Source organism: Lepidochelys kempii, chromosome 17, assembly GCF_965140265.1.
Source record: "Lepidochelys kempii isolate rLepKem1 chromosome 17, rLepKem1.hap2, whole genome shotgun sequence".
Classification (NCBI taxonomy): domain Eukaryota; kingdom Metazoa; phylum Chordata; order Testudines; family Cheloniidae; genus Lepidochelys; species Lepidochelys kempii.
In genome coordinates this window covers 24667273-24789168 of record NC_133272.1, presented here as the reverse complement: position 1 = coordinate 24789168, position 121896 = coordinate 24667273, and the positions used below count along the sequence as shown (strand labels likewise).

General features: G+C 52.7%; 1 protein-coding gene across 10 annotated transcripts; it reads right to left on the bottom strand.

The window, feature by feature from the left end:
- Nucleotides 1–1029: 1029 nt before the first annotated feature.
- SEPTIN4 (septin 4) lies at nt 1030–79132 on the bottom strand. Of its 10 annotated transcripts, XM_073315303.1 has the most exons (13): nt 78738–79124; nt 51033–51191; nt 50205–50522; nt 49256–49349; nt 48626–48712; nt 38625–38748; nt 35631–35765; nt 35053–35170; nt 34085–34186; nt 31594–31690; nt 29947–30109; nt 8604–8703; nt 1030–7655 (listed from the first exon to the last, which is right to left on the bottom strand). In XM_073315303.1, exons 1-13 carry the CDS (start codon nt 78738–78740, stop codon nt 7596–7598), a joined length of 1560 nt encoding a protein of 519 aa, XP_073171404.1. In that variant the 5' UTR covers nt 78741–79124; the 3' UTR covers nt 1030–7595. The 10 variants fall into 10 exon arrangements, 8 of the variants coding, with proteins under 8 accessions (XP_073171404.1, XP_073171408.1, XP_073171407.1 ...); XM_073315307.1 differs by lacking the exon at nt 51033–51191 and having other exon boundaries at nt 78738–79123; XM_073315306.1 differs by lacking the exons at nt 51033–51191; nt 78738–79124 and adding an exon at nt 78324–78512.
- Between the last annotated feature and the right edge of the window lie 42764 nt (nt 79133–121896).

Genomic DNA, 121896 nt, shown 5'->3' with positions numbered 1-121896 from the left:
AGTGGCTGATAGGGGCCCTGGGCTCGCCCACTACGCCATATCCAGCCCAGGGACCCTACAAGATGCAGCCAAGGTCTGCTCAGTCCCCAAACCTGCTGCTTTCTCCCTGGGCTGCTTCCTACCCACCTCTCACAGGCTTCCCGAGTCCACCCTTCCTGTAGGGCCAAGCCCCCAGGGGTCTTGCTCTTTCCCTGGCTTCCCCCCGTTCCCACCCCTAACAAGAGGGGTGACTGCAGCCTTCCTCCTTGCAGCCAGTTCTGGAGCCAGCTTCCTGGCTATTCTAGCCCAGCCTGCACCAGCTCCATCACCCAGTCAGGGGTTGCTTCTCCAGCCTGAGCCCCCCATGTGGGGCCAATCTCCCTAATTGGCCCTTTCTCCTCCCAAAGGCCTGATCGGAGGGGACTGGTCACACAATGGGGCTAACAACAAGAGAATACCCATGATGGACCCAAAACTGCCTGACTCCCATTCGTTTTAATGGGATTTGGGTGTCTAAATCCCTGTGGCTACACTGAAAGTCTCAGCCATGGTTCCCAAACACCCCAGAGGCTGGAATTCATTTGCATAAAGTGTTCATCAAACAATTAAAAATAAACCAATTAGGAAAAATCAGTGTCTGTGAACAGTTTGGGCCAGCCTGATCCCCTTAGCTTCTTACCCTGGGCCTGGCCCCGCTGGCGTCACTGGAGCTATTCAAGGAGTCAGGCACTAGTCACCATGAGCCAGGGGATCAGAACCTAGTCTCCTGGAACCAAATCCATCCACTGAGCTGTTTGTTACAAACCGGTCGCCCAGCCCAAGGCCTGCATTCTGTCATGCCAAAACCTAGAGACAGTAACTTTTAACATGGAATCCTTCTCATTGGCACACACCTTAGCACAAACACACCTCGTGCACACACACACCCTACAAGTACAAACATACACACATGCATGTTCCTGTTACAAGAGGTTCCCCCCACAAGTAATTCCCATCAGCCATATTTATTGAGAACTTTGTGGAGCGATAAAAATATTTCCACTAGAGCTGTAAGATTTTATAAACCTATATTCTTTATATACTTTAATAAATGCCTCTCTGACAATCATGCAAAGATAGGTATTTCTGTAAGAAAACAGCTCGATAAAAAAGGAAATGGAAAGCACTAATCCGTCCGGTGAGGCTCTCCTGCCCTGGACAGCTGCCTGGTCCCTCACACAGCCAGGGAGAAGACACCCTCTGGCTTTTTGGTCTATTCAGGAATGCAAATCACTCATGACGTGGTACAGTTTTCCCACAATGCCCTGCTTCTATCAGATGAGCCAGACCTGTCTCCTCAGAGTGTGGAATGACCTACAGGCCTGTCCCCTCTGCTCAGCACAGGTCGTGTCTTAGAAAAAGCTGCTTTGACTCATACTGACTACACCGAAGGGCGGCAGGGAGATAGCTTCCTTTCCTCCTATTCCTGTCCAGCACACCTGGAGAGACACTGCGTCAGCTGCGTCTCAGAAGTGCTGTGGCCAGGGGGCTGACTGGCAACTGCCCACAGCTCTGCATGTAGCCTGCGATGGGGGAGCGGAAAATGGTGTTGAACCAGAATGTGCAAAAGCAGCCAGAATTTGGAGACAAATACACATCACTGAGTGAAAAGCAAACTGTGCAAAAGGCAGAAGAGATGGGGGCAGCCCAGCACTCAGACCTGAGCTTGGATTCTGACCACCCGTCGTGGGAGGGATGGGATCTGGGTGGGCGGTGAGCTTATCTGCACAAATACACACACCAGTGGCAGGAAGCTTCTCTGTTGCACCCTGCCCTGCACAGGAGCAGGAAGCCTAGCACGCGGGCTGCAAGCTTCAGTGGCACCAAGGCCGGGAGCAGGGACATGGCTGTTTGTGGAAAGCAGGCCACCTACTCGAACTTCCCAGCAGAACTCAGCTATTTTCCTAATGGTGGCAGTAAGGGAAATGAAGCCCAGTTAGACCTAGGAAACTGCCCTGACTTCCCATGAATGATGCCTTCAAAGAACCTCAGCTAGGTCTGGCAACCTACTAAGAAGCAGATGTGTAGCCGTCACTTTGGGGGGAAGGTTCTTGCCCTCGCTTATTAAGACCTTTACATACAAACAGGACCACTGGTGCTTAGGCATCTGTGGGCTGCTTCTTGTTCCCCAGATTCTTCTGTGTGTGACATCACAGTGGTTGCTATGGAGATTATCATGATGTCACAGAGGGTTCTGACAACTTCTGGGGAATAAACACCAATGAGCCTGCTTTCATGCAAATGTCCCTTGTAGGAGACATAGCATGGAGGTGACTTCTAGAGCAGCCGGACTCTGCAGAGTGTTATTCAGAGCTCTCAGCTGGGCTGTATGGGGAAGGAATGGGCTTGCACTGTACAGCCTCTGGTTGGTGCATCCGCATTTTCTATGTTCCTCAACGGCTCCTCTGCTGACAGGGAGGAGCTAAGTGAGGTCAGCTGTGCTGTGGCAGATGCGATGACCTCAGTGGGCTCAACTTGTGAGCTACAAAACCAGAAAGGGACTATTACCACCTGGAGTCTGATTGTTCAAACCCAGGACTGCCTCCAGCTGGGCACTCTCACTGGGGTAACGACACTGTGGGAAGCATGGGAATTGCTATTGCAGGATGCTGCTTAGGACTGATGCTCACTCGGGTGGAACTTTGTTGCTGAAAACGGCTAGTGGGAAGGGATCGCCGGTCTGAGCCAAGCTGCTCAGAAATCACACAACGCTTGAGAAAAAGTTCAGGAAAGCCTTCCCCATTGGTCGCTGAACATTTGTTTCAATAGATATTTTTGATGGAGCTTTAAATTTCAGACAGCGAAAGACATCCCTATGGGGTGAGAGCTAATTAATACACTGGCATTTCAAAAGAGCTGATTGTCCTAGTACCTGAGCACCAGACACAAGAAGCTGAAGAATTCCCCTCTATTTGACACTGGTGAGGCTATATCTGGAGGCCTGCATCCAGTTTTGGGCCTCCCACTACAGAAGGGATGTGGACAAATTGGAGAGAGTCCAGCGGAGGGCAATGAAAATGATTAGGGGGCTGGGGCACATGTCTTATGAGGGGAGGCTGAGGGAACTGGGCTTGTTTAGTCTGCAGAAGAGAAGAGTGTGGGGGGATTTGATAGCAGCCTTCAACTACCTGAAAACTACCGGAAAAATCATGGAGCAGGTCCTCAAAGAATCAATCCTGAAGCACTTACATGAGAGGAAAGTGATCAGGAACAGTCAGCATGGATTCACCAAGGGAAGGTCATGCCTGACTAATCTAATCACCTTCTATGATGAGATTACTGGTTCTGTGGATGAAGGGAAAGCAGTGGATGTATTGTATCTTGACTTTAGCAAAGCTTTTGACATGGTCTCCCACAGTATTCTTGTCAGCAAGTTAAAGAAGTATGGGCTGGAAGAATGCACTATAAGGTGGGTAGAAAGTTGGCTAGATTGTCGGGCTCAACGGGTAGTGATCAATGGCTCCATGTCTAGTTGGCAGCCGGTGTCAAGTGGAGTGCCCCAGGGGTTGGTCCTGGGGCCGGTTTTGTTCAATATCTTCGTAAATGATCTGGAGGATGGTGAGGATTGCACTCTCAGCAAATTTGCGGATGATACTAAACTGGGAGGAGTGGTAGACACGCTGGAGGGCAGGGATAGGATACAGAGGGACCTAGACAAATTGGAGGATTGGGCCAAAAGAAATCTGATGAGGTTCAATAAGGATAAGTGCAGGGTCCTGCACTTAGGACGGAAGAATCCAATGCACAGCTACAGACTAGGGATCGAATGGCTAGGCAGCAGTTCTGCGGAAAAGGACCTAGGGGTGACAGTGGACGAGAAGCTGGATATGAGCCAGCAGTGTGCCCTTGTTGCCAAGAAGGCCAATGGCATTTTGGGATGTATAAGTAGGGGCATTGCCAGCAGATCGAGGGACGTGATCGTCCCCCTCTATTCGACATTGGTGAGGCCTCATCTGGAGTACTGTGTCCAGTTTTGGGCCCCACACTACAAGAAGGATGTGGATAAATTGGAGAGAGTCCAGCGAAGGGCAACAAAAATGATTAGGGGTCTGGAACACATGACTTATGAGGAGAGGCTGAGGGAACTGGGATTGTTTAGTCTGCAGAAGAGAAGAATGAGGGGGTATTTGATAGCTGCTTTCAACTACCTGAGAGGTGGTTCCAGAGAGGATGGTTCTAGACTATTCTCAGTGGTGGAAGAGGACAGGACAAGGAGTAATGGTCTCAAGTTGCAGTGGGGGAGGTTTAGGTTGGATATTAGGAAAAACTCTTTCACTAGGAGGGTGGTGAAACACTGGAATGCGTTGCCTAGGGAGGTGGTGGAATCTCCTTCCTTAGAAGTTTTTAAGGTCAGGCTTGACAAAGCCCTGGCTGGGATGATTTAATTGGGTATGGGTCCTGCTTTTGAGCAGGGGGTTGGACTAGATGACCTCCTGAGGTCCCTTCCAACCCTGATATTCTATGATTCTATGATTCTATGATACCTGAAGGGGGGTTCCAAAGAGGACGGAGCTCGGCTGTTCTCAGTGGTGGCAGATGACAGAACAAGGAGCAATGGTCTCAAGTTGCAGTGGGGGAGGTTTAGGCTGGATATTAGGAAAAACAATTTCACTGGGAGGATGGTGAAGCACTGGAACGGGTTACCTAGGGAGGTGGTGGAACCTCCATCCTTAGAGGTTTTTAAGGCCTGGCTTGACAAAGCCCTAGCTGGGATGATTTAGTGGGCTTGGTCTTGCTCTGAGCAGGGGATTGGACTAGATGACCTCCTGAGGTCTCTTCCAACCCTAATCTTCTATGATTCTAAGTAGGCTCCTCCCAAGGGAGGACCCCAAACTCTTTGGTAAAGAGATGCTGAACCAGAGACAGCAGCTGGTGCAGGGCCTGTGCATGGAGATTGACGTGACACAGGGACACCCACAAGAATCACCCATCTTTCTCCAGATGGCATTGGTCACCATCTGACAGAGGCAGGATTCAGAGAAAGTGATGGAACACCTCAAGGAACTGGACTGCGCCCCAAAGTGACACAACCCAAACGGTGGAAGCTTCTCAGAATTTATCCAAACTATCTTGAACCTAGTGAGTCTGCAAAGTTGGGCTGGACGACACAAGAACCAGCTTCCTCAGGACATTTCTGGTCTTCTTTGCTTTGCTGGGCTGGAGATGCTGTCAGGACAATGATCCTCTCCATTCTTCAACACCTCTGTTTTGGGGCAGAATGCAGGCAGCCTAGCAAGCGTGGGAAGCCCTGGAAAGGTTTTGTTCAAGTTTTGGGCAAAGGTTCAAGTCAGTCTATTTTATTCAAACTGGTTTCTCCATCTGTGGTGCCCCAGAAGGATAGAAATACCAACTGTCTGAATGAGGAATGCTCTCCGGGCACAACCAGAGAAGTCAGTTGTAGGGGGAAGAAGCTCCAAGAGGACAATTGAGCAGGTCTTTAATCTGGATTGAGGCAAACAAAGGGGTTTTCCATTGCATTTGTGAGTGATATTTAGTAGGAGACTTTGCGAGACAATGCAGAAGACACTGGGAGTAGAGGTCTGGGTGCGGATAGAAGAAAGCTGCTTCTGTCCTTGAAATGGTTTGGCCGGTCTCCAGGCCCCACCTTGTTGCCAGAGCTGGCTGGGAGGGTGAGCTCACCCAGGTCTTGGTTCCTGTTCTTTGCAACGATGTTGGGAAATCCACTCTGGACATTGTGAGTCTGTGGCCTCACCCACCAGTTTGCTACAGTCATGCTCCTTGCAAGGTGGAGTCCGTGATCAGCAAGGGGGGTTATAGGGAGCTGTCAGCTGCTGTGTCCCCGGACTGGTGTGCAGCACACTGCAGGATGGGAGACTGGAAACGGGGCCTTAGTCTCCAGCATGGCCAATGGAGGTTCATCGAGACTCTCCCAACAAGGCAAGGACACTGGCTGAAACAGGGCACAGAAGGGCAACTTGCCTGGCCAGGGGATTTCTGGGAGGGCCTAGCGTCAGGGATCTCCTTGTGCACTGCCATGTACAACTCACAATGAAATGCTGCCTTCCTGCCCCCATCACCCAGCTCACAGGAGAGAGGAGGGGCCCTGCAGCATCTGTGTGCACATGCCAGGAGGGGACCTGATGCCTGCTGTACGTGTGCGTAGGCACCTGTGCCAGGCTAGGGCCCTGCAGTGTGTGTGTGCGTGTGTGAGCAGTGCAGCACCAGCCCTGTGCTCGCACACACAGCGCTGCTCCCATCACTAGGCCAGGTGTGCCTGTCCGTCTCTCACTGCCCTGCTGGGGGAGTGGCTGGTGTGGGAGATGCTGCCTGGCCACACCAGGATTAGTAGAGCAGACGGGGGGCACTGGAGGATCCTGATGTCCAGTCCCTCAAGGAAGCATATTCCTGAGCATATTTACCACCATGGGACATGGGTTCTGTGGCACTAGGACTGTTTCTATCTTCTCTGCTCCTCTCCCACCGGTGCCACGAGGCCACACTCTTCTCTGAGTGCCACGCATGGAGCCCACTGGCCTCACTAGCGTAGCACATGTAGGAGAGAACAGAATGTGGGTAAGACCTGAGTAGGTTCCTGAGGGTGGCTCTCAGCTGGTGGCCAGGAGGGAGGGGGCCCACAGAGGCTACAGGCGCCCAGCAAGTGGTGTGACTGTGGCTTGGGGACACAGACCCGCACTAGTTTTAATATAGTGAGGGCGGGCTGCAAGTAGTGAAGCTAACTGGAGTATGGACCCAGCATCCTGGGAGAGTTTTACGTGGGTGGCTCGTCCATGTCGAAGCCTGTGCTGCTGTCGTTACCCACGCTAGCTAGATGGACGCTAACGGGGGCATGCAACGTCTGCTACAACCCCCCTTCACTTGCTGTGTCGACATCCCATACATCCGCTCTGCCTGGGCAGGGCCCTGGGGGAGCAGCTCATGCTTTGCTGGGAGCAGAGCAGAGCTCCCTGCAGCATAAGCTGCCAGGCCACAGGCTGCCTTGGGGACTGAGAGTTTTGCTCTGGAACCACTGCAAAATGCTGACTTCACTGGCTCCTCATATTGTTGGGGAGCAGCCTGGGCACACGGCCATGGCCACTGCGCTGCACCAATCAGCCACGTCCCAGGCCTGCACCTGCCGCACGAGGCCTGCTCTGGGGCCCAACTGTGAAGGAGCCTTGAGGGGAAAATATGTGAAACTCAGCACTGGGGTGGGGGGGGAGGGGGGGGGCTGTAGACAGACATGCGGCTCTGCACACATTCAACATGAGGGAAGCAGCCCAGTGGCTGGGCCTGACTCAGTCAGACCATGGGGAAGACTGCCTGCAGCCGCAGGTGGGCAAGGCTGGGTTTGCAGGAGCCTTGCCAAGGAAGCCGGCTGAGTCCAAGCCAGGGTAGGCATGGGGAGGGTGGCAGCAGAAGCTTTGGTGCGGGTCAGCCTTTATTTCCTGTAGGTCGCTGAGGAAAGCGCAGCGAGGGTCCATAATAAGGCGTATTGCGTCAGCTGAAGGTGCTAGGTGCATTGTTGGTATTGAGTAGCATAGCTGGCTTTGATGGCTGGGCTTTGATGTAAACATTTCTGGTCTAAGTGGGGCGGGAGCTGGAGAGGAATGAGGTGGCTAGTGGGAGTCCTTCATCTGTCTCTGGATCTTCTGCAGCATCTCCTGCATCCGCCGCAACTGAAATGGAATAAGAAAGCATGTGAGGGCCAGCTCCCCGCCACCCATTGCTTGGGCATCAGCACTCTGCTTCGGAGACCGGGACACAACCGTTGTGCTCCCTTGTGCCAGCCAGCGGGAGTGACAGCACAGAAGACTCGTCCTCTGTCACCGTAGGGCCTGATTCTCCCCCACCTCACACTGGGGTAGCTCTTTGATACCTGTGCACAGGGAGTGCAGGGGCTGTTCAATGCTGCCCACTCTGAACATTCCACCTGCACGAAGGGGGCTGATGGTGAAGAGTGCTGGGGCAAGGAGCAGGCCCAGCATAGCTAGGCAAAGCCTTGGGAATACAGAGAGAGGGGTTTCTCCTGGGAACTCCAGTGGCAGGAGTTAATTAGAGCAATGCCGCAAGGAAGGAGGGGCTGGTGAGGCAGAAGGGGTCCAGGCCGGGTCTGGCTTTAGCTCATATCTTCAGTCCTGAGCTGGCAGAGGGGAGCAGGTCCCTGGAATGTGCAGAGGAGGCCAACCTCGGGGTGCGCCAAGGCCAGCGAGAGCAGGGAAACAAGCTGGTTAGCACCATGGGCAGAGCAAACTCGACCTTCAAAGGATGTAGCTAATTCCTCGGGGGGAAGAACCCAAAGCCCAGTTCTGTGGGAGGGAGACCCAGGGAGGTGGTAATGGCTGCAGGAGGCCAAAGGTCAGTGGACAGCTTTGCACTGTGGATGGAGCTGGACTCTGTTAGCTCCTCCAGTGGGAGGGGAGTGGAAATACGCAAAGCGTGGAGTGTGTCAGGCCCTGCTGCAGGCTGCCTCTGCTGCCACGGAGAGCGAGGGGGCCACAGCCCAGCACCGTTGCATGCAGGGAGCGGGCGAGAGCACAGCTCTGAGTTCTAACCAGGCCTCCCACGGGCGGGGGGGCTCCAGTGTAGCCCCTGGCAGGAGACAGAGGCCCCGGCCCCGCACACACCTCTTCGTCCTTCTCCCGAATGAGTTTCTCTGTCTCAGAGTCCGGCACTGCTGGGACAGCTGGGATGGGGAAATCTGTCCCGCTTTCCCGCGTCAGTTTGCTAGAAGGCAAAAGAGGAAGAAACACATGGGTAGTTAGCACGGCCCTCAGTGCGCTGGAGAGGCCAGGCCAGCCGGGCAGGCGGCATTTAGAGCGATGGCACAAGGGCGGTGGAACTATGGGAGACTGCGTCCCACAAGCCGCACCTTCCCGTCTCTCCAAGACTGCACCGGTGGGACCTGCACCAGAGAAGCAGGATTGGGCCTGAGGCTCCTGTGCCCTGTGTCCCTGATGCCACCAGCGCAAATGGGGGCAGAGCAGCACCATGCTGACAGGCCGGCGTGTCACACCCAACCCGCACTAGGGAACGCGAGCCCACAGACAGCGCCCCAAGGCAGACTCAGGCTGTGGCTGCAAAGGCTCCTCAGAGTTGCTCTGGTGTCTGCGATGCCCATGGTCACACACTGCCGGGCCCGTCTCCTTCTGGGGAGCGCGCAGGGCCAGCCGGCTTGAAGGGGAAGTGAGCAGGGCCTGCTCCCTACAGAACCCCTGCCCGTCACAACAGTCAGAGAGTGAACAGGTGACTTCCCATCACAAGGGACAGGCCCACAGTAGGATCTTGCTGGAGAACTGGCAGATCAGAGAAAATCAAAACACACAGGGGGTGGATTTACCAGAACCCAGAGTCGGGGGAGGGGAGTGACAGAACAGGCCAAAGCTCCTAATTCCCCCCAGATGGGGCCCGCACTTAACACCTGAGCAGCTCCCCTTTGCCACTCAAAGCCTGGCCAAAGAGCCAGGTCTTGGAGATGGGGGAGCCCATTGGTAGGGCCCCAGTGCCTCTTCCCTCTCCTCCCCTGAGGATATGCACACTGGGTCTGTGAGCCCTGGGGCTTCTTTCTGAGAAGTCAAGCCCCAGCAAAGCGCACACACAAGAGGGATTGATACTGTGCCCATCGCTTTGGTAGCTTCCAGAGAGGCATTCATGACGTGACTGGCCCCGGGCCCCCTCCTGCTGCTGTGCAGTGCTGGGTTTCAATTGGGGAAGGCAGGCTGAAGCAGTGCACCTCAACTTGGAGCAGGACGGGGCGAGGTTTGTGGAGGTTCTTCGTCCCAGTGGAAGGGAGTTTCACAGTCCCTACCCAGCCCCTGAGAAAGCTCTGTCCCCAGGTGAGCTGCTCCCATGCTACTGGCTGCCGGTGCTGCAGGTGACAGAGTCCTGTTCCACTCCTGCTGCTGAGGGGCCCGCCAGATGGGCTCTGGGGCCACTGCTTGACCCCATTTGGATGTATGGGGATGTTACATTTCCCACACTAGAGGGCCCAGACACACAGGCTCCGTGGTCACACCCAGCTACCCAGAGAGGATGCTAATGTGTCCTCGGACCACCATGCTCGGGAATGGTCCAGCTGGCAAGTGCAGCCTGGCTGCTTCATGGCAGATACTCTCCTAGTCTCTAGCTTTGCCTCCATTTATCCCAGGGTCAGTCAGCAGCTAGCCGGAGACCCAGGTCACCCCCCCCCCCCACTCTGGCCTTCACCAAGGACACACCCAGGCCCTGCTCAGTGGGGGCAGCTCTTCTTAACACACATGCTATGTCTCATGTAGGGATCAGCCTTCTAATCCACACAATAGGACTCAACATGAAATGCGCTGGCCCAGTACGACATAATCCACCCAAGGCTTTGCCATGTGGCTGGACCACAGAGCATCACCCTGGGATGCCAGGGACCTGTTCCTCTAGCAATCAGGGAAATTCCACAAGAGCATGAGTGCCACCTTGTGGGGCATCCAAGATTGTTAGGATATCCCACAGGGTGTCCCTACCACTCACTGGGCCTTGCGTGTCTCTGGGCATTAGGAACAGCTGATGGTCCCCGAGCATACGCCTATGGGGAACACACACTGGCCTCCCCTTGTCATTCTGCAGACAGACTGGGCCCATCAGCAGCCAGGACTCCTTTTTCCTGTACAGGCATCTGCGGTGCTTTTGGTGGGTCAGGTAACCTAGCAAGGCCCTTCCCCTCCATCAGTGGTCAGTGTCCTCTCTCAGCCACTGGCTGACATCCAGACCCATCAGCCAGACATTGTCACACAGCTTGGGGACTGTGATACTTGCCATCAAATGATCAGTTTGTAGACATATAAGAACTGCTGTTGAAAGAAGCCCAGGTTAACGGGGAGGCCCCAGGACAAGTAGAATCCAAGACCAGTGCGGGGGCAAGTGCTAGGACTAGAGCCTCCCTTGCCACTTGTGTGGCTCACCAATATAGCAGCAAACCCACTGTACAACAGGCAGCGCTTGCCTAGCAAGCGCTTGCTCCAGGATCTGCTGGATTCCGAACTCGGGTGCAAAACTTCAAAATATATTTCTTTAGGAGGAAACTCAATTTGTATAAACCCAGCCAGATTGGGATGGTCCCGCGCTTCCCATGGGCAAGGGGCCATTTCACAGAAAGTGAGATTCCTCAGTGGGAGAAGAGTCTGGGACAGAACAATGGTGATGCTCTCGTTACATGAGGCAAAAGCTCCAAGCTCAGCTCCAAGGGAAAAACCTGCTCTGGCTGAGCTCAGTGAGGAGTGAGAGTCACCCCTGTGCAGAGGGTTAGCACACGGCCTGTGCACTGCTTCCCTCCCATCTAAACTCACACCACTTCAGCACTGCCCATGCCCTGGGCTTGCCCTCTGCCCAGCAGCGAATGCTACCCAACAGACAGCAAACTGCAGACAAAAAGGCAGCATGTTTGCAGAGGAGCAGGAGAGTGCTGGGGGATGGGGGGGGTCACCCCAGCGAAAAGACTAAACTGGCAGCTGGAGCAACTCATTCTGGGGGATGAATCAAAGCACGTCTCTTCATGCGCGGTGTTTTCCACTTCCCCCTGGAGAACGAGGAGAGACATTGTGCTCTATGGACTGAGCCTGTGGAGTGCTCGGCATCGACTGGCACCTGGCAGGCCTGTCTCCCAGGGATGCCAGCAGAAGGGAAGAGGCTGTGGCTCTATGGAGCACTGGACTCTCCCCAGTGGGAGAACCCTGCTGCTGGTTCACGTCCATCCTTTGGTGGAGTGTTGCTCTGACTGGTCACAGATCTGGCCCCCTTGGGGTGGATCTTCAGACGCATTCAGCGCTGGCCTGGCTCTGCTCCCACTGACGTCGGGAGGAGTTTTCCCACTGACTTCACCGGGCACAGAGAAAGGGCAGCACTGAGCACTGACCAAACTCCCACCCCAGGGGATTTAGTTATTTATTATCTGACATGTGGTCATGCCCAAAGCCCCCGCTCTGGCCAGACCCCATTGTGCTGGACACCGTACAAACCCAGAAGACAGAGACCGTCCCTGCCCCAATGAGCTACAATCGTATAACAGTGCCTGGAGGGGCTTGCTGCTTGTCAGTAGCAAAGCATTGTGAGAGACAGCCCAGGCTGGGGAGAGTTCAGGGGGCACAGTGCTCCCATGGTCCCAGGCTGCACCCCGGGGATCCCGTTACAGTGGCTCTGTGAGCAGGATGAAATACACAGCTTGTTGTACTGAGCAAGATTTGCACTTCATACACTGGTGTAAAGATTTTAAGTGTGGTGGCTAAGGAGAGTCAGGAGGAGGCTACCAGTTTGTTATTTTGGGAAAGGGAAGTAGGGACAGAAAAGCGGAAAATGACTGAAAGAAGTGAAATCTTTGCAAAGTTGGAGTTTTTTAGACTGCAGGTTGCAGAAAAAGAGAGAGAACACCAGAGACTCAGTCTCAGCCCTAAAGAAACTGGCCACGGAGGAGAAGGAAAGAGAATGAGAAGAAAGAGAGAGAGAAAACATGAACTGGACCTGCTAGAGAAGGAGAACCAGAAACCACTGACCCCAACCATTCCTGTCACTCCAAAAATTCACAGTTGGGACCATCTATGGCCTGCATACAACAAGACCAGCTCCTGCATTGCAGCTCGAGGCAACACCACACCAGGAAGAGATGGTGATGTAATGCCTGCCACGGAGTGAATTGTCCAGCAAGTTGCAGCTGAACCAGAGACAAATCCCATTCTAGGGAGCATAGAGAAATATGTCCCGGAGGAGAGCCCAGAGAAGGGGGAGGTAATCTCAGAAACCACTGAGGTGGGTGAGGATTCCTGTGACTCCGTAACACAGGGAAGCAGGGTGCTTCCAGGTATGGTGTGGGCTGAGACTAGCTCCTTTTCAGCAGAAGGCAACATGCCCTCAGGAGCAGGGGCAGGAGAAGTGTTGCCAGTGATTAAGGAAACTACCCCAGTTGTTAGCTGGCAGGGCTTTGCAGATGAACAAGGAATGGATTCCTTCTTGGGGAGCACAGAGAAATGTGTCTTGGAGGGGAATCTAGAGGAGGAAACTGGGGAAGGAACAGTGGGAGTACAGGAATGTCTCCTCATTGGTCACCTGAGAGAGGATGCTCATGACTGAATGGGTGAGTTAGCATCTGATCAGTCTGTGACCCAGGTTTTGAGAAGGAACTGCGTAACTGACTTTCCAGAGGGGAACAGTCACACAGCTGACTTCTCAGGGACAGAGAAAGGGGTGACGGAGGGTACCCCAATCCAGGTCCCAGTTTTTCAGGATGCTATTTCTGATAAGTGTTTGGAAAGTAACTGTGTCTCTTTACATCAAGATGCAGCTCCAACGCCTGTGACAGCAGAGGAGTTGAGACCAGGAAATTGCCAGGTGGTCGTTTGTGAGAATGCAAATGGCCCAATTGACAGAGAGGTGGGTGTCCTTCCCCAGGCTGGTGAGACACAGAAAGCAGCTGTGGGAAAGCTGCTGGGAAAAGGTGAACCTGATCAAAGGGTAAACACACCTAGCCCAGAGAGCATGGATCAAAGCCCTCTAGGGGCAGAGAAGGACTCGGTGCTGGGAGGGGGAAACACAGGGTAACCCTAATAAGGGAGCTGGATTTTTTGCATATGTACAGTCCTGCGGTTGGGAGACAGCTCCTCAAAGGGCCAGTGAATATGCAGGATCCCCCTAAACATCTATCTTGCCAGATCCTGAGGTACCAAAATCCCAAAAACATGATTAAAATAAGAACCCAGGCATAGGGGAACACTGGAGGGAAAGAAAAACCAGTGCCTGATTACATGGGAGAGAGTCAAAGGACACTATGGGTAATGAACAAACCAACGTCAAACCAGACTGTCTGAACAGAGGGCATGGTATCATAATGATACTTGTAAACGCCCATCTGTTATAACAATGTTGGTATTAATTTTAAATCTTGGGGTAAGAATTTTGATACTGATGTTAAAACTTGTGGTAACGCTAGTTCTCAGTTAATACATGTAAACAGATTTAAAGCTTATCACAATAGAGAAACCATAACAAACCTGGTTTGCTGTGTGTGAGGGGGAAACTGAGGCACGCTGCCTCATGGTCTTGATGGCTGGATGCCAAGAGAACTATAACAAGAGAACTGACACAGGGAAGAAAGTTAAGCAGCAGGATACGGACCCTGGACTTCAGGAAAGCAGACTTCGACTCCCTCAGGGAACGGATGGGTAGGATCCCCTGGGGGACTAACATGAAGGGGAAAGGTGTCCAGGAGAGCTGGCTGTATTTCAAGGAATCCCTGTTGAGGTTACAGGGACAAACCATCCCGATGTGTCGAAAGAATAGTAAATATGGCAGGCGACCAGCTTGGCTTAACGGTGAAATCCTAGCGGATCTTAAACATAAAAGAGAAGCTTACAAGAAGTGGAAGGTTGGACATATGACCAGGGAAGAGTATAAAAATATTGCTCAGGCATGTAGGAATGAAATCAGGAGGGCCAAATCGCACCTGGAGCTGCAGCTAGCAAGAGATGTCAAGAGTAACAAGAAGGGTTTCTTCAGGTATGTTGGCAACAAGAAGAAAGCCAAGGAAAGTGTGGGCCCCTTACTGAATGAGGGAGGCAACCTAGTGACAGAGGATGTGGAAAAAGCTAATGTACTCAATGCTTTTTTTGCCTCTGTCTTCACTAACAAGGTCAGCTCCCAGACTGCTGTGCTGGGCATCACAGCATGGGGAGTAGATGGCCAGCCCTCTGTGGAGAAAGAGGTGGTTAGGGACTATTTAGAAAAGCTGGACATGCACAAGTCCATGGGGCCGGACGCGTTGCAACCGAGAGTGCTAAAGGAATTGGCGGCTGTGATTGCAGAGCCATTGGCCATTATCTTTGAAAACTCGTGGCGAACGGGGGAAGTCCTGGATGACTGGAAAAAGCCTAATGTAGTGCCAATCTTTAAAAAAGGGAAGAAGGGACCGAATGGCTAGGCAGCAGTTCTGCGGAAAAGGACCTAGGGGTGACAGTGGACGAGAAGTTGGATATGAGTCAACAGTGTGCCCTTGTTGCCAAGAAGGGCAATGGCATTTTGGGATGTATAAGTAGGGGCATAGCGAGCAGATCGAGGGACGTGATTGTCCCCCTCTATTCGACATTGGTGAGGCCTCATCTGGAGTACTGTGTCCAGTTTTGGGCCCCACATTACAAGAAGGATGTGCATAAATTGGAGAGGGTCCAGTGAAGGGCAACAAAAATGATTAGGGGTCTGGAACACATGACTTATGAGGAGAGGCTGAGGGAACTGGGATTGTTTAGTCTGCAGAAGAGAAGAATGAGGGGGGATTTGATAGCTGCTTTCAACTACCTGAGATGTGGTTCCAGAGAGGATGGTTCTAGACTATTCTCAGTGGTAGAAGAGGACAGGACAAGGAGTAATGGTCTCAAGTTGCAGTGGGGGAGGTTTAGGTTGAATATTAGGAAAAACTTTTTCACTATGAGGGTGGTGAAACACTGGAATGTGTTACCTAGGGAGGTGGTAGAATCTCCTTCCTTAGAAGTTTTTAAGGTCAGGCTTGACAAAGCCCTGGCTGGGATGATTTAATTGGGGATTGGTCCTGCTTTGAGCAGGGGGTTGGACTAGATGACCTCCTGAGGTCCCTTCCAACGCTGATATTCTATGATTCTATGATTCTACGATAACACAAACTGCCTTCAAGTTAGTCAGTGATTAAATCCTCTTGCAGTAAACTAAGGAGGGGAGGTGTGACATTCTGTACCTTGGAGGAGCACCCTGTAATCCTCCATGTTCCTTATTTTTAGACAATTGTGATATTACATATAAAGCAGGCCTTGTAAGGCATCAGGGGAAAGGTTATGATCTACTGAAAGTCATTTCTCTATCCATAGATGTGTATCATTAAGGCACATGATGTTATACAAAAAGAAAAGGAGTACTTGTGGCACCTTAGAGACTAACCAATTTATTTGAGCATAAGCTTTCGTGTATGTGTATGATACATAGCTTATCTAAAGTGATCACTCTCCTTACAATGTGTATGATACATCATACACATTGTAAGGAGAGTGATCACTTTAGATAAGCTATTACCAGCAGGAGAGTGGGGTGGGAGGAGGTATTTTTTCATGCTTTGTGTGTATATAAAAAGATCTTCTACACTTTCCACAGTATGCATCCGATGAAGTGAGCTGTAGCTCACGAAAGCTTATGCTCAAATAAATTGGTTAGTCTCTAAGGTGCCACAAGTCCCCCTTTTCTTTTTGCGAATACAGACTAACACGGCTGTTACTCTGAAACCTGTCATGATATTATGAGAATTGTGTTGTATGGTTGTCACTAAAACATGCTGCAAGTTGAGGAATCAGCCAGATATTAGCTCCCCAGAGGCAATTGCAAGGAAAGTGACCAGCGTGTTATAAGAAAGGGCTTATATGCTATTTTATATGAATGTTTAATAAGTTTGTTCTTATAACTTAGCATAAGTTACTAGCTTAGCATAAGTGATTAAAGTAGTTGAAGCCTTAGGCCAAGGTCAAGCTGACCTGAGAGGAAGGCTGAAAAAGCAGCTGAAAAACCAGTTGAAACTGCCCGTTATCACTGAAGATAAGGAAGAATGCAAGGAGTAGGACTGACTGTCTCCCGGAGCAAATTCTGTGGGATCTTAGAGTCGAATCAAGCACCGAGAGTGGTATGGAAAGGGCTAATTGTTTTTTTTCCCTAACACAGCGCCCGGGCAGGGTGTGAAACAGCCCATCCACAACCATTGTCCAGCAAGGGAGCTACAATGCAGTAACTCACCTGCATGAGGCGATACCAGGGAAATTGCTCAACCTTGCCTGGAGACTCAGCAATGCCCCCTAGACATGCCTGGATTTGTGTTCTACAAGCACATGGACTGGGGGTATAAAATTGAACACAGGGGGGCCATGCTTGGCCTTTCTACTTCACCCATCTACACTGCAAGCAATAAGGACACTCTGAAGCCTCCAGCTGAGGGGACTGGCCCAGATTTCAAGGGTGAAATCTGTGTACTATGAACTGCAATATCCAGTGTGGTGAGAAAAACTGCTTAGTCTAGTTGTTGCCCAGTCTAACAGGGTTGAGAGACTGCGTGCTTATATTTTATTTCTTTTGGTAACTCTGACTTTTTGTCTATCACTTAATATCACTTAAAATCTATCTTTTGTAGTCAATAAATTTGATTTACTGTTTATCTTTACCAGTGAGTCTGTATGAAGCGTGTGGCAAATCTGCTCAAGTTCTGCAAAGGCTGGTGTATGTCCACCTTCCATTGACGAAGTGGTGAACCAATTAATAAATCTGCAGTGCTCATCTGGAGCAGTGCAAGACGGTATATTCCTGAGGTACAAGGCTAGGAGCTGGTGCCTTCTCTGTGTGATTCATGAGTGGCTCTGGGAGCATTCAGGCAATCTAGCTGGGTGTGGGGCTCCACACGCTGTTGTGCTGAGTGATCACAGCACCTGGAGGGGCTTGCTGCTTTTCACTAGCAAAGCATAGTGAGAGACAGCCCAGCCTGGGGAGAGTTAAGGGGGCACAGTGGTCCCACGGTCCCAGACCGCACCCCATGGAACCCATGACAGTTCACACGCTGTACTGTGGCCAAATAAAGCCTCCTGTTGCTACCCCACAGCCTACAATTGGGCAGCACAGGGCATGAGGGAAAGCTCTGGTTAGCTACATAGGGCATGTGATATTTTTTGTGTTACTGGATTGGATGACTTATGTAACTAGTCATAACCCCAACATGGACCTCAATACCTGGTATTGACCCTCAGCCCGATTCCTGACTCTGTCCCTGACCCTTGGCTTGACTGCTGACTTGGACCTCAGCTTGTTCTTGACACGGATACTTGCTCTGACCCCTTGCTTCAGTTCCTGGCTCCCAAGCTGTTGCCACTAGTCCTGCCTACCTCCACCCTGGATCCTGAGAGTTTGCCTGGACCCCCACATAACCCATGGAGAAGGCCGGCCTGGTGGGGACATGGAGGCAGCGGGACACCCTTTACCCGGCATGTCCCACCAGGCACTAGACTTTCCTGAATGGGTTGATAACCCCCAGGAGGAACTTCCCCCATTGTGAACACAAGTGGTGCAGCTCTCATCTGAGAACCAGGCTCTGCAGGTGCAGATCACCCAGCTACTACGAGAGCAGGCTGCCCAGGGTTGGGACGAGAACACTGCGCTCTGAGCATGCGGTGCAGCCGCTCACCTGGACCCCAGACTGACACTCCCCCTCCCAGAGCACTTCAGCAGAGTCTGCCAAAACTTCAGCAGGTTCCTTAACCAATGTTATCTGCTCCACTCCCCACGTCTACCCCACAGACCAGGCCAAAGTAGGACTCATAACTACTCTCCTCTCGAGGGAAGCGCTGGATTGGGCTTTGCCTCTACTAGAATGACAGAGCCTGACACTGTCATACTGGGAAACCTTCTCCCAGGCCTTCTCTTCTATTTTTGATGACCCCCATCATGCTTGGTTGGCTGAGGTGGCCTGCAAAAACTACAGCAAGGGCAGGGACCACTCGCCTCCTCGGCCACCCACTGTAGGTGGCTTCTCTCCAATACAGAGTGGAACAAAGTGGCCCAGCTCCACCAATTCTGGTGAGGATCATGCAAAAAGACCAAAGATGAGCTAGCTCACGTGGAAATGCTGACCCGTCTAGATGACTTAGCTGGCCTCACCATATGCACTGACAACAAGTTGCATGAGCAGAGTGAAGAAAGGAAGGGGACTGCGTTGCCTCCTAGCTGGTGGCCCCAAGTACCCATCTCCAAGCTGGTCCCAGAAACCAAGCAAATTGGTGCAGCCCATCATCACGTGACCCCGAAGGAAAGGGAGCACCACCCAGTATTTCTACTGTGGAGAGTCCGGCCATACTCTCACCAGCTGTCCCTTGCAGGCTCTCACACAGAAAAAGACAGGAATGACCAAACACAGGCCTGGAGATGTGTGCCAGCATGGGTGGGCCCTGGGTTATACATCTCACTGGCTGCCCACATATTACCAAACCACATCCAAGGCACCGTAAGCCCTTGCCGTACTTGCAAATCCAGGTTTTTGTGCACATCCCAGGGAAGCCCCAAACAAATTCCCCACAGTGGCGCTCGTGGACTCCAGGGCTATGGTCACTTTTATAGACGCCGATATGGCACAAGCCTTGGGCATCCTGGGGCAGCAAAAAACAGCCCCCAACCTCATAGAGACTATATATGGCTCACACCTGTCCTGGACCAGTAACTCTGGAAACTGTGCCCCTGGAAGTTGTTATCCAGGACCATGAAGAAATCCTGTGGTTCAGAATGATTGGCTCGCTCCACTTCCCCATAATTTTCAGCACCTTATGGCTGGCCACTCATGACCTGCATGTCCTTTGGCATGAGCAGAATGTCAGTTTCTGCTCTGAATTCAGTTTGCCTGAGTGGACCAACAGACGAGTCTTGACTTCAAGATACACTTGTCCAGGCCAAATCCAGGTCGCCCTAGAGGTGCCCTCAGGCCCAGGGTGTGGCCCAGCTGTGTTCTATCATCCAAGCTGACTCCTGCTCTTCCTGCTAAGTGCCATGACTATGCGGATGTTTTTGAGAAGAACGCGGATGTCCTACCACTGCACTGTGACAACTGAGCTGCAACCTGGGGCCAAGACACCTTTTGGTCGCATCTTTGACATGTCAGAGCTGGAGATAGCCACCCTGTGATCCTATGTCCAGGAGAACCTAGCCCAGGGGATTATCCATCCCTCCATCTCCCTTGCTGGGGCCCCAGTTCTTCTTGTGCACAGATTACTGGGCCCTCAACCAGGTAAACCATCAGAAACCAGTATCCTCTCCCACTCATTTCGGAATTGTAGGACTGCGTATGATCAACCCAGATATTTACCAAGCTCAGTCAGCGAGACGCCTACAACCTGGTGCAGATCCGTGCAGGGGATGAGTGGAAAACAGACTTTTGAACCTGCTCTGGCAGCTACAAATGCCATTTGGTTTTACAAACGCTCCAGCAACATTCTAGCACTTTGTGAACAAGGTATTTTGTGACATCCTAGATCACTATGTCTTAGTCTACCTTGATGAAATATTTGTCTTGTCGGAAAGCCACGAGCAGTACATTCAACATGTCCAGTCAGTTCTGGATCAATTCTGCTGACATGATCTAAATGCACAGCTCCAAGTGCACCTTTGATCAGCACTCCATGGAGTTCTTAGGTTACATCTTGTCCCCTGAGGGCCTTCGAATGGATCCTGGAAAGGTGAATGCTGTTCAGTCCTGGGCAGTCCCCAGAACATCAAGGAGCTGCAACACTTCCTGGGTTTGCTAATTTTTATAGGCACTTCTTCATTCCTGGATTCTCAGACTGAATAGCCCTATTGACAGAACTTCTCTGCAAACACGGCTCCTTCACCTGGTCTCCAGAGACTCAACAGGTGTTCAATCAACTCAAGATGGCCTTCACCAGTGCTCTAAACCCGATCCATTCCAACCACACATGCGCCTTTGTCCTTGAGACTGATATATCTAATGAAGCAATTGGGTTAACATTTTCCCAAAGATATGGGCCCCCAACAGCAATTGCTTCCCTGTGCCTATTACTCCCAGAAACTCATTCTGGCAGAATAAAATCATTAGATTTTAAATAAGGAACTTCCAGCAATCAAGGCTGCCTTTGATGAATGGTGCCACTGCCTTGAAGGTGCCTGATACAGGTTTACACAGATCATAAAAACTCAGAGTATCCCCACAGAGCAAAGGCACTCAGCCAAAGACAGCTTTGATAGGCCCTGTTCTTCACAGGCTTTAATTTTACCATCACCTATCACCCAGACCAAGGCAGCTGACATCCAGTGTTTCATATATCTCTATTAATGCCATACATCCCAACCCCTTTGTGCATCAAACACAACCACCTCCCCACCAGTGCAGGTCCAGGGTCATAATGAACATGTGATTCACAAAACACTGGATTCTAAAATGAAACGTGTCTCTTTCAGGTATCTAATTGACTGGGAAGGCTATGGCCCTGAGGAGTGATCCTGGGAGGCAGTGTCCCAGCTCCCAACCTCATGGCGGCCTTCCATGCAGACCACTCAGACAAACCTGGCCCAGCAGGAAGCACCCATAGAGGGTGGGAGATAATGTAAGGATCGGTGGCACTGAAGGGCTACCAGGCAACCAACAGCCTCACACGGCCAACTGGTGGCAGCTGTAACCTGGCCACTCCCTGCAACCTGTGATCTGCAGAGATGGCATACCACAGGAAGTTCCACCCTAAGTGATCTGACTGACAGTTGTCTTGGTGATCCCTGATTGGCTCCTTGATCCAAAATAAGCCCATGGAGCGTGCCAAGAAGCGTCCAGTTAACAATGTGGATCCTGGCTTGCTGCCACAACTGCCCTGCTTCTCTGTTCCTGAACTCTTAGTACTGACCTCAGCTCCGACTTGGATTCTGAGTCCCGATCAACCCCTGGAACTCCAACATGGACCCCGATACCTGGTATTGACCTTCAGCCCGATTCCTGACTTCATCCTTGACCCTTGGCTTGACTCGTGACAGGGATCCTGGCTCTGACCCTGGGCTTCAGTTCCTGGCTCCCAAACTCCTGCCACGACTCCTGCCTGTTTCCACCCTGGATCCTGACAGCTCCTTCTAGTAATCCAACTAGCACCATCATATGTTACTGAATCAGTCTGGATCTGGGCTTTGGGCACATGGAGACCTGAATAGGGGTGCCTCACTGAATCTGGGAATACGTTTTGCAGCATGAACAGCTCCACGTGGACGAGAAGAGGGGGCTGCAGCAGTCTTTGGTTTTAGACTTGAAAGGAATTTTGGCTTCTTCAGTTCATGCCCACTCCACAATTATCTTCAGTTGTTCAGAGGAGCCAATAAAGCAGCAAAGGTCTGTATGTATCTATGGTATCAACCTTCCATCTCCAAGCAGCATTAGGTCTCCTTCAGATTTCAGGGAGGGAAGTGAGGTTGGAATGACTGTGTAGTTTTGGTCATCTCTGGCACCTGCTCCTGACCCTGCACCCAATTGTAGCTGGACTTCCTTCTGGCAGAAGAGATTGAGATCACCTCAAGTATTCCAAGAGCTGCTATTCTGAGAATCGAGGAAGACTCCAACAGAGATTAAACAATTCCCTCTCTTTGAGATGCTCAGGGCCTGGGGTTCATGCTCAGCATTGTAGATCAGGAGACCTGGCTTTTATTCCTAGTTGGGAACAGAGTTATGGTGTGACTTTAGCTCCCTTTGTCTCAGCTGCCAGATGGGGATGACAATCCCAAGTGCCGTGTTTGTACAGTCTGCGAGACCCAAGCATGGAGGATGCTGTATTGAGCAAGGGCAACTATCATAGTGCCAGGGCCTCTGCTGGAGTGGATCAGCACAGCTCCACTGCCTACAACAGGGTTACATCAGTTTACACCCCCTGAGAATATGGCCCAAAATACATATAAATCACTACATGCACACATGATCACTGACACCTTTAGGACCCCAAAGCAACCCCCTGAATCAGTACAGTTCACGTGGAATGACAGAGGCAGGCTTCTTCCTGATCACAACATCTAGTGTGCTGGGCATGGACCTGTGATTTATGCCATGGAAGCCGGCCCAAGAACCGGTGATCCTCCTTTTTACACACAAGAAACGGGGCCACCCGCAGTAATGGGAACGGCTCACCAGCGTCACCGCTGTTTTACTACTCAACGGCCTTCCCAAGTGACTGACAAGCCTGTGTCTTCCTCCCAGGCAGAGCTCCTCAATGGTCCGTACAGACGTATCAGTGCAGGCTGAGGGCTGAAAACAGGAAGCCCCTACCTCTTGTGGCCTAGACACTGAGTGGGATGCTAGGACCAGAAGTTTATCACCACATCTGGGATATCAACGGTGTTGGTAGTATAGCCTGTTCCAGCTCTCAGGGATTTGGGAAGAGGTTGCTAGCCAAAAACACATTAGCAGCATTCACTTGTTTTAGGGGGCTGGACTCCTCTTCCACACCATAATAGAGGCTCAAATTAAACATGTATCCCAAATTAAAAAACATAGCAAGAGGAGCAAAAAAGTGCCACCGTGGCTGAACACGAAAGTAAAAAAGGCAGAGAGAGGCCAAAAGGCATCCTTACAAACTGGAAGTGAAAATCCTAGTGAGGAAAACAGAAAGGAGCATAAACTCTGGCAAGTCAAGTGTCAAAGTATAACTAGGCAGGCCAAAAAAGAATCTGAAGAGCAACTAGCAAAAGACTCAAAAGCTAACTGCAAATAAATTTTTCAGTGCACCAGAAGCAGGAAGTCTGCCAAACAATCAGTGGGGCCACTGGATGATCAAGGTGCTAAAGGAGCACTTAAGGAAGATAAGGTTGTTGGAGAAGCTATATGAATTCTTTGTTTCATATACTGCAGGGGCTGTAAAGGAGATTCCCACACCTGAGCCATTCTTTTTAGGTGACAAATCTGAGCAACTGTCCCAGACTGAGGTGTCAAGAGAGGAGATTTTGGAACAAATTGATAAATTAAATAATAATAAGTCACCAGGACCAGATGGTATCACCCAAAAGTTCTCAAGGAACTCAAATGCAAAACTGTAGAACCACTAACCACCTACTAGATCTCTATCAAGCGTTCTTACAACTACAATACCCACCTGCTGAGGTGAAGAAACAAATTGACAGAGCCAGAAGAGTACCCAGAAGTCACCTACTACAGGACAGGCCCAACAAAGAAAATAACAGAACGCCACTAGCCATCACCTTCAGCCCCCAACTAAAACCTGTCCAACGCACCATCAAGGATCTACAACCTATCCTGAAGGACGACACATCACTCTCACAGATCTTGGGAGACAGGCCAGTCCTTGCTTACAGACAGCCCCCCAACCTGAAGCAAATACTCACCAGCAACCACATACCACACAACAAAAACACTAACCCAGGAACCGATCCTTGCAACAAAGACAGTTGCCAACTGTGCCCACATATCTATTCAGGGGACACCATCATAGGGCCTAATCACATCAGCCACACTATCAGAGGCTCATTCACCTGCACATCTACCAATGTGATATATGCCATCATGTGCCAGCAATGCCCCTCTGCCATGTACATTGGTCAAACTGGACAGTCTCTACGTAAAAGAATAAATGGACACAAATCAGATGTCAAGAATTATAACATTCATACACCAGTCGGAGAACACTTCAATCTCTTTGGTCACTCGATTACAGACCTAAAAGTTGCAATTCTTCAAAAAAACCCAAAAACCTTCAAAAACAGACTCTAACAAGAGACCGCTGAATTGGAATTAATTTGCAAACTGGATACAATTAATTTAGGCTTGAATAAAGACTGGGAGTGGATGGGTCATTACACAAAGTAAAACTATTTCCCCATGTTTAGTCCCCCCCATTGTTCCTCAGACGTTCTTGTCAACTGTTGGAAATGGCCCACCTTGATTATCACTACAAAATGTCCCTCCCACCCCGCTCTCCTGCTGGTAATAGCTCACCTTACCTGATCACTTTCGTTACAGTCTGTATGGTCACACCCATTGTTTCCTGTTCTCTGTGTATATAAATCTCTCCACTGTATTTTCCACTGAATGCATCCGATGAAGTAAGCCGTAGCTCACGAAAACTTATGCTCAAATAAATTTGTTAGTCTCTAAGGTGCCACAAGTCTTCCTTTTCTTTTTACTAACTGGTATGTAACCTGTCGCTTAAATCAGGCTCTGTCCCAGATGACTGGAGGATAGCTAATGTGACACCAATTTTTTAAAAAGGCTCCAGAGGTGATCCTGGCAATCACAGGCCGGTAAGCCTAACTTAAAAGTACCAGGCAAATTGGTTTAAACTGTAGTAAAGAACAGAACGATCAAACACATAGATGAACATGATTTGTTGGGGGAAAGAGTCAACACAGCTTTTGCAAAGGGAACTCATGCCTCACCAATCTGCTACAATTCTTTGAAGGGCTCAACACTCATGGAGAAGGGTGAACCAGTGAATATAGTGTACCTGGACTTTCAGAAAGCCTTTGACAAGTTCTCTCACCAAAAGCTTTTAAGCGAAGTAAGCAGTCATGGGATAAGGGGGAAGGTCCTCTCATGGATCAGTAACTGGTTAAAAGATAGAAAATGAAGGATAGGAATAAATGGACAGTTTTCAGAATGGAGAGAGGTAAATAGTGATGTCCCCCAGGGGCCTGTCCTGGAACCAGTGCTGTTCAACGTATTAGTAAATGGTCTGGGAAAAGGGGTAGACAGGGAGGTGGCAAAATTTGCAGATGATACAAAATTACTCAAGATAGTCAAGTCCAAAGCAGACTGCGAAGAGCTACAAAAGGATCTCACAAAACTGGATAACTGGGCAACAAAATGGCAGTTGAAATTCAGTGTTTAAAATGCAAAGTAGTGCACATTGGAAAACATAATCCCCACTATATATCCAAAATGATGGAATCTAAATTAGCTTTTACCCCTCAAGAAATCTTAGAGTCATTGTGCTCTGAAAACATCCACTCAATGTGCAGAGGCAGTCAAAAAAGCTAGTAGAATGTTAGGAACCATTAGGAAAGGGATAAATAATACGACAGAAAATATCATAATGCCACTATATAAATACTGCATGCAGTTCTGTTCGCCCCATGTCAAAAAAAGGTATATTAAAATTGGAAAAGATACAGAGAAGGGCAACAAAATTGATTAAGGGTCTGGAACAGCTTCCATATGAGGAGAGATTAAAATGACTGGGACTTGTCAGCTTGGAAAAGAGACAACTAAGGGGGGATATGACAGGTCTATAAAATCATGACTGGTGTGGCAAAAGTGAATAGGGAAGTGTTATTTACTCCTTCTCATAACACAAGAACCAGGGTTCACCCAATGAAGTTAATAGACAGCAGTTTTAAAACAAACATAAGGAAGTACTTCTTCACACAACACACAGTCAGCCTGTGGAATTCATTGTTAGGTGATGTTATGAAGGCCAAAAGTAATACTGGGTTCAAAAAAGAACTAGTTAAATTCATGGAGGATAGATCCATCAATGGCTATTAGCTAAGATGGTCAGGGATGAAACCCCATGCTCTGGGTGTCCCTAGACTCTGACTGCCAGAAGCTGGAAATGCGAGACAGGGGATGGATCACTTGATGATTACCTGTTCTGTTCATTCCCTCTGAAGCACCTGGCATTGGCCACTGTCATGATCCTGGGCTAGATGGACCTTTGGTCTGACCCAGTATGACTGTTCTTATGCTCTTACCCATGGGAAGAGATAGTAGCAATACTCATGTCCAAGAGGAACCCTGTAGGTTCTAGGATGCTCCTCTATCTTGGGGCTTTCTACAGCAGCTATCACCACTGCATCTGAGCGCTACATGGAGTCTTTTGCCCCCTCCCTTCTCTGGTTATGATCTGAAGGCCAGATACGGTGATGAAGTGTTAGCCAGCTGCTAGTGGAAATGTGGCACAGAGATAGGCACATGCCACGACCCACCATGGAGGCTGGACAAATGCATTGTCCTTGCTGGGGGGTGAGGATTGACTAATAGGTTCCTCGATCATTCAAGAATGTGTGTGAGAGAGCGCACCTCGGATCCATCAGGCTCATTGTACATGAGCCCTAGCGTACCCCACCAGCTGCGGCAGACTGAGTTTGCTACAACTGAGTGGGAAAGGAACTTGTCCTTTTTCAGTCTGGTGTTAACTGATACTTCCACTGTGGCAGTTTATGGCAGCCACACTCGGAGCTCCCCGAACTCTCCTTATCTCTCTCCTCCCTGAGAGCCTGAACAGCTAATCTGTTAGAAAGCTGCAGTCCTTTACCACCCGAGCCCCAGAGCCGACGCACTTGAAACAGCCGCTCTTGGCTCACTGTTTCGGTGTGTCCTACGACCGTACCACTTCACTTTCAGATATGGTAGGGCTCCACCCGTATGTCCAAACTAAACTCCTTGGTCGTATGCTGCTGTTGGATTCCCTCAAGACAGCAGCTCCCTATTATAATCCTGGAATGAAAGGCCATTGAATGTTGGCTGAGATTCTCAAGTGTATTTAGGCGCCGAATGCCCATTGATTTCAAGGGGAGTTAGTTGATTAACCCCATTGAAATCAGTTAGGTACCTAAATATCACTGAGGATCTGAGCCACTGGGACTGAATTCTAATCCCTATTCTGGTGTCTGACCATCAGGCCTTTGCTGTACTCCACCTTTAAGCACAGAACCTCGGTATGGCCAGAATTTCCTGCTCTGCCAGTTGTCTGAAGACTAGAAATTGTTCCCACAGCTCAGTAATGCAGGAGGCTTAGCTCAGGAGAGGCCGCGCTGTGCTGGGCTCAGCAGGGTAAGTGCCTGTGGCTGCCTTTGGTGGAATGGTCCATCTCCTGGCCACTGTTTAGGGCTATGGTTCTCTTCAATGCCTCCTGTGTCCACTTGGCCCAGAACTGGAGCTCTGGCCGAGCTGTCTCCAGAGCCACCACGGGGGTGCTCACAGACTGCATGCTTTAGCAGTAGTAGGGCTGCACAAGAAGGAATGCCTTCCCAACAGCACTGGTCACTGAGTACCATTCACAATGCCAGCCTGTTAGAGTACTGCATGCCCACTGGCGATTCTGGCTGCAGAGCCACCATGACTGATGATGATGCCCAAGAAAGGAAGAGACCAGCTTGACTCTCAGACGCCAGGCAGAGTCTGAAAAGAGACCGTCATAGTAACTGAGCCCTGCTGGATTGGAAATGACTGGGGCATAACAAACCATTGGCCTAGCATGCCGTTTCACATGGTCACTTTCTGGAGTAGATATGGATGAGACCAATACAGGATTTGATACAACAAAATACTTTTTATGAACTAATGCAGGTAGAACAGACACACAGGGCCAGCTGCGGCCTGTGACAGCAGATCAGAGCAGCACTCCACCAAAGGACAGCCGTGAACCAGCATGAGGGAAGGGATCTGGGGAGAATCCAGTGCTCCAGAAAGCCACAGCAGCTCCTGGCCTGCTGGAGTCCTTGGGAGACAGCACTTCCTGGTGTCATCCGATGCCGAGGAATCAGCGGGGTCACTCCATAGAGCAGTCGCTGCAGCACAGTCCCAAGGTGGAGGACTCTCTCCTTCTTCCCCAAGGGGATGCCGCAAAACACCGTACACGAAGAGATGAGCTTAGATTCATCGCCATGAATGAGCCATTAGAGCTGCCATTTTAGCCTGCTACCTGGGTGTCACCATCCACTCAAGCTATGGGCAGACAGCTCCTTACATGGCCGACCTGCCCTCTACTGTGCTGGCCTAACTCAGGAGTCGCTCTGCTGAAGTCACTGGAGTTACACCAGGGTGAGAGGAGAAGCAGCAGTAGGGACCGGAGCCACAGCTGGTGTAAACTGCACTTATTCTCTGATCGCAACACGGGTACGGAGCTTTTCCCCAGCGGAGGTTCTAGCCCTAGAGCTCAGTGCATATGTGGGGGCACTGCAGACAATGAGCAGCAGATACATGGGCAGAGGGCCTGGCTCTCCTCTGCCCTGCGCCCTAGGCCACCACCTACTCCTAGGCAAAACGCGACCAGAGGAGAAGCCAGAGCACCGTGCACCTCGGTGAGTGACTCCACAGAGAGCTCTCCCTCCCTGCCGGAGCACTATCAGAGCAACCTGTGCTCCCAGCCCTGTGCTGGCCACAGAGCTGCCCCTTGGCTTCCAGGCTGTGCACGTGGGGGAGGAGTTCACCCTGGCACTGCGGCCATGTTGTGCCAGCTACACATGGGGTTGTACGTCCCGCCCAGGCAATACTGCTGGCAGAGGCACCTTCTGGGCTCGCTCGGAGCTAACTGTCCTGGCTCCAGGGGTAGCCTGGGGCGAAGGGGCTTGTCGGGGTGGGAAGTGGCATGGCTGGGATGTTCCAATGATCTGGCTGGTGCCTGGCTGCTGCAAGGCCCATCTGGCAGGGATGCTCGAACCAGCCCCCAGCAGCCACAGGATTGAGTGCTTCAGGACCACCCCCCGGGGCTCTGCACAACACGGAGATGAAAGTGACCCATGGTTTTCCTGCACAGTGTCTATCATTGTGGCTCAGTGTGCAGGGTGGGGCGGCCTCACCCCGCACTCCTGCTGCCCACACACCGGTATCATGCCACGTTCCTTGCCCAGCCATGGGCTAACCCCCAAAGGGAGAGGCTGTCAGGGATAGATGGTCTCCTCTAGCTCCTGTCCTTGACCTGCCTCTCCCAGGCCCATTCCTGGATGTGGGCACCATGGCTCTGTTCCCCCAGACTTCCCCATGCAGAGCTCAGTGCAGAGGCTGAAGACCCTGCTCGTGACTCCCAAGGTTCTTGGCAGGGGGGGCACTTGTGTCTGGCTCCGTCCTGCTGCTCCTGTGCCCACTCCTCCCGTACCCCCACAGGCCCTGTGTCTGCTTCCCCCATAGCCCCACAGGCCCTGTGCCCTCTCCTCCCGTACCTCCACAGGCCCTGTGCCCGCTTCCCCCATAGCCCCACAGGCCCTGTGCCCTCTCCTCCCGTACCCCCACAGGCCCTGTGCCCTTTCCTCCCGTATCCCCACAGGCCCTGTGCCCACTCCTCCCGTACCCCCACAGGCCCTGTGTCTGCTTCTCCCATAGCCCCACAGGCCCTGTGCCCTCTCCTCCCGTACCCCCACAGGCCCTGTGTCTGCTTCCCCCATAGCCCCACAGGCCCTGTGCCCGCTCCTCCCGTACCCCCACAGGCCCTGTGCCCGCTTCCCCCATAGCCCCACAGGCCCTGTGCCCTCTCCTCCCGTACCCCCACAGGCCCTGTGCCCGCTCCTCCCGTACCCCCACAGGCCCTGTGCCCACTCCCCCATAGCCCCACAGGCCCTGTGCCCGCTCCTCCCGTACCCCCACAGGCCCTGTGCCCTCTCCTCCCGTACCCCCACAGGCCCTGTGCCCGCTTCCCCCATAGCCCCACAGGCCCTGTGCCCGCTTCCCCCATAGCCCCACAGGCCCTGTGCCCACTCCCCCCGTACTTGCGGTTCCTCTCTTTCACCACCATGCGGGTCATGCTCTGGATGCACTGCGCCCGGTAGTTCTCATAGTGGGTCTCTCGTGTCACATCCTTGAGGTCCTGCATGTGGGTCTTCACCAGCATGGTACGCAGTTTCACAAAGTCACAGTGCGCAGGGTTCTCCACTGCAGGGGAGGGGCCTGGCTTAGATGGGCAGATTAGGGGACACCCAGCAAAGCAGGGCCTCCCCGACATGGGTTGGGGAGCTGAGGGCTGAGGGAACAAATGACCCTGTACTGCAGAAAGGCAGAGCACTGCTTTGAGTTGGCCTGGCTCCATAGTTGCATGAGGGGACAATGAGGGCTAAGGAGGGCCCTGCTGCAGGCCGGGGACGTCGCCCTGGCCTCCCCCAAATCACATGGAGGTGGGGCAGCACCTTAGTGCCCCCCGAGTACCCCCATTGAGATCGCCAGCCAGGACCTGTCTGGTGTGAGTGCCATGGCCCTGCCTGCTGAGACTGGCAGCAGTCCCCGTCCATGAGCACCACTGCCCTGGGGGTGGAGTGATCAATGGCTCCATGTCTAGCTCGCAGCCGGTATCAAGTGGAGTGCCCCAGGGGTCGGTCCTGGGGCCGGTTTTGTTCAATCTCTTCATAAATGATCTGGAGGATGGTGTGGATTGCACCCTCAGCAAGTTTGCAGATGACACTAAACTGGGAGGAGTGGTAGATACACTGGAGGGTAGGGATAGGATACAGAGGGACCTAGACAAATTGGAGGATTGGGCCAAAAGAAATCTGATGAGGTTCAACAAGGACAAGTGCAGAGTCCTGCACTTAGGACGGAAGAATCCCATGCACCGCTACAGACTAGGGACCCAATGGCTCGGCAGCAGTTCTGCAGAAAAGGTTCTAGGGGTTACAGTGGACGAGAAGTTGGATATGAGTCAACAGTGTGCCCTTGTTGCCAAGAAAGCCAATGGCATTTTGGGATGTATAAGTAGGGGCACTGACAGCAGATCAAGGGATGTGATCGTTCCCCTCTATTAGACATTGGTGAGGCCTCTTCTGGAGTATGGTGTCCAGTTTTGGGCCCCACACTACAAGAAGGATGTGGAAAAATTGGAAAGAGTCCAGCGGAGGGCAACAAAAATGATTAGGGGACTGGAACACATGACTTATGAGGAGAGGCTGAGGGAACTGGGTTTGTTTAGTCTACAGAAGAGAAGAATGAGGGGGGGATTTGATAGCTGCTTTCAACTACCTGAAAGGGGGTTCCAAAGAGGATGGCTCTAGACTGTTCTCAGCGGTAGCAGATGACAGAACAAGGAGGAATGGTCTCAAGTTGCAGTGGGGGAGGTTTAGGTTGGATATTAGGAAAAACTTTTTCACTAGGAGGGTGGTGAAACACTGGAATGCGTTACCTAGGGCGGTGGTGGAATCTCCTTCCCTAGAAGTTTTTAAGGTCAGGCTTGACAAAGCCCTGGCTGGGATGATTTAGTCGGGGATCGGTCCTGCTTTGATCAGGGGGTTGGACTAGATGACCTCCTGAGGTCCCTTCCAACCCTGATATTCTATTATTCTATTCTATGATTCTATGGAGGTGGGCGCAGGAACATGGAGGAGGATGTGGTCCCTGAGCCACTGAGCTACAAGCCAAACCCGCCTTACCTTCCACGATGCCCCAGGGATACAGTCGCCCACGGACTCGCCTTCCTTTGGCCTCCACAACTGTGTTGCTGCCGATCACAGCGAAAGGAATGCTCTCCTGGAACAGAGCCATGGGGTTACTCCTGGCCATGGCCTCCCCTATCCCCGGTGCCCTGGGACCCCATGGTCCATCTGCACTGGAGTGGGTAGTGTCATTCCCCATGTGGGCAGACACACCCGCAGTAGCTTGCTCACTGCACGGGTGTAGCTCTGGCTGCACAGGTGATGGGGCAGGCTGGCTGCCCTGAGAACAATCCCATTGGAGCTCCTACACAGGCTAGCGTGGGTGAGTCCACCTAAGTGTAAGTTACACGGCCAGCTCCAGTGTAGATGCACCCTCTATTTGCTCTGCAGTCCAGCTAACAAGCCTGGCATGGGAGTGCAAGTAGCTTTCCATTACTGGCACTCCTTCCCCTCGAGATCAGCACTCAGGGTAGGAGCGGGGCCAGCGGGAGAGAAAGTGGAGCAGTGAGAGAGATGGGCTGGAAGAGAGAAGCCAGCTGCAAAGGGTCACACAAGGTTGGTGGTACCAGGTATGCCCCACTGAACAGGAGCTGGAGCACCCCAGAGCAATGGCTGGAAAGGACCTGGAGAGCTGCTGCTGGCTAGGAGCGGAAGAGCCATGTAAACTGACGGTTCAATGGGAGCTGGAGCAGGGCTTGGGTCTGGGCCCAGCTGCTGATATAGGAGCCCTGCAGCAGTGGAGAGCGGGGGCTGGACTTGCGACAAATCACCATTGTGTTAATCCTGCTGCAATTCCTGCCAGCTGGGCCGGGAAACAGCATTTTACTGGCCCTCCCGGTCCTTTCTGCATGCCTGTCACTCAGAAACTCACCTCCCATCCTCTCAGTAGCCAGCAGTGATCACTGGTGGATCCCCTACCAACCCAGACAACCAACTGGATGGCTGCCCCTCCCTCCGCTCCATACAGCAGAGTGTGATGCTGGGGTCCACCATCTGGGCCTGATGTGCCATGCTACATTAGCTTGGTACGTTGCGCTGGGCCACCACCCTGGTTCTGTGCCCCCCCCGCAGCTCAGAATGACAGCACCATGACGGTGACACTGCTGGCTGGTCCTGTTGGCTTGGCTAAGGCAGTCTGCTCGCTGTGGCAAGACCAGCAGCCTGTCAGTCCCACTGGAGAGGCCTTCCTCCCCAGGCAGCCTCCTTCCATGAAGCTTTTTGTCCCATCTGGAGAAGCTGCCCGTGGCCACATTAACCTGTAGCTCCTCTGTGCACTCTGGGTATTACCCTGCGGGCCGGTATTTAACCACCATCCTGCATGGCAGCAGGTGCAATACCATCCCGGCACTGGGTGGTTCTGTAACGGTCTGCCACGCTGTCCTCCTCCCACTCTGCTGCCTGTGTGGGACGGGGCAGCTGCAGCGCCCCCATGACAAGCCCCCCAGCTTGGTGCTGCCCTTCGTTGCTTGCGGCCTCCCCGCCAGCGCTGTGTCTGTGCCAGGCCACGGGGAGCCCAGGATGGAGGCTGGGAGACGCCATTGCAGGCGTGATCCTGCCCACGCCGGACTCAGTGGCAGGTTGGCGATCGACGCCAGCGGGAGCAGGCCCAGGGTGCTTTACAGGCCACTCTGGCAAAGGAGCCGGGAACTCAGCTGACGCACTCGACAGTTTGTGTCCAGCTCTCCTCACTGCTGGCAGCGGTCAGCAACTAATAACACCGAGTCCCCGTGACCGTGGTCTATATTCTTTCCTTCAGATTTCTTTTAAAAGGTTTATTGTCAAAGGCACCTGTGACTCTGCTGTCTCTGAAATCTCCCTAGCCTTGCATTCACACCTGGGCACTGTCTCTCTCTAGTGCTTTCCCCCCAGGGTTCTTCTAATGCCCGTACTTTGGAAGACCTTGCTGCCTTAGTCCTTTGGTACATGTCCACTCATTCCTTTATCTGCCGCTGGTCGCTCTTCCTCCAAACCCTGGGCTAGTTCTGAATACGGACTGGTCTGGTTGCTTCCCCAACACGTTGCATTTTCAGGGTGTCAGATCTCTGAGCAGCCCCTCCTGCAGCCACACTGGCTGATTCGTACTCCTTGCCTCTTTCCTTTTCAGAGGATCTAGCCTTTGGGGATCCCCCACTCTTCTCCCATGCCTGTGGATTTCAACCCTCCCTCCCATTGCTCCTTACTCACTAGATCAGGTGATTCTCCAAAACTGGCTAATGCCCAGATGCTGCTGTGTTCTGCACGTACCTTGTGGGGTCTGATTCCATTACCTCCTGTTCTTGGTCGGAGCCTCCCTCCCAGTAAGCAGATGATCCAGGAAGGTTTCCCTTCTGGCTGGACTACAAAGCTTCCCTTCTCAGAGTGTAGAAGCCACTGGGCTGAGGTATGTCTGGCTGCATTTGTCACACAAGATATACCTGGGGCTTAGCAGGCGACTCTGACCCTGTTCCCTGAGCTGCATTCAGTGGGACAGCTGCTCTCATCCGCTCACCTTCAGTGCCTGGTCCTGCAGCTTGAAATCCTCATCTTCATCAGAGTCGCACTCAGGGAACTGGTAGATCCGGATCCCATAATGTTCGATTTCCTCTCTAATCTGAACAAAGAAACAACCCCTAAGACTGATGGCTCTGGCGCTCAGCCCTCATTTTAAGGGCATCCCAGGAGAGAGAGGAATACGTTATGCTCACCTACATGCCAACTACTGTCTGTTCTTCCATCTCACACTGAACAGTAAAATCCAGACACCAGTGGTTCATTTCCTATGGTTTCCAAACAGGCCAGGTCCCTGACATGGTACACGGGCTGCTTTCTGCCAGTTCTGACCATTGTCTCGTGCCCCAGGAACCCTCTGGCACACACGGTGTGGCAGCTGCTCTCTCTGCAGCCTGGCCTGTACCTCTGTCCCTCTTCTCACCAATCCTCAGACTCCATGAGGCCACAGGGACCAGCTCTTGTCTCTTACATCCTCCATTTCAGAGGGGTTGCACCCTGCTGTCCCTTCCCTTAGTATCCTGTAGGACTCTGCAGCTCCCTCTCCTGACCTGTCCTCTCCCATTCCTGGGATCCTGAGGGGGGCACTCGGGACTCTGGGAGCAGCCCTACAGAAATGCCTGTTTAGAACAGGCCTTGGCTACACTGACCCAACGGGATGGAATACCCCAGGCGCAGCAGCACCCGAGGAGCGATGGCCGAGGCTGGGGCGTAGACGGAGCTCATTGTACCACGGCGGTGCCCAGACACGCGCAGGACACCCTGGCTGAGTCCCGGGAGGCATACAGCTGCTCCCCTAGCTGTCAATGGTTAACGGTGCAGGTGGGAAATTGTGGCTCCCATTTGCCAGAACAGAGGCAGTGCCAGAGTGAAAGACTCTGTGTTAGCCCGGGACGGGGGTGGGAGGAGCATTCCATTACTTGGGCTGGGGGGAGGGAGGAATTCAGAGGTAGCCAGGCCTCCTCTCACCTTGCTTTTCTTGCGCTCCACCTCTGAGGGCGTCAGGGTGTCAGCTTTCGCCAGGATGGGCACAATGTTCACCCGCTGATGGAGAGCTCTCATGAATTCCACATCCAGGGGACGAAGGCTGCCGACAGAGAGCAGAGTTAGCCCTGTGTAAACTGGGGCTGGATGTTCTCCTCGCTACAGGACTCTGGCAGAGCGAGCATCCACCAAGCACTGCCCTGGCAGTGCGAGCTGGGAACTCCAGTGTGAGCTTCCCCGGAGCAGTGCCCTGGCAGTGCCCAGCCAGGACTGCGGCAGTGCAAGCATCCTCCAAGCACTGCCTCCCCCCACTGCCCGCTGAGCCCCCTGCAATGCAAGTGTTCCCAGAGCAGCCCTCAGCCAAGAGTCCTGCAGCAGCCCAGTCAGCGCTTGGCTGGGAGTCCAGAGCTGGGAGCTCCACACTATGGGCCCACCCAGGGCCCGCACTCAGTCACTGAGCTGCAAGCTTTGCTCGCTAGGGCCATGTCTCGGCCTTGTGGGCAAGGTGGTTTTAGCCTTCTCAGGGAAGGCGGGAGGAGCGGCTGCGGCAGGAGTTCCCAGACCCGTGTCCAAAGGGTGAGATGACGTAGAGGCAGCAGTGCACGCGGTTGTCCTGGATGTTCTTCCGGTTCAGGCCACTCTCGTCCCGGAAATATTGCTCGAATTGCTGATCTATGTAATCAGCCACAGGTTTCCAGCTGTGGAGAGAGGGGACAGGCTGGAGAAAGCCAAGTGAAGCCAGTGCCCGTTGCACCGGCCGGCATGTTAAAAGAACTCTGTACTAGGAAATGTAAGACCGTCAGCTTGGAATTACCCTGCTTCCACTGTCCTGCGGGAGCTGCAGGGAGATGCTGCCCCTCTCCAGCCCGGACCCAGTTGCGAGAAGCTACGAGCTTCACTAGTGCTGAAATACAGGGATGACTGCACCAGAACCCAGGCCGGCATCTGATCTATGACAGTGCAAATGGCGGAGGGCAATCGGGGGAAATTCTTATCCTCCTCTTTCAGCCTTGCATCCCAGATTAACCTCACAGGCCTGGGGAACTGTCCTTCATCCAGGCCTCCGTTAAGATAACACAGCATGCGTAAAAGCAGATCATAAAGTGATAGAAATGTAACAGAGCCACCCCTCGCCTGACAGAAGTGATGTGCCAAATCAGGAGATCTGGGACTCTGCTATTAGACCCATGTTGCGATAGCTGCCTCTTTAGCTCAGGCGGTAGAAGCTCCTGCTTTCCCCCCGTGGTGTCAGGTTCAGTGACCCCGATGACCCACACACAGGCACTGCACTGTCTGTGAGCACTAGCCTGCAATCTGCTCCCACAAGCAGGAAGACAAACCACAGATCCCGCTGCCCCCTGTGCTGCTGCTGTCTCCCAAAGCCTTGTGCAGCCCACTGGACAGGGGAGAGTTGGGCCTCCTGTACAGGTCAGCCCACAGGGAGCAGCAGTTAACGTAGAAGAGGTCTGAGCTATGGACCTAAAGATGGCGGGTTCACACCCAGCTGCTAAGCCAGGGGAGCAGTAAATATAGACACGTATAGCTGCTAGGGAGAGGAGCCTGGTGTGACTGTTAGCAGGGGTCTAGACTCTAAGCTGTGCTATGAGAAGTGATGGGGACACTGTACTAACATTCGTTATGCTGGGGCAGTTTACTATTTACTGGGTTAATGGGAACTGGCTGTTTGCGGTAGCCTGAGACTGAGAGCAGTTGTTGGGGTGGGATTTTGCCTGTGTCCAGGGCAGGAAAGCCTGGTCCTGAACTTATCATAGAATCATAGAATCTCAGGGGTGGAAGGGACCTCAGGAGGTCATCTAGTCCAACCCCCTGCTCAAAAGCAGGACCCATCCCCAATTAAATCATCCCAGCCAGGGCTTTGTCAAGCCTGACCTTAAAACTTCTAAGGAAGGAGATTCCACCACCTCCCTAGGCAACGCATTCCAGTGTTTCACCACCCTCCTAGTGAAAACGTTTTTCCTAATATCCAACCTAAACCTCCCCCACTGCAACTTGAGACCATTACTCCTTGTCCTGTCCTCTTCCAACACTGAGAATAGTCTAGAACCATCCTCTCTGGAACCACCTCTCAGGTAGTTGAAAGCAGCTATTTGATTTAAGAGAGCAGCCTCGCTCTCCTCCACACCTATTACAGGGGGGGAAGAGGGTGCTGTGTATCTGTCACCAGTTTGAATCCTGCCCAGTGTAGCTCCCACACATGTCTGGGGGCTCTGCCCCATTTCCAGCTCCCACCGCCCCATGCACCCCTGTGCTCTGCATTACACTGTAAGCTCTTCAGGGCAGGGCTGTCTCTGACGTGTGTTCAGACAGAGCAGAGCACCATTGGGGCATGCCCCTCTGGGCAGCAGGAACCACAGCTGCCTCTCTGGGCATGTGGCAGAGTCGGTCCCACTGTGACTGGCACAGGGCGGGTGGGAAGCAGATCAAACAAACAGAGAAAAAGCCACTCATCTTTTCTGGTAAATCTCTCTGTCTCTGGGCCGGTCTCAACATCTGTTTGGGTTTGGGTCTGGGTCAGGATTGTTGGACTTTCAAGGTTGGCCATATGGGTTGTCTGATCTGTAGCTGTGTCTGGGGAAAGGCAGTGTTTCCCAGTGGGTAGAGCACTGAACTGGGACTCAGGAGACCTGGGTTCTAGTCCCAGCTCTGCCACCGGCTGGGTGACCTTGGGCAAGTCACTGTCCCATGCCTCAGTTTCCCCATCGGTAAAATGAGGATAAGGACCCTACCCTCTGGAGATCTGTTTAAGAGCTAGGTGGCATTATTTCCTTTACTTCTGTTGGTTTAAACTACAGTGTTTCTCTGTACCACGAACTAGACTTACTGGCAGAAATGAATCTAGAACAATGGGGCTTGTTAAAGGGCAAAGCTCACACCACAGGTGGGGTCAGGACCTGCATGCACACATCCTTTTGGCGGATGTAAGAGCTGGAGTGCGCCAGGCTGGCTTTCCAAAGTAATTTTCCTGGCTGAGTCCCTCACATTGTGCAGATAAATCACAGGAGCAACAAACAGCCAGACCAGACCGGACATTTACCTCGCAAGGCAGCCTGGGAAGCCAGGAATTCTGTTCCAGCCATGAACATTGCCACCTTGTTCAGCTCCCTCTCTGGGGTCACCAATAACTGTACAGACAAGCACTGACCCCAGGACTGCACTCTGGGATTGGCCCCTTTGTACACGATGGCTCAGTTACTACCGCTTTTATGTTCCTCTCTCCAGACCGGTGTCTTCCCCATGCAACCACTCAGCACCAGGCTTCCAGGCCATTAGCAGAAAGCCTGATTTGTACCCCGAGCCTCCTCCAGTCTCTGCTGCCCCCCTCCCGCCCCCACCGGATGTGAGCAGTTCAGTGAGGCAGGGCTCACCTGCTCAAACCAGCTGGTTTGTGTGCAGTGGCCTGTGCTCATCTAGTACTTGGTATCATTTATGTTCTCTCCAGGGGCCAGACTGCCCAGTGTGTGTGGCTGCCCGGGCTCCTGCTCATCCTGCCAGGCGAACTGCGGAGCCATGGCCCCTTCCTCTCCCGTGGGACATACCATTCCGTGTTGTTCACAGCGTCGCCGAATCCTGGGGTGTCCACAATGGTCAGGCGCAGTTTGACCCCCTTCTCCTCAATGTCCACCACGTGTTTGGTGATCTCCACTGTCTGAGTAATGCGCTCTGGAACAGCAACAGAAGCAGTCAGTGGGTTGATCCGGCAGGGGCCAGGGGGAGCCGAGCTTGGCTGCACCAGGACGGTGGAGGCCCAGATCTGTTACCTGTGCGCAGCTGCAGGGCCAGCCTGTGCCAGGTACCTGGGGGTGATGCAGAGCTGTGCTGTGCCAGCGAGCTCTAGCAGGGATGGTCTCAGATCCTCAGCACAAAGAGGCAGGACCATGGCCTGGGCTCTTCTTAGCTCCTCCCCTTGCTCTCTGGGGAGGTCTGTGCCTCACGGATGCTCAGAGGGGACAGCCCTTGTGCTCTCCTGACTGCAGGCCCCTCGACTGGGACTGGCCCTTGTTCAGGGGTGCAAGGGCTGGGGTGAGAGAGCTCCAGGCTCCCTCTTCCTCCCTGCATGCCTGTGCCTGTGGAACCTGGAGCACTGCTCCACTGCTCTGGTGGTAACGCACGGCGGGCGGGGAGCATGTTGGGAGGTAGAAAGAGACGAGTGGAGAAGAGGCAGCTGCAGGGCTCCCCTGAAAGAGCGGAAAAGGGGAAGCAGCCCCAGTTGGGGAGCGTCTAGGCAGGGCGGCATGGAGTGATGGGAGAATCAGTCCCATGGTGATTTCCAGAGGAGTCCGGGCTCTTTACACTCACCAGGGCAGGGCAAGCAGGCTGAGCAGAAGCCGCTCCCTGGCCATGCCCAAGGCCCCTTGCTGCAGTTTGTGGCTACATTATCAATGCCACGCTGCTCCAGTGCCTTGGAGGGGGAACTCGGTGCAGGGAGGTTTGCAGCCCTGGGGCCCAAGCGAAGGCCACACCAGCACTGCTTAGAGACGGCAGCTCCCGCGGCTGCGGTGTGGGGACAGTGAAGATGTGGGCACTGCCTGTCATGGTCCTGCACCGCAGCGAAGGAGCTGGCCTGCTGTAGACTGACCATACATAAACAAATCTGGGTCATCCCCGGAGAGCCCCAAACACATTGCTCAGGGCCCTGGCTGTGACAGGCGCTTGGCTCCCGTGCAGCTCCCCAGACCCTGAGAAGAGAAGCTCGGTCAGGACCCATCCCAGCCCTGGAGGAGCTGATTCTGGGGGCTGACATGCCAGGAAATGTGCGAGTCCCCCCTCCCCCTGCTCAGCTAATGCAGCGGAGCCCTTTGGATTGTGTAAATGGGCCTGGAGTCATTTCAGCATCTGTGACTGTCTGCCATTTAACCCTCCCTTTTCAGAGGCTATTCCTGAGGCGCGGCGTTCTACGGCTCCAAGCCAACGTGCAGCACTGGGCCCAACGGCACCTTGGCACAAGGCAGGCGGGAGTCATTTGGCAGAGGCCTTCACTCTGCCTTTGTCATTGGTTGGGCTGCACAGGCCGATTCAGACAGCCTTAAGCGGGGTGTCCCCAGGCAGGGGTTCAGCCTTCTCCATACCGGACGAGCTCCAACAGGCCAGAGGGGAGCAATGGACCCCAGAGCCAAGCTGTGCGTGGGCAGGGAGGAACGGGGACAGTGCACTGCCACAGAGGCAGCAGACCCCCAATTCTTGTGGGATGGGGGAGAGCTATACAGAGTCCCCTCTGTGCATGGCTGAGGGGTACAATGCTGCCTCCACGCCCCCAGTACCTGGGCACTGACCACAGCCAGGTGTAACACACACACAGGACTCTGCCCTGGCCGCTAGGGGCATCTCTCCTGTCCTTTTGGGGGGTTGATTTCCTGTGGGAGGGGAGTGTGACATTGCACTCCATAAGCTTTATGAAGGTATGCTTATTAATGTGAATATGATGTAACTGGAATATGCTTTATGCAAAAGGTCTCTTGTAAGGTATCATTACAAAGCTTATAATCTACTGAGTGTGGTCATCCTATTTGTATGCATGTACCATTCTTGTATCGGAAGCTAGAAATATGAAGTATAACGCTGAGGTCCTATTGTAATTATGCAAGGTATGGGCCATTAATGGTGGTTTAGAATCCTGATGGCTCCCATTGACTAGGACAATTGGTTGTAGATGGTTTATTTACCTGCAAGCCTTCCTGTGTATGTGTGGGCCAGCCCTTGGATAATGAAAAATGAAGTCTCACAGGACATGTGACCATGTCACATGACACTGGAATCCATCTTAAATCTGGTACTTTTCCATTTAGAAGGAGGGGTGGAGACCCAGAAAGACAAAAGATTCCCGCTTGTGCCAAAGCTATAAAAGGGGGTGGAGCAGGACAAAGCAGTCCCAGTCATGAGAAAACCCCTAGTTTCTACCTAAGATGTCTGCTGGAACTAACAAGGACTGTACCAGGGGAAAGGATTGGGCCCAGACTAGGAAGGCATCCAGTCTGTGAAAGAAGCTTATTGGAACATCTCTGAAGGTGAGATATTACCTGTAATCAGTTTCTTAATGTATTAGGCTTAGACTTGCGTGTTTTTGCTTTATTTTGCTTGGTGACTTATTTTGTTCTGCCTGTTATTACTTGAAACCACTTAAATTCTACTTTTTATACTTAATAAAATCACTTTTGTTTATTAATTAACCCAGAGTAAGTGATTAGTATCTGGGGGAACAAACAGCTGTGCATATCCCTCTATCAGAGAAGAGTGAGGGGGGATTTGATAGCAGCCTTCAACTACCTGAAAGCGGGTTCCAAAGAGGGACGGAGCCAGGCTGTTCTCAGTGGTAGCTGATGACAGAACAAGGAGTAATGGTCTCAAGTTGCAGTGGGAGAGGTCTAGGTTGGATATTAGGAAACACTATTTCACTTGGAGGGTGGTGAAGCACTGGAATGGGCTACCTAGGTGGTGGTGGAATCTCCATCCTTAGGGGTTTTTAAGGCCCGGCTTGACAAAGCCCTGGCTGGGAAATTTAGTTGGTGTTGGTCCTGCTTTGGGCAGGGGGTTGGACTAGTTGACCTCCTGAGGTCTCTTCCAACCCAAATCTTCAATGATTCTATGAATTCCAAACTCACCGGGAATGTTCTCAGCAGGGGTGGCCAGAATGCTATTGATTTGGGGACAACTCAGAAGAGGGAAAGTGGAGGCACATGGAGCATAGGCAGCTGTTGATTGCACTCTGCTCGCTGGCCTAAGAGAGCTGAATGTGTGGACATCCTGAAGGAGAGGGGAGAACTAATGGTTCTCTCAGCTGGGAGCCCAGGACAGAGTCTCAGCCAACAGGGGCAGCCAGAGGAGAGGGGAGAGAGGCCTTCATTCCTTCAAGCCTGCCCCAGGTGGGCAAGAGTCCACCTTCCCTTCCAGTCTGGGGGGAAGAAAGGTACTTGGGGGTGGGGGGAGGAGAGGCACTGGCATGGGCAGAGAATGGGGGAGCCTCTGCAAGGGAGGGGGATGGGAGGATGGCATGAAGTGAGCTCAGGGGAGAGGGGAATGCAGGGAGCCCTTGGTGCGTATAGTGAGCTCAGCTACGCGTGTGCACTCCCCTCAGACAGTCCCTGGGCTACTGTCACAAAGGGGCCCAGGCACCTCACCACCTCGTTAGGTGTCACTGGCATCTGCAAACCCTCGCTTGGCTGCCACCGAACCCTGCAGGTGCCTAAACTCGACGGTTTCCGAGTGGAAGTTCCACACACACGGATGCTTCTGCCTCAGGGCATCGCACTACAGGCCCCCGGCAGGCCTGCAGCACCTGAGCCCCGGTGCGAGCCACGAATGGGGCATTCCTCCACTGCACTCTGCTGCTGGCCCCGATCCCACAAGCACGCTCCCAGCCCGCCCCGCTCCACCCAAAGCAGCCAGGAGAAGCAGAGGAGCAGGGGTTCCCTGCTACCCGCCAGCCCAGCAGGCAGGGCACTCACCCGGGAGAAGAGACGTGTGGTTCTGGTCCCCCTGCTCCAATTGCTCTAATTCTGTACCCACCATGGAACTGCTTCACCAGGAGAGACTGAGGAGCCCAGGGAAGAACAGCACCTGGCGAGTGCACTCGCCTGGGAGGGGGCAGATTGTTGAATCATATTAAAGAAGTTCTATATTAAAATCACAAATGAGTTTGATTCCCCATAGTTTCAATTCCAGGGTATTACTAATTAAGAGGTCTCTTGGTTTTTGATACTGTTTCTCTCCCTGTATGTGTGAAACTTGCAAGCTGCTAATTGCGTTAGTACTTTCTAAGACAGAGTCTGTTCTCAAAGCAATTCACAGAGAGAGAGACTCAAAGCAATACTCTGTAACAACAGAAACAGCACCCAGAGACTCCCCGCCCTTTTGTTGTATTAACAATTGTGATTAAAATAGAGATAGAGGATGTATGTGGATGGATGCTTGGTGTGGATAATAACTGAATGATCAGGGAGGTGCCAGCCTAAGAATCCAGTGTCCATCGGCTGAAGAAGACATCAAGTGGAAATAACCAGAGGACCCCCGGAGGGCAGACTGGAATCCACCCAGCAGCCTCAAGAATGGGAGAACCAAAGAACAAGATACATCTGGCAGCACGGAGCCATCAGGAATGTGACATCTGCTGATTGATTCAGCAACAGCATGATGAAGCAATTCCCATAGACTGGCATAGGAAGAAATTCCTATAAAAATGGACTCTGGAAAGTGAGAACTTTGGGGTCTGATTCTGCAAACCAACTTCCAGGAGCATTAGATGAGCATCTGACAAGGCCCTGCTCCCTCCTCATGTCCAGGTCACCTGGCCAGTGGCTTGGCATGAGCAACTCTAAGGCTGGTAACTATGATAACAACCTTGCAGAACCTGTGTGTGTGTGTGTGTATGAATGAATGAATGTGTGAATAAATATGAGATTGAATGGAATGTTATAGCTATAACTAACTGCTTACTATGATTCTTTCTGTATCCACAATAAATGTGGTATTTTGCCTTTCCCCCTTTAATAAGATCCTGCTGGTTTTTATTCTATTGGTATAACAAGATCCCTGTTCACAGCTCTTCTGCTCAGGCCAGGAGAGTGCTCCAGCCACTGGGCGAGAGGCTAGGGGCTCATGGCAAGCAGAGACAGGCGCTGCTCTGCAGCTTGGATTGAGGTGCTGAACTCCCTTAGGGGCGGGGCTTAGGACACCTCCCTCTCATCAACATCTCCCATTGGCTAGCTTAGCGTGCTGGCTTTTGTGGATCCCGTTCTCAGCCGCCAATCTCTCCCGCCACACAGGAATCCCAGTGATCTAGACACCAAAGTTAGGTGTTGCAGTACTGAGCAGTGCAGCGCTGGAGACCCTTGGTGTATCTAGCCCTGTGAGACACAGCAGGGCACGGGCCTTTGCTGTTGCGCTCCTCGCAAGCTCTTGAAACGTTTCTTTTCTTGCCAGCATCCCTCCCTCTGCCCTGGGCTGGGCTCTGGGCAGTTGTGGGCCAATGCGGGGCACTGGAAGTGAACCCTGTGTGAAGATGGTCACTGACTGTGGAGCTCAGCAGTGCTCAGCTTGCTGATGGCCGTACAGCCCATGGCATCCGATGAGCTCACCAAGGGTCACGTATGTTGAAAAGGACATGGGGTGGGGTTATGTCATGGCATGGGGTCTGGAGGAGGAAGGGCAAGGGCCCATTACAGCCCTGAGAGCTGCTGGCGAGAAGTATCAAGGCCAGAGCTACGAAAAGAACCCAGCTGGCTTGACTCCTCGTCCTGTGTTTTCCATTAGTCTCCCTCCACCAGAAATTAACTCACTTGTTTAAAAACCTGAGGGTTCCATATAAGCTTTGGCCTTTTGTAATGACATGGTCCCAGCCAGCCAGCTGGAACGAAGGGGAAATGGGGGCCGCCTCCGGGGCACATTCATCAGGCTGCAAACAGCAGCATAAATCACACGCCAGTTCTAAGATGATCATAAAACAGGGGTCAGTGTCACAGTAGCACCTCTCTCCCTATTGTGGGATTCTGGCTTGTGCAAAACCAGTGGGATTTACATGCAAACTTCACTGGCAGTTACAGCCACTTATAACGGGCCTGAATTTACACAGCAACTAAACAATAATGATCTCTAATGCTTCTCCTCAGATCCCAATGTCCTTTACAAAGGAGAGCTGTATCATTATCCCCATTTTACAGCTGGGGAAACTGAGGCACAGAGCTGTCCAAGGTCACCCATCCCCCCAGTGGCAGAACCAGGAAAAGACACAGGTCTCGCGAGTCCCACCCCAGTGCTCTACTGCTCTGAAGAGAGATGCCACGCCAGTGCAAGTTCGCCTGTTTTGCCACTGACCCGTATACACCTAATGGTCTGATTTGTCCTGGCCCTGCTCCTTCTGTTTCACTGTCACGGAGTGTGGGGGAGTCCAGGCCCTGCACCCCTCATCCTGGGATTCACTGAGACTCTCAGCCAGCCAGTAAAACAGAAGGTTTATTGGACAACAGGAACACAGTCCAAACCAGAGCTTGTGGGTAGAACCAGGACCCCTCAGTCAAGTCCTTCTGGGGGAGCAGGGAGCTTAGACCCCAGCTCTGGGGTTCCCTGCATTCCTCCACCCAGCACCAAACTGAAACCAACCCCCCACAGCAGGCTCCCTCCTGCAGCCTCTGTCCAGTTTCCCGGGCAGCGGTGTTACCTCCCTCTCCCCCTCCCCCTCCTGGCTCAGGTGACAGGCTCTCAGGTCTCCCATCCCCAGTGAAACCCCCCTGCCACATTCCCAGGTCAACACTCCCCCCTCCCTGCTGCATCACAGTCACTTTACACCTGGGCAGAGGGCGTGAAATGCTCCGAAATCAGGATTCCCCACGAACTGCACAACGCTATGGAGACAAGCTGTACTGTGATTTTTGGCACTGCTGAATTTAGCCCATTACTGAGAGTCTCTGTGCACTTACACTGGCTTTAACTCCACTAACATGCATGCGGTTACTCCAGAATCTCCCTGGTGAAGGGAGAGGAGAACCAGCCCCTAGGGTCATGTTATCTAAGGCCTATCTGGGGAAGAGCAAATGGGTTTGGATAAAGTTAGAACTGATCCAAACATTCGCACCTGACTCAAACTGAGCCCCAAACCAGAGCCGGGTCCAAGACACAGTCTGGATGTGCTCTGGTTTCACAGATCGAAAGGCCAGAAGGGATTGTTAAGATCAGCTCCTGCTTATCACAGGCCCTAGAACTCCCTCCAGAGACTGGAGGCCCTTTTCCTCCCTAGCGTTGGGGGGTGGAGGGTGCCGATGCAGGGGTTGGGTCAGGCCCAGCTCTGCCTCAGACCCAACTCGAGGCCTGAAAACATTGAGGAAGCTTCTGCTGGGGGAGGTTGCTCATTCTCCCCCAGAAGCAGAAGCCCCCACTTTAGGGAAGGCTCTTTCTCAGTCAGTGGGTTCCTGGCAGGGGCACTCTCCATCTCCAGCCCAGAGACATATGGGGGCTCGTGCCAGAAACTAACCATCTGTGATGCTCTGTCCGCCGTGGCTGAGGTGCTGACAAGTGATGGCAGGGCAGCACGAGGGGCTCGGCAGTTAGTCTCTCCAACCCAGAGCTGCAGGGGTAGTTAGGACTTTAATTGGACTAAATCAGTGGAAGTTAGGAGCCCAGTTCCATTATCTTGGAGGATCCGGGCCTCAGTGAGTTCCCCAGCAAACAGGTTCCATTATAAATCCAAGGATAGTTTCTCTAACTGCCTCCAAACCCCAGCTGTACCATGCACACATCCTACCGTATAACTGGGTGTGAGCCCCATCCGAACCCAGCTGCAGAGATCAGAGCTGGCTGAATTTAGCCCCTGCTCTAGTCCACTAATCCTGATCTTCCTGATTTTCCATGGATGCAGTCGTTACACCCAAACATGTGAGCAAGCAATGCTCAGCCTGTGTGTTGTTCAGGCTGTTGTGAATATTTGTAACTCTTGGGATACGATTGGTCATCTGAACTACCTAATTCTGTTTCTGCTCCCTGATTGGACAGCTGAATAATGAACAGTCCAAAATGGTCCATTAGACCATCTAGTCATGTTTCAGACTAAGGCATTTACAGGAATGGATGTGCAAGAGAATACTAATTCAAGCTACGACCTGTGAAGCTTCCAGCACCCACTGACATATCCATTAAACCTGGGGGAAAGTTTGTCTAAATGTTGAAATTCACAAAATTACAAAATAAAAACAGGAAAGTTTGGAATCCCTGCCGCCCTCCCCTCCCCAACCCAAATGTTTGAACAAGGAGTGAAAATGTTTCAGACTTTGAGGGGATTCCACCCGGCTGCTGCAGATAATCAGCGAGCCCAACAAGGGGCTCTGAGTCCTCCTCTGGCTGTGCCTCCATGAGAAGGCTTTTCACAAACGGTGCGATTTACATTGCTGTAGTTAAACTGGTACAAAGCTCTGTGTGGATGCTCTTATTACCTTTAAAGAGCAGCTATAGCTGTTTGGTTTAAGCCTGTTCCTCAGCGACACAAGCAAGAGGGGGTTCTCGTGTTCTCCTGTGCATGAGGCAAGTACTCAGGCGGGAGGGACCTGGGCAGGCTGAAGACTTTCTAAACCCCACCCTTTGTAACCCACCCTTCGGGGACCCCGTGGGCCCACCTTTCCTGCCTCCCAGTGCAAGCAGCTCGTCTCTCTGGCAGCAGAGGGATGAGGGCAGCTCTGCGTGGCACCCATTGGTGCTGCTCCGGCTGGGACACAGGGACTGCCAGACCAGGCCATCTAGCCAGATGCTAAGGAAGGAGCCCTGCAGTGGACACTTATGATCAGTGATGGTCATTCAAGTGACGCACTTCACAGGCCTAGTCCTGCTCACTTGTGGCCGCAGGAAGCCGAGCGGCTGGGAAAGGAGGGGTCACCCTTCGGTGGATATGCGGGACTGTTACCGGGGCGCCGTGGGAGCCCGCAATAGCTACAGCTGTTCTTTATAAAAACCCACAGAGACAAAAGCAGCATGTCATCTGCAGTGGGAACTTGAGGCTCCTCTCTGCTCACAGCAAGCGGGCATCAGCACACCAGCTGACTGCAGCAGAGGTGAAAGGAGCCAACCCTTGGAGAAGCCAGACAAGACCCTCACTGCGCTAATCAGAGCGGTAAGCAGGCCTCCCGCGGGACGTTAGAGCAGGAGATGCGCCACTTGCCCAAGGACTAGCTCGGTCTAGAGCCACCCCAGGAGAGCCTGAGACAAGCACAGGGTTCTAGACGATCCCAATCAAGAATCAGCCACCCACCGCACCCCTCCCTGAGCTCATCAGCAGGGAGCCTGGAACAGGTCCGCTTGGGCCAGTGGAACCCGGCAGGGAGCACGAATGGGGATTAGGACACCTGTGGGCCAAACCCTTTGCCCTTGTGCAGGGCTGGGTCTCCTTGTGCCAGCGTGAGAGGGCCAAAGCAAAGCTCCCACTAGCATCAGTGGCAGCTGACCCAGGCCCACAGGTATGAACTCTACAGGATCTCTCCAAATAACCACCACCCAGACGGTCTCAGTCAGGGCTCCCCTTGGGAGTGGGGAAGCTTCTCCCAGAAGGCCCCCAGTTTGGGCTCCTCCTGGTGGGGGGAAGAAGGGGTTCTCCCAGAGGGCCCCCAGTCAGTCTCACCCCTCACAGAAAGGTCTCTACAACAGCATCCCGCTCGTTTACTAACAGGCCTCACTGTGTTCTCTGAAGCTCCGCCTAAGGAGCAGACGCTTTCGACCAGCTCCGGGGAGCTCCAGGGTGCTGCACTGATTTTCACCAGCCGGGGAGCTTGCCCAGTCGCCTGTTTCACTTCACTTCTATGGCCCCGGCATAAGAACCTCCTCAAAAGAGAGCAGGAAATCCCACCGAAGATCCCTCCCTCTCACCTGAACAGCCCGTCTCCGCTGTGTCACCCAGGCAGGAGCATGGGGCAGCCAGCCTTTCCCTAAAGCTGCCTCCTACCAGGCACTGAGCTCTAGCAAGCCCCACATTAGTGCTCCCTGCTGAATGGGCCAGGTTGCTCCCTCCCTGCTGATCCCCTGGCTGCTCCCAGCTGGCTGGGACAGGGAAGGCTTTGGTCTCTCCTCTTACCTTCTGCACTGAGGAGTTTGCGATCCCTGTACATGTCAGTGAGGAAGAGGCTGTTCACCAGGGTGGATTTCCCCAGGCCAGACTCTCCTAGGGGAAAGCAGAAAGACAACAGTTCATAGAGATCAGAGGCAAGGCAAGAGGCTTGGGTTCCTTTGGCCCCATCAGGTTCCCAGGGCACATGCCAAAGAGACAGGATCAGGAGCTGCTGCTCCAAAAATGAAGGCACCACAACCCAGGAAGTGTGACCCCCAACCCAGAGACCCCGTGTGTCCGGGATCCTCTGGGATTTCTGCCTCCTCCCCAAAAGCAGCAGCAGGGCCATGGCTTACAGGGGAGAGGAATGGAAGACACGCATCTCTTCCACTGTGCTCTGCGGCTGAGTTCCCAGGACATGCTGGGCTCCTGAACACGGGAGTGTGAATCCACCTGCCCAGCTCCCACAGTCTACGCTGCTGGGGTCTCTTCTTCCTTCCTTCTCTGCCCACTTTCACCCAGAGTGCAGGTCAGTTCTGCTCCCGCTATAGGAGGCAGCATTCTCAGCCTCTGCTTCCCCCACAGCCTGTCCCAGTGCGCCTGTTCCCAGGGGCCTCTTTAAAGGGCTGCTGGGTGAGGCCTCAGGGGTGCCCCTACCTGCTACCATCAGCGTGAAGTCAAACCCCTTCTTCACCGATTTCCGATGGACCTGATTGGGGAGCGTCGCAAACCCCACGTACTCCTTATCGTCCTGCAGGGGGGAGGATGGGGGGCATGTGAATCTGGAGTGCCACCCCTATCTCACTCCCACCTCGTCCCTGGGGCATACCCACCGTTGGGATGGAGAGCAGTCAGCTGGCCCCGTTCTATGCCCTGGCCCTTGTCGCCAAAGCCCTAAGCAGGCTAGGGCTCCCTCAGACCTCTGCACTTGGCAGGGATGCTCCGGCTGAAGGAGTCCAGAGCTCACAACGGGCAGAAGAAGAGCCTCCTCTGATGACGACAGAGCCCATCTGCTGAGAGCGAGGCAGTCTGAATTCCCCAGCTTTGGGGCTTGCCCTCAGATGTGCCTGCTCAGGCTGGCTTTTCCCTGGCCAGCTGTGTACGGGATGCCTGCACCGCTCTCACAGGCCTGAGCAGGCAGACAGTGTCAGAGACCAGGGCAGGCAAGGCCGCCCTCTACAGGGGTGAGGGCCAGCACCTGCATGTCACAGGGTACCCAGCCGCTGCGGCAGTGCACAGCATCGTCCCTACCGCCTAGGAAGAGAAGCCAGGAGGCAGGGACGGGCCTTTGCACAGGGACTTGGACACTTTGGAGTCAATCCCGGCACAAGTCGAGTACCCTCAGCTCCAGGGAAGCCAATGCGAGGAGATCTAGGAGTGCTCGGCCCCTCGCAGGCCCCAGTCTGTCAGGCACAATGGATTTAGGAGCCTATGCAAGCTCTAGCCCTGGTGTGTAGGTGTCCTTGATCCCTGGCGTCTCACATAGCGAACAGGCAGATCCTTCAGCAGATCAGAGCTGTACAAGCCACCTAGCTCCCTGCTCCCCAGTAACCCAGAGGCTGGAGCTCCTTGTCAACTGAGAGGCTTGCCCCGGAATGCACCGTACCTCAGAAGAGTCGTATGGATCAAGCTTGCCCCATGGACTTCTAGGCCGCGAGGGGCTCAGGGGTGCCGGAGCTGCGATGTGCTGCTGAAAGTCCGGGGGCCGAGGCCGGGAGAAGGGCCTCAGTTCCTTCTCGTCTAGCAGCTCATCGGCAATGGGCCAGGCTACACTGGAGAACATGCCGGGATCTACGGGCCCCTGTCCATGGGCTCTCTTGCCCTCCTCCGGTTCAACTTTCCTAAAGCTCTCGCCTGAAGGGAACTCCTTCAGGAACTGGGCCAACTCTGCCTCCTCCGAGTCTTCTTTCAGGAAGCGCTTTATCTGCAGAGAAGGGAGAGCCGGGGGAGGGAGAGTGGCAGGGGGAGATCAGGGGCAGCCAGGGGGAGCGGGGAAGAGAGAGGAGCACGCTGGTTTATGGAAAGTTAGACATGATGGAGCGATGGCAGGTGAAACAAGCCTATGCGCGCCGCCCCGCTAGTCCCGGCGCAGGGTTTGTTACCCGCATTTGCAGGTTACTTTCAGCTCGGGTGGAATTTTACAGGCTGGAAAGCTCAGCAGCTGTTGTAGATATCTAGTGCGACCTGGCCCACCCCCCCCCGCTATGAGTCGTTAGTGCAGGCGTGCAAGGAATCTGCTGTTAATAATCACATGCACCAAAGAGGGGCTGGGAGAGCATGAGGAAGAGTCAGGAAAGTGGGAGGATCTTCCTCGCACCCAGCGAGTTCAGGGCTCCCAGAGGTCAGGGCTGGGGATCCATTGGGGAGCAGTATGGAGATGGCCTAGGCTGGAGGGACATTCCCATGCACCTCGAGATACAGTTCAGACTCTTACTGCTTGCTCCCCATGCATCTCAACCGGCTCTTCAGCACGCTCTGGGAGGCAGGGGCTGGCCCCTTCTCTAGGGACAGAAGGGACGGCCTGCTCCACTGCACAGGGCTGGGTCTCTTCAGGGTCTCCAGGAGCAGCTGGGCCCCCATCACACTCTGCTGCCTGATTGCAGCATGTGAGGGGTGAGAGAGTGTGGGGTGGGATGGAGAAAAGGAATCAAAGAAAGAAAAGATCAAAGGCAGGGAAAGAAGCAGCTGGCTGGGGAAACCCCACTAGGGCTCAAGCCAGAACTGCACAGCTCCCTGCGGAGAGCACAGCCGGGTGTGTCTGCGAGCCCCGCATGAGCTCTGTCCTGGCACTGCCAGAGGAGATCAGTGGAGAGGCTGCACTACCGACGGAGACCGTCAGGGGTCACAAGTATCTCTGGGTGCTGGGGACAGCTCAGCACTTGCTGCATCTTCAACACAGCACAATCTGTGCACCCCGCAGCCTCCCCCACGTGCGGTCAGGCGATGGACACTGCAGGCGGTGATAGCCAGCCCCACCCCCACCCCCATGCCCCAACTCCCACTGCCACATTTTGGCTTCCTCCTATCTCTTCACATGCCTGGATGTGCCGGGGCACAGGGCTCCCATCACATCTGAACGTGCCCCATCCGCATGCCTATGCACACATGCGATGGGCTTGCCTGTGTGCCCACTGGCTGAGTCTGCTGATCTCTATGCGGAGGTCTGTATATATGGGCATGTGCACATCGTGGAGATGAGTATCCGCACTGCGCACGTCCCTGTGTGCACACGGGGATGCCCGTGTCACAGATAGGTAATTGGTCAGGGCTGATTTCACCATGCACTCACAACCCGACAAAAAATACCTCCATCGACACTAATCATAATTTACAGCTAGGCACAGTAAGAGAACTGCTGCTTGAGGGCGTATCAGAGCGGCTGGAAGGAGATTTACTTGGTATATTTTGACATTGGATGTGGATAATTTGTGGGTTAATTTGTGCTTTAACTTTCTGAATCTCAACATCCGCTGTCATTAAATAATTAGTCTGACCCCCCCAGAACTTCCTGCAACTGTGAGCATTTAAATATCAAAACAGCTTAAAACTAAACATTGCCATTATCTGCTGCAATTATAAAAAAACAACTGCCCAGCCCAAGCAAGAGGTTAGAAACATAAGTGAAACAGACTGGACTCACCCTCTGCAGGGTTCTCCAATTTAGCTTTGTCCCATTTCGCTGAAAAGGCCCAAATAATCCCACCTCCACCCCGCAAAAAGGCCTTTCAGCTCCCCCGGGGAGATGGCTCTGCAGCCTGACCGAGCTCAGTAAGGTTGATATTGGATTGTGTGGCTGCATGCGCTGGGAGCGTGTGGCTCCATGTGTCTGGCTGCACATGCAAGTCCCTGTGTGTATCTCCCATGTTCACACACTCACCAGCATGCGACAGAGCTGCATTACGGACCGTGAACGTCACGGCCAGACCAAGGGTTCGTTCCAATTTTTGCTCAGTTTGGGGACCACCCAGAGACTTTCGCAGGCCAGGCCCAGGCCTCTCCCCTGCAGTGGTGAAGCTCCCCATTCCTGTGCTGAGACCACAACAGCTGAGTGGGCTGGGGCAGCTGGCAGTTCCTGCTCACCATTTCAGGCACACTACTCAGCGCAGGGACCAGGGAGAGTAGCCCAAGGGGCTGACTCACATCCTCGCTCCCCCCCTTCCCCAGCAGAGAACAAGTCCTGTTCGGTGCCCCGCATAAGGCAGGCAGTGATGGAGAGCCCGCTGTCCTGTAACCGGGGAGCACCAGGAATAGCAGCCACGGCAGAGTGGCTCAGGAAAGGATGCCGCTCCTCCCATCCCTAAACAGCTCCCCAGGACTTAGAGCCCAGGAGGAAAGGTTAAGCAGGGGCCTGGCCTGCATGCCTGAGGCACCCACAGGGCCCTGCATGCACCTCAGCGGGAGACAGTGTGTGCAATTACCACAGCAGCCAGCCCTACCTGAGAATGGTGCCCAGCCCGGACCGGGCTGCAGATAGCGCAGCAAGGAGCAGCTATGTCACCTCCTCCCATTCCCGTGCTAGCAGGTTTACCCTTCACCCTTGGAGAGCGCAGGCTGTCACCGCTGCATGTGAAATCCCTGCGGGACTGGAGAATTGCCTTCCTCCCTCGCTGGGGTCCCAGCCCCCTGGGTCGGGGCAGTAGGGGGCACTCCCATTTCATGACAGTCCTGATACCCACCATAGCCACGACGGGAGTTCCCTCGGCTGTGGGAGGAAGCCTCTACGCATGTGCCCTGGGCCTTCCCCAGCCCTCTGGCACACAGCCCTGCTCAGTCACTGCCCTAACCGCCAAGGTGCCTCCTCCATTCAATCCGCCCCCCTGGAGCTTGCTGCTGACACTTCCCCAGCAGGGGGTCCCCCACCCCGGCGGAGACCATGCCTGGGCCAAGCGCTCGGCTCTGCACCCACAGTCTGCCCCTGATGATAGGGCTGGGCTCCAGCCTCCGCCCAGCCTGGGCCTGCAGCTCCCTGTGACAACGGGAGAGGGGGACAGACGGCTTGGGAGCGGGGAGGAGCTGGGCAGAGCCCAGAGAAGAACACAGCACATACCTGAGCTGTTGCAGGTCAGCAGGCTCATGGCTTCTGGCCCAGGAACTGGGTGCCTCTGGCCTCCACTGACACAAGCTCTACAGCCCGTTTACAAGGCATCCCAAGCAAGGAGGGATTCCCTGGAGGGTCACCATGGGAGGCAACAGCCCTGAACCCAGGGCAAAGTAGCTCTCCAGCACCCAAGTGCCCTCCAGAGCATGCAGGAGCCCCCCGCTCTCTGCTGCCCGCTTGAGACCTGAAGGGGGCCTCAGGCTAGATTGGAAATCCCTCCCCACCTCGGTTCTCTCCCTCCCAGCCTGGAGGGTCACTTCCTATTGCCATGCCAGATAGATCATTTTATCAGACAAGAGCCCAGAGCCAGGCCAGCTGTGGCAGGGCCAGCAGAGCTCAGAGCCCGGAGAAGCTTAGCTGAGCGAAGGATGGATGAGCCAGGGCAAGGCACAGAGGGGCCAGCCATGCTGAGAGCAGGTGCAGAGCAGAGACTGTAAGCAAGACTCAGGTCTGAACCCCACAACCGAGAAGAGACACTCAGCTGAATTCTCCTGCTTTGGATCCCAGCTCTGCCCCGATAAGGGATGCGCCAGAACCATTCCTTCACCCCCACATACAGAGCTCAGAGATCCCAAACCTTACAGAGTAGCTTTTGCCCCAGCAAAGCCAGTGTGGGTATGGGCTGTCTCTGCCCAAGGAATTCTGCCCGCCTGGCTTTGCCTCAAACTGCTGCACCTGTCCTTAGGGGGTGGGGGTGGTGGATTCTGTGTACCCCCCAAGCCAGCTGAGACACAAACATTTCCCACAGCCCTCCCTGCACTTGCTCTTTTACAGGGATGCTCTTTACAATGTGCAGCACCCTTCTAGGCCATTTTCCCCAGGTCCCACATGGGATCCTGGCCTGGATGCATGAAGTCATGCTGGCTGTAGCCCCAGGTTCGCCAGCAAGCTCCTCCACGTGGCAGCTGTCCTTTCACAGCCTGGTGTTTTTAAGGGCCAGGGAGTGCTCCCAGCTGCCCTTTGGACTCCTGTCCTAGGAGAGACAATGAGATTGACAGCAGCTGCAGCCGAAGCTGGAGGCAATATGTGACTCAAAGAATTAACTGGCTGGGTTGCACCAAAATCAAGGTCATGCTGCTTCCCGGGCTCCCCTGCCTTGCTCAGGGGCCTCTCCTGCACCAATTCCCCACTGCAGGGTTCTCAGCATGTCACACCCAACCTGCTGTTCCCATTTCCTCTGCTAAGTCACCTGAACACCTCTCCCCGATGCCTCCTACAGGCAGCAAGGAGCCGTCTCCACACGGGGCTGGAAGAGGCTGGAATTGGGGTCGCTGTGGGTCCCCTCCCCCAGCAATCCCACACCGTCTAAAGCAGAGTTTGTTATTACAAATCAATGCCCTTCATTATGTTTGTGGAACTGCAGCATTCCTGCCCCCCCCGCCCGGCTGCCCTCAGGGCCTCGCTCCCTCTCCAGCCTTGCAGAGGTCACCATGCAACACAACAGTGTTTCGCAGCACACTGCCTCAGTGCTGCAGCTCTGTCTGTCCCATGGGCAGGCGAGCAGGTGCTCCTGGAAAGGCTGCTACCATGCTGCAGGCTCAGGCCAGGCCCCCAGCCACCTCCTGAAATGACACTGTCCTGGAAGGGTGAGCGAGCAGCCCTGTGCCAGGCTGGTGCAGCTCACCACGAGCCGTCTGTGTGCTAGCTGGGCTGGTCTCTCCGGACGTCTGCACGGCAACAGAAGACCCACGGCCCAGCCGCCACTGGCCTGGGTCAGCTGACTCGTGCTGGGGCTGCAGAGCTAGAAAACTGGCGGGTAGATGTTTGAGCTTGGGCTGGAGCCTGGGCTCTGAGATTCCATCGGGGGCAGGCACGGAGGGTCCAGCCCAAGCCCAAACGTCCCCATGGCTATTGTGAGTCTCCCAGCCCAAGCCTGAGTCAGCTAACCAGGCTCTGAGACTCACTGCCAGGGGGTTACTGTAGTGTAGATGTTCCCTCAATGGTCACACTCTGCAGCTCTAGCCCCTGCTAGGGCTTCCCTGGCTGGGTTCCCAGCTGGCCCCGGGAATGAGTCCACAAAGTAAACCCCGCAGAACAGACACAGTAGGTCCCAGCAGGCTGTGCCGAGCGGGCAGACCCTTCCTAAGTGGGTGCAGGCTAGAAGGGAAAGGGAGGAGAGCTGGGAGGGTGCAGCATGAGAGAGGAACAGGACCAAGCCCCTTGAGATGGGAGTGGGGAGAGAATGCAGGGAGAAGCGTCTCTCCGCACAGCATAGTGAACGCCCTGGACAGAGGGCCCCGGCTGGCTTCCCGGAGAGGCACTGCGGGGTCAGCCCCCAGGACAGCATTTAGGGCAGCCTGAGCCAGACACGACCCCCCCTCCCTCCCCACACACACACGCAGCAGGGGCCCAGGAGGACGTGGCTGGATACTCTCTACCTGCAGCTCGCTCTTCGGCTGGGCGCTGGAGGCCATGTCTGACCCTGGGGATGTCCGTCCAAGGGCGAAAGAGGATGCAAATGGGGACGCGGTGCTGCTGGGGCTCATTAAGACGGGCCGGGGATGGCCCTGGCAGAGCTCCGCCCTCCCAGAGAAGCCGAGCCCGGTGGCTACGCAGCAGAGCTCAGGGAGCTGCCACTCCAGAGGTGCGCGTGCTGGAGATGCCGGCGCAGGGCTCTGCCATGGCAGTCGCTGGCGCACGGGGAGGGCAGCTGCCTGTGGCTCCCATCGCGGCCACCGTGGCCCAGCCACACGCTGCCCAGCTCGCTGGCGGGAAGGCAGGAGCTGACGGGGCAACTTGCCAAACAGTAACGCACGTCCTGAGCCACCCAGCTATTCCAGGGAGCCACAGACACTGCCGGGGGCCGGGGGGAGGAGAGGGGTTCTGAACAGAGCCAGGGACAGAGGCAAGAAGATATCCTTATCCCCAGTTCAAGATGGGGAGGCCAGGGCAGCTAGCCCCACCACTGGCTCAGGACAGACGGCCCCACCCCAGCCCAGGCTGCGGGGCGGCTTTGGGCTCCTTCGCTTTCACTCCAGCACCACCCTTGGCAGCAGCTGGCGGGGTGAGGGGCAGCCCTGCGGGAAGGTGGAGAAGCGGCAGCGGATGGTGCTGACCTAACCCGAGGCCGCTGGGAAGAACAATCTGGCAGAGCCCGTGGAGGCCTGGGCTGGAATGTGCAGAGCATTTAACCAGGCTGCGCAAAGGTTAATGGCTGAAGAGTCAAAGCCCAGGAGGCAAACCAGAAAACTGGCTGGGGAGCAGGAGCCAAAGGTGAAGCCCCCTTGCTGAAAGGGCTGGCTGAGGGTCTCCCGGGCCCTGTTGCTGGGAGCTGCAACCAGGCTTACACATGAACCTGCTGCCTTCACAGATCATTATTCAGGTAGTAGTGTCATGCCCAGGGAAGTTAGGAAACACCAGAATTATGGTTTCCTGGGTGACCCTAATTCGGCCTCCTTGTGTGTCTGTGCTCTGAGACAGCCTTCGTTGCATGCCCATGCTCGATTCTTCCCACAGGTTCCTGCCTCCCTCTGCGCCAGGACAGACGAAAGGGCAGCCTGCGATTCTTTACCCTCGTCGTTCAGGGCGTGGCCTTGGTGGTACCAGCACCCAACCCGGAGTCTGCCCTGTTTCCTTGTGGGCTCTCCCACGGGCGCTTGCTCAGAACCAGAGTATCGAGTGTGTCACTGGGTGAGGAGAGCCCAGCATCACCCCAATTCACAGATGGGGAAGAGACAAAGGGAGTGGCCCCATGCAGGGAACCAGTGACAGAGTCGGGATTCGCACTCGGGACCTGTCCCTCCAGAGTGTGCTGAGAGATACTGAGTGCTCCCAGCTCCCACTGATGGCAACTGCAGCTGGCAGTCAGCAGCTCTGCAAAGCTGAGCCCAGCTCACTCAAGAGGCACACAGATAAATGAGCCCCCCCACCCCAATCAGTGGCTACACTCCTTATACAGGTGGAAGGGAGGTGGCGGCGTAGGAGCCCCACCACAGTACCACCCCAGGGGAATCCTGAGGGGGCAGTTATGGTGGCTTTCTGGCTGCTTTATGCAAAGTGCAGGGCAGCCACGGGCTTGGGCTGAGTTAGCTCTGATTGACAGCAGCAGGAGTGAGAGGAGAATCAGGCTGGTTTTACAGGACTCTCAAACTGGAGACAGAAAATAGTGATGAAAATGCAACCAGGCTCCAAAGGATCCGGCTGGTGAGCTGGCAGACAATGCAGTGGGGAGCCCTCGGGACTCAATGGGGACTGTGAGACCTTCTCGGAGAGTAGGGTTTGGGGCCTGCGGAGAGGCTCTATAACCATTTACTTGCTGCCAGTGAGAGCCTGGCTGTAAGGCCCATAGGCAGCATACAAAAGCCAAAGGGCTGAGCCTGGTGTTGCAGAGGGGACTTGGGGGCCATGGTGGGGATGGTGTCCCTAGCCTCTGTTTGCCAGAAGCTGGGAATGAGCGACAGGGGATGGATCACTTGATGATTCCCTGTTCCGTTCATTCCCTCTGGGGCACCTGGCATTGGCCACTGTCAGAGGACAGGATACTGGGCTAGATGAACCTTTGGTCTGATCCGGTGTGGCCGTTCTTATGTTCTTATAACATTCAGGGCCCAGAAAGAGCAGTGGGAATCAGTGGCATTGCCCAGTGTGAACAGAGTCAGCTTCCCACCAGATGACATGATGGAGTCCAAGGGCAGCAGAGATGCAGATAACTCAGCTCTGTCGGTGTGTCCACACTAGGAAAGGAATGGGAGTTCTTCCCACCCACTGGTTGGCCTGTGGGGCGATCCTAGTGAGGAGAAGGCAGCATGTACACAGTTCACCGCACTCTGCTAAGACGTGACCACTGCCTTGTCTTCATGAGGACTTTACCCAGTGTGAGTTACCGCAGCTTTTCCCGGAGTGTCTGAGTTATGGGGGCTCCAGTCAGGAAAAAAGAAGGGACTCGGAGGTGACAGCAGGGGGTGGAGGGAAATGGTTCACTCTATGAGGAAAGCAGGTGTAACGATGCTGGTTCTGGCGGGACCCAACGGAGAGTGTCAATTCAGGACAAATTGCTTAGAGCAGGGCAGTCACAGCCCCAGGCTGGGGTTTCTGTGCCCACCAAGGCAAACCAAACCAGCCAGACAGAGAAGACTTTGGTTTTACCCCACTGGCTAACCACAAGTCATCCAAGCAATTCCCTCAGACACTCCAGTTTACCAATATCACCACCAGTGCCACTCGTTATGGGGACGAATGGTTATGAAAACCAATCCCCCAGTGAAAGAAAAAAGGTTCCCTCGATCCCAAAGGACCAAGCCCCACACCCAGGTCAATATACAAATCAGATCTTGCCCACAAATCACGCTGTTGCCAATCCTTTAGAATCTAAAATCTAAAGGTTTATTCATAAAAGGAAAAAGATAGAGATGAGAGCTAGAATGGGTTAAACGGAATTAACGACATCCGGTAATGGCCAAGTTCTTGGTTCAGGCTTTTAGCAGAGATGGAATAAACTGCAGGTTCAAATCAAGTCTCTGAAGAACATCCCCAGCTGCGGTGGGTCTTTCAGTCCTTGGTTCAAAGCTTCAGTGTAGCAAAGTCCCTCCAGAAGTAGGAAGCAGGATTGAAGACAAGATGGACGAGCTGCAGCAGCTTTTTATAGTCTCTTGCCATGTGGTCTCTTTCTTTGTCCCAAGGACGAGCTGCCCAGCACATGGCCTGGAAACACCTCAGAGTTCTGTCCATAGGCAGGTCCCTGCACACCTGGCTGAGTCCCAAGGCGTGTCTGCCTTCTCTCAGTGGGTCAGTTGTGTCGCAGATGGTCCTTAATGGGCTATCCAGCAGGCTAGGCAGAGCTGACACCAACTTGTCTGGGGTGTCACCCAGAAACACAGCACAAGTTTGAACTACAGACAGTACAGAGCCAATATTCATAACTTCAACTAAAAAATGATACACACATATAGACAGCATCATCATAACCAGCAAACCATAACCTTGTCTTAGACACCTCATTTGACCCCTTTTATATAAGATTTGGTGTCACTACAGGACTTTGGTTGCAACAATGATCTATATGGTCCCAGATTATGTCAATAACATCACACCCTCAACGCAAAATTGATGCAGGAAGGGATGACACAAACATCACTGACTGCATCCCAAGAGCTTCCCTCCTTGGTTCTGTCTTACTACAGCAAGTATTGGTGTATAAGAGAAATGGTTTATCAAAGTCATGTTCAATAACATGATTGAATCTTTACAAACTCAAGGTAAAACTTGGTTAGAACAATAGCGGATTGGATCTGCTTTTGCAGCATGGTTCCTGTAAGTCTCATGTGATCTTGCCAAGACCTAAAGAACATAACTACTTTATCCATACAAGCTCTGGCAAATGTTTGGAACCTAATTAACATCAACTTAATGTAGATATTACTGTAGTTTACAGTACAGGAATCTTGGCATTTAGCCATGAAAGCAATATGGTAGTGTGCCTCAGTTTCCCTTTTCATACAGCATATCAGGTTTGGAATGTCTTTTCAAAAGTTTCAGTACTGTTTACAGCCCTTAACTGTGAAACATCAGTATAACAAGGACTTTTAACACAAAGTGTGTTCTCATGTATTCCTTTTACCACGTTCAAGGGATTTTCCAAAAGATTAGGCATATTGTACATTTTTACAGTTTTTGGTAATAGCAACATATTAGTTACCAAAATTACCATGAGCAATAACAACAAATTCATTGCAAGTGTCCATCTACATTCATGTTTGTTATTCCACACCTTTGGCTCAATACTATTGGGGTTTGGGCATTTTAGGGTTAGCCTGTGGCTTCCCTTTGCAAAATTAAGTTATCTTTTTCCTCCTTGTCCTGAAGGATCAAACCCTGATTTCTCTTGTGTAACAGAATTCACTGGCTGATTGGGTGTGCTCTCTGCGCTAACAGCTATTAGCTTCTTCTCCCTGCCAGCCAAGTAATTTGCATTACCACAGACAGGAGCCAGTTCACCAGTTTTCAGATCCTTTGCTGCTACCAATTCCAAGGCTGGGCTCTGTCTTAAAGAGAAACCATCCATTTTCACTAACAAGCCAGACTCAAAGTTCTGCTGTCCTTCCCTTACCAACCTCTGCTTCCACATGGAATCTCAGTTAAGTTCACTGAGAGAATACAAGTCATATCCAAAGCGTCTAGAGATGAGAGTAGACCTGCCATCCCCTGCATTCTCGAGAGATTAACTGCCCAGCTGTTCTACTCTGCAGACTCAGCTACCCAGTCTTCCCTCTGAACCTGAGACACAGTCTGTTCACTCACAGAATCAGCATGGAGACATTCCTCTCTCAACAACCTTGTCTCCCCAACAAGCTGGCCAAACCCAGCCACTTGGTTATAGGACTCTTCAACTTCCTTAACAGCTTTCGCTTCATCTGAGACCTTCTCAAAGCTATCCACACTGGATCTTTCAAAAGGAAAGTCAGTGGATCCATTCACCACAGAAAATTTCTGTCTGTTAGGAACTGAAACTTTCTTGGTTAAGTTTCAGAGTAACAGCCGTGTTAGTCTGTATTCGCAAAAAGAAAAGGAGTACTTGTGGCACCTTAGAGATTAACAAATTTATTTGAGCCTAAGCTTTCATGAGCTACAGCTCATGCTCAAATAAATTTGTTAGTCTCTAAGGTGCCACAAGTCCTCCTATTCTTTTTTCTTAGTTAAATCACTTTCACACCCTTCAGTTGCAGTAAACTGCTTGCAAAGACTCCATGAGGATTCCTTACCCTAAAAGCTTTTCTAAGCAGCAATTCAACCCTCACAGAAATTCTGCCTTTGCCCTCTTCACCTAGGGCTTGCTCTAGAGGAACACGTCCCTGAGCAACAACAGACTCATTCTGGGTCTCCCTTACATCCAGAATCACCTCTGAGCCAACTGCACTATTCTCAACCATCACAGGCTGAAAGGCCCCTTCTGTCTGCTCCACAGACAAAGAGCGAGAGACACTTTCTCCTTTCCCAGACACACAGCTTGGGATCTCATTTCCCTTGTCCCAGCTCACAAGGCTGTTCACAGACAACTGCTTGGAGACCGGGGTAGCTCCCTCCACAGGCAAGTCAATACCCCTGACAGACACAGGCACGTTTCCTTCACTGTCACAATTCTCCACCCAGCTAACAGGTAAGGTCCAGGGACACTCATCTTCCACTCTCCTCGCCTTCCCCCACTGCTGACTAGACAAAGCCATCAGCTCACAAGGCTGCCTAGGCTCATCCCAAATCTCCTTCCCAGGCACATTGCCACTCCCCACAGATAAACTGCTCCTCTTCTCACTACCCTGAGCTACTTCCAGCAAATCAGTTACCTTTTCCAGGTTCACTTTTATAAGCTGTACTAGCCAACAATCCATCACCCATCAAAAAATCCACCCTTTCCTTTCTCAGTTAGGGCTTCAACCTGACCATCCACTTTCATCTGCTCCTGAAAAACACTGTCCTGACCAATGAGTTCTTTCTGTGCTTGATCTAATTCCAGATTCACCTCTGAGACATTAGACAGACAGTCAGAAACTTCATTCACAGACAAACAGCTACTTTCCAAAGATAAATTTTTGGAAAAACCCTCCACAGACACAACTTTGGGATTCATCCTCTCCTGTGCCTGGTTTGTGTTAACTTGACTGAACATAGCTTTAATATCATTTCCAATCATAAGATCTTTAGGGACTGTGTTCTTCACTCCCACAACCCTGGTGCCCTCAAATCCCTTCCGTTTAAGGTGGATTTTAGCCAAAGGCACCCTGACAAAATACTCAGATAGGGCTACCACAATTACATTTTCTTCTCGCCAATAATCTTCCTCCCTGACAAGACTTGCTTTAACCAAAGTAATATCTGCTGCGGGGTCCCTCCATGCCATACACCTCACTCCATTCACTTCTGCCCTGCTAATAAACTCTGCATTATTTTCCCCATATTTAGCTTTAATATGAGTTTTAAGGTCAAATTCTTCAGAGACCACAGAAACAGCATTTGCACACAGGGCACCAGCGCTGGGCTCTGTGTGGCTTGCCTGTGAGTTTATAATAACAGGATTAGCATTTGCCATGGCATTTGGGGTTGCTGGTTTTGGGTCGCCCTTCAGGGTTCGGCAATCTGGTCTCACGTGACCCAGCACAACACAGAGATAGCATTCAACCTGTTTATTCTTGTGGTGAGAGTTCCTACCCACTGGGCCCCCATAGAATCATAGAATATCAGGGTTGGAAGGGACCCCAGAAAGTCATCTAGTCCAACCCCCTGCTTGAAGCAGGACCAATTCCCAGTTAAATCATCCCAGCCAGGGCTTTGTCAAGCCATGAGCTCCTTTATAAGAGTCAGGGCCAGGTTTACTTTTAAATCCTTCCCCCTTGAACTGGGGAGAACAGTGATTAATTTCCCCCTGGGGTTTATACCCTTCCCGAGCCCTGTTTTGGGTATGGGCATCTGCAATCTCTGCAGCCCGTAGGACTGACTCAGTCCCTATCACACACAGCTGCTCTCACATGGTCAGGCACGATGTCTAAGAACTGTTCCTAAGTTATTAACTCCAGCAGTTTTTCAAAACTGCCATGCGTCTTTACTCCCACAACCCACTTTTTAACAAAACCCATCAGCTTATGAGCACATTCTACAAAAGTACAATCATTAGACATTTTAAATTTTCTAAACTTAACCCTGTAAGAATCAGGAGTAATCTTGAACCGCCTCAACACAGAATCTTTAAACCGCTCATAATCCAAGGCTTCTTGTTCCCCAATTCATTAAATACCTCCCTGGCTTTCCCTGTCAGCCTGGTCAGAAGGACAGGCATTTGCTGATCATCGGGGATCTGGTACAGATTGCAGAGGCGTTCAGAAGTAGACAAAAACTCCTCTATGTCCTCAGTATCGTTGTAAATGGGACACATCCTCTCCCAGTTCTTCTCGTGGCGGTTGGGAAGTGGAGTACCAGGTGGAGATGACTTTCTCCGCTCTTCCATGACTTGGAGCTGAAGTCTGGCCATCTCCTGTTCCATCTTGTGAGTCTCCTGTTGCCCGTCAAGCTTTCTCCTCAGCCACCAGCAGCTTCAGACGCCCCTTAGGAGCTTTTTCTTCTCTCTCTGCTGCCTCTTTCTCTCTCTCAGCAGCTTCTCTTTCGAACTCAGCATTCTTTTGCTTTTTCAGCAATCGATGCAGATGCTAGATTCCATTCATGCTCAAGTTGCAGTTTATTTGTTGCCTTTTGCACTCTAATTTTTTCTGCAGCTTCTGTAGCCTCAGCTAAGGGCTGTGCTCCTGCCTCCTGACCACTGGCCACTAACAGATTTCTCAGTTCTTGATTTGTAGCTTTCTTTCTAACGCTTATTCCCTTTTCTGAGCACAGATCTTCCAGGGCTTTTTTGCCAAGGCCCTTATATGCTCTTTGCTCACCCATTGCAACTGCTCTTTAACCAACCCAACTCTCAATACTAAAATTCAAATTTGGATAGCGTGGGGTTCTGACCCAAAGTTTAATTGACCTGGTTCTGTGGATCCTAGCACGACTACGCCACTGTAATGATGCTGGTTTTCTGGCGGGACCCAACTGAGTGGGCCAATTCTGGACAAATTGCTTAAAGCAGGGCAGTTACAGCCCCAGGCTGGGGTTTCTATGCACACCAAGGCAAACCAAACCAGCCAAACAGAGAAGACTTTGGTTTTACCCCACTGGCTAACCACAAGACACACAAGCAATTCTCTTAGACACTCCAGTTTACCAATATCACCACCAGTGCCATTCGTTATGGGGACAAATGGTTATGAAAACCAATACCCCAGTAAAAGAAAAAAGGTTCCCTCCATCCCAAAGGACCAAGCCCCACACCCAGGTCAATATACAAATCAGATCTTACCCACAAATCACGCTGTTGCCAATCCTTTAGAATCTAAAATCTAAAGGTTTATTCATAAAAGGAAAAAGATACAGACGACAGCTAGAATGGGTTAAACGGAATCAATGACATCCGGTAACGGCAAAGTTCTTGGTTCAAGCTTGCAGCAGTGATCGAATAAACTGCAGGTTCAAATCAAGTCTCTGGAGAACATCCCCAGCTGTGGTGGGTCTTTCAGCCCTTGGTTCAAAGCTTCAGTGTAGCAAAGTCCCTCCAGAGGTAAGAAGCAGGATTGAAGACAAGATGGACGAGCTGCAGCAGCTTTGTACAGTCTCTTGCCGTGTGGTCTGTCTTTCTTTGTCCCAAAGACAAGCTATCCATCCCATGGCCTGGAAACACCTCTGAGTTCTGTCCATAGGCAGGTCCCTGCACACCTTGCTGAGTCCCAAGGCGTGTCTGCTTTCTCTCAATGGGTCAGTTGTACAGCTGATGGTCCTTAATGGGCCATCCAGCAGGCTAGGCAGAGCTGACACCAACTTGTCTGGGGTGTCACCCATAAGCACAGCACAAGTTTGAATTACAGACGGTACAGAGCCAATATTCATAACTTCAACTACAAAAAGGATACACATATATATACAGCATCATCATAACCAGCAAACCATAACCTTGTCTTAGACACCTCATTTGACCCCTTTTATATAAGATTTGGTGTCACTACAGGACTTTGGTTGCAACAATGATCTATACGGTCCCAGATTATGTCAGTAACGTCACACCAGGGGACATACAAACCCCTTCAGGCAAACAACTCATCCCTAGGGAGAGATCAGTCATGCGCCACTGGCATGACAGCTTGGACGAACATGGCCCCCTAGCCATATGCAGCAAGTTACTTGGGAAAATGACTGAGGCAGAGTCATGGGGAGTTAGACGGATTCTGTTTCTGGAAAGGATGGAGAGGCCTGGTGCAACAGCTTTCTCCTTCTCCGAAATAGCCTTATGTCCACACAGCCCCATGCCCTCCCAGAGCTGGCACACACTCAGGAACACACGCTTACAGTCCCTCGCCCACAAGCAAAGGCAGGCCTCTAAGCTCTCTCTGCATCCAGCACCACTGAAAGGCAGCCACTTCTGGGGTGGAGGATGGACAGCACAAAGCACAACAGTAGGGGCAAGCTGGCCTAGAGGGCCAGGTCACCCTCTGCTCTAAAGAACAGGGTGATGGCATCTTCAGTATCCATGCTGGGTGGACAGGGCACCTGAGGAAAGCTAAGCTGACAGCCAGGGTCTCACCCTGGTTTGGGGTGGCAGGGTGGGGAGTGGAGCACTCCATCTTACACAGGAAAAGCAATCAAATCATGACGCTGAGCACTTCCGCAATCCCTCCACGCAGGGAGCTGACAATACCTTACAGACATTCACCTGCTAAGCCCTCTCCCGCACTGTGGGGCAGGATCACGATCCTCATTTCACAAATGGAGAAACTGAGGTACAAAGAGGGGCAGTGACTCGCCCAAGGTCTCCAGGGAATCAGTGGCAGAGATGGGTCTAGGAGGAGCACAATGTCCTGACTCCCAGTCCGGTAATCTGACCTCAAGACCATGCTGCCTTTATGAGCCCCATCAGCACAGCAAGGGGGGACGGGGGAGCGGACAGAGCCATGGTCCCAGCCAGCCTGCAGCAGCTGTTTGTAGTGATAACAGAAGCGCCTGCCATCTCAGCTCCTGAGCTCGCTCCATTCCTAGAGCAGAACTAACCCCCCCATCCCCAGCCCTTGGGTCTCCCCTGCCAGGGTTCAGGCCTGCAGCAGACCAATCAGCTGGAAGCAAGAGACTGGGAGCAAGAGCCACCCTGAAATGTACTCCGGTTCCCTGCAGAGCCAGACCTTTCGGGAGACAGCAATGGCTGCCCGTGTGCTGGCGTCACCAGAGATCCGCTCAGGCTCGCCGACAGGAGCCACTCGTCACTCATCCAGCAGCCCCAGCCCCTCACCAGCAATGAGAACGCGCACAGCAGTGGGAAGGCTCATTGTCACTGGGCACAGCGCCCCTGAGCACGGAGACGACAGTCCCACTGTGCCCAGAGAAAGCAGCAAACGCCAGAGCCTACCTGCTCTTGCTGACCAGCTGCCTCCACAGTCTCTTACCACCAGGGCAGCCCCTGGCTAACGCCGAGGAGTTCCGGCCTCTCGCTGTGCAGGCTTCGCTGCTCACGCCGGGTGGTGGGGCAGAGCAGGCTGGAGACAGCTACTCCTGCTGGCCAGTCCAGCTGGGGCTGTTTCAGATGGGTACTTTCCGGGAGAGTCTGGAATGTCTCCCAATGGTCACTGATAACAGCAGCACCACCAAGGGACACAGCTCTTTTCATCCCAAAACAATTTACAAACATACACAAATGTAGCAAACTGATATGCAAATGCTATACAGATCATGTACAACAGTGAAATGCAGCCACCTTGGGAGTGGAATGCAGCGGCAGTTTAACAGTGCACAGCACCACTACCCACAGGTCAGAGTAGACAGTGGAAAGTAAGACCCCCTAGGAAATGGCAGGGGTACGTTGGTTGGTAGTATGTAACCCTCCATGTTGGCATTTTCTCATGACAGCAAGAGAAACCCCCTCCTGTTGGGAAGTGTGCCATGGGGTTTCTCATGCCCATCAGTGGGCAGAGCCTCAGTTTCATATCCTGTTCAAAAGCTGGCACTACCGTCTCTGGCCGCTGATGACGAGAGTTGAGTTCTTTGCCCCCCACGCCCTGGGTCCGGAGGCTCAGCTATCCCAGCAGATTTCATCCCTTAGGGTAAACTGGATTTTGTCTCTATTTTGTTAGCAAAGAGCATGGGTGGGGCTGCCTCATAAACAAAAGCGCACGCTCACTAATTACTGGTTTCAGAGTAGCAGCCGTGTTAGTCTGTATTCGCAAAAGGAAAAGGAGGATTTGTGGAACCTTATTTGTTAGTCTCTAAGGTGCCACAAGTACTCCTTTTCTTTTCACTAATTACTGTTATTACAGCCCCAGCATCTTGGGATCATCATACTGCCTCCCATCTCACTCAGCATGAGGTTTGGATGACAGGGTGTCCCTAGCCACACGTGGGATCCAGATGTGAATCCAGTAGCATGACAGCCACTGCTGCCTGGAACTAAAACAGCTGTACTTCATGACTCAAGACAACTATTTGTTCCAGAGGAACATGAGCAGGGAGAGCATCTCGCTGCCCTGACCTCCTGGGAGTACAGGGGCTCCCAGCCCCACGACTCAATCATTTCCCATCTCTCGGTCTCTGGCATGTTGGGGTCCCGTCCTTTTGCATTGTCCAGCTAAGCCTGTTTGAAACACCATATGTTGTCTCCCTGACCTCATTCGGTGGGCACACCTGGAGGGACAGAGGCATACAAGAACAGAGAGGATCCCTTAGTCCAGTATCTTGCCTGACAGGGATCAATACTGAATGATTCACTGGAAAGTCCAGCTCCCTGCCATGTGCAATACTACAGCATGGGAGGATATTACTTCCTGCTCCCAGTGATGTCCTGAGACATGAGTATTGACAGCCCTTCTCATTTTATCTTAGCCCTGGTCTACACTATGCGTTTAGGTGGAATTTAGCAGATTTAACCCTGCACCCATCCACACAACGAAGCCATTTTTGTCGACTTAATGGGCTCTTAAAATTGATTTCTGTACTCCTCCCCAATGAGGGGATTAGCACTGAAATCAACATCGCCGGGTCGAATTTGGGTTAGTGTGGACACAATTCGACGGTATTGGCCTCTGGGAGCTATCCCACAGTGCTCCATTGTGATTGCTCTGGACAGCACTCTCAACTCGGATGCACTGGCCAGGTAGACAGGAAAAGCCCCACGAACTTTTGAATTTCATTTCCTGTTTGGCCAGTGTGGCGAGCTCATCAGCAGAGGTGACCATGGAGTCCCAGAATAGCAAAAGAGCTCAAGCATGGACCAAACGGGAGATACTGAATCTGATTGCTGTATAGGGAGACGAATCCGTGCTATCAGAACTCCGTTCCAAAAGACGAAATGCCAAAATATTTTAAAACGATCTCCAAGGGCATGAAGGACAGAGGTTATCACAGGGACCCGCAGCAGTGCCGCGTGAAACTTAAGGAGCTCAGGCAAGCCTACCAAAAAACCCAAGAGCCACTCTGGGTCAGAGCCCCAGACATGCTGCTTCTATGATGAGCTGCATACAATTCTAGGGGGTGCCCCTACCACTGCCCCCCCCGTACATGGACTCCTGCAAGAGGGGAGTCTCATACAACAGGGATGAGGATTTTGGGGATGAGGAAGATGATGAGGAGGGGGAGGTTGAAGATAGCGCACACCAGGCAAGCGGAGAAACCGTTCTCCCCAACAGCCAGGAACTGTTTGCCACCCTGGATCCAATATCCTCCCAACTCTCCCAGCCTGGGCTCCCGGACCTTGAAGGCAGAGAAGGCAACTGTGGTGAGTGTACCTTTGTAAATATAACATACGGTTTAAAAGCAAGCGTGTTTAATGATTAATTTGCCCTGAAGACTTGGGATGCATTCGGAGCCAGTACAGCTACTGGAAAAGTCTCTTAACGTGTCTGGGGATGGGACAGAAATCCTCCAGGGACATCTCAATGAAGCTGTCCTGGAGGTACTCCCAAAGCCTTTGCAGAAAGTCAGACTTGATGATCATAATGGTCCCCTCTGACCTTAATATCTATGAAAAAGGTTTCTGGGGCGGGCAGCCTTATTGCGTCCTCCATGGTAGGACACTTTACTACGGCAGGCCAGTAGCACGTAGTCGGGAATCAATGCATAAGAAATCATGGCAGCGTGTGGTCCCGGTGTTTGCTGGCATTCAAGAAACATCCCTTCTCTATCTCTCTGTGTTATCCTCAGGAGAGTGATATCATTCCTTGTCACCTGGTTAAAATAGGGGAATTTTATTATGGGGACATTCAGAGGTGGCCGTTCCTGATGGGCTGTTTGCCTGTGGCTGAAAAGTAATCATCCCCGCTGTTAGCCACATGGTGGGGGGAGGGGTGAAGCGATCATTCCAGAGAATTGGGTGGGAGGAGGGGGGATTAGTTGGGTTTGTGCTGCAGTTTAACCTGAAAACATCCCCTCCTTTTAAATGGCCAGTGTGTCTTTTTCAGTTTTAATCTCCCTTTTTTTCTTCCCGCAGCTGCAAATGTTTCAACGCTGCGACTAGCATTTCTGTCCCAGAGGCTAGCGCAGATAAAAGAAGGCGAAAAAAACACACTCGCAATGAAATGTTCTCTGAGCTCATGCAGTCCACCCAAACTGAAAGAGCCCAGCAGAATGCGTGGAGGCAAACTATGGCAGAGTCCAGAAAAGCACAAAATGATGCGAGGACAGGAAGGACACACGAGACGAGAAGTGGCGGGAGCAACAGGAGAGGTGGCGGGATCAAGAGGAAAGGTGGCGGCAGCGTGATGACAGGAAGCAGGATGCAATGCTGAGGCTACTGGAGGATCAAACTGATATGCTCCGGCGTATGGTTGAGGTGCAGGAAAGGCAGCAGGAGCACAGACCGCCACTGCAGCCCCTGTGTAACCACCCGCCCTCCTCCCCAAGTTCCATAGCCTCCTCACCCAGACGCCCAAGAACTCGGCGGGAGGGGAGGGGCGCTCCAGGCACCCAACCATTCCACCCCAGAGGACTTCCCAAGCAACAGAAGGCTGGCATTCAATAATTTTGAAGTGCAGTGTGGCCTTGTCCTTCCCTCCTCCACCCCCCCACCCAGGCTTCCCCTTCCCCCACCCCTCCCAGGCTACCTTGGCAGTTATCCCCCTATTTCTGTGATGCATTAAGAATGCATGAATTTGAAACAACAATGACTTTATTGCCTCTGCAAGCGGTGATTGAAGTTGGGAGGGGAGGGTGGTTGGCTTACAGGGAAGTAGAGTTAACCAAGGGGGTGGGTTTTCATCAAGGAGAAACAAACAGAACTGTCACACCGTAGCCTGGTCAGCCATGAAACTGATTTTCAAAGCTTCTCTGATGCGCAGCATGCCCTGCTGTACTCTTCTAACCACCCTGGTGTCTGGCTGCACGTAATCAGTGGCCAGGTGATTTGCCTCAACTTCCCACCCCGCCATAAACGTCTCCCCCTTACTCTCACAGATATTGTGGAGCACACAGCAATCAGTAATAACAATGGGAATATTGCATGAATATTGCATCTGATGAAGTGAGCTGTAGCTCGCGAAAGCTTATGCTCAAATAAATTTGTTAGTCTCTAAGGTGCCACAAGTCCTCCTTTTCTTTTAATGGGAATATTGGTTTTGCTGAGGTCTAACCGAGTCAGTAAACTGCACCAGCGTGCTTTTAAACATCCAAATGCACATTCTACCACCATTCTGCACTTGCTCAGCCTATAGTTGAACAGCCCCTGACTACTGTCCAGGCTGCCTGTGTACGGCTTCATGAACCATGGCATTAAGGGGTAGGCTGGGTCCCCAAGGATAACTATTGGCATTTCAACATCGCCAACAATTATTTTCTGGTCTGGAATGTAAGTCCCTTGCTGCAGCTGTTCATACAGACCAGAGTTCCTGCAGATGCAAGTGTCATGTACCTTTCCCGGCCATCCCACATTGATGTCGGTGAAACGTCCCTTGTAATCCTCTGGTGCTTGCAGCACCATTGAAAAGTACCCCTTTTGGTTTATGTACTGGCTGCCTTGGTGCTCCGGTCCCAAGATAGACGCCCAATCGCCCCCCACAGTTAGGGAATCCCATTGCAGCAAAGCCATCCACTATGACCTGCACATTTCCCAGAGTCACTACCCTTGATAGCAGCAGCTCAGTGATAGCGTTAGCTACTTGGATCACAGCAGTCCCCACAGTAGATTTGCCCACTCCAAATTGATTCCTGACTGACTGATAGCTGTCTGGCTTTGCAAGCTTCCACAGGGCTATCGCCACTCGCTTGTGAACTGTGAGGGCTGCTCTCATCTCAGTGGTATTCTTGTGCTTCAGGGCAGGGGAAAGCAAGTCACAAAGTTCCATGAAAGTGCCTTTACGCATGTGAAAGTTTTGCAGCCACTCGGAATCATCCCAGACCTGCAACACTATGCGGTCCCACCAATCTATGCCTGTTTCCCGGGCCGAGAATCAACACTCCCTGGCATGAGCCTGCCCCATTGCTATCAGGATGGCCAAATTGCCGGGGCCTGTGGTTTGAGAGAAGTCTGTGTCCATAACCTCATCACTCTCGTCACCGCGCTGCCATCGCCTCCTCGCCTGCTTTTGCAGGTTCTGGTTCTGCACATACTGCAGGATAATGCGCGAGGTGTTTACAATGCTCATAATTGCCACGGTGATCTGAGCAGGCTCCATGCTTGCCGTGATATGGCATCTGCAGGAGAGCAGGGTTGCAGGGGAAGCAGTGGTTGGATGACCAGTTTTGCAGACCTACTGCACCATCTGCTGCCAGGACACAACAGCTGAGCGGGCTGCACACTTGACGTGGTATGGCGAGACAAGAGCAGCCGAGCAGAGTTGCAATGGAAGCGGCCCTGCGAGACCACCAGGAAAGCAGCAGAGTGGAATGGCAGTAGAAGCAGTGGGTGACGATGATGACTATTAGCAGTCCTACTGCACTGTCTGCTGAAAGCAGTTTGGCGCCCACAAGGAAAAAAGGCGTGAAACGATTGTCTGCCGTTGCTTTCATGGAGGGGCGACTGACAACATGTACCCAAAACCACCCGCGACAATGTTTTTGCCCCATCAGGCATTGGGAGCTTAACCCAGAATTCCAATGGGCGGCGGAGACTGCGGGAACTGTGGGATAGCTACCCACAAGGCAATGCTCCGGAAGTCGACGTTAGCCACGGTACTGTGGACGCACTCCGCCGACTTAATGAGCTTAGTGCGTTAGTGTGGGGACACACACAATCGACTATATAAAATTGCCTTCTAAAAAATCGACTTCTATAAATTCAACCTAATTTCGTAGTGTAGACATTCCCTTAGTTAGGGTCACTGCAGATACTATTCTTCTCCACGGGATGGCTGAGCCTTTATTAGACCTCACTAGTGACTTGCCTCAACAACGTCCTGTTGCAGCGTTTCACCAGTTAGTTACGCGCCACGTTGAAAACACTTCCTTCCATCACCTTTTAATCTTAATGGCTCCCTTTACCTCATACTATGTGATGGGACACACAGGAGCAATTCCTGGCCTCCTATGCCAGTCAGCAGCCCCTGTGAGACATTGTGGCCAAAAGGGCTAATGTGATCCTGGGATGCATAAACAGGAGAATCTCGAGTAGGAGTAGAGAGGTTATGTTACCTCTGTATTTGGCATAGGTGCGACTGCTGCTGGAATCTGTGTCCAGTTCTTGTTTACACAAATCAAAAAGAATGTTAAATTGGAGAAGGTTCAGAGACGAGCCACAAGAATGATTACAGTGAGAGACTTGAGGAGCATGAGCTGTTTAGCTTAACAAAGGGAAGGTTAAGGGGTGACTCGATCGCAGCCTGTAAGTACATCCATGGGGAATGGAAATGTGATACTAGAGAGCTCCTCAGCCTAGCAGAGAGAGGTCTAATGGGATCCAATGGCTGGAATTTGAAGCTAGACTGCAAACGAGATGTACGTTTTTAACGGTTGAGAGTAATTACCCATTGGAACAACTTACCAGGGGTTGTGGTGGATTATCCATCACTGGCCATTTTAAAATCAAGACTGGCTGGTTTTCTAAAAGCTCTGCTCTAGTTCAACCAGGAATTAATACAGGGCAGGTGTCTGGCCTGTGTTATGCAGGGGTCAGACTAGATGATCACAATGATCCCTTCTGGTCTTCGAATGTATGAATCATTGTATTTCAACTTAACCCATTTCTCTTACTCTTCCTGTTCCTCAATGGTACAGCCCTCGGCTTGCTAATCTCCTTGCCTGGAAGCCCCTGCCCTAACACACACACTCAGCCATGTTCATTGTTCTTCTCCGGGTCTCCAATTTCATCTGCATCTTTTCTGAGATAAGATGACTCTATCCCCACAACGATGTACCCTCAATTCAGATGGCATTCTAATCTTTTCTACATTAACCTCTATTCCTTTTTAATACAACCTGCCATCACACCCCCTCCTGACAACAGCTAGCCCCTGAGCACATCTGCCCTGAACTCTCCCCATGGACACCTAGAACATTTTACTCCAGTTCACCACTGTCCAGCCTGTCTGAGTAACTGAAATCGCACATTCCTAGGTCTGTGATCTTGCGACGACTGCACCGACTAATCTACCATCAGGTCACCAGTTCCTTAGCTTTGCCAGGTCACTTTGTGCCTTTTCAGGATCCAATCGAGCCTTAAATTCTCACTAACGTCATGTTACCACCTTGCTTTCCATCCCCAATAAACGTTCCGAGCACCAGCACTCCTAAAAGGAGCTCAGTGGCAGGCTCTGTCTAGGCTGGGTTTGCTCAGGGCTCCCCTCTCTCCTAACCAGTTTTTAAGCCACAGCAGGACTTCCCCTTCCACGCTGTGGCATCGTGTTTCCTCAAAGTGCTGCTCTTCTGTGAGCAGCAACCCTCCCATGGCACTGCAGCGCACAGCATTTCCATCTCTCAATAATTCCAGATTGAATGAGCACAGTTTATAAGCATGGACGTTCCTAACTGCAAATACTCGAACAGCTCTGGAAATCAAGCTGGAATCTTTTCTTCTGGCACATCAGCACCCCTGATATAAGGCCTGAAGACCAAATCAGGCCCTCCATGACACTTGTGCTACCTCATCTAGCGTGGGTTTGCAAAGGTGTGTAAGCAGAGTCAGGATGAGCGTTACCCTGACATCCGGTGGCGAGTCGTGGTGGGTTGTGGAAAAGAACTTCAGGGGCTGATCTCATTTGCATAGGCACACCCACCCCGCCTAGATGGTCACTTTGGCTGCTGTGGGATCCTCAGTTTCTTTGTTATTGGGGCAGGGAAAATAAAGTGTTATTATCCTGATTATGTGAATCAAGGACTGTGGAACTATACTTGGCCTTTTGTTATGATGGAGGGACTCACCATCAACTAAGCAGCACTTGCTAGGCAAGAGTCCTGGGTTCAAAAAATTAGTGAAGGGAGAGCAACTGGGGATAGATATTAATGTGTGGTGGTATGGGCCTCCTGGTGGGGGTCCTACATGCCAATTGCACTGTCTCCACTGTGGAATATCAGAGCTAATTTTGATTCCAATAGGAGTCTAGTTACTGGCTGCTGAGCTGACATCACTTTGGGCCAACAGTGCACGAGCACTGAGGCTCTCCTACTACAAGCTGAAATCACTAAAGAGCTAAAATTACTAAGAGCTGAAATCATTGAGTGTTGTGTTGGGGGGGGGTCTGAAACTATATTGTGGAGTAGTTTGTGGGATGGCTGGAGCAGTTCATGGGACGGCTGGTGGAGCAGAGCAGTTTGCAAGACGGCTGGAGTGGCTCACAGGATGGCTGGTGGAGCAGAGCAGAGCCCCACAGAGAGGTGGGGCAATTGGCTTCGGACCACATAAGGTGCCCCTTAAACTGCCCCCCCCCATTTCCACCCAGGTTGAGAGGTAAAACTCTGAAGATAAACTTTTGAACTCTGGGGCTGCACTGACCAGAAACAGAGACTTTTGGGTTGTTGGACTTTTGGGACTTTGGGTGACTTTTGGGTTGCTGGACTCAAGAACCAAAGGCCCAATTTGCTGGGGGTGGGTTTTTGCTCATGGGTTGTGTTATGAATCCTGTTGGTGGTGTTTCCCTAACATAATGCCACATTGCTTCTCTCGGTTATTAAAAGGCTTTTGCTACACTCAGACTCTGTGCTTGCAAGCGGGGGTGTCCCAGGTCACTGGGTGGGGGCTCGAGCCTGTTTTGCATTGTGTTATTGGACTGGAACCCCTAGATACTGAACCCAGCCCTTGTTGCTGCCAACTCTGACGGGCAGAAGGGTTACAGGTGTATTTCACTGGAATTTACTAAACAACTCTGCTGCTGATGCAAAAGAAGAAATAGAATCCAGCTCTGATAACTTAGCTGGGGCAGCTCTCCAGGGTTAATGGGGATAGACTCCAGCTCCCTCTCCCATCACTGGGCCGGCTGGGCAGGGCTAAGCAAGGAAACACAGTTCTGAATTCACATCAGAAAGCATCTTTTTACACAGACCCTTTTCAGAGCACACTTACCCTTCAGTAGCCCCTTGGGAGAAACTTGCTTACCATTTTATAAATTCAATTCACCAATCTGATTTTAAGTCTTTCAGAAAGTGTGATGGGTTTCTAACCTGTACAGCACAGCCTTAGAGAAGCCAAGCCGATTACAACACATTCCTCTAGCTGCTTTTTATCCTCTTTAGTGACTTCACTATTTGTCCTGCTACTTAAACATGGCTCACTGGCCCCTAAATCCTGCATGTTACCTTTGATCCATTGCAGAGATGGCTACAATGCTTCTGCCTGGCAGCCAAGCAGTTATCTAATGCTACATTGCATATTTCTAAAGGGTAGGTCAGATAGCTGCACAGGTAGTTCTGACAGAGCCGCTGGGCAGTAATCCCTTTGGGGCAGAACTCCATGTTCTGCAAGTGAATGCTGTATTTCAGGACAGCAATCCGGTCTGTACTATGCAGGAGGTCAGACTAGATGATCACAGTAGTCCCTTCTGGCTTTGGAAGGGAATCGAAGAGTCTATATACATGGTTATTAACAATGATGCCACCAAGCCCTGTTGAGTGCCGTGTAATTTTGCGAGCTGCCTAGTCTCCTTTCTCTGACATCTCACCTCCTCCGCCTGTGAGGAGTAATGCCAGGGCTAGTATTTCACCCACCACTCCCTATGCTGAAGGCCAATGGAAAGAGGGGCTTTCACTTTTCTGCCGTCCCCTTAACCTCTCCAACTGCCTCCCTGGATTCACCAACTCTGCCACAGCCTTCCAAATTGTGACATCCATCAAACGTTTATTAGAATTTTACAGTTTTGCCTATTTGTTCTGCAAGTTTCCTTAGTCTCCACCTTATGTTTTACCAGGGAAACGTTGCTCTCAGACGGGCCTCATTTGGGCTGGATTTCTATGTTTAAAGTACATTTGTAGTAAACCACAGTAACCCCTTCTAGCTGTACACATCTGCGTGAGGTGGAAAGCCAGCTCTGTTCATTTTACTTTTACTACAGAGTTACGAAAGCACAAGCTGGATGCAATTCTGCCTCCACCAACAGTCAGACAAGTTCCCACGGCAGAACCTTTTGCTTGGTGCCAGTGTGTGCAGCAGAAACCACCAGCTCGGCTCCCGTGCTGAGCGCCTGGTGCTGACGCTCGCAACACCAACCTTCGATTTGCAAATTGCATCGATTTGCTCTGAAAGTCTTTGATAGTAAACACCAGTCCTATGGGACCTATTCTGCACTGACTTTTCTAATTGCAGCCACACTCCAACGCACTCTACCCTGGCCCATATACACTCTTGCATAAGTTGCATTGGTCCCTGGCCCTATGCCTTGTCCTGGCCTGGAAGATCAGCTGCCTCCTACCCAGTCCGGTGTCACTTTGGTCTCAGGAGATTTTGAGGAGAAAGGGACAGCGGCTGAAGGGGCAGTAGCTAAATGCTCCGGGAAACAAACTTCACCTTGGAGCCCATCTCCCAGACCAGACCTTCCTCCCTTCCAAGAAATGGGTAAACAACTTCCCAGTGACAGAACGAGGGACACAAACTGACAGAACTCAACCTCCCCTGGTGCTCAATGCCTGCTGGTGCATATGGTCACGGCTGAAGGAAGCAGGGTCACCTTTTGCTACCAGGTTCCTGGTTTGGGTGACTTTGAGTCACAACCCGAATATTAATGAGCACGAGTCACATGACCCAGAGGGACAATGTGTTTCCAGCCCTGGTAACTGCAGAGCAGATCCTGTACTGGGATTTCCTTTGAGGCTGTCCCCAGCTCATATTCCTTTGCCTGAAGCTAGTCAAGAGCTTTAGCAGCTGCATATATCCTTATAGCTGCCCCAATCCCCCTGCCATGCTACGTGATGGAAACTCCAGGGATTTCCATGCCTTGGGCAATATGTTAATAAAGGCAAGGCACTTCCAGAAGGCTGTCACTGCTTTTCTGTGTACTCCTTCCCCTTTCCAGTCCCTTGTGTGATTGGATGGAAGGGGGCACTGCTCTGCATGTTAGGTATGCACTGCAGGAGAATGGTTATAGTTTGAACTATAGCTTTGATCTGTATTTCTCCTTCAAGAGCTCTCATGCCAGGATGAGGGCTACATGTAGGTGCCCAGACAACACGGTGATGGGCACAGTATGAGAAGCTAGATGGATTGCAAGGCTGCACTGATCTCTGTGTGCCTTTCTCTTCCTGGGTCCCATCCCCAGGCTGGCATGGTTTCTGATAGCACTGGTTGCTGTGCTTGTGTTTTGCTCCCCAGGTCCCTGTTTGGAATATGCTGGGAACTGTGGTAGGAACCATCTGTGTGTCTCTCTCTCCTGTGGTTCATTGGGGGGGGGGTGTCACGTCCTGTCCCGTGGGGCTGACCCCTGTGACTCTTTCTCTCGCATGGGCCCTGCCCCCCCAGGTGTTTTGGATGAGGATGGATGCGTGTGTGCCATGAGCCTCATCACAAGGTGGGCGCGGGGGTCAGTGTGAAAGGTGGCACTGACCTCGGGGTGCGAGTCCCACCCAGTACCATGGCACCTCTCTCCCCTGCTCTCTGGGCAGACTCCCATGCTGGGCCGAGCTCGGAGCCTGGAGCTAGTGCTGATCTGCCCTGCGCCTTCCGCCGGCCCAGGTCCCCGCAGGTGGCTGAAAGGATGAGGGAGGAAGCCGGGGGGCTCTGACCTGCATACCGCTGCGGCGGGAGTCCTGAGCCTTTTCAAGGCAGGTGAGAAGCTGCCCGCGGGCCAGGGGTGGGCAGAGACTTTGGCACCTTGCTCTGCTTCGCCTCCAACTTCTGCAAGCCCAGCCCGGCGCCGGGCGGTCCCACACTCACTGGCCGTGCCCCCGCCCGGCTCCCCCAGCGCCTGGCGCTGGCCAGCGGACCCCAGCCGGCACTCGCCGCCCTCCGAGCATGCCCGGCCAAGCGGCCTCGGCGCTCCCCGGCCTGGATGGAGCCCGCTGCCGCAGCGCATCCCCCACCTAAGGGCGCAGCGCCCGGCTCCCGCAAGGGCACGAGGGGGTCTGGCTGCAGGTGGGACCCCCAGCGCCCCGCGCCCCCGCCCCCGCCCCGCCGGGCGGCCGAGAAGCCAGGCTCACCATGGCGCAGCTCCGGCGGCTCCGGGGATCGCGCACAGGCTGCTCCGGCCGGCCGGGAGCGCAGCGCAGGGCGAGCCTTGGCGCGGCGGGCTGCAGTCAGCGGGTCACGTGGCCGGAGGATGCACCGCCCGGCTCGGCCCGGCCCGGCCCGGCTCGGCTCGGCTCGCCTTGAGGGGGCGGGGAGCTGGTCACCCGCGCGGCGCGGCCCACCTGCCTCCTTCCGAGGGCTCCCGGCTCCCCATCGTCGCGCCCGCTCCGCCGCGCCCGGGCTGCTGCCATGGGGGTCGGGGACACGCCAGACTCTGCCCCCGTTTCGGGGGCTCCAGGCGGCGGTGGGGGCCGCTCCTTTGTCCCGTCCGCACAGGAGGAGCCAGCTCTCTTCTGAGCCTCCGGGGGGGGGGGGTTCAAAAGCACCTGAGTGATTTAGGAGCATTTGGCATGTGATTTATGCCCTTGGGCGCCTAACCCCCATTGAGAGCCAGTGCTGCGCTCACTCCTGAAACTGGCCTGAGGCCCCTAAGTCAGCCAGGCACCTGGGAATGTTACCCCCCGCCTGTCAGCCCCGCCTCCTGGCTGCTGAGCCCGGGGGTCCCCATGCATTGCTCCAGAGGACCAGCAGTCCCTGGGGGCAGAGCCTGGCGGAGTGTGGGAGGGCATCACAGTGGCCATACACATCAGAAGGGTCCAGGTGAGATTTGGGAGACAGTCCTGAGCACTTGGGAAATCTCCCAGTGAACAATTGTTAGCAGAGTCCGACATGTACTAGCACAGTGCAAACCAGTGAGAACATCCCCTGGAAGAAGAACCAGCCAAGAAGATGCAGGACAAAGGTTGCTGAGTCAGGTCTCATCTGGTGGTTCTTGAATGTCCCTATCCCACCACAAGAAAGGTCTGTGCTACACTGAGCCCAGCCCGAGGCAGCGTCTTTCCCAAAGATCCCTCCAACCGGCGGGCTTGGCATTCAGTCCCTGCTTGGGAGAAGAGGAGCTCAGGCCCTGTCCACACAGGAGGATGAATTCTTTGTTGGAAATGCACTAGCCTGGGCATTCATGGATGCTGGCATGTATTGCAGACGAAGGGTGGCCCCGTAATTAGCACACTAGATCCAGGTTCAATTCCCTGCTCTGCCACAAACATCCGGTGTGACCTTGGGCTAGGTACTTAGTCTCTCTGTGCCTCAGTTTCCCATCTGTACAATGGGGATAAGAGCCCTGACCTACCTCCCAGAGGTGTGTGAAGCTATACATAGCAAAGATTGGCACTCAGCTGCGGGGCAGGAGGGCATACAAGGTGATTAAGGCAGGCTCCTGCAATGGAAACCGCCTGCTCTGCAGCCTTTGGGATTTCAGGAGGGATTCCTCCGGTGGAACAAGGTTGGTCTGCTGTGACCGAGATGCCCTCAGCATTCTCCTCCAATTCCCACCACTGTGGCCTAGGAATCAGAGCAGCGTTGCTGGGCGGAGCAGGCCCTGGGATGGGGCACACGGAGCTGTCAGGAATGGCATGGGGAGAACAGGCTGAGATGAGCACAACTCATGCACCTTGCCTGACCCTGTATCATGGAAATCTGGCTGGATGATTCAGCTGGGCCAGTGCTGACCTGGCTGCATGCAGCCGAGAAATCATGCATCATGAAGGGCAGGTGGGTGGGCTAGGAATCAGTTGCCGTTGTGCTTCTAAGCTGCTGGTCCCACCCCAGAGACGGTGCTGTGACTGGGCTGACCTCGCCCAGTAGTCCTCACATGGGAAGAGCTCGGGGTTCTAGGACAGCCCACCCCTCTGCTCCTGACTCCGAGCCCTACGTGGCTGATCTCTCTTCGGATTTGCCTTTGGAGTTGCCCAGGTTAAATGTCCTGAGTTATTTCAATGCTCACTTATGTGAACACAGGATTTCATGAGTTCCATGGCAGCTCTGGGGCTGCCCCACATAGGCTGGTGTGCTCTGGCTCCGAGCTGTGGTGTGGGACTGGAGACTTGACACATGGACATTCCCTTCCTGGGCGTTGCCCCCTGCAAGTTACTGCTGCGCAGATGGCAGTGGGACACGAAATGGCAGCAGAGACAGGAATGATGGTGGCTGTCACTTGCTCCCAGTCTGACTCACTGAGGAAAGGGGCATTTTTACATTCCTGTGCCAGGGAAGTGGTAAAAGCATAAGTGTCATATCTGCCAAGATAGGGCCAGCAGAACCATTCCTGGAGTGGCCATTCTGGGAAAGCCTGAGCTCAGTCAGAGAGTTGAGTGTTTCTAACACTCAGGAAGTTTCTGTCCACTCCACCAACAATCAGTTGGCTCTGGACTGATTTCGCCAAGGTAGCAGAGCCAGAGCAGAAGGAGACAAAACATCTGTCCCTCTCTGGTTGAGCTGAATGGAGTTTCATCGATGGAGGAGCTGGAGATGCTGGGAGAATGACAGAACCCAGCACAGAGCTTCTGGGTGGGGACTGTTAATACCTCCCTTCAGGAGCGCAAACTGTGCTCCAGGGTGTAGTGCTGGAGCTTTGCTCAGAAAGCCGCCTCTTCTCTAGTCTGAACTTTCAGGTGTTGGGGAGGAGTAAGCCAGATCTATGTCCACAAGAACTGGTGTTTCTCCACCTTTTTGATACCAGGGAACAGCTTGCTGCCTTCCTAAACTGTGTCAGGGAGATCTCAGGGACCAGCGCCAGGCCATCAAGAAATACGGTGCTAGCCCACAGTGTAATGTAGCCCTTCTGTTCCTCCGTTTCTCACCCATAAAATGAGGACAATGCTATTTGCCACAAGTGAAAGGTGAAGCTAACCACAAGCTAGAGGAGTGGATGAAGAATCGGCTTGTTCTGGTAATGGCTTGAAATGAGGTGAAGGTTTCTACCCATCAGAGGAGTGAAGCTCTAGAACAGCCTTCTAGGGGGTGCAGTGGAGACAAAAAACCTAACTGCGTTCGAGACTGAGCTTGGTAAGTTTACGGAGGGGATGGGATGACGGGACTGCCCATTGTTGATTGCCAGTAGCAAATATCCCCAGTAGCCAACGATGGGATGCTAGCTGGGGAGAATGCTTTTCCAGGTATCCTTCTTGTGGGTCTTGCCCATATGCTCAGGGGCTAACTGATTACTGTATTTGGGGTTCAGGAAAGAATTTTCCCCCAGGTCAGATTGGCAGAGACCCTGGGGGGTTTTCACCTTCCTCTGTAGCCTGGGGCACAGGTCACTTGCAGGTTTAAACTAGTGTAACTGGTGGATTCTCTGTCATTTGAATCTTTAGACCACGATTTGAGGACTTCAGTAACACAGCCAGAGGTTAGGGGGCTATCACAGGAGTGGGTGGGTGAGGTTCTGTGTCCTGCAATGTGCAGGAGGTCAGACGAGATGATCATGATGGTCCCTCTTGGCCTTAAAGTCTATGTGTGTGTGACTGAGAAAGGCTGAATGGCCTTGGACAAAGCACATAGCCTCTTTGAGCTTCAGCTCCCTCTCTGTAAAATGCAGATAATGATATTTCTCTACTTCCTAGCGTTTGCCAAGTGCTAGCTATGTGCCCAATGTTCTCAGGACCAGGGCAGAGGGGGCACAGAGTTCTGATCTCCACGCGCGCTCCTCTAGCCCCTGTGGCTAGTTCAGGGCATTATTCCTTCTGTCTTTCTTTGCAGCCATCCACACAGACCAAATATTTTGCATCCTGTTTGATCATAAAATAGAAACGTTTAAGGAAATGGCTGTAGTTCAGGGCAGTTACACTCACTGGGAACAGGCAGATTTGCTTGGAGAGAACGTTTGCCCAGCTCCTGCCCTAGCTGCGGTGTTGGAGTCTGAGATCTTCTGTCTCACCCCCTGCTCACGGCGCCCCTCTAGGGTGAGGGATAAAGTCCATTCCACTCCCTGTGCTGCCAGCCCTATCCTGCTGGGCCCCAGGGGCAATTGTATTCTTGAACTCAAGGCTCTGTCTGTATCCTTCCAACGGGTGTTTTCAAGACACAGGTGGCTCTCGCCCTCCACACAGAGAAGCTCGCTGACAAAGTGTGATGAGATGAAGCTAGTTCCTTGCCTGGATCTTGTGCACACACACGGGCTGCAGAGGCCGAGTTCACACATATTCAGGCTCTGGGGATAGGAGAGGCTGGGAGAGGGAGGAGAATATAGATGTCTAAATCTCTAATCCCCCCAGCAAGTGCTTTCCTCCGAGACTCAGCATTACTGAGGATTACCCTCTTAAACTCTTCAGGAGATCATCTGCATCTCCCTATGCCCTTCAGGGGCCAGCAATGCTGCAGTGTTGGAGTAATGTTCACACTCTGTGGGGAGGAGAGGGAAATCTGCTCCTCGACATTAGTGAGATGAGCTTAGCAGCCTCAGCTGAGTGGGGGACAGATATGGGGCCACAAATTCACATGCAGAAGCACCAAGCAACCAACAATAAGCCAACTGGTCAGAGCCCTGTGTAAAGTGTGAAGTCGGAGGCAGTGATGGCTGGATGAAGCTGCTCAGGGTAAGAGAGGTGAGCTGCAGCAGTTTAAATAAGGCATTAAATCCCACAGGGATCAAAGGCGCAGTGCAGGGGGGTGAGACAGAAGGGAGGGAGACGCTTCCAGCCTGGAGTATGTTTCTGCAATCATTCTGTCTTGGTCTATGAGAGAACCTGAGCAGGACTGGGCTAGGCCACATGTGGATCGGAGACTTGCTAGGTGGAGTTCTCCCCTGAGTTGTAAACAAAGTGGTGCCCACGTAGTGTTAAGAGGTGCCATGCTGCTGCAGCTTTCATCTGAGACTGCTTCTAATTATGAAAGATCCCCAAGAGGCAGGCGCTGACTCCATCATCTGGTCAAATTCCAATCAGAGTAGTTACATCCTGACTAATCCCCACAGGCTCACATGCTGCCCTGCAGCCTTTTGCTGTTAAACAGCAGCTGTGTTTCACCCCAGAGGTGGCTGCACTTCAGTGGTGGATGTGGTCATTCCCATGTTTAAAGACACTTCAGGATGAAAGAAAAAATATATTATGAGAAATCCTCAGTTGCAGGCGTCAGGCAGACGCTGATGGGTGCCTGCACTGCTTGGGACACTTGGAGCATTCAGGAAGCTAATTCTGGGCATTCCAGGGGGAGATGGGCCGGAAACTTGCAATCACACTGCATGGTTCCCATGGGCAAGGGAAGAGCAGAAACAACTATTTCTGCTCCCCTAGACCTCTAGCCAGAACTGACCCTGCTGGCGAGCCTTTCCCTGAGAGCCCCATGAGAACCCCAAAGAGGTTTCCTTTGGCCACAGCTTCCAGGGAATGCAGCCTGTCTGTCTGCTTCCTGGAGAAGGGAAGCTCAGTGAGACTGTCCAAGTCAGGCAGAGTGCAGCACGCTTCCCAGTGCCTCCCTGCGGCTTTGTGAGAAGATGGGACTGCTGACTCTGGAGAGTGCTGGCCCAGGCCTTGGGGGGCTGCAGGAATGTGCCTTCCTTTGGCCAGGCCCATTGCAGAGGAACAGATTCTTGCACCTGCTTTCTCAGCCCCAGGATGGTGGGGCCCTAGGAGACATTGCCCCACATGCAGAGGGTGTGGGCAGAGGTGCCCAGCTGGCCCGCCGGAAGGGAGCTTCTGCCTGCTGGGGTGTAGTTTCTAGCAGTGGATGGGATCTGACTGATCAGTTCAGCCTCCCTAGTAGAGGTAGAAGTGGAGCTGAGTGGGTTGCTCCAATGGCTGGGGGAAGCCCCAGTGCCCTGAACCATTAGGCAGATGCTGCTATATCCAGCTGGCATTTCCTCCGCAGAGTCCCTCCCTAGCAAATGAGAATGAGAGACAGTGCTGCCTGCCACTCAGAGCCAAGGGCAGGCCCTGGGCATGGTCTGTGGACCCTCCTGAGGTGAGGGACATTGCGGGAGCAGGATGCAGAAAGAGATGGGCAGAGACTGACAGAGTTTTTAGCAGGATCTTCCCTTCTCTAGACCTAGTGCAGTGACCGAGCTCCCCCATGCCTGGGCCTGGCCTATGGCAGAGGGGTTAGTGTGGACATGGCAGGGAGAATTCTCAGGCCGTGTCCTGGGAAGCAGAGCTTCAGTCAGCGGCTAATGGGCTAGAGAGCTATAATTATCTTTGGAGGCTGAGTTATTTTGGGAAGAGGCCATGCTGCCGCCAAGGTTTTTATTCTCCAAACCAAAACAAGATGGAAAGAACCCAGCCCAGAATGTCCTATCTGGAGCGCAAGGCACAATTAACCCTGCGCCTGCCTGTGCACAGCAGAGTCCTGCACAGGTTGCTGCCTTCCAGGTGGCCATTGTCTTGCTCTGTAATGCCCAGAGCAGACTAGCTCACTGGCTCTGCCACCGGAGATCGTGACACACCATCGAGGTCTGGACAACTGAAACACCGGCCACGCTGCCCGGGAACCTCCTCATGCCCACACCCACCAGCGGGGGGCCACAAACACTCTCCTGTGGTTCGGAATCAGTTGTAAATGTTTCTGTGTGGACACAGGATGTGTTTAAAACACCAAACATGTCTGTTTCCTTAACCCACAGCGTCCTGGCAAATCATCGAGGCCAAGATCATCAAAAGTGCCCACTGCTCTTCACTCAAACGCCCTGGGACCCAAGCACCCAAAGCAGTGGCTGCTTTGAGTCCATGGCTCACTGTGAGTGTTAGACCATGAGAACTAACATGTCTGAGAGGAAGCCACAGGGGGGAGGAAAGGTTTCCTTCAGGGGAGCCTGGACTTCCGGGCCAGTGGCAGCTGGGCCAGGTTGGCCCTTGGCCGAGACTGTGTCCTGATGTAGCCAGCTCTCCCTTGCCGGGGCTCCCTCCTTCCATCCTGCTCCCCATGTGCTCTGCCTTTCTTCCATGTGCTCCTTTCCACATGCTTCCCCCACAATGCCGGCTCCTCCCAGGGGACATTCCTAGGTAGCAGGTCTGAGGTTTATTGGAGAGGCTATTTGCAGATTGGAGCTGTAATAGTCAGTCTGTTAATGTCCACTCCAAACGCACTCAGCAATGACGTGATGGACAAGCTCTGGGCTTGTATTCAGAGCTCTCCAGTGCATGGGACTTAGTGAAATGTTCCATGCTGGAGCTAATGCAGGCTGCCTGTTCCCCAGCCATGGCAGAGCGATAAAGCTCACCCAGATGCCTGAGCAAAGGGCATTGGACATTCCTGGGAGCCAGGAAGCCAGGCACTCTCGTCCCACCTCTAATGACTGCTGGTTATATTTCTGTCCACCTCAGATCCCAGCCTTCCAAGTCAGTCACAGCAATCCCCCATTTTACAAAGAAGTGAATGGAGACTTGTCTCAAAGTCACTGCAAGGCGGAGTTGAGAAGAGAATCCAGGTTGCTGATACGGCCCACTCTGGTCTCATGTGCTCATGTGCACTGCCTTATAGCAGGAGGGATCAGTTTTGGGACCAATCTTATTTAATCTTTTTATTACTGACCTTGGCACAAAAAGTGGGAGTGTGCTAATAAAGTCTGTGGATGCTACAAAGCTGGGAGGTATTGCCAATGCAGAGAAGGACCGGGATATCATACAGGAGGATCTGGACGACCTTGTCAACTGAAGTAATAGTAATCGGATGAAATTTAATAGTGAGACATGTAAGGTCATGCATTTAGGGATTAATAACAAGAATTTTAGTTAAAAACTGGGGACGCATCAATTAGAAGCAACAGAGGAGGAGAAAGACCTTGGAGTATTGGTTGACCACAAGATGACTATGAGCCGCCAATGTGCTATGGCCGTGAAAAAAGCTAATGCGGTCTTGGGATGCATCAGGCGAGGTATTTCCAGTAGAGATAAGGAGGTGTTAGTACGGTTTTCAAGGCACTGGTGAGACCTCACCTGGAATGCTGTGTGCAGTTCTAGTTTCCCATGTTTAAGAAGGATGAATTCAAACTGGAACAGGTACAGAGAAGGGCTACTAGGATGATCCGAGGAATGGAAAACCTGTCTTATGAAAGGAGACTCAAGGAGCTTGGCTTGTTTAGCCTAACCAAAAGAAGGCTGAGGGGAGATATGATTGCTCTCTACAAATATATCAGAGGGATAAATACCAGAGAGGGAGAGGAATTATTTAAGCTCAGTACCAATGTGGACACAAGAACAAATGGATATAAACTGGCCATTGGGAAGTTTAGACTTGAAATTAGATGAAGGTTTCTAACCGTCAGAGGAGTGAAGTTCTGGAATAGCCTTCCAAGGGAAACAGTGGGGGCAAAAGACCTATCTGGCTTCAAGATTAAACTCGATAAGTTTATAGAGGAGATGGTATGATGGGAACAAGAAGGGTTTCTTCAGGTATGTTGGCAACAAGAAGAAAGTCAAGGAAAGTGTGGGCCCCTTAATGAATGAGGGAGGCAACCTAGTGACAGAGGATGTGGAAAAAGCTAATGTACTCAATGCTTTTTTTGCCTCTGTCTTCACGAACAAGATCAGCTCCCAGACTGCTGCGCTGGGCAACACAGCATGGGGAGTAGGTGGCCAGCCCTCTGTGGAGAAAGAAGTGGTTAGGGACTATTTAGAAAAGCTGGACGTGCACAAGTCCATGGGACCAGATGCGTTGCATCCGAGAGTGCTAAAGGAGTTGGCGGCTGTGATTGCAGAGCCATTGGCCATTATCTTTGAAAACTCATGGTGATCGGGGGAAGTCCCAGACAACTGGAAAAAGGCTAATGTAGTGCCCATCTTTAAAAGAGGGAAGAAGGAGGATCCTGGGAACTACATGCCAGTCAGCCTCATCTCAGTCCCCGGAAAAATCATGGAGCAGGTCCACAAGGAATCAATCCTGAAGCACTTACACGAGACGAAAATGATCAGGAACAGTCAGCATGGATTCACCAAGGGCAAGTCATGCCTGACTAATCTAATCGCCTTCTATGATGAGATTACTGGTTGTGTGGATAAAGGGAAAACAGTGCATGTATTGTTTCTTGACTTTAGCAAAGCTTTTGACGTGGTCTCCCACAGTATTCTTGTCAGCAAGTTAAAGAAGTATGGGCTGGATGAATGCACTATAAGGTGGGTAGAAAGCTGGCTAGATTGTCGGGCTCAACAGGTAGTGATCAATGGCTCCATGTCTAGATGGCAGCTGGTATCAAGTGGAGTGCCCCAAGGGTCGGTCCTGGGGCCAGTTTTGTTCAATATCTTCATAAATGATCTGGAGGATGGTGTGGATTGCACTCTCAGCAAATTTGTGGATGATACTAAACTAGGAGAAGTGGTAGATATGGTGGCAGGTAGGGATAGGATACAGAGGGACCTAGACAAATTGGAGGATTGGGCCAAAAGAAATCTGATGAGGTTCAACAAGGATAAGTGCAGGGTCCTGCACTTAGGACGGAAGAATCCAATGCACCGCTACAGCCTAGGGACCGAATGGCTCGGCAGCAGTTCTGCAGAAAAGGACCTAGGGGTGACAGTGGACGAGAAGCTGGATATGAGTCAACAGTGTGCCCTTGTTGCCAAGAAGGCCAATGGCATTTTGGGATGTATAAGTAGGGGCATAGCCAGCAGATCGAGGGACGTGATCATTCCCCTCTATTCGACATTGGTGAGGCCTCATCTGGAGTACTGTGTCCAGTTTTGGGCCCCACACTACAAGAAGGATGTGGAAAAATTGGAGAGAGTCCAGTGAAGGGCAACAAAAATGATTAGGGGACTGGAACACATGAGTTATGAGGAGAGGCTGAGGGAACTGGGATTGTTAGTCTGCAGAAGAGAAGAATGAGGGGGGATTTGATAGCTGCTTTCAACTACCTGAGAGGTGGTTCCAAAGAGGATGGTTCTAGACTATTCTCAGTGGTGGAAGATGACAGAACAAAGGAGTAATGATCTCAAGTTGCAGTGGGAGAGGTTTAGGTTGGATATTAGGAAAAACTTGTTCACTAGGAGGGTGGTGAAACACTGGAATGCGTTACCTAGGGAGGTGGTAGAATCTCCTTCCTTAGAAGGTTTTAAGGTCAGGCTTGACAAAGCCCTGGCTGGGATGATTTAATTGGGGATTGGTCCTGCTTTGAGCAGGGGGTTGGACTAGATGACCTCCTGAAGTCCCTTCCCACCTTGATATTGTATGATTTTTTTATTTCTTCCGCTCACCCCGAAAAGCCTTCCTGATTTCACTCCTGCATGCCCGAGCAATATTTTTATACTCTTCCCTGGTCATTTGTCCCATCTTCCACTTCTTGTAAGCTTCTTTTTTGTATTTAAGATCAGCAATGATTTCACTGTGAAGCCAAGCTGGTCGCCTGCCATATTTACTATTCTTTCTACACATCGGGATGGTTTGTCCCTGTAACCTCAATAAGGATTCTTTAAAATACAACCAGCTCTCCTGGAGTCCTTTCCCCCCATGTTATTCTCCCAGGGGATCCTGTCCATCAGTTCCCTGAGGGAGTCAAAGTCTGCTTTTCTGAAGTCCAGGGTCCGTATTCTGCTGCTCTCCTTTCTTCCTTGTGCCAGGATCCTGAACTCGACCATCTCATGGTCACTGCCTCCCAGGTTCCCATCCACTTTAGCTTCCCCTACTAATTCTTCCCGGTTTGTGAGAAGCAGGTCAAGAAGAGCTCTGCCCCTAGTTGGTTCCTCCAGCACTTGCACCAGGAAATTGTCCCCTACACTTTCCAAGAATTTACTGGATTGTCTGTGCACCGCTGTATTGCTCTCCCAGCAGATATCGGGGTGATTGAAGTCTCCCATAAGAACCAGGGCCTGCGATCTAGTAACTTCCATGAGTTTCCAGAAGAAAGCCTCATCCACCTCATCCCCCTGGTCCAGTGGTCTATAGCAGACTCCCACCATGACATCACCCTTGTTGCTCACATTTCTAAGCTTAATCCAGAGACTCTCAGGTTTTTCTGCAGTTTCATACTTGAGCTCTGAGCAGTCATACTGCTGTGACATACTGCTGTGACATATAGTGAAACTCCCCCACCTTTTCTGCCCTTCCTGTCCTTCCTGAACAGCTTATATCCATCTATGACAGTACTCCAGTCATGTGAGTTATCCCACCAAGTCTCTGTTATTCCAATCACATCATAATTCCTTGACTATGTCAGGACTTCCAGTTCTCCCTGCTTGTTTCCCAGGCTTCTTGCATTTGTGTATAGGCACTTGAGATAACTGCAGTGCGCCTTGCAGTGTGTGACAGCATGCTCTGCAGTGCGCCGTGCAGTGTGTGACAGCATGCTCTGCAGTGCGCCGTGCAGTGTGTGACAGCATGGCCTGCAGTGCGCCGTGCAGTGTGTGGCAGCATGCTCTGCAGTGCACCATGCAGTGTGTGACAGCATGCTCTGCAGTGCACCATGCAGTGTGTGACAGCATGCCCTGCAGTGCACCGTGCAGTGTGTGACAGCATGCTCTGCAGTGCGCCGTGCAGTGTGTGACAGCATGGCCTGCAGTGCGCCGTGCAGTGTGTGGCAGCATGCTCTGCAGTGCACCATGCAGTGTGTGACAGCATGCCCTGCAGTGCGCCGTGCATTGTGTGACAGCATGCCCTGCAGTGCGCCGTGCAGTGTGTGACAGCATGCCCTGCAGTGCGCCATGCAGTGTGTGACAGCATGCCCTGCAGTGCGCCGTGCAGTGTGTGACAGCATGCCCTGCAGTGCGCCGTGCAGTGTGTGACAGCATGCTCTGCAGTGCGCCGTGCAGTGTGTGACAGCATGCCCTGCAGTGCGCCGTGCAGTGTGTGACAGCATGCCCTGCAGTGCGCCGTGCAGTGTGTGACAGCATGCTCTGCAGTGCGCCGTGCAGTGTGTGACAGCATGCTCTGCAGTGCACCATGCAGTGTGTGACAGCATGCCCTGCAGTGCGCCGTGCAGTGGGTGACAGTGTGCCCTGTAGCACTCCCTGCAGTGCACCATGCAGTGTGTGACAGCATGCCCTGCCGCGCGCAATGCAGTGTGCCTGTAGACTATGACAGCGCACCTTGTAGAGGGGAAGCACATCTACGATTAAAGGTGGAAATACGATGAAGGCAGCCAGATGGTGACATGTAGTCACTAGAGATTCAGTCACGTTCACTAACTCATTCTATGTGTGCTGACAGCCAGGGTTTGTATGCAGGCCTCACAGCAAAGCCTGTGCTTAAACTCCCTGAATTCCCCCGGGTCTCTCGCTCCCAGAGTCTGTTCCCTGCAGAATTAGCTAACACTCACTGTGTTTTTGCTGAGTAGCCATATATGTTCCTGAGTGTGTCAGTGTGAGAGTGTGCGTGTTTGTGTTCCTCTGTACATGTGATAACCAGACACAGCTGGGTTCTCCCCTCACTTTGTACAAGGGGACAGCTGGTGAAAGGTGCCAGCTGGCAGCCTTGGCATCTAAGCCCTCTATGCAAAGGCTGAGCAAGGTTCCTCCATGCTGCCCCACCAGCCTGCCCCAATCCTGACCTAGAGCCCCACATCCAATGAGATGAGAGAACTGTGACCCATTAAATACTGTCTCTACTGAGACCGATGACGGGGGTCAGCTAGTACCGATGGTCATGGTGCGTTCTGAGATGTGGGCGCCTGTTCCATCCCCAGCTCTCCATGCAGCTGTTTGTGACAGGAGGGCGTGAAGCCCTGTTGCAAATTATATCCAACTCCAAGGATGACAGCTTTGCAAACTGTACCTATACGTTCCTTTTAAAATCCTCTGTGTAAGAAAAGTGTGGCCCAGCATTGGCCCCAGAGCAGATCTTAGAAAGAGCAAATAATTAAAAAGCTAATTAGTGGATGGTTTTTGTGAATAACAATGAGGAGCCAACTGGTGCCATTATTCGTTATTCCTGAGCATTTGGACAACCCCAGGGATTAGTAAAAATGCTTGTGAATGCTGGAACTGTCAGATTTTTGCGCACATCATTCGTAGGGAAATCTGCACTATTCGGTGTTCTTCTGTTGAAAATGTTCGTTTGTCCAAACAGGGAGCAGAAACAAACCAAGTGACTGAGGTGACCAACCACACAACACAAGCAGCAAGTACCCGTTGGGCTAGAAATGATCTGCCCAAACTATTTGGCAAACCCTGCAGAATGGCAAACCTGCCCCAGGCTCAGCCTCAGGACCCAAAGGCTGTGCTGTGTTTGTTCTGACCACCGTCCAGAGTGACTGACCAGCCCTAGTGGCTGATGTTCCCATTCACCATTAGACCTGGAACCGCTTTCGCTGTCCAGGGGCTTTGGGGCAGCAGTAGATCACTTTCCCACATGGTGTGGAGGGCCGCACGCTGCCAGACAATGGGCTCCCCTCCCTGTCTTGGCCACATGCAGCAGTGTCCTCTCGTTCCCATGCAATCCCAGCCCAGCTCTGCGAGGCCTGGCTGCCAGGTTGTGTAACCCCCGCTATGCACATCACACAACACACCCTCCCAGGCAGCTGCTCTCCCCCATAGAAGCCCCTCACCCTATGCAGTCCGTCCAGCCCCCAGGATCCTCTGGCTCAATGAGCAACCCCCTGCTTCGCACACACCCCACTGACACCTGCTGTAGCCAGCCAGAGCCTGGGCTATTGGCACTCAACGGTGGCATCTGCTGAGCCAATGTCCTGTTACACAGATGACTGATGCCTGCAGAGCCCAGAGCACAGAACCCTTCACTGGCCAGGGCAGCCCTTCAGAGGAGACTCCCTGCTGTTGTCAGGGTGATTCAGAGCCTGCCCACCCCTCTGTAACCTAGGGCAGGAAACAGGCTGCCAATGTAGGGTTTTCTGCACTGAAGACACCCTGAAAGCCGGTACGTTGTGTGTGCCTTTGAGCTTGGGCATAAAAGGTTCATCCCACTCTTGTTCCCAGTGCCATGACAGGGTCCTGTGCTGTGCGTGCCCCGCATTGCGGGGGATCCAGGGCGGAGATGGCAAGTGCAGGGCAATGGTTTCCCTCCCTAAGTCAGAGAGGTGAATTCAGTGAAGCCCAGAAAGTGCCCAGACCCCAGGGTACCTCTTCCAGGGCCCAGACCAGCAGGGGCACTTGCTCTGAGTGTGACAGGGCAGTTTGCCTGGGCTGGAGAGCCTGGGGCCAAGCCAACCCAGATTACCGAAAAGGAAAGGAGGACTTGTGGCACCTTAGAGACTAACCACTTTATTTGAGCATGAGCTTTCATGAGCTACAGCTCACTTCATCGGATGCATACGGCGGAGGGTGAGAAAACCTGGATTTGTGCTGGAAATGGCCCAACTTGATGATCACTTTAGATAAGCTATTACCAGCAGGAGAGTGGGGTGGGAGGAGGTATTGTTTCATGGTCTCTGTGTATATAATGTCTTCTGCCGTTTCCACAGTATGCATCCGATGAAGTGAGCTGTAGCTCACGAAAGCTCATGCTCAAATAAATTGGTTAGTCTCTAAGGTGCCACAAGTCCTCCTTTTCTTTTTGCGAATACAGATTAACACGGCTGTTACTCTGAAACCAGATTACCGAGTAAGCCCAGCTGAGGGGAACCAGGCACATTGCCCACAAAGAGCAGAAGGTGGCTGCTGTCAGGGAGGAAGCTCAGGAGACTGTAGTGAGGGAGGGAGGCTCCAGCAGGGAAGACCCTGAGCTCAGGGCAGTTGCTCTGGCTAGGAAGGGCTGGGAGTAGCCTGCTCAGGCAGGAAGGACGCTGTACGGGGCTGGAGGGAAGATGTCTGTGTTCAGCTCTGAACTTCCATGTAATGTGTCAGACCCTAAGGAGGGCTGTCATGATGGGACTGGAAAAACCCTGTGTGGTGTTTATTTGGGGTACCACGAAGGGAAACTGAGGTGAGGGGCTGTGTGCAGGGCTGCCCAGAGGCCAGCAGGGGGCGTTGTGAGGTGGTGAGTGGAAGTGGGGGAGGAGTTGTGAGGTGACAACAGGGTATGCTGGAGGCCTGAGCCATGGAGCTGACAGCAGCTGCCCAGATGCCCCGCTCCTTGCCAGGGTGGGTAAATGGGAACAGTGCTGTCCAGGCGAGCTGAGAGGGCACAGGCAGCCACCTGCCCAGCTCTCATCTCTCAGCGAGGGAAGACCCTGGAGAAGTGGGGCAGGCCAGGCAAGGGGCTACAAGCAGGAGAGACGCACCATGCCAAAGGATCTCTTACCTCTTCGTCTGGTGACACGGGAGTTTGGCAGAGGAGCCATGTGCAGGGAGAAGTGTGAGGGTTTGGAAGCAGGTGGAGAATAGGAGCAGGAGGGAAGGAAAGAGACGAATACAGATTACTGCACTATTCAGCGACATGCCCCCCCAGAACACCCAGGCAGCTGCTGACGGGTCAAACAGAGAACTAAGGGGCACCTGTGGGGAAGCTGCTCTCTGCTGTCACCCCACATCGTACCCAGCAGGGCAGCCACCCTCCATTGTCTGAAAGCTCAGCAGGCTGGAGGTGTATTGCTGGGTTTAGATACCAGCCAAAATTCACCTGCTGCTTTTGTTGTATAAATTTCAGCTTTGGCAGCACCTGATCACACCCTCCATCCCTTGGCTGCAGATGCCTCGCAAATGGAGAAAGATGCCCAATGGAAGAACCCCAAAAAGATCACAGGCCACGAAAGCTTAAAATCCATCTTTAATGCAGTCTGTGATTCAGGGTTTAGCCAAGCATAAGCAAAACACTGTGTTTGTGGAGGTTCTACAAAAATAGCAACTTGGGATTCTGGTTGCAATTTCTTGATGAAATGATAACGTGTGGGGCAAGGGAGCCTTGGGGAAAGGGAAATCGACAACCGGGGAGGGAGAGATCTCTAAGCTCTAACCATTAAAACAGAGCAAACCCTGAATCTAAGATTCCACACGAAATGAGATCAGAAACCAACCTTTCAGCCACCACAGGATGTCAGTGTACATTTCATTGGTGAGATCTGCAATGGAGAGAGAGAGGGTGAACTCAATCCCGGCTGTGATGCCATGGAAAACGCTATTTGAACAAGAGTTCAGTGCTGTCCTGGAGCTCAGTGCTGGGCAAGACACAAGCGTGCACAATCCCTGCTCCACATTTCCTCTCTTTCCTGCTCAGCTTAACTGTGTTGCAGTGAGTGGCCAGGTTGAAGAATTGGTAAGGGCCCCAAAATCTCCCGCTCCTGGGTCCACTGGCTGCTAGATGATTTATCCCAAACTCGGCAAAGTTCCTGCCTGTCCCTGACACTACACTGGTTTCTGTCCTGGGGCCATCTCAGCAGCATCCCATCCTCTCCTTATGTGAAGGGTCAGCAAGCTGTAAAGAAACTGCCCCAAGCTGACCTCAGACATTCAGGCTGGCGTCAAGGCTTTTGGAGCAGCTACCATGTCACCTTCAGTAAGGGTAGGTTGGTGGTTGAACCACACCCGTACGGAAGGATACTATGGAGTTTAAAGAACATGAACGCCTTTCTGTAGGTGCATAAAACCAGCCTATACTCATGAACAGACTAGACGGCTGGAGAATTCTGCAGGCTGGTTCCAAAAACTATGGCAATGATCACATTTTCTATTCAATGTTACAGATATTTAGATATTTATAACATTCAAAACCCAGTTGGAGAACACTTCAATCTCTTTGGTCACTTGATTACAGACCTAAAAGTTGCAATTCTTCAACAAAAAAAACCTTCAAAAACAGACTCCAACCAGAGACTGCTGAATTGGAATTAATTTGCAAGCTGGATACAATTAACTTAGGCTTGAATAAAGACTGGGAGCGGATGGCTCATTACACAAAGTAAAACTATTCCCCCCCTCCCCCCCGCCCCGGGCTCTCCTGCTGGTAATAGCTCACCTTACCTGATCACTCTCGTTACAGTCTGCCTGGTCACACCCATTGTTTCATGTTCTCTGTGTATATAAATCTCCCCACTGTATTTTCCACTGAATGCATCCGATGAAGTGAGCTGTAGCTCACAAAAGCTTATGCTCAAATAAATTGGTTAGTCTCCAAGATACCACAAGTCCTCCTTTTCTTTTTGCGAATACAGACTAACATGGCTGCTCCTCTGAAACCAGATATTTAGAGTAATTTCTGTAAAGACCAGTCAAAAATCTACCGCACCCTAACACTTTCTTCCCTGCTGCCTGTGACAGGACTTTTCTGTAAGGGCTCTGGCTGGCTATGACTCACCCCCATCCTGCTGATAACAACAATACCTTCTATTTCTCTAGAATCTTTTACCGGCAGATCTCAAAGTGTTTTAAACATATTCACAAATTATACCTAGTAACAATCTTGTGACAGAGGGGGCACCCATGGCACAGAGAGTTTAAGCAAGTTGGGAGGAGAAGCTATGTCTCCTGACTCCCATCTTCTCCTCACCCACTGCTCGCCACCGAAATGAGCTCCAGGATCTCAGCTTTGAAGCACATACACTTTGTAGCCACACAGGCTGTGTGCACCTCCCTGGCGCCTGCCCATGTTGCTTCTAGCTCTCACAACCATGAAGAGAACCTCAAAATGTGAATCAGGAACCAGTGCAGTGGTCACTGCCTCAGTACTGAGCTGAAGGAAAATCTCCGTTCTCTGTCAGCAGTATGGAGCCTATGACACAGAGCAATTCTGAGTCTTTCAGGGGAGGGCAGAGGTGCATACACACACACACACACGCCTGCACAACAGCTCACTACTATATATTCTGAAGGACTGAAAGGAACAGCCCCAGTAAAACAACTGGGTAGGGTGGTAAAGTCTTTGGCAAACAGATGCTAAGAGAACATGGATAAAATCCAAATCTGACAAATCAATGAATGGTGGCTAGGAGATTAAGAATCAGTTTCCCCAAGCTTTCTAAATCCAGGCTACTCCTGGTCTAATGGCCGTCACTGGAGTCTTCAACAACAGCAGGGATCACTGTTATTCCCTGACTGCAAACACCCTCTCATTCCTGCTCCCAGAGACTGCCTTGGCAAACCAACAGTTCCCAGGATTGGCCACGATCTTTATTATCAAACCTTTGTTTTAGTTTTCAAACACCAGCTGGTCTAGTGGTGGGGATGTGCCATTCACACAGACCGAGAGATATCAGCTTTGAGCAGCACAGAATGAATGACATCAACAACTCAGCCTCCTGATCTGGTGGTTCTCCTCCAGCGTTCACAGGTTGTTTGAATGACACACAGTGAAAGACCCTGCAGACTCCCTCATGACCCAACAGCTCTGTGATACTGTACAAGGCTGACGCTCTGAGCACAGTGCCATATACTGAGGAGGAAGTAATGAACTGTGGGAATGCTGGCACAGGCCAAAAGAACAGCTTTTTGGTTCAGTGAACAGCTACATAGCTGGGACTCAGGGACTACTTATCTAAGAACCAATGCAAACTGCAATGGGGAACACCGTAATGGCAAGCACTTCCTACTGCACAGTCATAAATAGTGCTGGTCAGAAACAGAATATCCATCCCATGGAAAATTCCAGAACTATCTGGGGGAAAACTGATTCTGAATCAGAACAAAAAGCCCAAATGCTGAAATTTCCCATGGAACAAAAATTCAAAAAATTGTTGATTTGGAATCGAACCATTTGTTTCAGTAACATCTACTTGTGTTTCAACTTTGATATTGTGTTGAAATAATAAATATAATATATGCATTGTGGTATTAAACAAAAATACAATACATCATTAACATTAATATTTTAATATAATATAAAAGTTGAATTGAAACTATGAAGTTAAAATGAAACATTTTGACATTATCTAAACAAAATGATTTAGTTGAAAACACGTTCCCACGAAACATTTAAATGTCAACAAAACTGCATTTTCAGACTGAAAACTGGTCAATTTTTTAAAATTTGCTTTAGCCACAGATGGACAGACTATCGGGGCCAAGATGTAGGCAGTCAGGTTGGAGATGGAGTGGTTGAAGATGGAGCCAGAGTTGGGAATGGAGCCAGTGTCCAGAGTCATAGTCAGGAGTTGAGCCAATGGTTGGGGCTGGAGCTGGAATCGGGGGTTGAGCCAAGGGTGAGAGCCAGAGTTGGCGACCTGGGTGAGGATCAGGAACAAGACAGGAAAGCAGGAATAAGTCAGGAAGCAGGTTCAGGAGTTAGGCAAGAAGGCAGGGTCCAATGTAGCAGCCAGGTAGAGCCCAGTTGTGCAGACAACTTCCTGTACCTTTCTTTGGGTGTCAATAGGAAGCCCTGACCAATCAGAGGTCACAGTACTCCTGGAGCCAGGCCCAGGGAAGCCGCCTCTGATGTGGCATTAGGTTCCATGGTCTCTCCTGCTCAGTCAGTTAGGAGCAAGCTGCCGGGTGAAAGCGGAGAGTGGCAGGTGATTGGGCTCCTACAGATCCAGGGTCAAGACCTGCAGTGTCCTGACGTAGGCCTTCAACTGGTCACAACAAGAGGAGCTTTAGGCACAGGCAGAGCAGGTGTCAGACTAATACAGGGATTTCCATCTTCATTTACCAACAGGACACTGCCAGACCGATCTTCTCCGACTACTGCAGAGTGTTTGGCTCCCTGCTCCCAAACGGTATCCTTGTTTCTGCTCCTCATGTGACAGGAAACTTTTGGTCTGGGATCCTTTGTGGCAAGTTCAACACCTTCTTTGAAAGACCACTGACAACCTCTACACCAGGGGTCTCAAACACGCGGGTTATTTTCTGTTGCCCGCCAGCTCCCCGCGGCGCCCCCGCCCCCACAGCATTTACCTAGAGCGGCCAGACCCGCCCCCCGAACACCTCCTGCAGCCGAACCCCCTGCCCTGAGCCCCCTGCTGCACCCCACACCCCTCCTGCAGCCCGACCCCCTGCCCTGAGCCCCCTGCTGCACCCCGCACCCCTCCTGCACCCCGACCCCCTGCCCTGAGCCCCCTGATGCAGCATGCACACCCCCTGGGGAGCAGGGAGGGGGCGGAGTTGGGGTGGGGATTTCAGGGAAGGAGTTGGAATGGGGGTGGGGATTTCAGGGAAGGGGTGGGAAGAGGCGGGGCAGAGACGGGGCCTCACGGAAGGGGTGGAGTGGGAGCAGGGCTGGGGCAGCAGTGCTGGGGGGTGGTCAGTGGTGCAGCCTTTGGGCCAATGTACTAGTCCTCATGTGGCCCTCGTGATCATTTGAGTTTGAGACCCCTGCTCTACACCCAGTGCAAAGGATTCTAGGGCACATCTGGGGGCTCATGGTACCCACTGAAGACAACTGAGCAGACCAGAAGACAGAATTTTGGAAGAAATGACACAGAATAGGAGCTACATAGTGAGAAGAAGGAACTTTAGGAGAGGTACCAAATCACATCATTGCCTAGAGCATCGGCCCAGCTCTGATTTGCAGAATTGTGGCATATCCGAGGACAGGGATACCGAGCTGAAGATACTGGAACAGTTGCCACTGACCTGAGGCATGTAGCCCTCTGTGACCTCATATGACAGGTGCCAGGAAGTAAAGATCCGGCACTAGAGCCAGTGAGTAGAAGGTTGTCCAAGTTCAAATTCCCTGCCTGGATCCCTTGTCACGCATTCCCTGGATATGGATCCAATATTTTGTAAAACTACAATTTTTGTTGGCCACAACCAATGAAGAGACTCCCCAAAATAAACAATGGACTCGCTGGAGTTGTATACCTGTAACTGATGGCAAAACTCAGCGAAATGTTGACCAACAGGGACGATGAGAACCCCCTACACACAGGTATTGGGGGAAGGGGAAATGACTTTGGAGGGCGGACAGAGGTATAACTAGAAGTGATGGGATAGAGCGGAGGGAAGGGGATATTCGGCTGTGTAAGTGTGCAGGCGTGCGTGGCCGTCCCTCACTGTCAGTCTCCAATGGTGGCCACACCTCTCTGCTGTCACGCACCTAGAATGGCAGTCTGTACAAGGGGAAGTTAGCTCTTGAGGGCTCAAACCTTCAGGCAGGGCAGAGCAAGGAATAGTCTATGAGCCTGGGCCATCAGGCCCGGCCGGGCACCAAACGGCCTGAGGCTCTGGCCCTCAGGCAGGGCAGGGCAAATGAGTCAGCTGTCTAGAAGCCCAGGTCCCAAGCAGGGCAGGGCACCAAAGCAGTCTAGGGCTCAGGCAGGGGTGAGCACCAAAGCAGTCTAGCACCCTAGCTCAGCAGATGGTAGACCAACACAGGTCTCCTGGCCCTAGGGTCGGGTGGCAGGGTTTAGGGGGACCCGGACCCACCCAGTTCCACCGGGTCCCAGCTCAGGGCCCTAACTAGCAGAGTATTCTGCCCCTGAGTCCGTGGGGATCTGCCCGCAACACACTGACCTGTCTTCAGGCAGCAACACAGCCTTACTACCGTCAGTTGTCCCTGGGCTGCTTCATCCCCGCCCCTTGGGGTGCACCTGCGTCCCGGGGTCATCCTCTGTTTCCCCGGGATACATTGCAATCCGAGCAGCTCCTCAGCATCGGCCAGGTCTGGCAGCTCAAACATGTCCATCTCGCCCAACTGAGCGAGCTACAGTGTCTGTCTTTTAGAATCATAGAATCATAGAATATCAGGGTTGGAAGGGACCCCAGAAGGTCATCTAGTCCAACCCCCTACTCGAAGCAGGACCAATTCCCAGTTAAATCATCCCAGTCAGGCCTCACCTAATCATTTTTGTTGCCCTTCGCTGGACTCTCTCCAATTTATCCACATCCTTCTTGAAGTGTGGGGCCCAAAACTGGACACAGTACTCCAGATGAGGCCTCACCAATGTCGAATAGAGGGGAACGATCACGTCCCTCAATCTGCTCGCTATGCCCCTACTTATACATCCCAAAATGCCATTGGCCTTCTTGGCAACAAGGGCACACTGCTGACTCATATCCAGCTTCTCGTCCACTGTCACCCCTAGGTCCTTTTCCGCAGAACTGCTGCCTAGCCATTCGGTCCCTAGTCTGTAGCTGTGCATTGGGTTCTTCCGTCCTAAGTGCAGGACCCTGCACTTATCCTTATTGAACCTCATCAGATTTCTTTTGGCCCAATCCTCCAATTTGTCTAGGTCCTTCTGTATCCTATCCCTCCCCTCCAGCGTATCTACCACTCCTCCCAGTTTAGTATCATCCGCAAATTTGATGAGAGTGCAATCCACACCATCCTCCAGATCATTTATGAAGATATTGAACAAAACCGGCCCCAGGACCGACCCCTGGGGCACTCCACTTGACACCGGCTGCCAACTAGATATGGAGCCATTGATCACTTTTTATACTTCTTGTTCCCGTCCCACCCCTCTGTTTCCAGCGTGGTGAGCGTGGCCTTACCGGTTCCGCCCTCCGGGGGCGTCTAGCTGTCCCGCACCATCAGTCTCCAAGAGTGGCCATGCCTCTCTGCCTCAGGCTGTATAACAGCCAAATCCACTGGGCCGTGGAAGAGCATCCCCAAGGGACATGTTGGAGCTGGAAACCCCAGTGCTTGCGGCATTTAAAATTTTATCACAAATGCTTCTCTGCCTTGGGATGAAGCATCTCTGTCCAGGCTCTGGGCGTAAGGTACAGGAAATTCTCCAACGCACACCTCACCACCCCTTTGCCTTGTGGTGACACAGCACCTTGAAACCAGGGACTTATTAACTGAGCTGAATGGACCAAGGCCAGGACAACGGGACCATTGTGGTGCGCACTAGTTCAGAAGGAACATTTTCAGTGCTGGTGGAGATAGGGCAGCTGAACTGCCTTAACTGGTTCTCCCAGAACAATCCCACAGCGCTCCTGTCCCACGCAGAATACCTGGCAGTTCTCTGCCTTGTGGGGACAGAGCCAGGAACTGTGGGATAGATATTCACAGCAGTGATTCTGAGTTAGGAACCAGTTTATGCAGATCAATACCTGCTTGTCTGTACCATTTAACTAGTGCTTTCTTCTAGTACAGACGAGCCAGGAGGTCATGTCAACGAAGCGGCAGCCAGAGTGTTCCACTGTGTAAGAGGCATCCTCACAATAGAGAAAGAGATCTCATAGAATCATAGAAGATCAGGGTTGGAAGAGTCCTCAGGAGGTCATCTAGTCCAACCCCTGCTCAAAGCAGGACCAATCCCCAACTAAATCATCCCAGCCAGGGCTTTGTCAAGCCGGGCCTTAAAAACCCCTAAGGATGGAGATTCCACCACCACCTAGGTAGCCCATTCCAGTGCTTCACCACCCTCCAAGTGAAATAGTGTTTCCTAATATCCAACCTAGACCTCCCCCACTGCAACTTGAGACCATTACTCCTTGTTCTGTCATCTGCTACCACTGAGAACAGTCTAGATCCATCCTCTTTGGAACCCCCTTTCAGGTAGTTGAAAGCAACTATCAAATCCCCCCTCATTCTTCTCTTCTGCAGGCTAAACAATCCCAGTTCCCTCAGCCTCTCCTCATAAGTCATGTGCCCCAGCCCCCTGATCATTTTTGTTGCCCTCCGCTGGACTCTCTCCAATTTGTCCACATCCCTTCTGTAGTGGGGGTCCCAAAACTGGATGCAATACTCCAGATGTGGCCTCACCAGTGCCAAATAGAGGGGAATAATCACTTCCCTTGATCTGCTGGCAGTGCTCCTACTAATAGAGCCCAATATGCCGTTAGCCTTCTTGACAACAAGGGCACCCTGCTGACTCATATCCAGCTTCTCGTCCACTGTCACCCCCAGGTCCTTCTCGGCAGCTGGTGTTAAGCCATGTAGCACACTGAAGTCAGCCCAGCTCCACTGACTCCAATACAATGACACAGATTTACATCAGCTGATGATCAGGCTCTAGATCAGTGGTTCCCACACTGTGGGTCAGGACCCCAGATGGGGACATGGCAATCCCTAGTGTGCGAAGGATGCCATTTTGCTCCGCCCAGTGTGACCTTGTGTGCACAGTGTGCGAGGTCAAAAATGCATGGAGGATGCCATTTTGCTTTACAAAATGGCATCCCTCATGCGGCCTGAGCCCATGTGCACCATACGTGCAAGGTCACACTGTGTGGAGGACATAAAATGGCATCCTCCATGCTGTCTGGGGTCCTGGGAGGAAATAAGTTATTAAAATGGGGTCATGCTGGCAAAAACTTTGGGAACCACTGCCCTAGATTTTGCAGAATGCAGCAAAACACTGTACTGTCTGAGACCCCACATGGATTGTCTGTGATTCTGACTCCTATTGCCCTTATGTGTGCTCTGGGGAAGGTGCTGCACCCAGGATTGTCTGCTTGGCATGGAACCAAAGGTTAATAGGAAGTTCCAAACCTGCCCCCCTTGCTTTTCTGAACACTCAAGTGTCTCCTTTCACTTGACTTCCCCTCCACATACTTCCATATACTGGTGGGTTCCTCCCTGAGTGACCCTTAGTGATAGCTCCCTCCATGGAAGCTCTGCTCCCCTGATGTTTGGATGCATAGTCTCCCCCAGATGCACTGGAGGGTCTGCAAAAGCCTTGCAGAACTTTCCAAGGACTGTGTATTCTTTCTGCTCCATCCCTGTGAAGCTTCTTTAAAACAGAACAAGGAGCAATGGTCTCAAGTTGTAGTGTGGGAGGTCTAGGTTGGATATTAGGAAACACTGTTTCACTAGGAGGGTGGTGAAGCACTGGAATGGGTTACCTAGAGAGGTGGTGGAATATCCATCCTTAGAGGTTTTTAAGGTCAGGCTTGACAAAGCCCTGGCTGGGATGATCTAGCTGGGGTTGGTCCTGCTTTAAGCAGGGGGTTGGACTAGATGACCTCCTGAGGTCCCTTCCAACCCTAATATTCTATGATTCTATGATCCTTTCAGGCTCATATTTGGGGTTGGCGGTGGAGGGGGGGCGAGATGTGTGCCTATAAGCATCCCAGTTCCCAGTATGAGGTCCCAGGTTGAACATACCTACGGTTGTTTCTTACTCTGATGTAAGTGTCTCAGATGGGGACAGCCAGCCAAGAGCTTCGCACTCAGTCCCATCTAGCTTCAGCATGAAGCAGTCACAGTGATAGCTACTACTACAGAAGCAGGACTGAGTACAGCCCTGTAGTGGAGACGTGATCATAGTGGAGTTACAGGACATCAGTCCCAGCCTGCAATGTACACGCTGAGAGACCCCAGTAAATTCATGGTCCAAGATTGTTTGTACATACCCACAAAGAAAGCACTAAACCTGGGAATTGTTCTTTCTCTGGCTGGCTTGATCATGTCTGCTGCTTCATAGCTGGGCCCAGCACGCTCCGGCTCATCCTTATGTGATGGGACAGCCATGAGTTGCTTGTCTGGTAACACTGGCATAGCCAAGTCTTTGCCTGAGATCCTTGTGCCTTCACACACACAATCTAAGATCATGTCTGTCTCCATAGGCAAAGTTCCAGCAAGGAGTGGCTCAGCCGCTGGCACTGACGACCCTGGCCACGCGGGAGCCTGACTGTCTGACTGTCCAGTGTCTGGCTGAAGTAAGGACCACCATGTTGATTCGGGTCCAAACTTGGCTAAGGCCCTAGGAGGTAAATCCCTGGGGATTAATGCAGTCTGTGGCCGGGGCGAGCCTCTGTGGGTGGCTGCACTCGCAGCATGGGGTGAGCCCCTGCAGGTTAAGCCAGTCTCCGAGTGGAGTGAGAGCCCAAGGAAGGGTTCAGTCTGGGTTGATGCATCCTTTGGGACAGACACATAGCTGCTAGTGCATCTGGTCTGTGGATGGAATGAGGTCCTGGGAGCCACTTCGGACTCCGGATGGAGTGAGCCCCTGCAAATCGATTCCATCTCTTGGTGCAGTGTGCACCTGTAGCTTGACTCACTCTCCGGATGGGGAGAGCCCCTGCGGGTCCCTTCGGTGTCCGGATGGGGAGAGCCCCTGCGGGTCCCTTCGGTGTCGGGATGGGGAGAGCCCGTGCGGGTCCCTTCGGTGTCCGGATGGGGAGAGCCCCTGCGGGTCCCTTCGGTGTCCGGATGGGGAGAGCCCCTGCGGGTCCCTTCGGTGTCGGGATGGGGAGAGCCCCTGCGGGTCCCTTCGGTGTCCGGATGGGGAGAGGCCCTGCGGGTCCCTTCGGTGTCGGGATGGGGAGAGCCCCTGCGGGTCCCTTCGGTGTCCGGATGGGGAGAGCCCCTGCGGGTCCCTTCGGTGTCCGGATGGGGAGAGCCCCTGCGGGTCCCTTCGGTGTCCGGATGGGGAGAGCCCCTGTGGGTCACTTCGGTGTCCGGATGGGGAGAGCCCCTGCGGGTCCCTTTGGTGTCCGGATGGGGAGAGCCCCTGCGGGTCCCTTCGGTCCTTGGCGGAAAGGAGACTGCATAGATGGGTTCGGTCTGAGTTGATTGGTCCTTTGGGTTGAGGATGGTTCTGCGAGCACCTTTGGTCTGTGGCTGAGGTGAGTCCTTGCTGGCTGAAGCAGCCTCTGGGCTCCTGGGGATTGATCCTGTCTGTAAGGATTCGCTCTTTGGGAGAGCAGGAGGCCTGTGAACGTGTCCGGCAGCCAGTGTCGATGTTCCCTGGTTCAGTTCAGTCCCTGGCAGGTGGCTGGCTCTCTGGTGTGGTTCCGCCCTCTGGGCACTGAGGCCCTGCTGCACAGTTACCAGCAAATGGCTACTTGTCACTGACAACTTCCCTGGCTGGACCGAACATTTCCCACTTCTCAGTTCCATCACTGTCTGTGGGGCGGCGCTTCGGGGGCTCTCGCTCCCTCGCTGCGGTGAGGCGCTTTGCGGGAGATCACGCCCTTGCTGGGGGAAGACACTGCGCAAGAGCTCACCCTCTCGCTGCGGCGCGGCGGCTCGGGACGGGGCGATCCCCCTACGGAGCAGGAAGCCTTGGCAGAGCTCATTCCCCCGCTGGGATGAAGCACTTAGGGGAGGCTCACTCTCTCGTCGGAGCGGGATGCCTTGGGAGAGTTCTCCTGCTCGCTGGGGCGAGGCGCTTCGGGGGATCTCGCTGCCCCGCTGGGGCGAGGCGCTTCGGGGGATCTCGCTGCCCCGCTGGGGCGAGGCGCTTCGGGGCGAGGCGCTTCGGGGGATCTCGCTCCCCCGCTGGGGCGAGGCGCTTCGGGGGATCTCGCTGCCCCGCTGGGGCGAGGCGCTTCGGGGGATCTCGCTCCCCCGCTGGGGCGAGGCGCTTCGGGGGATCTCGCTGCCCCGCTGGGGCGAGGCGCTTCGGGGGATCTCGCTGCCCCGCTGGGGCGAGGCGCTTCGGGGGATCTCGCTCCCCCGCTGGGGCGAGGCGCTTCGGGGGATCTCGCTGCCCCGCTGGGGCGAGGCGCTTCGGGGGATCTCGCTCCCCCGCTGGGGCGAGGCGCTTCGGGGGATCTCGCTGCCCCGCTGGGGCGAGGCGCTTCGGGGGATCTCGCTGCCCCGCTGGGGCGAGGCGCTTCGGGGCGAGGCGCTTCGGGGGATCTCGCTCCCCCGCTGGGGCGAGGCGCTTCGGGGGATCTCGCTGCCCCGCTGGGGCGAGGCGCTTCGGGGGATCTCGCTCCCCCGCTGGGGCGAGGCGCTTCGGGGGATCTCGCTGCCCCGCTGGGGCGAGGCGCTTCGGGGGATCTCGCTCCCCCGCTGGGGCGAGGCGCTTCGGGGGATCTCGCTGCCCCGCTGGGGCGAGGCGCTTCGGGGGATCTCGCTGCCCCGCTGGGGCGAGGCGCTTCGGGGCGAGGCGCTTCGGGGGATCTCGCTGCCCCGCTGGGGCGAGGCGCTTCGGGGCGAGGCGCTTCGGGGGATCTCGCTCCCCCGCTGGGGCGAGGCGCTTCGGGGGATCTCGCTGCCCCGCTGGGGCGAGGCGCTTCGGGGCGAGGCGCTTCGGGGGATCTCGCTCCCCCGCTGGGGCGAGGCGCTTCGGGGGATCTCGCTGCCCCGCTGGGGCGAGGCGCTTCGGGGGATCTCGCTGCCCCGCTGGGGCGAGGCGCTTCGGGGGGGTGCACTTGCTTGTCGGAGCAAGACACCTTGGCAGCGCTCATTCCCCTGCAGAAGTGAGGTGGTTCGTGGGGGCACATTCCCTTGTTGGAGCAGGATGCCTTGGAGGAGCCCTCCCCCTCCCTGGGGTGAGGCACTCCGGGGGAACTTTGCTGATGGCTGACCTAAACTATACCCTTTCTGAGCAGAATCCATAATCTGTTCCCTTGAAGGCTGTCCGTCCTGCAGGCTGAACAAGCACCATCTGTTAAGAAATTAGGATTTTTGACTTCCACAAAAAACTTGCTTTGCTGGCCTCTGTTCAATTATCAATTCCCTTAACTATGAGCCAGCCTAGTAATGTCATAAAGAAGTGATGTCATCAGTTTCTCTGTGACATCACTCCGGTTGCAGTTCACCTTGGCAGCCATCTTTTTTTCTTTTTTTCCTATTTCCTATTTATTAATGTTTTTAAAACATATATAGAAAAACAAACACTATAAAATATACATACACTTCTCATAATACATCAACTCCTTCTGATATATTAACCATCTGCTACCTAACCTTAGCTATACTTTAAACATTTAATTACATATAATATGAATGGTTAAAATATAAATCAATTATTTGTGTTACACAACAAACAAACACATTTTGTTTAAAAAGAATCTGACTAGTTAAAGAAAAATTGTTTAAAAAGATTGGAAGCAAAATTCAGAAGAGGGGGATCCAGATGGAAAGGGTCGGAAGTGGGTAGAAAAGAGAGTGAGGTGAGGGGGGACTATGCATTTCATAGGATCATTCAGATATTTCTAGAAAAGGATTCCATATCTCTGAGAATTTTTCTTGGGTGTTTGTGTTACGGTATACAATTCTTTCCATGGTGGCCAAACTTACGATGTTTGAGCCACTAGGATTGTTCTTATGTTCTGGCTCTCACCAGCCTTGGCTACATTGTAGGGTGACACCAAGTCTTAGATTTCCCCCCAGAAATGTATGTCCTGTACTGCGCAGCTCTCTCCTGGACAACACAAGTTATATAAAGTCTGTTATTTCTTCAATAGAAATAATATACACACAACTTGCCACCCCAAATGGAGTTTCCCAGACACTTCAATTTAAACACACTGGATTATGTCAAAAACAAACAAAAAAACTTTATTAACTACAAAGGGATAGATTTTAAGTGAGTACATAAAAACGGCCATACTGGGTCAGACCGATGGTCCATCTAACCCAGTATCCTGTCTTCCGGCAGTGGCCAATGCCAGGTGCCCCAGAGGGAATGAACAGAATAGGTAGTCATCAAGCAATCCATCCCCTGTCGCCCATTTCCAGCTTCTGGCAAAGAGAGGCTAGGGACACCAGCCCTGCCCTTCCTGGCTAATAGCCATTGATGGACCTGTCCTCCATGAATTTATCTAGTTCTTTTTTGAACCCTGTTATAGTCTTGGCCTTCACAACATCCTTTGGCATAGAGTTCCACAGGCTGACTGTGTGTTGTGTGAAGAAATACTTCCTTGTGTTTGTTTTAAACCTGCTGCCCATTAATTTCATTGGGTGACCCCTGGCTCTTCTGTTATGAGAAGGAGCAAATAACACTTTCTTATTTACTTTCTCCACATCAGTCATGATTTTATAGCCCTGTATCATATCTCCCCTTATTTGTTTCTTTTCTAAGCTGAAAGCTCCCAGTCTTATTAATCTCTCCTCATATGGAAGCTGCTCCATATCCTTTATCATTTTTGTTGCCCTTTTCTGTAACTTTTCCAATTCCAATATAACTTTTCTGAGATGGGGTGACCACATCTGCACGCAGTATTCAAAATGTGGGCATAAAATAGATTTACATAGAGGCAATATGATATTTTCTGTCTTATTATCTGTCCCTTTTTTAATGATTCCCAGCATTGTTAGCTTTTTTGACTCCTGCTGCATATTGAGTGGATGTTTTCAGAGAACTATCCACAATGACTCCAAGATCTCTTTCTTGAGAGGTAACAGCTAATTTAGACCCCATCATTGTATGTGTATAGCTGGGATTATGTTTTCCAATGTGCATTACTTTGCATTTAGCTACATTGAATTTCATCTGCCATTTTGTAGCCCAGTCACCCAGTTTTGTGAGATCCCTTTGTAACGCTTCACAGTCTGCTTTGGACTTAACTATCTTGAGTAGTTTTGTATCATCTGCAAATTTTGCCACCTCACTGTTTACCCCCTTTTCCAGATCATTTATGAATAAGTTGAACAGTGCTGGTCCCAGTACAGACCCCTGGGGAAACCACTATTTACCTCTCTCCATTGTGAAAACTGACTATTTATTCCTACCTGTTAGAGGGCTTTCCCTTTACCCTCTCCCATGGTTCTTGTCATGCAGACAGCGAGCAAAAGACCAGAAGTCCAAAGTGCAGACAATGTGATGTAATGGAGTATAGTCCAAACCAGCTTAACGACTTAGTATTCACTGGTTCGATTGTTCACAGCAATGAGTTCCACAGATCCATTTTTGCACCAAAGTCCTGAAGTACATGGCAGCATGTAAATATGTATAATTGTGCTAGATGCAGGTGCACTTATACTCCCAAGTGTTGTATTGCAGAATTGAGTACATTCCCAGCATATCCCATATACATCACACCCAATTGTCCACCGCTGGCAACAGGCCATTGAGTCTGCTTCTCCATGCCCATTGAGGAGGGGCACATCCAAACATTTTCTCTGGACAAACAATTACTTAACTGAATTATTGTCCAATTTATACCATTCCATCCTCCCCATCTATCCCCCAGTGGTTCCCAATGAGCTCCTCCCTTTCTCAGTATTCCCATAGGGCTCATGGGGACCACCTTAGTTGCCTTGGTCCCGTTCCAAGGTACCACGGTAACTATTACACAGGTGCTAACCCCACAGGTCAGGGATGTTATTTTCCATGCGGAAGGGTATGTCTTTGCAAATATGGATAAATATGGGCTAGCTTCTCCTCCCACCAGGTTAGCCTTCTGAAGCCATCCCCTGCCCACATCACAAGCTTTCCTGTCCATTTTACCTCTGCCGCCCTTTCCCACCCCGTTGCGACTGCAGACAGCTGCTGTGCCAGTAGTTCATTGATTGGCTGCTGCTTACATTCTGGCTTATCAGTTGCTTAGTTACCCAGCTGTACCCCAAATGTCATACACCCAACTCTGTGTTTTCTGCTGCCCATAAGTCCCTTTTTCGGTAATGATTCCATGTATGTCCTCTCACCCACCAATTAAATTGTTGCTTTAGCCCTTCTATGTATGTACTGCAGTTGGGGTGCACTCGGTCCACCCGCCATTCTCTGGGGTGTACCACCCATGTTATGGACTGGAAAGTGCTCGTTGCACCCTCTCCCACATGTTTGCCTGTTGGGGGGGTATTCCTGGCTCCAGGCTGTGGCCAGTTTAGATCAGGATTCTTCCAGCTTGGCATCCATACTACCTGAAGGGTTACATTCTGCAAAGCAGTTAAATTGTCATATACCCAGCATCCCAGGGGAGACTTTATGCCCAACGAGATATGTACATAACAACTGCACGTCCAGGGATTTTCCTCTGAGGAAGTACCATTATGATTACACATGGTAACATCACATCCCAGTTGTGGGACCCCATACCTCAAAGATGGTTCATACACTCTGGGAGACCATAGGGATTTGGTTTTTGGGCCCTCTGTGACAAACCACATGGCTGGATGACTGTGTTTCCCACTGTCATTGATCATGGCATATTCTAAGGAATACCATGCAATATTTCCTGATAAATTTGATATTCTCCACCGGGTCGGGACCCCCGCTTCCAATCCATACACCACATACCGACACTGCCAAATTCATATGGGGGGATTAGTGGTACAGTTTTCTATGGGTATATCCTTAAAGCCCTCCTCTGCCTCAGCTTGGTGGTGTAGTATTCCACGTGTTTCCTCCTTTTGCCACTTCACATCATGGGATCTGGGTAGGATTTACAACAGCAACAATTGTGATTAGTAGCAATGAGTTTTGGGAGCCCGTGCGTCCAGTGAAGTGAGCTGTAGTGCGCTCTCCAGGCAGGTCACACCAGGCTCTGATCTTGGCTGCTCCCTGTTCATCTTGCCAGGCCACTGCCTGTTGTACCCGCTGAATGTGACCAATTAGCGTGAAGACCCACTCCTGTGTCAGGCCCTGTGTGGAGACTTCCCCGGTATTGGAGGGAGTAAATTCTCCCATCACTCCATGGGTCTTCCCATAAGAGCTTCATGGGGGAGAACCCTGTTCTCTTTGATTCCCGGCCCCTTATCCTCATTAAGACAAAGGGCAATAGTTGTGGCCAGTTTCTCCCTCCCATTTCTACTCCCTTTTTCAGTTCACTTTTGATAGTGCAGTCCAGCTGCCCCGCGCCTGTGGGTCATATGGAACAACTGTGTTATTCCAGGCGTGCTGTGAGCTCCCCACCAAGTCTGACCGGAAGGCGACCCCTTGGTCAGCGTCAATCATCTTTGGGAACCCCCAGCGAGCGAATACCTCATTTACCAGCTTTTTAGCAATCACCCGGACAGTCTGACGCCTTGTGGGGAATGCCTCCACCCACCTGCTGAAGGCGTCTACCACCACCAGCATAAACTGGTTTTCCTTTTTATCTGGTGTAAGGGTCCTGTGTAGTCTATTTGTATCCTTTCCCAGGACCTTGTGGGGCCTGTCTCATTAACTCCCCCCTAAAACTCCTGATAAGGTGGATTGTGCCTAGCAGAGTCCAAACAGCATTCCAGGTGCGACTTCAAGTCGGCCGTCGTACCCAGCCACCAGCACAATTGTTTCAGAGTCTCCAAAGCCTCTTCCCACCTTGGGAAGTCCCCCTGCCAGGCTCCCATACACCCAGCTTAGGAAGGCTGCCCAACTCTCCTGGGGGCACCACATTATTGGTCCTTCGGCTGTGAAAGCACACCAAATATCTTCCCTCAGCTCCAGCTTTGGTACATGTTTGTCCCCCAATTTTGTAATCCCATCAGTCCCGGATCCGATTCCTGCAATTTCTGAATGCAACTTCCCCGATCTGTATCCACCTCACTTCTGGTTATTACTGCTGAGGGAACACTTTGCTGTGGCTCCCATGGCCATAGGGGTGCCAGCTCACTTTGCCTCTATATCGACCAGGTTATTCCCTTTGCTGAGTGTCCTGCCTTTCTGTGTGCCTTTACGTTTACCACATTGATTCACGTAAAAGGACGACTGAGCTCCTCCACTTTCCTCTACCAATTGTCATGCTTAACAGTGGAGCCATCCATTGCCCTGAACTGATTGTCCGCCCACATTTTAGCAGCAGGGTGGCCCCCGAAACACATAATCCGAATCCTCCACCACCCAACATTCTGCTTCAAATGTGGGGTCTATTTCACTTAAAAGTGTCAGCAGGGCTGCCAGCTCTGCTTCCTGGGCTGATCGTGTTTCCCGTGAAAAGCCAATAGTGTGGACTGTCTCTGTTCCTCTCATGCCCACAACAGCTAATCCCGCAGTTTCTGCACTCCCCCCCCCGATACCCGGGTTAGCCTCACACTGGTGTGGGGTGCCAACTAGATGTACTCCAGCTACCCAAACTGCAGGTTCTTTTCGTACTTCTGCTTTGATGTTTTTTGCTTGTAAAGTCAGCAACCATTTTACGGTACGCTGCCTGCTCACTTGTCCTTGTAAAATAGAGAGCATGTTTAACAAGCGGAGGGGGTCATGGTGGGACCGAACTATTACCTCCTGCATACCTGTGAGGTATTTGAATTCTCCCCCCAATAGGTACACATCAGCACCTTCTCACACCTTCTGTACTTAAGCTTCACAGTGCCTAGTCAAGAGACAAAGGCCACGGGTCGGTCCTCTGTCCCATGCACCTGCGTTAAAGCTCAACCAATAGTAGTGTCAGGTACCGGAGGGTACAGGTAGAAAGGTTTCTCCCAGTCCGGGGAGGCCAGAACTGGGGCCCTGGCCAAGTGTTTCTTCAGTGCCTTCACTGCCTCAGTACACTCCTCGGACCATTCCCAAGTAGAGGCTCGGGTCAAGTCAAACAGAGGCCGGGCCAATTCTGCATAACTGGCCACAAAATCCCTGCAAAACCCAGTTAAACCCAAAAAGCTTTGCAAGCTTTTAACGTCAGTGGGCAGCAGTAGGGCCTGTATTAACTGTACCCGTCAGCTATCAGTCTCCCTCCCCGCCTGGGACACTTCCACCCCGAGGTAGGTTACTTTGTCTGTCCCATTTGGACCTTTTTCCCATTGACCTTTAACCCTGCTTTTACTAAAGCCTGTAAGGCCTGGTCTGTCAGGTCCCTGTCCTCCTCTGCAGCGCCTGGCATTAGGAGCACATCGTCCACATACTATACGCATCCTGTTGAGTCCACCCCCTCCAGGGCCTGTTCCATGTACAGAGGGAAGATGGCAGGGGAATCCCAGTGCCCCGGGCAAAACTGTCCAGCAATATTGTTTGCCCTCCCATGTGAATGCGGCCTGATACTGATATGAGGCAGCTAGTGGTAAGGACCAAAATCCATGTGATATGTCCAAGACAGTAAAAACCCAGAGTTGAGGTCCAATGCGAGCCAGCATTTCAGGGTACGCTGCACCACTGAGGCTGGTGAATTGGCCAGAGCATTTAATGCCCTGTAATTGATAGTGAGGCGCCAGGTACCGCTTGGCTTTCTTGCCGGCCACACAGCACTGTTACAAGGGGATGCAACTCCTCTAATTAACCCCCTCTGCTCCAACTCCATTATGGTCACCCCAATTCTTCCACTGCCTCCCGAGGGATAGGATACTGCTTCTGTCGTGGGGGGTCTCCCCCCTCCAGCAGCACTTCCATAGATCCCTTTCCACAATCCTAATTGTCCCTAGCCCACACCGGAATGTGTTGCCACTATGCTGGGGGTGGTGGGAGGGCATGTGCTGCCTTGATGAACATAGTAGCTACCCTCACAAGGATGGTGTAGCCCTGTCCATCCTGTGCCTGTCCCTGCAGACACACCCAGTTAGCAACGTACAGTAGAAGCCCCATTTTCTGTAAATCTCCTTCCCCCAGCAAATTGAGCATCTTCTTACAACCCCACATGTTTCCCCTTCTCCCCAATCTCCTTTAATGCATCCCTGCTTCAATGCCAATTGTGTCTCCCACCCCATTACCCCCATGATAGTCACAGTCCCCTCTGTGGTTCTCCCCTGTCCCCACGTAGTTAGACTGTTGGCTGCTCCAGTGTCTATCAAAAAATCCCTCATGGGGCCCCCTTCAATAGCCCCCTGGAGTGTAAGGTGACCGAAAGCATCCCATCCCAGACTAAGGGTGCCTCTAGGTTTCGGTACCCCCCGCCATTCCTCCCGACCATTCAGGGAGGGGTCGGGGATTCTGACAGCAATAACATTCCTGTCTCCTAGCAAAATTATGTGTCTGACACTGCAAGCAATCCCAATCTCCTGGTTACCATGGCCACTCCCATTCTGATCTGGTAAATTCCTGGGTAGCCAGCTTAGCCTGAAGTCTCTGAATCTGCTGCTCTATAGTGGTCCGTTCGTCCCTGACTACCCCCTGAAACCACAGCTCCTTCCTCTAGATCCTCCCCTCTGAGCTGACCCACCCCTTTCCCCCCAGTAGTGACCCCCTGGGGTGATAACATGGATTGGCTCTCCCCCCGATCTGCCTCTACACATCCACCTGTTCAACAGCTGAGGCAGCTATGTGGGAACAAGTTCAGGGTGCTGCAGCCGTAAGTGCCCCACAAACTGTGGATCGCTCAGCTCCAACCTTTTCTCCAGCAACTCCACACCCCTGCCCTGCTCCACACCCCCACCAAATTCCGGTGCCCCCTCCTGGGGTATCACCCATGGGCTGTCCAGGGGATCCGCCCAGCACCGTGCCCATGCCTGTATGCGATTAAGTGTATCCCGCCCTGTTTCCCCAGGGATTCTCTTCATCTTATTCATCCCTGCCGTACAAGAGTACACCCCGAACAGCAGTTTTGCCACCTGCCCCGGAATCAGAAATGTATTTCTCAACCCTGCCACCTCAATGCCCAGTGTGCCCTGTCCCAACAGACTGTGCCATATGGCTACCTAGTTCCTCCCCACAACCACCATCGGGGGCCACCAGATCATACCTAGAACTACTTATCTGGAACTCCCAAATGTGTAAGTAGGTCAGGAATGTTTAGAAAGACACAATTAAGGTTATTTCTGTTTATATCTTATGGCTAATGGATTCCTCTGTGCTAACCCCAGAAGTTTTTGTTTGCTTGTAACCTTTAAGCTGAACCCCCAAGAAAGCTATTTTGGGTGCTTAATTTTTGGAATTGCTCCTTTAAAATCTAGCAAAAGCCTAAGTTCCAAATCTATTTTCTTTCTTTTTCGTTTTTAATAAATTTTACCTTTTTTAAGAACAGGATTGGATTTTTGTGTCCTAAGAGGTTTGTGCACATGTTGTTTAATTAGCTGGTGCCAACAGCTAATTTTCTGTTTTCTTTCTCAGCTTGTGTGTGTGTGAGAGAGAGAGAGAGAGCGCGAGAGCAGGAGAGTGTTTTTTGAAGCAAAAAAAAGGTGTTTTTATTTGCATAACACACTTACAAAGTAAAAACAGCAGCATATGCAATGTGTAACACAGCAACCAATCACAACTGTTTTCTCATTAGCTTCAGGGGAGGGAAGTGTTCAAGCTTGCCCGGGCCCAGGGTCGGGGGCTTCCTCGACTCTCGTGGTCTTCCACCCTTCCGAGTTACCTGGTGGCCCAGAGCGAGGGGGTTCATCGACTCACGTGGTCTTCCACCCCCTCGAGTTACCTGGCACCACGCCCAGTGTCACCAACAATTCCCTCCTTTGAAAGCACCCAACAAGAGGGGCAGGCTGTGGGGTGGACAATCGGGGGGGGGGGTCACCTGCACCCGCTTGTGAAAGGACCCCTCTAGGGTGCTGGTGTCCGCAGCAGCAATGGCTGCAGCTGGGGTCCCTTACTCTCTCCCCCAATCAAAGGGTCAAACAAAGGGAACCGGATGGGGACACCGAGCAGAGAACCTCGGACAGCGCCCACCGCTCCTCAAAAGCATCAAGGGAGTCGGTGGACGCCGCCCAGAGGAACTCCGCCCAGATACGTGAACGGACCGAGGATCAGAAAACAGCCCCACAGTCACAGGGAACTCCATCGGCCAACCTCCTCTCTCTGGTTTTATAGATGGCCATTTTAGCCAGGGCCAGGAGGAGGTTAACTAGGAGATCCCGCGACTTTGTGAGGCCACGGATGGGGAGTGCATAAATAAAAAGGTGAGGGGAAAAATGTAACCAAAAATGTAATAGGAGATTTGTGAGGAGCCAGAACAAGGGCTGCAGCCTGGCGCACTCCAGATATACGTGCACCAGGGTTTCCCTCACACCACAAAAGGGACAGTATCTGGGATGGGGGTGAACCGCACCAAGTACGTGCCCGTGCTCACAGCTCCGTGAAGGAGCCGCCAACTGATGTCCCCGACGGGCCTCAGGACCAAGGTGGAATATAGGCTGGCCCACTGAGGCTGCTCACCCTCCAAAGGTGGCAGAAGGTCTCGCCACTTTGTGTCGGGGCGGGACACTAGGGTGAGGGCATGGAGGGAGTGGAGCACGAGCGTGTATAGATGTTTCCTTGGCACGGTTTGGAAGCGTACTGGCTGCAGTTCATGCAGCCGGCTCGCAGTGCAGGGGTGAGAGGGTCGATTGGGTCTGCGGGGCAGGGGTCCAATTAAAAGGTCTGGTGGGCCTGGGGTACAGGGTGGGCGGGGCATGCCCTCGAGCAGGACCTGGTTGAGGTAAGCTCAAGCAGCAGGCGGCAATGTGGCCTTCACCTCCTGAAGTATGCGCCGGGGGGTACGAATTCTGGAGAGCCCCATGCACCCAGCGAGCGTCAGGGGATCCAGCCAGTCTCCCCGGTCGTAGTCCAGGAGGTCTCCAAATCTGGTAACTTCTGCCAGGATCAAGCTCTGACGCACCAAGCGGGACTCCACCACCTGCACACGGAGCTGGAGGTTGTGTAGCAGGGGCTCCGCGAGGAGATCTGCCCCCTCGGTGGCCGCCACGGACCTGGTCATTGAAAACAGTTTCCAAGTCTGGAGAAGGTCCTGGTAGAAGACCGGCAGCCTAGAGAGGTCTTGCGGAAGACCTCCCGGATGGAGATAAAAGAGCTGCTGGTCATATCGGAGCCCTCGGATGCGGTGCAGGATGGCATGCGCCAATATGCTCCACGCCGAACTGCTTGCACCATAGAGGAGCCTCTGTAGGGCCTGGAGGTGGAAGACACGGACCTGAGTGTGCAGACACTTCAGGCCCTGTCCTTCTTCCTTTAGGGGTAGATGAAGAACCCCTACAGGGGCCCAGTGCATTCCTGACCAAAAGAACCCCAGAATCGATGTCCGGAGGTTGGTCAGGAAACCCGGGGCCGGGACCAGGGTGTTGAGCCGGTACCAGAGCATGGACAGGACTAGTTGATTAAGCACCAGCGTTTCCCTCGGAGGGAGAGACATCGGAGTAGTCCCATCCATTTCCGGAGCCGCTCTATCACCCTGCCCTCTAAATTTTTCCAGTTCTCTAGCAGAGAGGGATGCGTGGCAGAAAGGTAAACGCCAAGGTAGAGCAGCGGACCCGCGCTCCACTGGATGGTCTGAAGCGCGGGTGGGAGGGAGCTCGTCTGCCGCCAGTCTCCTACCGCCAAGCCAGAGCTCTTGACCCAGTTGACCCGGGTGGAGGAGGCTGCCGAATAGATGGTCTGGCAAGCCTCCACCCGCACCAAGTCGCCCGGGTCCTACCCACAAGAGGCACGTCATCGGCATATGCCAACAGGACCAGCTGCAACTCCGGCTCCCGCAGCACCAACCCTGTCAACCTCCTGCAAAGGAGACAGAGGAAGGGCTCGATCACTAGAGCGTACAGCTGGCCCGAAAGGGGGCACCCCTGCCGTACTCCTCTCCCGAAGCTGACTGGTTCAGTCAGGATCCAGTTGAGCTTAACTAGACACTCTGCGGAAGCGTACAGCACCCGGAGAAAACCCACAAACTGGGGTCCGAAGTCAAACGCCTGCAGAGTGCTCAGGAGGTACCCATGGTCCACCCTATCGAATGCCTTCTCCTGATCTAGGGACAGGAGAGCGAATGACAGACCGTCTCTACGCCCAAGTTCCATAAGGTCCCGAACCAGAAATAGGTTATCAAAGATACTGCGGTCCAGGATGGTGTAGGTCTGGTCTGGGTGGATCACGTCCGCCAGCACAGACCCTAGCCGCAGCGAGATTGCTTTCACTACGATTTTGTAGTCTGTGCTGAGGAGTGAGATGGGATGCCAATTTCTTAAATCGTGGAGGTCCCCCTTCTTCGGCAATAAGGCGAGCAGAGACTCGGCCCAGATGGTGACTAGGTCTGGGCCGAGGACGTCCCAAAACACGCGGTAGAACTCCACGGTCAGCCCGTCCATGCCTGGAGACTTATTAGTGGGCATACGACGGAGGGCTTCCAAGAACTCGGCCAGAGTGAGAGGCAACTCTAGCCGGTCTCGGTCGCTCGTGCTGACCATAGGGAGCTCCTCCCAGAGCACTCTGCAAGCGCTAGGGTTGGTCGGATCCGGGGAGAAAAGACTTGCGTAGAAGGCTTGGGCCCTCCCGCACATCTCCACCGGTTCCGTGATGGGGGTGCCATCTTCTGCGAGGAGGCAGGTGACGTGTTTCTTGGCCCCCCTTGTTTTCTCCAGGGCATAGAAGAAACGGGAGCCGTGATCCATCTCCCGAAGGAGGCGGATACGGGATCGAACAAAGGCGCCCCGGGCCCAATGGTTCTCGAGGGCCCAGAGCTCCTCACCCTTCTCCCGGCACGCTCCGCAGAGGAGCGGGTCCTCGGGGCTGGCGGCCAGACGCCTCTCCATCTCTAAGACCTCCCCTTCCAACTGCTTTATCGCTGCATTTCTCCGTCGGCTTGTGCCCTGGGTGTAGTCACGGCAGAAGAGCTTGGCGCACACCTTCCCTAGATCCCACCATCGCTGCGCCGAGGAAAAGACACGCCACTGCCCTCGCCAGGCCAGCCAGAACTCCTGGAAGGATGTCACGAAGCCCTCATCCTCCAACAGGCTGTTGTTAAAATGCCAATAGGCCTGCCCCGGCCTCTCCGCACAGAGGGAGGCTGTCATAGTGGCTAGGTGATGGTCAGAAAATGGGGCCAGCCGAATGCTGGAGGAGTGGGCTCATGAGAGATGGAAGCATGATAAATAAATGCGGTCCAACCGGGAGTGGCTCGACCGATGGGCCTCCACCCAGACAAAGGTGAACGTGGAAGTGTCGTCCAGGCGGTGGTCACACCAGATGTCCACTAGGGAGTGATGTTCGACTATCTCCAGGAGGGTGTCCACAGCGACCGGGGAGCGGTCCCGCTCCTTGAGGGTGGTATTAAAATCCCCTCCCAGGACCAGGCACTCATGAGAATCTAAGGTGCAGAGGAAGATGGATGCCTGCTGATAGGCAATTGCAGCCACTCTGGGCTGATGTCGGGGCATAGAAGTTAATGAGGTTAACCACGAGCACCTCTATACGGACCCTGTCATAAATATAAAGGGAAGGGTAAACCCCTTTAAAATCCCTCCTGGCCAGAGGAAAAATCCTCTTACCTGTAAAGGGTTAAGAAGCTAAAGGTAACCTCGGTGGCATCTGATCAAAATGACCAATGATGAGACAAAATACTTTCAAAAGCTGGGAGGAGGGAGAAAAACGAAGGGTCTGTGTCTGTCTGTATGATGCTTTGGCCAGGGACAGAACAGGAATGGAGTCTTAGAACTTAGTAAGTAATCTAGCTAGGTATGTGTTAGATTATGATTTCTTTAAATGGCTGAGAAAAGAACTGTGCTGAATAGAACGACTATTCCTGTCTGTGTGTCTTTTTTGTAACTTCAGGTTTTGCCTAGAGGGATTCTCTATGTTTTGAATCTAATTACCCTGTAAGGTATCTACCATCCTGATTTTATAGAGGTGATTCCTTTACTTCTATTAAAAGTCTTCTTGTAAGAAAACTGAATGCTTTTTTTCATTGTTTTAAGATCCAAGGGTTTGGGTCTGTGGTCACCTATGCAAACTGGTGAGGATTTTTACCAAACCTTCCCCAGGAAGTGGGGTGCAAGGGTTGGGAGGATTTTGGGGGGAAAGAATTGTCCAAACTACATTTCACAGTAAACCCAGATAAAGTTTGGTGGTGGCAGTGGAAATCCAAGGGTAAAAAAATTTTGTACCTTGGGGAAGTTTTAACCTAAGCTGGTAAAAGTAAGCTCAGGAGGTTTTCATGCAGGTCCCCACATCTGTACCCTAGAGTTCAGAGTGGGGAAGGAACCTTGACAGACCCGGAGATGCATCAGGCGACCCGGCACAGCCTCGGCGACCCCTAGCACCTCGGGCCGCAGGTCGGGGGAGAACAGGGTCACCACTCCAGCCTGCCGAACCGTGGAATGGCTAAAGTAGACCCTGTCCCCCCACTCCAGCCACCAGCTGTCTTCGGTGGTCGGATCCGTATGGGTCTCCTGCAGGAAAACCACAGAGTACCCCCTCTCCCGAAGGAAGGAGAGCACCCGGGACATGTGGAGAGCCATCCTACAACCCCGGGTTGTTCAAAGTTGCGATGGTGAGAGGTGTCATGGGGGGGGGGCCGGGAGGGATCCTCACTGGCAGGGACGCTCGCATCCCCCAGTGGGTGGCGCAACAGTCCTTAACCCATCCCGTAGGTGAGTAATTGTTCACAGAAGACGCGGTCCCGTCAGTAGGCCATGGCATCCTGCTTCCCCATCCCTTTACCTTCCCCCATGAGGGCCCTTGTGGCCCGGAGGATTGGAAAAAAGTCCCCTCATCGCTGAAGAGCAAGCTGTACTTTGTTGCGGGAGCCACAGACATCCTCTAAAAACTTCCATAGCTCTCATCGCAGCTCATGGGGGGGTGGGGTTACGGTTTCCACAGTATGCATCCGATGAAGTGAGCTGTAGCTCACGAAAGCTCATGCTCAAATAAATTGGTTAGTCTCTAAGGTGCCACAAGTCCTCCTTTTCTTTTTGCGAATACAGACTAACACGGCTGTTACTCTGAAACCGGTTTCCCGGTTGTTCCCCAGCGGGGCCTTTGGTGCAGCCCCATGGCTCACTAAAACAGGCAAGCAGGGTGCAGACCCCCAATGGGGTGCCTGATGGGCTGGAGCTTCTAGGTCCACCTCAAGCTCTGGGGCGATAGCGGGTGGTGGAGGGAAAATAGCAGCCCCTAATGGGTCGGGGCAGGAGAACACAAAGGCCGCTCCCTGGGGGTCATCAGTTGGAAAAGGGAAGGAGACAGCCCCGGGGGCGGCGATAACATTGCAGGAGGTAAACTGGATAGGGGTAGGGGCAGGGGCAGGGGCAGGGGCAGAGGCGAGGTCCTGGGTTTCGGGAGGCAAGCAGCTGGATGGTGGTGCCTCCTGATCAGGCTCGAGGGTTAAGGGGGTGGGGAGGGAGCTCTCAGTGACACCGGGTGCGGGCTCTATGGTGGATTTAGCAGCCACAGAATCAGGAGGTGGATTATCTTCTGTAGAGCCCCCGCCCGAGAGGGAAGTCAATTGCTCCGCACCAACGGGGGGTGCCCCTAGCGACTCGTGTCCCGACCGCGTGGTGCCGGCTGTCACCTGAGCAGGCTCGGTGGTCGTCAGTGGGGTGCCATCAGCAGCCGGGTCAATGGAGGAGTCCAGGGGCTCCTCAGAGGTGGGAGCAGAAGCAGCAGTTGGGGGAGGGAGCATGGGGAAAAGAGGGGTGGACTGAGGTCGCCCAGATCGAGGTTTGCTGGCAAAAGGTTGTCCTCCCCCTGGGCGACCAGGGTCAGATCTAGGGCCTCGATCTCCTCGAACATGGAGGAGAGGACACTTTCTGTCACCCCGGGGTTCTCCCCGCTGGTACCCGCCACGATGGTTGCCTCGGGGTTCACGGGGGCTTCGGGTAGTGTCAGGACAGAAGGGGCTTCCTCGAGGGTCTCAGAGGGGAGGGTCTCCTGTGGAGGGGAGACACTACCTTCCGGTGCTACCACATCTTTCCCGGCTGACACCGGTGGATGGGACGCACTCATGGGCAAAGCGGAAAGTTCGGCATCGGTGCCCCCCTTCCTGGTCTTCCGGGGGGGCTTCTGCTTTGAGTAGATGAGGCGGAGCTCAAGCCTTTTGCTTGCCTCACTTCCCCTGGACTAGGGCCCAGCCCTCCATGGCATCATCTGGGGGCTGGGTAGCAGGAGTCGTGTCAGGGGGTAAAGGCGATGGCTCAGGGACTTGGGGGAGGGAACGGTGGGGCAGCATAAGGGAGGGAGGATTCTCCATGGGGCCGGCTCTCTCCCATGCCTGGTGGTATCTCTGCCACACCCTCCTCCATAGGCCCCGCTAGATTGTCAGCAGTGAGGACGGGGCTCTCCCGCTCGTCTGGGCGTTGTAGGGGAGGTGCCCCTTGGGCCTGAGCAGGAGAAGTGGTGGTCCGAAGAGGAGGGGACCTGGGGTCGGGTACCGGCCGGCCAGGGGTGTCGGCAATGATGGGGCTGATGTCCTGCTGGGTCTCGGGGATCTCAGGTGCCCCTCCTTG

Coding starts and splice junctions, on each gene's coding strand:
- SEPTIN4 (XM_073315303.1), bottom strand. Junction 48,713..49,255: donor CTTCACGCTGATGGTAGCAG/GTAGGGGCACCC, acceptor GCTTTCCCCTAG/GAGAGTCTGGCCTGGGGAAA. Junction 38,749..48,625: donor CAAACTCCTCAGTGCAGAAG/GTAAGAGGAGAG, acceptor TTGCTGTTCCAG/AGCGCATTACTCAGACAGTG.